Source organism: Molossus molossus, unplaced genomic scaffold (assembly GCF_014108415.1).
Source record: "Molossus molossus isolate mMolMol1 unplaced genomic scaffold, mMolMol1.p scaffold_m16_p_3, whole genome shotgun sequence".
In the NCBI taxonomy this organism is placed as follows: Eukaryota; Metazoa; Chordata; class Mammalia; order Chiroptera; family Molossidae; genus Molossus; species Molossus molossus.
In genome coordinates this window covers 99,210,426-99,354,604 of record NW_023425366.1, presented here as the reverse complement: position 1 = coordinate 99,354,604, position 144,179 = coordinate 99,210,426, and the positions used below count along the sequence as shown (strand labels likewise).

The 144,179-nt window shown below is 42.1% G+C and overlaps 3 protein-coding genes, 1 non-coding gene and 1 pseudogene across 8 annotated transcripts; 2 read left to right on the top strand and 3 right to left on the bottom strand.

Moving 5' to 3' along the window:
- The first annotated feature begins 497 nt into the window (after positions 1 to 497).
- BCL7B (BAF chromatin remodeling complex subunit BCL7B) lies at positions 498 to 19,917 on the top strand. Its single transcript, XM_036280866.1, has 6 exons — positions 498 to 679; positions 4,789 to 4,864; positions 16,258 to 16,354; positions 18,622 to 18,792; positions 19,401 to 19,480; positions 19,745 to 19,917. The coding sequence occupies exons 1-6, from the start codon at positions 588 to 590 to the stop codon at positions 19,835 to 19,837; spliced, it is 609 nt and encodes a 202-aa protein (XP_036136759.1). The 5' UTR covers positions 498 to 587; the 3' UTR covers positions 19,838 to 19,917.
- Positions 19,918 to 24,355: 4,438 nt separating this feature from the next.
- LOC118642960 lies at positions 24,356 to 24,450 on the bottom strand (annotated as a pseudogene).
- An 11,849-nt stretch (positions 24,451 to 36,299) lies between these two features.
- LOC118642936 lies at positions 36,300 to 36,406 on the bottom strand. Its single transcript, XR_004961845.1, has one exon. It is a non-coding gene; the product is annotated as a U6 spliceosomal RNA (small nuclear RNA).
- Positions 36,407 to 38,702: 2,296 nt separating this feature from the next.
- BAZ1B (bromodomain adjacent to zinc finger domain 1B) lies at positions 38,703 to 130,956 on the top strand. 5 transcript variants are annotated; one of them, XM_036279254.1, is made up of 19 exons: positions 38,703 to 38,814; positions 54,438 to 54,554; positions 60,661 to 60,805; positions 67,888 to 68,089; positions 71,136 to 71,257; positions 76,908 to 77,105; positions 87,419 to 89,117; positions 98,521 to 98,659; positions 99,181 to 99,314; positions 102,441 to 102,546; positions 104,169 to 104,267; positions 107,674 to 107,890; positions 110,194 to 110,376; positions 121,807 to 121,954; positions 123,028 to 123,190; positions 124,939 to 125,054; positions 128,871 to 129,019; positions 130,154 to 130,257; positions 130,553 to 130,952. In XM_036279254.1, the coding sequence occupies exons 1-19, from the start codon at positions 38,708 to 38,710 to the stop codon at positions 130,908 to 130,910; spliced, it is 4,506 nt and encodes a 1,501-aa protein (XP_036135147.1). In that variant the 5' UTR covers positions 38,703 to 38,707; the 3' UTR covers positions 130,911 to 130,952. The 5 variants fall into 5 exon arrangements, with proteins under 5 accessions (XP_036135147.1, XP_036135148.1, XP_036135149.1 ...); XM_036279255.1 differs by having other exon boundaries at positions 123,043 to 123,190; positions 130,553 to 130,951; XM_036279256.1 differs by having other exon boundaries at positions 107,713 to 107,890; positions 123,043 to 123,190; positions 130,553 to 130,910.
- Positions 130,957 to 137,004: 6,048 nt separating this feature from the next.
- Positions 137,005 to 139,138, bottom strand: FZD9 (frizzled class receptor 9). The gene has a single exon (XM_036279489.1). It carries the CDS (start codon positions 138,910 to 138,912, stop codon positions 137,137 to 137,139), a length of 1,776 nt encoding a protein of 591 aa, XP_036135382.1. The 5' UTR covers positions 138,913 to 139,138; the 3' UTR covers positions 137,005 to 137,136.
- Between the last annotated feature and the right edge of the window lie 5,041 nt (positions 139,139 to 144,179).

Below are 144,179 nucleotides of genomic sequence, written 5' to 3'. Positions count from 1 at the left end.
AGGCTTCTAAGTTCAACTGAAGTTGGAAAAGTACAGAAGTGGTCAGTTCATCATGTATGGAACACGTGTGTGCAATGTTGGAAGGTGTGAAATTCTATGGCTGGAGTTTATCTGGGGAGCTAGGGTGCCAGACAGGAGGGGCAGCAGGACAGGATTATGCAGAACCGTGGTCCCCTTAAGGTCAAGTCCATAAAACAGAGGTAATGGCAGCAACCCTGGCCAGAGAAGATGCCAACCTCCAAATCCTCTGGGAAACTACCAGAGATTACACTGGCAGCTCCTCGCACCTCGCCGTGCCCATAGCACATGCCGCCTGCTCGCCGCGCACCCCGGCCCCGGCCTGCTTGGGGGCCCAGAGGTCTCCGGAGCACCCAGGGGACCTGGACGCCAGGGGCGGGGCGCGCAGGCGCGCTGAGGCCTCGAGCCCCAAGGGGCGGGCGGGTGCGCGCGCTTCCGCGCGCACGCGCGCACGGAGGGGGCGACGGCCGCGGTGACGCTACTGCGGCGGGCGGGTGGCAGCGCGTGAGGCGCGCGATTCCCCGCGTCTTGGGAGCAGTGCCACGGGTCCCGCCGCTCCCTCCGCCGCCATGTCGGGCAGGTCAGTTCGGGCCGAGACCCGCAGCCGGGCCAAGGACGACATCAAGAAGGTGATGGCTGCCATCGAGAAAGTGCGGAAATGGTGAGGGGCCGGGGCCGAGGGTGCAGGCGGGGGTCGCCGGCCCAGGCTCAGAGGAGCTCCAGACCAGCGGTCGGGATGGGAGCCGATCGGCTGTCGCTTGGGGGGAGGGGGGAAGCTGGAGAAGGCGGGAGGAGAGCGCAGCTCGCGTCGGCGTGAGGTTAGAGGGCGCGCCCGCCATGACCAATAAGATGTTCCATCGGCTCGTGGCCCCGCCCACCGGCCGTGGGCGGTGCGTCGCCGAGTTGTTGCCGGCTTCCGGTCGCGCTGGTCTAGGGTACGTTGCTCCTCGCCTGTGTTCTGGCCGGGTTTCGTCTCCCTATCCGCTAGACTGAGCGCTTTACGTATTAAGTTTGGTGAGAGGTACTCGGTACCTACCTGCCAAGGGAACAAGCTTGGTGTGGGAATCAAAACTCCCTCTGTCCTTGAATGCTAGCCCGCACGCTATGAGCTAGGTAGGCAAAATTTTCTTAGTGCCCTGGGAGCTGTAGGTAGGGGCGTGAGACCCACTTGTTTGGAAACGGCTCATGTAACGTTCGTTGCTGGCGCTGGTTGACTGCCTATTTTGTATCAGGAACTCCAGTGTATTATCGCATTCAAGTTTCACAGCCAACTACATACGCCAACTTCTTGAGTGCTTTTCTTTAGCTGATGACTATTAATAATTTGAAAGCCCGGGTAGGTATTAACTCCTAACAGGAAACCTTCTCAAAGCCCTCCCGTCTTTCATCCTCCACACCACCTTTAGGGGCTTCGTTACCTTGGGCTTAATTTGTGTGTTTGTCCATTTTCCCACAAGATCAAGTTCCTTATTTCTTTGTACCCAAGGGTTTCGTGAATAGTTAGGACCCATTATAAACATTAGTTAAATAATCATTTTTCTTCCTCCTCCAAATGTAATCCTCCTTGGTTATTTGTGAAACTTAAGAATCGACGCAGGTTTCTTTCTCTTCTGGCATTTTCTGCCCCCACCAGCGGCCTAGGCCAGATGATCATCCTCTCTCCCCCCAGAACTCTGTACCATCCTCCCTGTGCTTTCCCTGTTTCAACTCCACTCGTTCCTCTGTCCGTTGCTCACATTGCACTCAGAGCCATAACAATTTTCTCAAGTACAAATTTCATCGTAGTACTTTTCTGCTAAGAAAATAATACTTCAGTGCCCTCTTCCTACTCTTAAGACCAAACCTGGTCCTGCCTGCCTCACCTACCTTGCTCAAAATGCTGTCTTTCCCAGGACACTGGTCATCTTTCAGTTGGAGCGGTGCTACTACTACGCTATCTGGCACCCTTCCTCAACCTCACATCCCCCTTGCCTAGTTAACTCCTAGTTCAGTTCAAAAGTTGGTTCCTCAAGGACACCTTTCAAGATTCTCAGTCTAGATCTGGTACCCTTAATAAAACTTTCCACAATTGTATTAGGTTGAACCATAATAAATTTCCTATATTTGACTTTTTAACCTGCAAAAATGGAAATTTGATATGGTTAAACCTAATGGTTAAGTGACTGATAGTGAAATGAGTTGTTTGATGTCTGTTTTCAACTGGAGTGTGGACTCTGTGAGGGTAGGGACTATGCATCCTGTGTGCCCAGGGTGTAGCAAAAGGTCTTGTATATTAAATATTTGTTAAGTAGCCCTGGCTGATGGTGCTCAGTGGTTAGAGCGTCAGCCCTAGCACCTAAGGGTCTCATGTTTGATTCCCTGTCAAGGGCCTGTACCTGGGTAGCAGGTGGATCTCTGACCCTGGGCCGGCAGGAGTGAGTGTGGGAGGCAACCAATCAATGTGTCTCTCATATCAACGTTTCTCTTTCTCCCCCTCCCTCTCTTTCTCTCCTTCCTTCCTCCCTCCCTTCTACTCTAAAGATAAATGGAAAAAGTATCCCCAGGTGAGGATTAACAAATCATAAATAAGTAAACAAGTAAATAAATAAACATTTGTTAAATAAGTAAGGAACTGACGTGTCTTGTCCAGAAATTCACTTCCAATATTCTGAGTCTTTAGTTCATTCTTATTTTTGTTACATCACAGTCTCTTTTTTACATTCCTGTGATGTCTTCATTTGCTGAATAACTTCCTCAATAGCAATGGTAACAAGTTACTTTTTTTTTACTCCTAGTTTTTTTTTTTTTTTTATCCTCACCCGAGGATATTTTTCCATTTTTTGTACAGATAGAGTGGGAGGGAGAGAGAGTAAGGGAGAGAGAGAGAGAAACATCGACGTGAAGGGACACATCGAGTGGCTGGCACCCGCACGACCAACCAGGGCCGGGGACAAACTGCAACCGAAGTACATGCCCTTAGCGGGAACCGAACCCGGGTCTCTCCGGACCGCAGGCCGACGCTCTAACCACTGAGGCAAACTGGCCAGGGCTACTCCTAGTTTTTTTTAAAAATATGTTTTTATTGATTTTTTAGAGCAAGAGTAAAGGAGAGAGATAGAAATTTCAGTGTGAGAGAGATACATCAATTGGGTGCCTTCTGCATGCCCCCCAACCGGGTATCCAGCCTGCAACACAGGTTTGTGCCCTGACTGGGACCTCTCAGTCCATGGACGACTCTCAGTTTGCTGAGCCACACAGGCCAGGTGACAGTTACTTTTTTTTGCTGTTTTATATTATCAAACGTAGACTTGAAATTTTCAGAAGTTATTTCAGGCTCCCACTTCTGCTTGTCCATAATTTACTGTCCTATTCAAGAATGTCACTTGCCTTTCCCTAGGTATATGCCTGGGGGAAAGATTAAGCTACTCATTTGATTAAGGCTTATCTCAAAAGTTACTTCCTCTGTAAAATGAAACCTTAAAGTAGTCCTTCCATGGCTTGGCCTTCACCTCTTCCAGAGCCAGTGTAAGGCTTGGTTGTGTTAGCTGGGAGCATCCTGGCCTGTGATTATTTCCTGTGAGTATTTTTATTTTATTTAATTTTTTTGTTACTCTTCACCCAAGGATATTTTTCCATTGATTTTTAGATTTGGTGGAAGGGATCGATTGGTTGCCTCCCACATGACCCCAACCAAAGCCGGGGTATCGAACCTGCAAACCAGGCACATGCCTATGACTGGGAGTCAAACCCAAGACCCTTTGTTCTGAGGGCTGATGAGCCAAACTGGCCTGGGCTGTGATTATTTTTAATATTTTTTTTCTTTATTGATTTTAGAGAAAGGAAGGGAGATGGAGAGAGAGAGAGAAACATCGATGAGTCTGGCCGGTGTGGCTCAGTGGTTGAGCGCCAACCCATGCACCAAGAGGTTGCCGGTTTGATTCCCGGTCAGGACACATGCCCAGGTTGTGGGCTGGATCCCCAGTGGGGGGCATGCAGGAGGCGGCCAATTGATGTTCTCTCTCATTGATGTTTCTATTTCTCCTTGTCCCTTCCTCTCTCTAAAATCAATAAAGGGGAAAAAAATTTAAAAAGAAACATCAATTGGCCCCCTCCTGCATGTCCCTCAACTGTGGACCGGGCCCACAACCTGAGCATGTGCCTTGACTGGGAATCCAGCCGGCGACCACTTGATGCATGGGTTGACGCTCAACCACTGAGCCACACCAGCTGGGCAGGGCTGTGATTATTTTTAAATGGAGTTGTGTTTCAACTCAAAGGTCCATAAAAATCATAGGATGTTGCCCATCCATGGGATATCCTAGTCTTACTCTGTCTTTTACCATTCTCGTCCTTGCCACCTTCTTATCTTTTTCATTTCTATGAGCTCCCCAGATAGAGACCATGTCTTACATCCTTTATATCTTGCAAGGCCTTGTATAATAGAGCTTTGTAAGTATCAGTAGAATTGAATAATTTTTGGAAAATAAAGAGATACCTGGGTTTGGAAATGTGCTGGTACTCTATATTAGTGTAGTCTGAGAGGAAAAAGGGCTTTGGTACTCTGTGTGAGGAAAGGTGACAAGTAGAGAGTTCAGAGCCAAAGGAATTTGAGAAGTTTTTTCTGAAAGGAATGATTTTGCACTGAAAGTTAAAGTGTAATTTTGACGGAACGGAGATTTAGAAGGATTTAAGGTAGATGGAATGATCTGCTGAGAAGTAGGAAAATACAAGTTATGAACAAAAAAATCTATTTTATTGTTTTATCAGTCCTAAGAAATGTCTTTCTTTTAGGGAGAAAAAATGGGTGACTGTGGGTGACACATCCCTTAGGATATTTAAGTGGGTTCCTGTGACAGACAGCAAGGAGGTAAGTGTGGAAGAAAAATCCAAACACAGAAAGGTACTGTTTTCTTTCTTTGATTGCCTGTTAATGATAAAGGAGTTTATTTCCTGGAATTGAATTGAAAATATGTAAAGGCACCCTTTGTCATTGGCCCACACAAAGCTTCCCTTTATTTTTCCCCCCTTTATTATCTTTCCTTAACTCATTCCTCTTTTTCATGGCTTAATGAACTATGGCCCAGGCCTATTCCCTATGAGTGTCATTGTAGCTTTATTGGAACTCTTCTGTGCCCATTGGTTTCCTTATTGTGTGGCTGCTTTTGAGTTATAATGGCAGAGTTGAGTAGTTGCCATACGACTTAATGGCCTACATAGTCTAAAATATTTATTATCTGGCCCTTCAAGAAAAAGTTTGTTTCTCCTGCTTTTATCCAGTTAGCTGTTCATTACAGTATATTTTTATGTGTTTTATATGTGTATATGCCTTTCTGATTCCTCTTCCCTGTGTTTTTTTTGGATACCTGTGTATTCTTGAAAAATACATAGCATTGTTTCATTTTGGTATTTTAAATTTTTCACATCTAAATGTAGCATTGTGCTGTAAACCTCTATTCTCTTTTGTTCAACCCTGTTTTTGAGAACTCTCCGTGTTTTTATAATTGTAAATTGAGTAACCAACTTTGATTTTTGCATTGTATTCTCTTATATACAGTGATCACATTTATTTATACGTTTTCTGGGTAATAAAACACCCAAATTGTCTCCAGCTTTTTTCCCAATTGTTTTGGAAAATCTCAAATATAAAACAGACATAAAAGTATGTAAACATAAATGTACAGTATAATGAGTAAATATAAAGCTGATACCCTTGTCAGAACAACCCAGAGGTCGCCGGTTCAATTCTAGGTCAGGATACATTCCCAGGTTGTGGGCTGGATCCCCAGTTGGGGCATGCAGGAAGCAGCCACTTAATGTTCTCTCTCATCGATGTTTCTATCACTCTCTCCCTCTCCCTTCCTCTCTCTCTAAAATCAATAAAGAAAAAAATTATATATTTTTTTAAAAAAAACAACCCAGGTCAGCCCTGGCCAGTTTAGCTCAGTGGTTGGAGCGTGAGACTGCGGACCGGAGAGGCCCGGGTTCGTTTTCCACTAAGGGCACATATCTCGGTTGCAGTTTGTCCTCCGCCCTGGTTGGGGTCGTGTGGGTGGCAACACTCAATGTCTCTCTCACATCGATGTTTCTCTCTCTCTCTCCCTCTCTTCCTCCCCTCTCTCCCTCCCACTCTATCTGAAGATAAATGCAAAAAAATGTCCTCGGTTGAGGATAAAAGAAAAAAACCAACCTAGGTCAGAAAATAGAGCAATGTCAACTCTGCCAGAGACTTCTCTCTGTGTGACTCTTCCCAGCATTCCTTTCCTCCCCTTCAGAGGAAATGTCACTCCTTTTGTTTTTCTTACCACTTCTTTAGTCATTTGCAAAATTTTAAACTTTATATAAACAGTATCATGAAGTGTCTATTTTCGTGTGTCTTGCTTTTTTCTTGCTCAGCATTATGTTTATAAAATTCATCCATGTTGTCTTTAGAGCTATTTGTTTTTTTTTGTTGTTGTTGCTGCATGGAATTTCATTATAGAACTATACATAATTTATCTTCCTGATTCTCTTGTACATAAATGTTTGGGATACTTAGGAATAATGCTTCTAATCTAGTATGTGAGTCAACACGTGCACGAGTTTTCCTAGGAGATACCCTAGGAGTAGAATTGCAGGTCTTGGGGTCTGTGTTTTTTGACATAAACTAGCTGATGCTAAACTATTTTCCAAAGTGAGTGATTGTACCAATTTACAAGGGTGGATAAAGGAGGTTTAGTTTAAGTATTCACTTTCCTTGGTTATTGTTAAGTTACTAGCCATTATCTAAAAGATAAATCAGACAGAGGGGGTATGGGTAGAGGGGTAAGAGGGTATAGGGGGGATAAATGGTGATAGAAAAACAATAAGATAAAGGAAAAGATTAAGTAAGAATACAAAATAATAGTAAGACAAGTAATACAATAATTAATAAGTAAGTAATACAAAAATAAACTGTGTTTTGTATAGTCACAACTGTAAACCTTAACTTTGCCCACCCCTGTATATTCCCACCAGAAATACAAGAGTTCTTATTCCAAATCCTCATCAGCAATTGGTAATTGTTTGATTTATATGTAAAGGTAACCTTGTTTGGGCTCTGGCTGGTTTGGCTCAACTGTTAGGGCATCAGGCTGAAGGGTCTCAGGTTTGATCTCCAGCCCGGGTTGGGGTCAGGGTCGTGCAGGAGGCAGCCAATCCCAATTGATGTGTCTCTCACATCTATGTTTCTCTCTCTCCCTCCCTTCCACTCTGTCTAAATCAATGGAAAAATATCCTTGGGTGAGGATTAACCAAAAAAAATTTTTTTTAAATACTGTTTGTTTTTAATTTGATGACTAGTAATTGTGTAATTACTAATGACCTTTAGCACCTTTTCAATGTTAGCCTTTTGGGTTTCTTCTTTTAGGGAGTACCTGTTTATGTATGTTTGGTTGTGGTTTTTTTCTTAGGACTTCTCTGTTCTGGTTCACAAAGCCTTTTTTTTTTTTTTTTTTTAATTTTTTTATTGATTTTAGGGAGAGAGGAAGGGAGAGGGAGAGAGAGATAGAAACATCAATGAGGGAGAACATTGATTAGCTGCCTCCTGCATGCCCCCCACTGGGGATTTGGCCCACAACCTGGGTATGTGCCCTAACCCAGAGTCCAGCCTGCGACCTCTTGGTGCGTGGGTTGATGCTCAACCACTGAGCCATACCGGCTGGGCAATCCTGGTTTTTCTAGTCTTTCTGTTCCTTTTTTTTTTTTTTACTTTATTGATTTTAGAGAGAGAGGAAGTGAGAGGGAGAGAGAGATAGAAACATTGATGAGAGAGAATATTGGTTGGCCGCCTCCTGCATGCCCTACACTGGGGATCAGGCCCACATCCTGGGCATGTGTCCTGACCGGGAATCGAATTGGCAGCCTCTTGGTGCATGGGTTGATGCTCCACCCTGAGCCACACTAACTGGATCAGTCTTTCTGTTCCTTTAAAGAATTTTATCCCTGCCCTGGCTGGTTTGGCTCAGCGGTTAGAGTTTCGACCTGCGGTCCAGAGAGACCCAGGTTTGGTTCCCGCTAAGGGCATGTACCTCGGTTGCAGTTTGTCCCCGGCCCTGGTTGGGTAGTGCGGGTGGCAGCCACTCGATGTGTACCTTTCACGTTGTTGTTTCTCTCTGTCTCTCTCCTTCTCTCTCCCTCCCGCTCTATCTGAACAAAAAATGAAAAAATGTCCTTGGGTGAGGATAAAAAAAATAAAAAATAAAGAATTTTAGCCCTGGCCCTGGCCAGTTTGATGCAGCGGTTGAAGCTTCGGCCAGCAGACCAATGAGTTGCGGGTTTGATTCTGGTCAAGGGCACATACCTCGTAAATCAGTTGCAGTTGGTCCCCAGCTCTGGTTGGGTTGTGCGGGAGGCAACCAGTCGATGTTTCTCTCTCTCTCTCTCTCTCTCTCTCTCTCTCTCTCTTTCTTTCTCTCTCTTTCTCTCTCCCACTCTATCTGATAATAATGGAAAAATATCCTCGAGTGAGGATTTAAAAAAAAAAAATTTTTTTTTAGCCCTGGCTGGTGTGGCTTAGTAGGTTGGAGCATTGTTCTGTATACCAAAAGGCTGTGGGTTTGATTGCCATTCAGGATATATACCTAGGTTTTAGGTTTGATCCCTGACCGGAGCAGGTACAGAAGGCAATTGATCCATGTTTCTCACATCAGTGTTTCTCTCTCTCTCAAAAAAAAATCAATGGAAACATACCCTTGGGTGAGGATTAAAATAATAATTTTAGAGAGTAATGGCTCTATTTATTTTACTCTTTTTGTTTTGTTAATCCTTACCCGAGGAAGTTTTTTCCATTGATTTTTAGAGAGAGTGGAAGGGAGAGATGGGGAGAGAGAAAAAGAGAGAGAGAAACATTGATGTGACAGACACACATTGATCGGTTGCCTCCTGCATGCACCCCCAACCAGGGACGGAATTGAACCTGCAACGCAGGTATGTGCCTTTGACTAGGAATGGAATCCATGATCTTCTGGTCCTCGGGCCGATGCTCTAACCACTGAACAACACTGGCCAGGGCCATTTTTCTCTTTTTTTTAATTCCTCACCTGAGGATATTTTTCTACTTATTATCAGATAGAGCGGGAGGGGGGAAGAGACAGACAGAGAAACATCAATGTGATAGAGCCACATCAACTGGCTTCCTCCCACATGACTCACCAGGGCCGGGGACAAACTGAGGTACATGCCCTTGACTGGAATCAAACTCAAGACTCATTGGTCCTTGGGCCGATGTGCTAACCTCTGAGCCAAACTGGCCAGGCCATTTTACTCTTTTTAATTAATTGTGGTAGAATACACATACCATAAAATTTACCATCTTACCATTTTTCAATGTATATAGTTCAGTGGTCTTAAATATATTTACCTTGCTGTCCAACCAATCTCCAGAACTCTTTATCTTGCAAAACTAAAACTCCATACTCATTAAACAATTCCCCATTCCTCTGCTCCATTTAAAAAATACATTTTTATTTTATTTATTTATTTTCTTTTAAGGAGAGTGAGAAACATTGAGGTAAGAGACATTGATCAGCTAGCTGTCTCCTGCATGCCTCCTACTGGAGGTAGAGGCCATAATCTGGGCATGTGCTCTGACTGGGAATTGAACTGGCAACCTTTGGTGCACAGGATGACACACAACAGAACACTGGCCAGGGCCTTCTGCTCCATTTTTGACCTTGTATTCTAAGGTCAAGCTTTAGCCATTCGTTCAGCACATTCAGATACTGGGTAGTAGGAGGAGTGGAAAGATGGCAAATGGTATTTTCAGGAATTTAAGGAGTTTCCTAGAAGTTGCCTCAGGATTCTCTCTCTCTCTCTCTCTCTCTCTCTCTCTCTCTCTCTCTCTCTCTTACTGTGTGTGTTCATAATAGCTTGTGGCACATCTAGTGGCCAGGAAAGTTAGGAAAATGTGACCACCTAAAAATTCTATTAATATGGACAAGGGTTTCAGTCATAATATACTTGTTTTTTTTCCCCTCTCTTTACCTCATTATGACTAGATAAGTTTTCTTATGGTCATTTGAAAGTTCTACTTTTTTCTTTCTATTGGCTACCTCTAACTTAAGATATATTATCTTTTCCTATAAAGCTTATCAGAATCTGTGTTTTCCCTGTGATCCTGGTAATACCCATATTTCCCCCACCTCTGGTCTCCACCCCTCTCTCACTTCCATCCCTACCTTGTCCTTAGTTTTGACTGAAATTTTAGATTTTATATTCAGTTTGTATACTTTAGTTTTTGCAGATACTTCTTGTTTTAGTCATTGCTTAATTAGACAAAATAAACATTACTAATTATTCACTAAACTTTTGCCACCCATTTAGTATTGGTTTCTCCTAAGATTAAGTTCTTTTCTTGGTGAAATTCATTCTTCAAGATTTTTTCAGAGGGCTTTTGTAGAATAAACTTTCTGAAAATATATTTTTATTCCTAAAAATATCTTTGTTTTACTTTCATGTTTAATTGATCAGTTTACCTGTGTATGAAATTTTACCTGTGTATGAAATCTAGGTTCAAAATTATTTTCTTTCAGCATTTTAAAATCAAGAAATTATTACTCAATTGTGCTCCTGGTGGTGTTGCTAATAAATCTGATATCAGTCTAGTTCTTGAGTCTTTGTAGGTTATCCTCTTGTATTTCTGGAAACTTTTATATTTCTTCTTTCTCTTTGATCTTTTAGGACTGTAAGAATATCCCGTAATGTTCATATGTAGCTTCTTTATTTCTGAACTTTTCTCTCATTTATATCCTCTCTCTATTCTTTTCTCATTTCCCTATTCTGATTTCTCAACCCAGTTTTTGCTCATTAATCCTTTCTTCAGCTATATCTATTTCTGCTACTAAATTCACTTTTTTTTTAATCCTCACCTGAGGATATTTTTGCATTTATCTTCAGATAGAATGAGAGGGAGAGAGGAGGGAAGAGAGAGAGAAACACCGATGTGAGAGAGACACATAGACTGGTTGCCACCCACATGATCCCAACCAACGCCGGGGACAAACTGCAACCAAGGTACGTGCCCTTAGCAGGAACCGAACCCAGAAGACTCTGGTCCATGGGCCATTGCTCTAACTGCTGAGCCAAATTGACCAGGGCTAAACTCACTTATTATTTTGAACAAATTATACCAATTTTCTCAATTGGTTTTTCCTCAAAACAACTTCCCAGTATCGTGCTTATCTTTGTGAGCAGACTTGCTATGTTTCTTTTTCTTCGGACCGCAGGCCGACGCTCTAACCGCTGAGCCAAACTGGCCAGGGCTGTTTCTTTTTCTTAAAACATGTTTGTTTGCCCTGCTGGTGTGGCTCAGTGGTTGAGCATCAACCCATGCACCAAGAGGTTGCTGATTTGATTCCTGGTCAGGACACATGCCTGGGTTGTGGACTCAGTCCCCAGTGGAGGTGTGGAGGAGGCAGCCAATCTATGTTTCTCTTTAATCGATGTTTCTCTCTCCTTCTCCCTTCCTCTCTCTGAAATAAACAAAAACAAACCTATTTTAGCCCGGCCAATGTGGCTCATGGCTCAGTGGTTGAGTGTTGACCCAAGCCCCAAGAAGTCATCATTGCGATTCCCGGTCAGGGCACATGCCCAGGATGTGGGCTTGATCCCCAGTGTGTGTGTGTGGGGGGGGGGGGGCATGCAGGAGGTGGCAAGTTGATGTTCTTTCTCATCTGTTTCTATCTCTCTTTCCCTTTCCATTCCTTTCTCTCTAAAATTAACAAAGAAAAAAAAATTAAAACAAACAAACATGTTTTAAAAAACAACTTTAAATTCTACTGTCCCATTACCATTCTGGTATAGCTTGTTTTGTTTATTTTCTTTTGTGGTGCTTGTTTTCCTCCCATATCTGGTTAGTTTTTTCTGTCCACTTATCTTTTATTCTCTTGGGACTCTGCTGTCTTGGCTAATAACATGTAACTGAGGGGAGTAGATAAGCCTAAGCTCTGGTTTTTCCTCCTTTAAGCGAATTTAAGGGATGGGGTTAGTAGTCTCAGGGTTCAGTTTTTTTCCCTCTATGTCTTCCCCTGTCTCCCAGGGAACTCCCTAGTACCAGTCTTCCATGTGCTGCCTTTATATAGGAGCAGCCGTCCTTCCTTGTCATTGACAAGCCCAAGCTAGAAGGTGAATGTTAGGAGAAGGCTCTGGAGCCACCCTTTATTCTTCATCCATTCTTGGCTCAGGTGATGCTATCACTACTAGAAATAACCTCCTCACACCCACCCCCACCCCATTTCTCCCTATAAGTCCCTGGCCCTTTCGTATTCAAATTCTCTCTGGGACTCAGCTCCTTACGTCTTTCCTGTGGGCTTCTCTTTCTTGTGGGCTTCTCGGTGTTTGTGTTGCATTCTGAGCTGGGCCCTGAGGTCCATCAGTTTACCCTCCAGTGATCCATGGTAGTATGCCATCTTCTAAGGTACTAGCATAGACCTGTTAGATTAGGAAAAATGGAAAATGATGATCAAATTGGTAAAGAAAAAAGTATGAAGGATACAAGGGAGTGGGACACTCACTGCTGATAGGAGATTAAATTGGCACAAACTTTATATAGGTCAAACTGATTGGTAATGTAAGAAACATTCAAACCCATAGAGAATTTTTGTGAGTTTATTTGAGCCAAACTGTTGACAATTGTCGGGAAGCAAAATCTCAACGGATTGAGATGATGCTCTAGAAAATGGCAGTTTGCACCTTATTTTATATATTATAATCAAAAGAGAGGACGCAGGTGGGTTACATGTAATTCACTGGTGATAGATTAGGGAGATGGGAGAAAGCAAAGTGGGGGAAACCTCTGGGATTGGATGAAAAGTAACATGATAGACTACACACATCTTTTAATAAGTAGGTACAGGATACTTAGCAGTCAACAATTAACATGATACTGATGACAATGAGAGGATTTATGGTGTATTGGTTGTGTGCCCTGGGGAGTCTGGAAAAGGGGGAGTTACCCTGATCCATATGAATGTCATTTTAAGTGCAAAATACAATAGACAGGCTTAGTTAAGGTAAACACACTTGTCAGGGAAGATTCTAGCTTAGGACGTGACTACCTGCCATAAATTGCTTTTAGTTAAAAAAGTTATAATATTGGACCTTCGTCCTTTGTCGTTACTTTGGGTCTTGAAGTTAGTTTGCAAGGTCACCACGTGGGCCTTTCTTGAGCTTGTCAGGTTAACATGTGGCCTTTTTTTGTCCCAATGATCATAAAGCTTTCAGTGATGGATGTGTTAATTAACTGGAGGTAGGAATTCGTTCACAGTATATATGTATATCAGATCACCACGATATACACTTTATATTTTTTAAAAACATTTATTTATTTATTTATTTACGTTGTTGTTGTTGTTAATTCTCAGCTGAGGATATTTTTCCATTAATTTTTAGAGTGGAAGAGAGGGAGGGGGAAGAGGGAGAGAGATACTGATGTGAGAGAGACACATTGATTGGTTGCCTCCCATGTTTCAAACCTGCAACCCAGGCATGTACCCGTGACTGGGAATCAAACCCATGGCGCTTTGGTCTGCAAGCCATCGCTCTAACCACTGAGCAACCGGCCAGGGCCACGATGTACACTTTAAATATCTTACACTTTTATTTGTCATGTATAACTAAGTTAGTAAAACTGAGGGGGTAAAAAGCTTTCAAAATATTATCCCTTAGATCTAGAAGTTTTGTCTCTAGGATTTTATCCTCAGGAGATAACCATGTATTCAGCATTACAGTATTATTTATAGTGTTTAAAATTGTAAGCAAACAAAGATGTTATTGTAGAGAATTTATTAAGTTATTGTACAGTCGTCCCTTGCCACTTCGCGCTTCGACTTTCGCGGCTTCACTCTATCACGGTTTTTAGTCCAGTATTTGAAAAAGCCACAATAGAGTGAAGCCGTGAAAGTCAAAGCGCGAAGTGAGAGGGACAACTGTATATAAATAAAGAATCCTACTTTGTGGAAATTCATTTATTGCGGTAGAGTCTGGAACTGATTAACCTCGATAAATGAGGGCCGATGGTACACCTGTATTTTGTAAAGCTTTGTAATTGTTATAAAAAAAGATGTATGAAATTACTCAGTGGCATAGGAAAATGTTTGTTTGTTTTTTATTCCTCACCCGAGGATATTCCTCCATTTATCATTAAATAGAGTGGGAGGGAGGGAGAGAGAGAAACAGAGAGAAACATCAATATGATAGAGCCACATTGACTGGTTGCCTCCCACACTACTTTACCAGGGCCGGGGATGAACCACAACCGAATTATGTGCCCTTGACCGGAATCGAATCCGCGACCCATTGATCCACAGGCCGATGCTCTTACCATTGAGCCAAACTTGCCAGGGCAAGAAAATGTTTTTAATGCGGTGACTGAGGAAGGGGAAGCAAGTTATATGATCCACTTTCTTCCCTTTTTTTTGTTAATCTTTGGATTTTTTTTATTGATTTTTCTAGATAAAATTAGGCAGGGGAGGGTAGAGAAACATCAGTGTGAGGGAGACAACAGGGGCCCAGGAATCAAAACTGCAAGTTGTGCTCTTTTTTTTTTGGTTTTTGTTTTGTTTTTATCCTCACCCGAGGACATTTTTCCAATTTTTGTACAGAGAGAGTGGGAGGGAGAGAGAGAGAGAGAAACATCGACGTGAAAGGGACACATCGAGTGGCTGCCACCCGCACGACCCACCAGGGCCGGGGACAAACTGCAACCGAAGTACGTGCCCTTAGCGGGAACCGAACCCGGGTCTCTCCGGACCGCAGGCCGACGCTCTAACCGCTGAGCCAAACCAGCCAGGGCGCAAGTTGTGCTCTTTACTTGGACTTGAACCCGAGACCCTTGGGTCTGCAGGCCAATGCCCTAACCACTGAGAAAACCAACTGGGACGTAATTCACTTTCATATAAACGTGTAGATTATCTTTGGTTTTCTTTTTTTTTTTTTCTGTATTTCCAGAATTCCCTATATTGAAATATGTATTTTACGTGAACACAGAGTCATTAAAATAAAGATAAAAGAGAGGTCAGAAGAAAAAATAATGATAAAGCAAATATTGGCATGGGTGCTGTGAAACTAGTACCCCAAATATATTGCCACCATCCTTTTAGAGAGTGGTACAGTATATTTCAAGGAAAATAATGTTTATATTTTCTGATTGAGAAGGAAGGAATATCTTTTTGTGAATTTTATCTGAATAAAATAATCCAGGAAAAATTGAAAGGTGAACATTGTGGCTTTATTCCTAGTAATAATAAATAAACATAGTCCTAAATAAGTTAAAGCTAAAGGTCTAATAGTTGAGAAGTTAAGCGAATTATGGTATATGGGATATTATGCAGCTATTAAAAATCATGTAGCTTATGTGGTAAAATGGTAAAGTGTAATTACATTAAAACTATGCATGGGAAAAATGAAAGGAAGGAAGTGTATAAGTTGTACAGTTCATTTATTGCAGAGATAGGATTGAGAGTTATGAACAAAAACTAAATTGTATCACTACTGTAATACATATACAATAAAGAGACCTATATAACAGTATGAATTACTGACTTTGAAATTACCCAGATTTAAACTTTTGGCTGTTGGGATGCTCTCATTTGCAAATTTCCTTTCCTATGGTTTTGTTTGTTGCAAGCTAGTGCTTACCTTCCTGTTGTGGTTCCCCAGCATGTGTAACCTACATCCTCTGCTTGAAGGAAATTGTTAGAGACAAAGGTTGAAAGTAGGGTGATCATTTTGAATGGATGGCTTTCATTGGTCAGGAATAGAGCTAGCAAGGGCCCTTTTGTCCCATAATTTCTTGCCCAATTACATATAAAGTGACTTTGTTGTTTTTTCCAGTAAGAGGTCCATTCTTCTTTTACTTATTTTTTTCTTGCTGTGCTACTAAAATAGTAATCTTTTTCGAATGAATGTTTTGTGTTTCTCACCTATCCACATGGGGCAGGGTTGGATAGAGCATTCTGATCAAGGCAGAAAGCAGAAGAGTACCACAGGGAGATCTAGTGGAAGTATATGTGTCTGTCTTTCACTTTTGATTCATGATATTAGCACTGGAAGGGTCCATTTTACAGATGGAGACACTGAGGCTTATGGACCCTGGATTCTCAAAACTGCTGTCATTATTTCTGTTCAGTCCTAATCCAGACTTCTGTGGTGTCTCAAAAAGCACCATTCTCATTCTCTCCACCCCCCCCCACCCCCTTTGAGTCTCCTGGTTGGCTCTGTCATATTCATCTTTTTTTCCTTTTCTAGAAAGAAAAGTCAAAATCGAACAGTTCAGCAGCCCGGGAACCTAATGGCTTTCCCTCTGATGCCTCAGCCAATTCTTCTCTCCTTCTTGAATTCCAGGGTGAGTTGCATCCTTATGTCTTCCTTGTAGGAAAATAAAAACTTATATGAACTCATTAATAAGAATAGTTTTATGTATCATTTCAGTGCCTACTGTGTTGTTGGTATCTTGCTAGGCACTATACATAAATCTTTCTGTTTATACTTCATAATAACCCTGCAAGATAATGATAGTATCCTCATTTTCCATTTGAGGAAACAGGCTGAGAGAATTGAAGTTACATATATAAAGTCACATAACTAGTAAGTAACAAACCTCACATTAGTTCCTGGTGTTCTGGATCACAAGGTCTTTTCTTTAGGCTGTACACTTTACGATAGTGCCTGAGAGTAGGCCGCCCAAAGCCAGGGACATCATATCCCCTGATGGCACAAGTTCTGCCTCCTAAATTAATCTTCAGTTAACGTCCTGTCTGTGTTGGCACTGCATTCATAATGTTACCTCTTAGACCTATGTGGCAGTTACTGTTTGTAAAGCACTTTCACTTCAGTTTCTCATTTTTATCCTTGTATCAGCCTGTGGTATAAACCAGGTAGTTATCATCATCCCTAGTTAAGGAAACTGATACTTGGAAAAGAAGTGTTTGCCTAAGTTCAAAAGTGACAAAGCTTTATTTTTTTCCCTGTTACTTTCTTTTTTTTAGAGCTTTTCTTTTTATAATAAAATGCAGTTTCCATTTTAGCATAGAAGATAGTGGTCTTCGTAGAAGTAAATACTAGACAGGACTAATAATTTTCTCTTCAAAACTAGTCTGAGAGCATGCGGGTATTCCCTCTCCACCTTTTCCCCAACCCTCTGCCCCTTCCCCAGTGTTAGTGCAATATAGGAAGGGAGTACAAGGGAAAGGTTCTCTGGCTATGTGTGGGTTGCTCAACAATTATAGAACTCTAAGAGACATATGAGGCTCCACTTTCTCAGTCTGGCCACCATTTCATCCTTTCATTCAGTGAACATTTAATGAACTACTACTACATGCCAAGTACAATGCACAAGAGATTCAAGGACTAGTAAGCCACAGAGCCTATATCTGCACAGAGTATAATGGAAGGAAACTGGTGTGTACAATAGTGCAGGTATGCAAGGGATACAACAGGAGCATAAAAGAGAAGGTGGTCATTTTTACCCAAAGAAACCTGGGATACAAGGATCCTTTAAAGGACGTGATGCTCGAGCTCAATGTTGGCCTGTATAGGACTTTCCAGAAAGACCAGAAATAGCAAGTGGCAACAAATACCTGTGCATGAAGCAGCTCTTTACTTAGGGTCCAACTTGGCTTGACCCAACGGGTGTGTATGGACTAACAAGAGGCAGTGAGCCTAGAGATCAAAAAGGACTTTGTATGTTATGATAGGGCCATCTTGTACCTGTTCAGAGAAGCACTGGGGTTTGAATTTTATCCTTTTGGCAGCAGGGAACCATTGAAGGGTTTAGAAAGATCATGTTGGCAAAGATGTGAAGTACAGTGGGAATACATGGTACTGAAGGAAATGTAGTTAGGTGGCTGTTCTTGGAGGCCAGGCCAGAGATAATTAGGCCTAAACTAAGGCACCAGGAGAGGAAGGAATGAACACAACTGTTAAAGCAGTAAGGTGGATCATAATTGATGACTTGCTGCTGGTGGTGAGGGAGAAGGTGTCATTAACTTCCTATGTTTCTAACTTAGGTGGTGACTAAGCAGTCAGACAGCTTCCCAGGTGTGAGTCCTTGGTCCTTGAGGCATCAGGTGGAGCCTGGGCCACTGAAAGGCCTGGTTTGAACACCTCCAGACACCACTACCCTCCTTCAGATAGCCGAGAGTGCCAGACAGACTTTATTATTTTCTATACATCTTGTGTTGTGAGAAAGGTTGAGAGGCACAGCTATATTCCTCTCTTCTACTGGACAGTAAGAAAATACCAGAACTAAAAAAAAAAGAAAAAAAATATCAGGTCTAAGCTATAAATGGTGGGTAATAATTAGTAATTGTCCTGACCTTCCTGAAATATACATGTTGCATAAGTTTGAAGATTCTAACTGCATCTGGTGCTTAGAATATGTCCTGAAATAGAAAATGCTCAAATTAATCAACTTAGACTGTTGATAATTCACAGTGCATAGAAGCCCCATGAACGTCTGCCTTCAGTTTAGAGTGCATCTGTGCAGTGATCATTGTACCTGGTGTGTCTATGGCTGCCTAAGGAGACACCAGGCCCTTGGTTCTGTACAGAGTTACTCTTGAGGAAGAATTACCACCCTCAGCTGTTAACTTTGTCATGTTTGGTTTTCAGATGAAAACAGCAACCAGAGTTCTGTGTCTGATGTCTATCAACTCAAGGTGGACAGCAGCACCAACTCGAGCCCCAGCCCCCAGCAGAGCGAGTCCCTGAGCCCAGCACACACTTCTGACTTCCGCACAGATGACTCTCAGCCCCCTACTCTGGGCCAGGAGATCCTTGAGGGTGAGTCTTGGTTGACCCAGGATGAGCATCTTGGAGGGGCCTTGCCTCTTGCTTTTGATGTTTCTCTTCTTTAGAGTAAGTGGTTAGAGAAAATGCCACAGAGCTTGGCAGCCTCAAGCTATTTGTTAACAGTTAGAGCTATTTTGGAAAATGGTTGTATTTTACCCTCTCACAGAATGAAGGAAGAAACAAACAACACAGGTGAGTACCAGGCTCTGTGTGAGGCACTTTCAGTATTTATTGCCTTGTCTAATTCTCTCCCAAACCCTAGCAATAGAAGCTGTTATCTCCATTTTAGAGATGAGGAAGTGGAGTCTTAGAAAGTTTTAATTGCTTATCCAAGATCACATAGCTTGTAACTGGAACTGGCTGTCTCCAATTTCATTCCTTCTAACTTCAGAGTTTATGCTCTCTGCATTATCTCTTATAAATTTCTTCTTAGATATTGTTTCTAAAATATATGTGTGTTGATTTTTCAGCCAGTATTGCTTCTTCACCAAGGCGCCTCTACATAGCTATAGGAAAGTTCTCCCGCTTTAAGGCAGATTCTATAGGAGTCTCTTGCCTCGGGAGGCCCTGCAGTTATGCTGACCTTGCTGCTTTTTCAGAGCCCTCCCTGCCTGCTTCAGAAGTAGCTGATGAACCTCCCACCCTCACGAAGGAAGAACCAGTTCCACTGGAGACACAGGTATGGAGGCACTTTGGGTTTCCCAGTTTCTATGAAAAAGGGAAGGACTTCATTGCTGTGAATTGCATTTATTGCGTTGAATGTGCTGTAGTGTAGGGTGGGGAGGCTGTGAGAAAAACTAGTGTTTTCCATTTATAAGGCAGGGGAAAATGTTTGGTTATCTATGAAAAGTTGGCACTGGGCTTCTGGGTTGTAATTAGGGTGAGTGGGGAGGTTCTGGTTCAGAGGGATGGCCCTATAATTCCATACTCTGGCTGCTCCTAGATTGCTGCGGAAGAGGAAGATTCAGGTGCCCCACCCCTGAAACGCTTCTGTGTGGACCAACCTGCAGTGCCGCAGACAGCATCGGAAAGCTAGCATCATCCTGGCGCCCTTCACCTCCTGGCTCCCTGCCTCTATTTATTGCATTCTGGTTCTGGCCGTGCTGTGTTGCTGGGGTAAGGGCAAGCACTGGGGTCCGGAGCCTGCCCATAGGAGCCTTCTAGGCTAGAAGGCTGACATAGGACTTGGGGTTGTAGCATCATCTTCCCATCCCTGGCACCTGTATCTGCTTGCTCCTGAGAAGAGGAGCGCTCATGTCCTTTTTGTACCCCAAGTAGGCTGGAGCATCAGCCATCCCAAGGTTCATCTGTCACCTCCAGTTAGCAGTCTCTGCTCCAGAACCTCTGGACTTAGTTGCTGGCGCTTCTACAAGAGGAAGGAGATGTGGAAGGCACCCTTTAGAGAAGAGAGTGCCAAGAGTTACTTGAATTTGAATGGCGACTGCAGATTCCTGGACTTTTCCCATAGGGCTAGGTGCCCTGTAGGCTGATATTGAAGAGTACCTGGGTAGAGACTTTGGAGGAAAGAGGCTTTTCTCCACATGAGGGCAGAAAAGTCCATATAGATTTCTTGCTGCCCTGGCACTTCTGCCCATTCCTGAGGTTATCCTGCCTCTCATGGGCTCTCTAGCTGCTGACAATTCTTTGTCCTTTATCATAACCATCCCCTTCCCCCTATCATTCACATACGCGCGCGCGCGCGCACACACACACACACACACAACACACACCTTTCTTTTTTCACCCATACATTTCATTCCAGCACTCTCTGCCTCCTGCCAAGGTCCCCAGCACTCATGCCCTCATGCCATAAACTACCCCAGCAAGAATTTGAAGTCTGAGGACGGTACCCATCCCCCACAGTACTCCTTCAGCTCAGACTTTCTAGAAAGATCCCTTTTCTTTGAAATCTGCATGTTTAATTGAACTTTGTGATTTTATTTTTTGTTTCATAAAAGTTTAAGAAATGGAAATGGGCAACAGTGAGTGAAGACATATTTTAGCACTGAATAGAGTATTTTTAAAATTAAACTATTTGAAATATGTATTGTTGATATCTGAGTGTTTCATTCTTAAAGGTTGTGGGGGTGGGGGCTAGGGGTGGGGATGGGGGCTGAGTGCTTGTGCAGTCACTGTGGGCTGGGCTCTGCCCATTGTCCTACTCCCACAGAGTGACTTTCTGATGAAAATGATTTGTAGACTCCCTTTCAAGTTGTCATGTAGTTCAAATTACATGTCTTTTCTGTGTATACTGAATGCAACCAATCGGTGTTTTCTACAGCTCCAGGTCCTTGGAAGGCATTCATGAGTTTGTTCTTTTTTTTGTTGTTTGTTTTTGTTTTTGTACATTTTATTATTTTTAAAAATATTTTTATTGATTGATTTTAGAGAGAGAGGAAGGGAGAGGGAGAGAAGGATAGAACATTGAAGAGAGAGAACATCAATCAGCCACCTCCTGCATGTCCCCTTTATGGGGATCGAGCCTGCAACCTGGGCTTGTGCCATGACCGAGAATTGAACCAGCAACCTCTTGCTGCATAGGTCAATGCTCAGCCAGTCTGGTTTTTTTTAACTTTTCTTTTACTATGACAAAATACACATAACAAAATTGCCCAGCTGGTGTGGCTCAGTGGTTGAGTGTTGACCCATGCACCAAGAGGTCGCCAGTTCGGTTCCCGGTCAGGGTACATGCCCAGGTTGTGGGCCAAATCCCCAGTGGGGGGTGTGCAGGAGGTGGCCAATCAATGTTCACTCTCGTCGATGTTTCTCTCTCTCTCTCCCTCTCTAAAATCAATAAAGAAAAAAAAAATTAAGAGAAAAGAAAATACATATAACATAAAATTTATAATTTTTTAAAATATGTTTTTTATTGATTTTTTTTTTAGAGAGAGAGGAAGGGAGAGAGAGAGAGAGAAACATTAATGTGAGAGACATACATCGATTGGCTGCCTCCTGCACTTCCCCTACTGGGGATCGAGCCTGCAACCTGGGCATGTGCCCTGACCTGGAATTGAACCGAGACCACAGTCCATGGGTCAACAATCCCCTGAGTGATAACAGCTGGGCTAAAATTCATCATTTTAACCATTTTAAAGTATATGGTTCAGCCCTGGACGGTTTGGCTCAGTGGTAGAGCGTTGGCCCGTGGACCAGTGAGTCGCAGGTTCAATTCTGGCCAAGGGCACGTACCTCAGTTGCAGTTTGTCCCAGATCCTGGTCGGGGTCATGTGGGAGGCAGCAGGTCAATGTGTCCTCTCACATTGATGTTTCTCTCTCTCTCCTTTTCTTCCTCCTACTCTATCTGAAAAAAACAAACAAAAAAATGTACAGTTTAGTGATACTAAGTATATACACAATATTGTGCAATCACTGCTCTCTACCTCCAAACTTTTCATTACCTCAAACAGAAACCCCATAGTTATTTAGCAGTTACTTCCTATTTGCCCCTTCCCTGAGGCCCTGACAACTACAAATTCAATCAATATATTAACATTTTGCTGTATTTGCTCTATATCTCAATACATTTTTTTCTGAATTAACTTGAAAAGTGGTTGTCATTCTGACATTTTAGCCCTAAATATTTGCGCTTGTAGCAACTAAGAATAAGGACATTTCCTAACATGACCAGAGTATTGCTATCATACCCAAGAAATGTAAGGATATAATATTATCTAGTCAACACACTCAAATTTCCAAAACTGTCCACATGATGTACTTTACAGTAGTTTCCCACATTTCCCCAAGATCTAGGACCTAATCTGGGGCCACACATAGCATTTAATTCTCATGTCTCTGGTCTTTTAGAACATTTTCTGGGAGGTGAGTGGACAAGTGTCTGTCATGTCAGCCATATTTTTGAAAAGGTCCAGGCAGTTATTTGTAGGGTGCTTCACAACCTGGATTTGTCTGTCTTTTAAGGATTTCAGGTTAAATGATTTTAGTTATGTTTACTTCTCATTGCCTTATGGCAAGAGGTACTTTTGTCAAATTGTCCCATTATTGGTGATGTTGAGTTTGATCAGTTGGCTAAGGTGGTATCTGCAAGGCTTTTCCACCTTTAGGATGCTTTTACATAAGTAACCTGTAGGAGGGGATAATTTTAGATGGTTCCGGAGCAACTTTTCGCCCACTGATTTTAGCATCCATTGATCTGTTTCTGAATCAATTACCTCATTGAAGGCTACAAAAAGGTAATTTTTGTAAATCTATCATTCTTTTCACACTCACTCACTGACAGCTTTCTGAATAATAGATTTACCTTCTCTTTTACTTTTTCTTTTTTCTGAGTATTAGTACAGGCTGTGAATTTCCTTTATAGTCAGTGTGTGTTATATTAAATTCATTACTGTCTTTTTTTTTTTTTAATCCTCACCTGAGGACATTTTTCCATTTTTGTTCAGATAGAGTGGTAGGGAGAGAGAGAAAGAGAGAGAGAAAGAAACATCGACGTGAAAGAGACAAATCGAGTGGTTGCCTCCCGCACGACCCCAACCAGGGCCAGGGATGAACCACAACTGAGGTACATGCTCTTGGTCAGAATCGAACCCGCGATTCATTGGTCCATGGGCCGACACTCTGACCGCTGAGCCAAACAGACCAGGGCTACTGTCATTTTTTTTAATGTTCAAATTATCCCAGATTCAGCCATTTTGTGACTCCTGTGTCCTTTTGACATGTTCTCATCATTATTTGAATAGTTCCGAACTTTCAGTCACAACAAGATATTCTGACTCATGTTGAACTTTGCTATCCCAGTCATTTTTCAAGAAGCCCTGAATCCTTTTAGTGGGAAATGGTATTTAGAAACTCAGGTAAACATGGCTTTGCTGAGTAAAGAGTTTGAGGGATGTAGTAGAAAGACTGAGGACAAATTGTGGAGGGTCTTAAAGGTTAGGCCAGATACATTTTTTTTACTCTGTTGGCTTTAGGGAGTCAACCATTGGAAGCCAAGAACGGGAGAGTGACATAGTGTGCAAGACACCCTGGAGAGGAAAGAGGAAGGAGGAGAGACAAATTGGAAGGACATTGCGCACCTAATATGTATGCACATATTGAAAGGAGAAATAATTTGGGGATACAGCGAGCAGGTATAGGTACACAGAAAACAAAGTAAAAATAGACTGAAGCAAACCAGGGAAAACAAAAGAAGAAAGGAAATGTAATCAGTTCACCATGTGGATCTTCTGCGAATAATACATAATCATAAGATATACACAATTAAAACAATTTTTTAATCCTCACTTGATTTTTTTTCAAAATATGTTTTGATTTTTCAGAGAGAGAGGAAGGGAGATAGAGATAGAAACATTGATGTCAGGGAGAAACATTGATTGGCTGCCTCCTGCATGCCCCCTACTGGGGATCAAACCCAGACCTCAGTCCATGGGACAATGCTCAATCTACTGAGCCACACCTGTTGGGCCTCACTCAATATTTTTTTCTCTCTTGTTTTTTCTTTAATTAATTTATTTTTGTTACAGATGTGTCCCCCCCCCACAGATACCCCCCTCTCCCTCCCTCCATGCCCTGTCCCCAGCTTTGTTGTCCATGTCCAAAAAATATGGAATGCTTCATGAATTTGCGTGTCGTCCTTGTGCAGGGGCCATGCTAATCTTCTCTGTATCGTTCAAGTTTTATCCTCACCCGAGGACATTTTTGCATTTTTTGTTCAGACAGAGCGGGAGGGAGAGAGAGGAAGAGAGAGAGAGAGAAACATCAACGTGAAAGCGACACATCGAGTGGCTGCCACCCGCACGACCCAACCAGGGCCGGGGACAAACTGCAACCGAGATACATGCCCTTAGCGGGAACCGAACCCGGGTCTCTCTGTACCGCAGGCCGACGCTCTAACCGCTGAGCCAAACCGGCCAGGGCAGTTCAAGTTTTAGTATATATGCTGCCGAAGCGAGCACCTCACTCAATATTTTTTTCCCACTGCTTTTATAGAGGAAGGGAGGGAGGGGGACAGAGAAACATTGATGTGAGAGAGACACATCGATTGGTTGCCTCCTGCACGTGCCCCAACCAGGGCCAGGCATCAAACCTGTAACCCAGGTACGTGCCCTTTACCAGGAATTGAACATGAGACACTTGGGTCCTCAGGCTGACGCTTTAACCACTGAATCACACCGGCCAGAGCAGTTATACACAACTTTGATTTAAGCAATTGCAATATTATTTTGGAAATATTCTTGTATATGTATGTAGTGTTTCTGGGGGAAGAAGAGAGCTAAGTCCTCATCTTCCACTGAAGAAAGTAGCTAATATTAAAATTGAAAAATTAAAGAATATGTTATTTAGAAATATGGAGGTAAATACCAGAGGAAACAGCTTCACAAATTGAAAATGGCTGCCCTGGGGGAGCAGAAAGTAGATGGGGATAGTGCTGCCAAATTACTTTTTGTAGAACTATTTGTTTTTTTGTTTTATGTTTTTTTTTTTAATTGATTTTTTTAGAGAGGAAGGGAGAAATAAATAGAAACATTGATGTATGAGAGAAACATCCCTCCACTGCCTTTTGCACACCCCCTACTGGGGATTGAGCCCGCAACCCAGGCATGTGCCCTTGACCAGGAATCGAACCAAGTCCTCTCAGTCCATGGGACGACACTTAATCCACTGAGCCACACCAGCTGGGCTTATTTTGTGTTTTAACTGTTTATATGTTTCCTTTTTGGAACTTGGAACTAAGTACATTTTACCATGAAAAATACATACTTCTAATATAATTTAAAACATTTTAAAAGAAGGAAGTCATAGTAGTAGTTTTGGCCAGAAATAATAAAGGCTGAAGTAGGATGCTGTGGGGAGGGCAGGAAGGGGATAGATAGTTCAAGATCTTAGGCAATTGGAATTGGTTTTTTTTTAATCCTCACACGAGGATATTTTTACTATCTTCAGACAGAGTGGAAGCGGGGTGGAGAGAGAGAGAGAAACATGGATGTGAAAGAGACACATCAATTGGCTCCCACCTGCATGACCCCAACTGGCGCCAGGGACAAACTGCAATCAAGGTACATGCCCTTGGCTGGAATCGAACCCAGGACTCTGGTCCGCGGGCTGATGCTCCAACTGCTGAGCCAAACCAGCCAGGGCAGATGGAATTGTTTTTATTCTGGTTTTGCTTTACTCAGTTACCCAAGGTCAACCATGGCCTGAAAATATGAAATGAAAAATTCCAGAAATAAATTCGTAAGTTTTAAATTGCACGTCTTTCAGAAATTGCTGTCTTGCTCAGGACATGAATTATCCCTTTGTTCAGCACATCCACACTGTACATGCCTGTTAGTCGCTTAGTAGCCTCTCTGTTACTGTCAAACGTGCTTGTGTTCAACTAACACTTATTTTACTTAATAATAGTCCCAAAGCACAAGAGTAGTGATGCAGGCAATTTGGATATGCCAAAGAGAAAGTATATATGTATAGGGGGAAAAAATGTAGGCTGTGTTAAACAAAAACTTTCATGGCTGAAAACCTTTCTAAAAGAAAGGGTTTATATAGCCCGGCCAGTGTAGCTCAGTGGTTGAGCATCAACCCATGCGCCAGTTCAATTCCCGGTCAGGGCACATGCCCAGGTTGTGAGCCCAATCACCAGTTGGGGATATGCAGGAGGCGGCCAATTGATGTTCTCTTTCATGGATGTTTCTATCTCTCCCTCTCCCTTCTTCTCTCTCTCAAAATCAATACAGAAAAAAAAAGGGGGCCCTGGCCAGTTTGGCTCAGCTGTTAACAGTGTCGGCCCGCGGACCAGAGAGACATGGGTTTGGTTCCTGCTAGGGGCACGTACCTTGGTTGCAGTTTGTCCCCGGCCCTGGTTGGGGTAGTGTGGGTGGCAGTCAGTTGATGTGTCTCTCTCACATTGATGTTTCTCTCTCTCTCTTCCTCCTTCTCTCCCTCCTGCTCTATCTGAAGATAAATGCAAAAATGTCCTCGGGTGAGGATAAAAAACAAAAAGTGTCCTTGGGTGAGGATTGAATCAAACGCTAGCCGGAAAAAGAACCAGGTCCTGGAGCATGAATTCTAAACCACTAGCCGCAGGGCTAGATGAAGACAACATATTCACAATCCTGGGGTCTACTGGCTCTTCTACACAGATAGTTTGGAAAAGAAAGATGAAATTCTTTTGAAAGAATTGACATTGACCGTAAGTAAAGGGGGTAGTAGAAAGTGAAGTCCTTAAGTAAGAAATATTTGCTGCTTTGGATTGGTTGTGGGCAACTGTCAGGAAAGTTCAAGTGTAAGCAAGAAGTGGAACTGCCTGGTAGTCACACTCAGCTATTCTCTTTAGATAATCCAGTGGAAATAGCCACTTGGAAATTAATTCAAAGTTTTAACATACATTCAGAAATGCAAGTAGTCTTTTGTTGGTCTTGTCCTTTAGCTGTTAACTGATTAACCTCTCTTGTCTCCTCCTCCTACCCTGTCTGTGGTATAGTTAACCCTCGTTTACGGCGGTTAATCGGTTTCAGACTTTACCACGATTAATGAATTTCTGTGAAGTAGGAGTCTTTACTATACAGTTGTCCCTCGCCACTTTGCATTTCAACTTTCATGGCTTCACTCTATAGCGGTTTTTAGTACAGTATTTGAAAAACCGCGATAGAGTGAACCCACAAGAGTTGAAGTGCGCAGTGGCAAGGGATGACTGTAATTTAATTTAGGATTTCTCAGAATGTTTTCTCTGAAAATATATAGGGATCGGTATTATCTGTGGTTTCAGGCATCCACTGGGGGTCTTGGAACTTTACCCCATGGATAAGGGTTGTGGGGACTATTGTATCTGGTTGACATTATGGCTGTAGAGCTCAAAAGAGGTCAAGACTGAGCCTGCAAAGTTGTGAAGAAGGTGAAGCCATTAATAGAAATAAAAAACACCCAGCCCCGGCTGGTGTGGCTCAGTTGGTTGAGCATCATCCCATGCATTGAAAGATCCCCAGTTCCATTCCCGGTCCGGACACATACCCAGGTTGGTGGTTCGATTCCTGGTCGAGGTGCTTATGGGAAGCAACTGATTGATGTTTCCCTTTCTCTCTCCCTCTCCCTTCTTCTCTCTCTAAAATCAATAAAAGCATATTTAAACAAACAAACAAAACTAAAATAGAAAACATCCAGATAGAGCCAATGATTGAGGAAAGGAAGATAAACTGATTTTGGCCTTAGCTCTGTTGCTTAGAGTGTCATCCCTATATCCCAAGGTTGCAGGTTCCATCCCTGGTCAGGGCATATACAAAGAATCAATTAATGGCCTGGCCAGTGTGGCTCACTGGTTGAGCATCAACCCATGCACCAAGAGGTTGCCAGTTCGATTCCTGGTCAAGGCACATGGCTAGGTTGTGGGCCCAATTCCCAGTGGGGGCCATGCAGGAGGTGGCCAATCGATGTTCTACCTCATCAATGTTTCTCTCTCTTCCTCTCTCTCTAAAATCAATAAAGAAAAAAAAATCAACCAATGAATACATAAGTAAGTGGAACAACAAATAAATATTTCTCTCATATCAATAAATTTAAAAAAAAGGAAACTGTTTTTGGGCCCTGGCCGGTTGTTCACTGGTTAGAGCATCAGCCCACAGACTAATGAGTCGCGAGTTCGATTTTGGCCAAGGGCACATACCTCGGTTGCAGTTCGTCCCTGGCCCTTGTTGGGGTTGTGTGGGAGGCAGCCACTCGATGTGTACCTTTCACATAAATGTTTCTCTCTCTTCCTCTCTCTCCCTCCCACTCTATCTGAACAAAAATGGAAAAATGTCCTCAGGTGAGGATAAAAAAACAAAATAAAAAAACTGTGTTTTGGGGATGTGTTGAGTTTGAGGAACCAATAGGATAGTCAGGAAAAGACCAGCCAGAAGCTGGAACTGTCTAAGCAATGAATGAATCAGTGAATCATGGGTAGATGGCAGGGCACAGCTCCACATGACACAGACCACAAAAACAGACCTGCTCGTTGAGTTCATGTCATAAAACTACCCAGTGGAGCCAGGCCAGTGTGGCTTAGTAGTTGAGTGTCGATACATGAACCAGGAGGTTGCCAGTTCGACTGCCGGTCAGGGCACATGCCCAGGTTGTGGGCCCGATTCCTACAGGGGTGCATGCAGGAGGCAGCCAGTTGATGTTCTCTCTCATCAATGTTTCTTTTTTTTTACTCCTCACCCAAGGACATTTTTTTTTTAGATATTTTGTTCAGATAGAGTGGGAGGGAGGGAGAGAGAAACATCGATGTGAAATGGACACATCGAGTGGTTGCCACCCTCAGGACCCAACCAGGGCTGGGAACAAACTGCAACCAAGGTACGTGCTCTTAGCAGGAACCGAACCTGGACCTCTCTGGACCTCAGGCCGACGCTCTAACTGCTGAGCCAAACAGGCCAGGTCTCATCAATGTTTTTTTCTCTCTCTCCCTCTCTCTCTCTAAAAATCAATAAAGGACCCTGGCCAGTTTGGCTCAGCGGTTAGAGCATCGGCCTGCGGTCCGGAGAGACCCGGGTTCGGTTCCCGCTAAGGGCATGTACTTCGGTTGCAGTTTGTCCCCGGCCCTGGTTGGTCGTGCGGGTGGCAGCCACTCGATGTGTCCTTTCACGTCGATGTTTCTCTCTCTCTCCTTCCTCTCTCTCCCTCCCACTCTATCTGAACAAAAATGGAAAAATGTCCTCAGGTGAGGATAAAAAAACAAAATCAAAAAACTGTGTTTTGGGGATGTGTTGAGTTTGAGGAACCAATAGGATAGTCAGGAAAAGACCAGCCAGAAGCTGGAACTGTCTAAGCAAGGGTTTATGTCTGAATCAGTGAATCATGGGTAGATGGCAGGGCACAGCTCCACATGACACAGACCACAAAAACAGACCTGCTCGTTGAGTTCATGTCATAAAACTACCCAGTGGAGCCAGGCCAGTGTGGCTTAGTAGTTGAGTGTCGATACATGAACCAGGAGGTTGCCAGTTCGACTGCCGGTCAGGGCACATGCCCAGGTTGTGGGCCCGATTCCTAGAGGGGTGCATGCAGGAGGCAGCCAGTTGATGTTCTCTCTCATCAATGTTTCTTTTTTTTTACTCCTCACCCAAGGACATTTTTTTTTTAGATATTTTGTTCAGATAGAGTGGGAGGGAGGGAGAGAGAAACATCGATGTGAAATGGACACATCGAGTGGTTGCCACCCTCAGGACCCAACCAGGGCTGGGAACAAACTGCAACCAAGGTACGTGCTCTTAGCAGGAACCGAACCTGGACCTCTCTGGACCTCAGGCCGAGGCTCTAACTGCTGAGCCAAACAGGCCGGGTCTCATCAATGTTTTTTTCTCTCTCTCCCTCTCTCTCTCTAAAAATCAATAAAGGACCCTGGCCAGTTTGGCTCAGCGGTTAGAGCATCGGCCTGCGGTCCGGAGAGACCCGGGTTCGGTTCCCGCTAAGGGCACGTACTTCGGTTGCAGTTTGTCCCCGGCCCTGGTTGGTCGTGCGGGTGGCAGCCACTCGATGTGTCCTTTCACGTCGATGTTTCTCTCTCTCTCCTTCCTCTCTCTCCCTCCCACTCTATCTGTACAAAAAATGGAAAAATATCCTCTGGTGAGGATAAAAAATAAATAAATAAATAAATAAAAAATCAATAAAGAAAAAAATTTAAAAAACAAAACAAACAAACAAACAGAAAAAATACCCAGTGGAGATCTGCATGGGGAAATGTGCTATACTTCTGTGGACAATGTTATTTCTACATTCCTGTAGCTAAGCAGTCACAGTTAACTTTGAGCAGTAGATGCTCTGGTATAGAATCCTAGAAACTACACATTTTAATCTCCGCCCTTTATTACTGTTTATCTAAATGTTGGGAGAGAAAACACATTGAACAACAAATTTTGCTAAGTTTATGATGAAAAAAATGAGAATTCAGTGAAAGCCTATGTGGGCTGGAACAATCAGGAAAAGGCATTAGGAAGGATGTGGGATTCTGATGCACAGAAGAGAAAAAAATACACTTCTGACAGTGGGGAATTCCGGGAATTGGGAGAAAGTCGGCTACTTGGGGCTTGCTGAGAGTTAGGCACTGGAAGACTGGATAGAGTAAACTCAGAAGGGTTTTGTCAGCAACAAGAGAGGAGGCAAGAGAACACAATGAAGTAAAGACAGTCTCTTCAATAAATGGTGTTGAGAAAACTGGACAGGTACATGCAAAAAAAAAAGAAACTAGACCACCAACTTACACCATATACAAAAATAAACTCAAAATGGATAAAAGACTTAATTCGATTTTTAAAATATTTTTTATTTCATTGATTTTATTTCTTATTATTATTTATTTTATTTTTATTACAGATGTTTTTCCCCATTGACACCCTCCTCCCTACTTTATTGATTTTAGAGAGAGAAGAAGGGAGGAGAGAGAGAGACATCCATTAGAGAGAACACTGATTGGCTACCTCCTGGAGATTGGCTGCCCCCCACTGGAGATTGAACCCACAATTTGGGCATGGTCCCTAACTGGGAATTGAACTGGCGACCTCTTTCTTATGGCTCAACCACTGAGCCACACTGTCTGGCTAAATCACTTTTTAAAAAATGTTTTTATTGCCCTGGCTGGTTTTGCTCAGTGGTAAGAGCGTCAGTCTGCGGTCCAGAGAGACCCAGGTTTGGTTCCTGCTAAGGGCATGTACTGCGGTTGCAGTTTGTCCCCAGCCCTGGTTGTGTCGTGCAGGAGGCAGCCACTCGATGTGTCCCTTTCACATAGATGTTTCTCTCTCTCTCTCTTCCTCCCACTCTATTTGAACAAAAAATGGAAAAATGTCCTCGGGTGAGGATAAAAAAACAAACAAAACCATTCCCTTCCGTGTAATAAAACAGATAAAAACATGTTAAAAAAATAAAAAAATGTTTTTATTGATCAATGTGAGAGAGAAATAATAATTGGCTGCCTCCTGCACACCCCCACACAGGGGATCGAGCCCACAATCTGCAACCTGCAACCTGGGCATGTGCTCTGACCAGGAATCAAATCAGGACCTCTCAGCTCACGGGACAATGCTCAATCCACTGAACCACACTGGGCAGGAAAAATGTATAAAAGACTTAAATGTAAGTTGCGAAACCATAAAAATCCTACAAGGAGCCCTGATTGGTTTGGCTCAGCGGCTGGAGTGTTGGCCTGCAGATCAATGAGTCACGGGTTCGACTCTGGTCAAGGGCACGTACCTCGGTTGTGGTTTATCCCTGGCCCTGGCTGGGGTCCTGTGGGAGGCAACCAGTTGATGTGTCCCACTCACATCGATGTTTCTCTCTTTCTCCCTCTCACTCTATCTGAACAAAGATGGAAAAATATCCTTGGGTGAGGATTTAAAAAAAAAAATCCTACAAGAAAACATAGGCAGTAAAATCTTAGATATCTCACGTAGCAATATTTTCACTGATACATCTCCTAGGGCAAGAGAAACAAAGGAAAAAATAAACAAATGGGACTCCATTAAATTAAAAAACTTCTGCACAGCAAAAGAAACCACCAACAAAATGAAAAAGGAACCCACTGAATGGCAGAACATATTTGCCAATGATACATCTGATAAGGGATTAATTTCCAGTATATACAAAGAACTCATACAACTCAACACCAGGAAGACACATAATCCAATTAAATGGGCAAAGGACCTGAGCAGACACTTTTCCAAAGAGGACATACAGATGGCCAGTAGACATATGAAAAAATGCTCAATGTGCCTGGCCAGTGTAGCTCAATGGTTGAGCATTGACTCATGCACCAAGAGGTTGCCAGTTTGATTCCTGGTCAGGGCACATGCCCAGGTTATGGGCCCAATCCCCACGTGGGGGCATACAAGAGACGGCCATCGATGTTCTCTCTCATCAATGTTCTCTTTCCCTCTCCTTTCCTCTCTTGCTAAAAGTCAATAAAGAAAAAAAAATTAGCTCAGCTGGTGTGGCTCAGTGGTTGAGTGTTGCCCATGCACCAAGAGGTCACCTGTTCGACTTCCGGTCAGGGCACATGCCCAGTTTGTGGGCCAAATCCCCAGTGTGGGGCATGCAGGAGATGGCCAATCGATGTTCTCTCTCATCAATGTTTCTATCTCTTTCCCCCTCTCCCTTTCTCTCTCTCTAAAAATAAAGGAAAAAATTAAAAGAAAAAGATAAAACACTCAATGTCACTAATCATCAGAGAGATATAAATTACTTTTTAACATATTTTTTTTTCTTTATCAATTTCAGAGAGAAAGGAAGGGAGAGGGAGAGATAGAAACATCTATGAGAGAGAACATCAGTTGGCTGTCTCCTGCATGCCCCCCAACTGGGGATTGGGCCTAAAACCTGGGCATGTGGCCTGACCTGGAATTGAACTAGCAACTTCTTGGTGCATGGGTCAATGCTCAACCACTGAGCCACACCAACCAGGCAAGAGATGCAAATTAAAACTACAATGAAGCATCACCTCAAACCTGCCAGAATGGCTACCATAAATAAGTCAACAAGTGTTAACGAGGATGTGGGGAAAAGGAAACCCTAATACACTGCTGGTGGGAATGCAGGCTGGTAGAGCCACTGTGGAACATAGTATGGAGTTTCCTTATAAAATTAAAACTGGAACTGCTGTTTGACTTAGTGATCCCACTTCTTGGAATATATCCTAAGAATCCTGAAACACCATTCAGAAAGAATATATGCACCCTTATGTTCACAGCAGCGTTATTTACAATAGCTAAGTTCTGGAAATAGCCCAAGTGCCCATCAGTAGATGAACAGATAAAAAAGCTGTGGTAGCCCTGGCCAGTTTGGCTCAGCAGTTAGAGCGTTGGCCTGCGGTCCGGAGAGACCCGGGTTCGGTTCCCGCTAAGGGCACGTACTTTGGTTGCAGTTTGTCCCCGGCCCTGGTTGGTTGTTCGGGTGGCAGCCACTCGATGTGTCCCTTCACGTCGATGTTTCTCTCTCTCTCTCCCTTCCTCTCTCTCCCTCCCACTCTATCTGTACAAAAAAATGGAAAGATATCCTCAGGTGAGGATAAAAAAAAAAAAAAAGCTGTGGTATATTTACACAATGGAATACTATGTGGCTATAAAAAAAGGAGCTCTTACCCTTTACGACAGCATGGATGGACCTGGAGATTATTATGCTAAATGAAATAAGGCAGTTAAAGACAAATATCATATGATCTCACTTAATATGGAATTTAATGAACAAAATAAACTGACAAACAAAATAGATCCAGAGACATGAATGCAAGGAACAGAATGACAGATCTCAGAGGGGAGGGGAAAGGAGGGAACAGGAAGAGATTAACCAAAGAACATATATGCATATTGCCTTAGCCCAAGAACACAGACAATAATGTGATGAAGACCTGGAATGGGACAGGGGCTGTGTAAATGGGGGCAGAGGAGGGGAAAATGGGGGACAACTATAATATTGTCAACAATAAATTAAAAAAAGAAGTCAATGAAGTGCCCTGGCCGGTTTGGCTCAGCGGTTAGAGCATTGGCCTGCGGGCCAGAGAGACCCGGGTTCGGTTGCCGCTAAGGGCACGTACCTCAGTTGTAGTTTGTCCCCGACCCTGGTTGGGTTGTGTGGGTGGCAGCCACTTGACGTGTCCCTTTCACGTCGATGTTTCTCTCTCTCTCTCTCTCTCTCTCTCTCTCTCCCTCCCACTCTTTCTGAACAAAAAATGGAAAAAAAAAATGTCCTTGGGTGAGGATAAAAAATAAATAAATAAAATATTAAAAAAACAAAACAGAACAAAAAAAAGTCAGCGAATTTGGTTAGAGCATGGTCTGGATGCCAAGGTTGCAGTTCAGTTCCCCTCAGGGCACATACAAGAATCAACCAAAGCTCTCTCTCCCCCTAACCTCCCCCTTCCTCTCACTCCCTCCCTCCCTCCCTCCCCCTCTCCTTTGTTCCCTCTCTACTCCTTTCTCCATCCCTCTCCCTCCTTCCCTCCCTGAAAAAAAAAAATCAACCAATTAATGCATAAATAAGTAGAACTGATCTCTCTCTCTCCCTTCCTCTCTATAAAATCAATAAATAAAATAATTTTTAAATTAACAAAAAATTTTTTCTTTATTGATTTTAGAGAGAGAGGAAGGGAGAGGGAAAGAGAGACAGACTCATTGATTGGCCGCCTCCTGCATGTCCTCCACAGGGGATTTGGCCTACAACCTGGGAAGGTGCCCTGACCAGGAATCCAACCGACAACCTCTAGGTGCATGGGTTAATGCTCAACCACTAAGCCATACTGGCCAGTCAATAAAAGAATTTTTAAAAAAGAGTCAATGAAAGTATTAGAACAGAAAGGTAACAACTGCATTAACTTAGTCTCTTCCTTTTTTTTTTTTTTTTACATCTTCAGGACAAGATGTTAAAATATTGTGTTGATCAGTTCCATTGTTTGTAAATTTGAGCCATAGAAATAGAGGACATCCACCAAGAAAAAGTCGTATTCAAGTTTAAAAAAAAGTTTTTTGGCCCTGGCCCGTTTGGTTCAGCGGTTAGAACCTCGGCCTGAGGTCCAGAGACCAGGGTTCGGTTCCCGCTAAGGGCATGTACCTCGGCCCTGGTTGGCTCGTGTGGGTAGCAACCACTCGATGTGTCCATTTCACATCGATGTTTCTCTCTCCCTCCCTCCTACTTTATCTGAACAAAACATCGAAAAATGTCCTCGGGTGAGGATTAAAAAAAAAAAAGTTTTTTGTTTGGTACTGCCCCTAGCAGGAACTGAACCCAGGACTCTCTGATCCGAAGGCCAACGCTCCAACCACTGAGCCAATCTGGCCAGGGCAAAAAGTTGTTTTTTTTTTAATATTGTGAAAGTGATATATAATTACTATAGAAAATAATTTTGAAAAATAAAAAAATAAAACTAACCATAATTCCACCTCTCCAAGTTAAACACTATTCTTTATTTGGGGAGGCTCTTATTTATTTATTTTCTTTATTGATTTGAGAGAGAGGAAGGGAGAGAGAGAGACAGAAACATCAATGAAAGAGAACATTGACTGGTCACCTCCTGCATGTCTCCTACTGGGGATTTGGCCCAGAACCTGGGCATGTGCTCTGACTAGGAATCGAACCAGTGACCTCTTGGTGCATGGATTGACACTTAACCACATGGGCCAGGATGGGGAGGCTCTTATTTAATTTTGGGGCTCTAGTTGATAACCCGTCTTCACAAGACTACACCTCTAGCTTCCACTTCCGGCTTCAAATTTTCCAGCTGTGTTCTGGATGGCTCTCCAGTGTGTCTTTCTGTTGGTTTTTTTTTTTTTTTTATCATCCTCACCGAGGACATTTTTCCATTTTTTTGTTCAGGTAGAGTGGGAGGGAGAGAGAGGAACAGAGAGAGAGAGAAACATTGATGTGAAAGGGACACATCGAGTGGTTGCCACCCGCACAACCAACCAGGGCCGGGGACAAACTGCAACCGAGGTACATGCCCTTAGCGGGAACCGAACCCGGGTCTCTCTGGACCGCAGGTCGATGCTCTAACTGCTGAGCCAAACCAGCCAGGGCGGTTTTTTTTTTTTTTAAATATGGAACGCTTCAGGAATTTGCGTGTCATCCTTGTGCAGGGGCCATGCTAATATTCTCTGTATCGTTCCAATTTCAGTATATGTGCTGCCAAAGCGAGCACGCTCTGTTTTGTTTTGTTTTTTATTGATTGTTTTTATTGATTTTTAGAAAGAGAGAGGAAGGGAGAGGGAGAGACAGAAATATGGCTAAAATTGAACTCATTTCTGATTCTCCCATTCAAGATCTCTACCAACACCAGGGCCGGATTCCAGCTTATATCGGGCCCAAGTGTTGAAATGATTATGGTGCCCATTCTTGTGGGCAATTAGATGCTGTTTTTGAAATATCAAATTTTTCCAAGAATTTGTTTTTTAATTTTTGTTTTGTTTTTCTTAATGTTTTTGGTCTTTACTCTATGTGTAGTCTGTTGTTAGGTATCTAGTCCGCCAAATGTCTGTCCCATTAGTCATCTAGTCTGTGCCTCTCAAATCTGTCTGCCTGTCTCCACTGATCCTGTTACATTTGAGGCCCTTGGTATCACTGCCACAAACTACTGCAGTTCTCTTCAAATTGGTCACATGCTATGGCCATGGAGTCACTTCTTTAACCATTCCCATCTCTTGATATTTTCTGCTTCAGAACCCCTATGTTTTAGGAACATGTCCTGAATTTACCAAGTCTGCCCAGCTGCTCCCTCTGTCTACAGGGTTTCTCATTTCTCTGCCTAGTCAAGTGCTACTTACTTTTTCACAATCAACTCAAATGACATATCCCCTGAGAAGGGTTTCTCTTAATCCTCTTAGAAGAAACAGCTATTGAAGGAAGATGACCTCCCTTCTCTGCTAGTTGATCAGATGAGGCTTCATAGAAGTGTTGTCTGGTCTAATGTAGAATTTACCTTTTACTGGGGGTATACTTAATTCAAGTTGAGGAAAAAAGGAGAAAAGGTCTGGTATTGGCATGCTGCATTCATAGATACCCAACAGTCTAGCCCTACTGAACAGGCCAGGAAGGATGTTCTGGGGCCACTGAAGATCTTTGAACCAAGGGAGACAATTTAATAGGGAGAACATTATTATCAGTCTGTTTCTGATTGCATTGATTATCCAAACAGATTTTGAACTATGTGGGTATAGTCTGCATAGAGAAGCAGCTCAAATATCCTCATTTTCCAGGCACTGTTTTCTTACTGTGCACTTTGGTCAGCTCTCATCACACAGAACTATGATTTTTATCTTATTTTTTCAGGGAAGTCTGTCTTGTTTTTTGCCCTTATAGCACCCAACACAGGGCCCTGAACATTGTAGGTGATAGTAAATACGATTTGAAGGAATAGATCTCTTTAATAGGTATGTCTTTTAATGTATTAAAGCTTCCATATTATCTTCCCAGCAAGCTCCTAGAAAGAAGCACCATACTAATATCCAGATCTCAACCACACTCTCATCCAGCAGTAAACTTTGGGGTGAGCAAGGCTGGGGCTCAAGTTGTCCTTCAACAGAACCTTTGCTTGGGCAAGGTCTTGGGGTTACTTCCCGCCAAGCCCTCATCCCATCCGCTCCACACGAGCATCTCCGGGCGTGGCCCAGCGCGGCGCCTTTAAGAAGGGGCGGAGCACAAGTGGAAAGACAAAGCCCCTGGCCGCGCGTTCCCCTTCCCCCCTCCCGGCGCACCACACGGACACTGGTGCCCGGATGTCGGTGTCGCCGTCTGTGACAGATGGCGCAGTGTCTGTATGTGTTAGGAGGCTTCTCTAGTCTGACCTCCTTGAATTCCCGACTTTTCGATTCCCCGCTATCCCCCACTTTCAACTCCACTGCTGGAGGCCCATACGCCTGTCACCGGCACTTACATAACTTGACCTTTCACCTCTTCATACTGCCCTCTAGTGCGCTGCAACCCAACTACGCGGTCGGGGAAGGGGGCGGGACCAAGGCGCAGAGCGGCAGCTCCTCTGAGCCAATAGACTGTGAGCGCTGACCAGCTCTCCGCCTATTGGAGCATTCGCCACCGGCGCCACAGGGGAACAAGTTAGTATGTGCACTGGCCGGGCGCGGGGGGAGGAGGGGAATCTCCCGCCATTTTTCAATAATTTCCTCCCGTGCAGCTGAAGAGTCGTGACTGCCGAACGCGGGGGCCGGTAGTGAAGGTTGGCCGGAGGCTGCCAGGCGGCGCAGCGGTGTGCGTGGGAATTCTGCGTCCTTGCGTCCGTCCCATGGACCTCGCGCGGCCGCGCCACCAGTGAGGGAGCCGAGTTCGCGCCGCCCTCTCACCCCTCCCCTCCCCCACTCTACTCCCGGGAGCCAGGCGCTCGCTCCGGGCCGCGGGGCCTAGTGTTGCGCCGTGGGCTTGCGGAGCAGCCGCCTCTTCCCCCGCTGCCGCCGCCGCCGCCGCCGCCGCCACCACCACCACCGCCACCGCGATGGCGCCGCTCCTGGGCCGCAAGCCGTTCCCGCTGGTGAAGCCGCTTCCCGGCGAGGAACCGCTCTTCACTATCGCGCACACTCAGGAGGCCTTCCGCACCCGGGAGTATCCTTTTCTAGTCGCGCCGGCCTGGCCGCCCGTGGGGTTGGGCGGGGTGGGCCGGGGGCTCGCCGGCTGGGGGCCACGCAGCCCCGCGCCAGTGGCAGCTGTCAGCGTGCTGAGGCCCGCGGGCCTACACCCTGAGCCCGAGCCCGCGGTTCTGGGGGGCGGGCGGCGGGGCTGCCGACCGGCCCGGTTCAGGGCGCTGCGGAGCCCCGCGCCCTCCATCCATTCCCCACCTCCGCACTTTGTCCCCGGGCCTTGCTGTCGAGGAGCGACCCCCACCACCACACCCCCTGCGGTTGGCTTTAGATCCAAGTACCACAGGGAGCCGGGTTTCCTTTGCTGCTTTTTTCTTTTTAAATTAAACCTTCAACTTTTTGAAATTGTACCCGCGTGGCCTCGTGATCCTCCAGCTTGTACAAGTCTCGACTGCGTTTTACCCCGATCTCTGTGGGGGCACTTGTGTTTTTCTCCTTCCGAGTGGACTTTAGGCTGGTGACAGGATCTTGAGGCACAAAACTAAAGTTCCAGACTTAGAGAAAAAGGAAGGAAAAAAGTTACATTGGAGGAGCTGATGCCTTCTTTCCCAAGGTATGAACAGGTTTGGAATTTTGACGATTTGGAAGGAGATCGGTATCAGTTTTTAAGTAAAATGAAAAACAGATACCAATACCTAAAGTTTTTATGTTGCAATTTAGGAGCATGAGGCTGATGTTTTCTATATTAAGTATCCTCTCTAATCATTGTTTCTTGCGCAGGCTTAGTCTTTTGGTTAAAAGTTGCACAACTTTATTTTTTTACGGATGTCATTTGAGTCCTTTTTGATGCTTAAGTGTAAGAAAAGGTTTTTGAATCAAGCTTTCTTTAATGTACAGAAAACTTCAAGAATAAAGGCTAATGTGTTTAGTTTATCAGCCCTTTCCCTTTGGAAGGACCTGATTCCTTGTAGTTTCTGCTTTCTTTTGTATAGAGGAGGAAGTGCCTGTGAGATATAGAATTTGATTTCATTTCTTTTTGATCACCCCTTTAATGTAATACTTTTCTTTTTTTTAATCCTCACCTGAGAATATGTTTTATTGATTTTGGGGAGAGAGAGAAGTGCCTCCTGTATTCACTGGTGTACCGGAGGATGCTCCAACCATCTAAGCAACCCAGCCAGGGCTATTGTAATACTTTTTAGGATAATCTCATTATTGTTTGAGTGCAGTTTGTGACTGTTGCGTGTTTACATATAAAGAGACCTGGAAAGTGAGTCCATGCCGTAGGAAGGCTCTTGAAATATAACTATAGCATCTTGGAGCTCAATGGGTTGTGGAGATGTTCAGGTTCTGTCTGCTCTGTCAAGTGGTCCCAGAGACTTGAGGTTAACACACACTGTAAATGATGAAAGTCAGGAGTAAAATCCAGTGCGTTCCCACCTCATCCCTGTATGTAAATTAAAAACAAACAAACATGGAATGCTACTTCCGTTTAACGATGTTAGTCCACTTTTCTGTCAGTTTGTGGTGTAAGATGAGGTCCATTTAAGGGAGAAGTGGGGATGGTAAGGTGGTTCGTTTTCTTGTTCTGTTTGGACTTTGGGATTGCTTTGGAGAAGTACTTTAGCTCTACGTAATATAGCATTATTCTAAAGGTGCCCTGCTTTTTAAAGAATAACATTCAAACATTGGTAGGATAAAAAATTACTTGTGGGAATCTGCCATATCCTTTTCAAATGTCATTCAGATGTTATCTTTTGAGCAGTTGATGGATACTCACACTAATAGTTCAGATGTTAATTTTTCAGGTCTGATTCTAAAGGAGTATAAGAAACGTGTTAGAGAAAAGTTCTAAGTCTGTAGTAGGTACTGAGCTATGTAAAAGTGGCTGTAGCTAGCTGATTTAGAACGGTCAGCATAGGCTTTTTCATATTATTTACTGAAATCATTGAAATATAATATATATGAAGAGTTCCTCTTAATGGTGACAATTGAAAACTGAAGACTGAAACTTTTAAAGTGGTATGTGTTTAATAAAAATCTTCACTAAAAAAATATTCCCAGTTTGGTGGTATGGCTTAGTGGATTGAGCATCGTCATGGACTGAGAGATCCCAGTTCAATTCCTGGTTAGGGCACATGCCCTGGTTGCGGGTTCGATCCCCAGTGGGGGCTGTGCAAGAGGCAGCCGATCCATGTTTCTCTCTTACATCGATGTTTCTGTCTCTCTAAAATCAACAAAAACATATTAAAAATTTTTAAATCAATTTAAAAAACATATCAGAAAAAAAAAATTTCCATGCCAGTACTTCTAGAACCCTTTTAACAAAGGACTTCTTTTTTTCTTTTTTTTTTTTATCCTCACCCGAGGACATTTTTCGATATTTTGTTCAGATAGAGTGGGAGGGAGGGAGGGAGAGAGAGAGAAACATCGACATGAAAGGGACACATCGAGTGATTGCCACCTGCACGACCCAACCAGGGCCAGGGACAAACTGCAACTGAGGTACTTACTTGCCCTTAGCGGGAACCAAACCCGGGTCTCTCCGGACCGCTGGCTGATGCTCTAACCACTGAGCAAAACCGGCCAGGGCAACAAAGGAATTCTTAAGTTGTGTTACTTATTGGGGGGAAATTGCCCACTTGGGAATGTCTACTAGTAGAAGCACTTTAAGATGGTTTTTAAACAATTGTATTGTGTGGTTAGCAGGTTGACATATTTCTTTATTAGGCTATTAGGAATTTCATAGAGGAGAACAAGTATGTGGTTGAGTAACAGCTGCATTTGAAATACTGTTATTTCCTCCGTGGCCGGTTTGGCTCAGCAGTTAGAGTGTCGGCCCCGGACCAGAGAGTCCCAGGTTCAGTTCCCACTAAGGGCACATACCTCAGTTGCGGGTCATGTGGGCGGCAACCACTCGATGTGTCTCTCGTCCATATTTCTTTCTCTCTCTTTCTCTCTCTCTCTCTCCTGCTCTATCTGCAGATAAATGCAAAAATGTCCTCAGGTGAGGATTAAAAAAAAAAGAAGAAATACTGTTATTTCCAGTTCTTAATTTATATTTATAATTATGTTTTTAATAGGATTTGATACTTTAATTTTCTTCTAAGTACTATCTTTTGATTGCGTGTATATTTTATAACAAATTTATATGATGTTTTATTGACTTAAAGCTGTGAGTATTGGCATGTTCTTAAAGGCGTTATTGTACATCTTTTTTTTAATCCTCCCCTGAGGATGTTTTCCATTGCTTTTTAATAGAGTGGGAGGGGGAGAGAGAGAGAGAGAGAAACCTCAACTGGTTGCCTCCTACACGACCCCACTGGAGCTGTGGATCAAACCTGCAACTCGTATGTGCCCTTGACTGGGAATTGAACACCTGACCCCTTGGTCTGCAGGCCGATGCTCTAATTGCTGAGCCAAACCAGCCAGGGCTGGTTATTTTATGAGAACTTTTAACTGGTGTAATGAGAAAGGGCTATTAGAATATTGCCTAGAAAAAGATGACTAGACTATGTTTTAAGAGTTAGAGTTGTTGTCCTGGCCAGTTTGGCTCAGCAGTTGTCAATCTGTGGACTGAAGAGTCTCAGATTTGATTTCCGATCAAGGGCTGTACCTGGGTTGCAGGTTGGATCCACGGCCCCGTGGGCGTTGTGTGGGAGGCAGTGAATTGATGTGAGAGACACATTGATGTTTCTCTCTCTCTCTCCCTCCCTTCCACTCTATCTAAAAATCAATGGGAAAATATCCTCGAGTCCTGGCTGGTTTGGCTCAGCAGTTAGAGCATCAGCCTGCGGTCCAGAGAGACCCGGGTTGGTTCCCGCTAAGGGCGCGTACCTCGGTTACGGTTTGTCCCCTGCCCTGGTTGGTTGTGTGGGTGGCAGCCACTCGATGTGTCCCTTTCACGTCGATGTTTCTCTCTCTCCCTCCTACTCTACCCGAACAAAAAATGGAAAAATGTCCTTGGGTAAAGATTAAAAAAAGAAAGAAAAATATCCTCGGGTAAAGATAAACAACAACAACAACAAAATTGGAGTTGTAAGACAGGATTTTATTGGACAATGGAATACTGAGCTCTTACATTGATTTATAATTTAATTTTTTAAAATTGATTTTTACAGAGAGAGGGAGAGAGAGGTAGAAACATCGATGAGAGAGAACATTAGTTGGCTGCCTCCTGCATGGCCCCCATTGGGGATTGGGCCCACAACCTGGGCATGTGCCCTGACCGGGAATTGAACCAGCGACCTCCTGGTGCATGGGTCAACACTCAACCACTAAGCCACACTGGCTGGGCATAATTTAATTTATTTTATTTTTTTGTTTTATCCTCACCCGAGGACATTTTTACATTTATCTTCAGATAGAGCAGGAGAGAGGGAGGAAGAGAGAGAGAGAGAAACATCAATGTGAGAGAGACACATTGAGGGGTTGCCACCCACATGACCCCAACTGGGGCCGGGGACAAACTGCAGCCAAGGTACGTGCCCACAGTGGGAACCGAACCCAGACTCTCTGGTCCATAGGCTGACGCTCTAACCACTGAGCGAAACCGGCCAGGGCTAATTTAATTTCTTTAAAGTAACAAGTTATACCACATTAGAGTTATTTATTTATTTTATTGATCTTAGAGTGAGCGAGAAGCAAATGCATATTGGTTGCCTCTCGAACTCTTCCTAACCAGGGATCGAACCCCCAACCGGGTATGTACCCTGACTGGGAATCGAACCTGCCACCTTTTGGTGTATGGAATGATTCTCCACCCAACTGAGCCACACTGGCCAGGGCTAGAATTATTTTTATTCATTTAATTTTTTAAATGACAGGCATTTTTTTTTTTTTAATGTATTTTTGTTGCTTTCAGAGAGAGGAAGGGGAGAGGGAGAAAGAGAGAAGCATCGACGAGAAACATCAATTAGCTGCCTCCTGCATGCCCTCCACTGGGGATTGAGCCTGCAATCTGGGTATGTGCCCTGACTGGGAATCAAACCAGCAACCTCCTAGTGAATGGGATGATGTTCAACCAACTGAGTCACACCAGCTGGGTTAGAGTTATTTTTTATTAATCCTCACCTGAGGATATTTTTTTCCATTGATGTTTATCATTATTATTATTATTATTATTTTTCTTTATCCTCACCCGAGAACATTTTTCCAATTTTTGTTCAGATAGAGTGGGAGGAAGAGAGAGAGAGAGAGAACCATCGATGTGAAAGGGACACATCGAGTGGTTGCCACCCGCACGACCCATCCAGGGCCGGGGACAAACTGCAACCGAGGTACGCGCCCTTAGTGGGAACCGAACCCGGGTCTTTCTGGATTGCAGGCTGTTGCTCTAACCGTTGAGCCAAACCTGCCAGGGCTCCATTGATTTTTAGATGGGGGATGGGGGAAGAGAAACACATCAATTGGTTGCCTCCTGCATGAGCCCCAAACGAAACAGGGATTAAATCTACAACCCAGGTATGTGCCCTTTACTGGGAATTGAACCCTCAACCCTTTGGTGCTCAGCTCAACGGTTAGAGCCACACAGGCCAGGGCAGGGCTAGTGTTATTTTTAACTTAATGAGAAGTTTGTCCAAAGAGAGAAAACAGGATAAAAAGCAAATCTTGACTTGGCATTTTGTCATCTATCTCACTTAGAACTCTTAGGGTTATAGTTGTGTTTATTTAATCTCCATACTTTTCTGGGCCTCTTCCCTTGAGGCTGTCAAGTACTTTATTGAAAGAAACAATCCTTACGAGGCTGCAGAGAACAAAGAAGCAGCATATTGTTGTTGGGAAAGGTAGCCCTTGAACTCATGAAAAAGTAGATGCATAATGAGATAGTCTAGGACTTGAAAATATCTTATCATTTATAGCTTACACAACCTTTGGAGTACTACTTTGACATTTTTTTCTTCAACTATATGTGTAGCAGTAGCTGGAACATAAAAACCTCAATTGCCATTTGCTTTCAGTGGTTATTTGAGAGTGACTTATTTTGGTAACCTAAAATCTGAAATAGGATTTAGAGGCAGTTGACTCAATATTCTAGTTGGCTTTTTCTGCTTTCATTTTCATTTTTTCTCACTTTTTTACATAAGTCAAAATAATAACTAGAACAAAATTCCATAAACTTAAAAATACTCAGTGTTAGGGGTTTTAGGGGTAGTTGTAGGAATTTCAGTTTTAGACATTTAAAAAAAATTGATTTTAGAGAGGACAGGGGGTGGGGGAGAGAGAAACATTGATTTGTTATTCCACTTACAGCATTTACTGGTTGATTCTTGTATGTGCCCTGACCAGGGATTGAACCCGCAGCCTTGGCTTATTGGGATGATACTCTGACCAACTGAGCTGTCTGGCCAGGGCCTTTCAGTTTTAGACTTTTGAAATTAATCTAATTTGGATGACTACTTAATTAAAAATTTTGTGTTACTGTCAAGAGGGCATTCATTCCTAGATATAAACCTCAGGTTTATAGTGTTTTCCAAAAGAAATATAAGGTGAGCCACATGGAATTAAAAATTTTCTTGTGGTCACATTTGAAATAAACGAAAATGGGTGAAAAAAAGGAGAGGCATATTTTTCTTTTTTCAAGACCCAGGCTGAAGGAGTGGTCCCAGTCTGCAACATGCTTTTCTAGTGGCAGAAACAGCTAGAGGAAATCATGTTGGCTTTTTAAGCTTCCTTGAGGTGGCATCTATTACATCTACTCACATCTATTGGTCAAAGCAAGTCCTATGGCCAAGCCCAACATCTGTGTGGAGGGATATTTTTCCTCTTCACCTGAGGCATTGCAAGCCACATAGTAGTGGGTGGAGATACAGAATTCTCTTATGGAGGGGAGGCGAATATTTGGAAAGAATACAATTTGTCATATTGCAGGGTTTCAGGGAATGTTTCCTTGGGAAAGTTACTTTTAAGTTGAGATTAAAGGATGATTAGAATTTAGTTAGATGAACAATAGAGAACTATTGTTCTTTGAAGAGTTTGTGAGTTTCTTTTTTATCCTCACCTGAGGACATTTTTGCGTTTATCTGCAGATAGAGCGGGAGAGGAAGAGAAACATCTATGTGAGAGAGACACTTCAAGTGGTTGCCACCCACAGGACCCCAAATGGGGCCGGGGACGAACTGCAACTGAGGTACGTGCCCTTAGTGGGAACCAAACCCAGGACTCTGGTCCACGGGCCAGTGCTCTAACTGCTGAGCCAAATCGCCCAGGGCTTGTAAGTTTCTTGGTTTAAAAACTTGAGATAAGTTTTTTACGGCTGGCGTGAAGAAGTGGGAATGGAGATGGAGCTGCTTAGTGGTGAGATACGGAAAAGGGATGCACCACACTGGTCCTTGTAAGATAGGTTGAGGAGTTTGTATGTTGCCTTAAATTTAACAGAGGTCATGGAAAAATTTGAACAAGGAAGAAGCAGGCGCTTAGATTAGGAAGATTACTGTTGCTGCAGTGTTGCGAATGGATCTGATACTAAACTAGTGAAGTGGACATTAGATAACCTAGTCAATAGATAATGGTGGTATGAATAAATTGACCAGTCCTTGATGTGGAGAGAAGTACAATAGATGGATCTTGGAAATAAATTAGGTAGATTGGTCAGGATTTGGTAATTGATTGGGGTGGAGTCAATGATAATATTTTGTTTGCCATTTGGTTAATGGTGTCATTCTGTGATACAGAGGTCCCTGGAAGAAGAGCAAGTGTTTACAGTTAAACCTCGAACAATTTGCTTCTCACCTGACATCCCTTTTATGCTGATACCTGTATGATCGGGCACGCATATCTCAAGTGAGAAACAAAGGGGAGAGTGAGTCAGTTTACCGCTGTTAATTCAGGGAATTGTGCTGAGTATTTTTGTTTTTGTTGCTGCTTATTCTTAAATTTTCTTTTTTTAGCCCTGGCCGGTTTGGCTCAGCGGTTAGAGCGCCCACCTGCGGTCCGGAGAGACCCGGGTTCGGTTCCCGCTAAGGGCATGTACCTTGGTTGCAGTTTGTCCCCGGCCCTGGTTGGTCGTGCGGGTGGCAGCCACTCGATGTGTCCCTTTCACATCGATATTTCTCTCTCTCTTCCTCTCCCTCCCACTCTGTCTGTACAAAAAAAAAAAAGGAAAAATGTCCTCGGGTGAGGATTAAAAAAAAAAAAAAAAAATTTAATTTTCTTTTTTTATTGTACATTTCAGTTCCTTTTTGTTAAATTTTTATTTACATTTTGTTTTGTTTTAAAGTATTTATAGATTAAAGAGTACATCAGATATGTACTGTAATCAGAAAGGTTAAAACGGGGAATCATTTGGTGGTCTGGAAGGTATTAATTCAATTTACAATGGGAAACAGTGATTCGGTTTTTGAATAGCCTTCCGGAATGAATTAAGTTCAAGAACTTAATTCCACTGCATTTCTTTTTTTTGGGCAGGGAATGTGAGGGGAGGGGATAGGAAGTGAAATGTTTAGTTGGGACGTTCTTTTTTTTTTTTTAATCCTCACTCAAGGACATTTTTCCATTTTTTGTTCAGATAGAGTGGGGGAGAGAGAGAGAAGCATCGATATGAAGGGGACACATCAAGTGGCTGCCACCCACATGACCAACCATGGCCAGGGACAAACTGCAACCGAGGTACACACCCTTAGCGGGAACCGAACCTGGGTCTCTCTGGACCACAGGCTGATGCTCTAACCGCTGAGCCAAACCGGCCAGGGCTAGTTGGGACGTTCTTATATTAAGTTGCTCGTGGATATGCAAATGGAGATGTCTATCTTACTGGTATGTATATGGGCCTGGATTTCAGAGAGAGGAGATTGAGCTGGTTTTAGACATTAGTGTCTAGATTGTAACTGAGGTAATGGAAATGGATGAGGTTACCCAGACTAAGATTGTTCTACTGATAACAGTGGTTTTCTTTCATTTTAAAAAAAATTTGATTGATTGATTTTTGAAGAGAGAGGAAGAAGGGAGAGAGAGAAACATTGATATGTTCTATTTATTTAGCATTTATTTTAATCTTCACCCAAGGATATTCTTTCAAATATCTTCAGATAGAGGGAGAGTGGGAGAGAGAGAGACAGAGAGAGAGAGAGAGAGAGAGAAAGAGAGACATAGATGTGAGAGAGACACATCAATTGGTTGCCTCCCACATGACCCCGACCAGGGCTAGGGATGAACTGCAGCCGAGGTTCGTGCCCTTGACTGGAATTGAACCCATGACTCATTGTTCTGTGGGCCAGTGCTCTAACCACTGAGCAAACTGGCCAGGGCTATTGATTGCTTCTTGTATGTACCCTCACCAAGATTGAGCCCAAAACCTTGGTATAGCAGGACATACTCTTTTTTTACAAATTTTTTTTTTTATTAATTTGTTTTTGTTACAGATGTTTCTCATTTTTCCCCCATTGACACCCTCTTCCCCTTCCCCCGCCCCATCCCCAGCTTTGTTGTCTTATGTTCATTGGTCATGCATACGTGCATGTAAGTTCTGTGGTTTATCTCTTTCCCCACAACCTCCCCCCTTCTCTGAGGCTTGTCAGCCTGTACCCCACCTCCATGTCTCTGGGTTAATTTTGTTCAGCAGTTTGTTTAGTTCATTATATTCCACAAATAAATGAGATCATGTGATATTTCTCTTTCTCTGCTTGGCTTGTTTCGCTGAGCATAATACTCTCCAGGTCCTTCCATGCCATCTCAAAGGATGAGAGATCTTTCTTTCTTACAGCTGCATAGTATTCCATTGTGTACATGTACCACAGCTTTTTAATCCACTCATCTACTGATGGACACTTGGGTTGTTTCCAGATCTTAGCTATTGTAAATAGTGCTGCTATGAACATAGGGGTACATATATTCCTTCTAATTGGTGTTTCAGGTTTCTTAGGGTATATTCCTAGAAGTGGGATCACTGGGTCAAATGGCAATTCAATTTTTAACTTTTTGAGGTAACACCATAGTGTTTTCCATAGTGGCTGCACCATTCTGCATTCCCACCAGCAGTGTACTAGAGTCCCCTTTTCTCCACACCCTTGCCAACACTTGTTTGATGATTTGTTGATGGTGGCCATTCTGACAGGTGTGAGGTGATACCTCATTGTTGTTTTAATTTGCATCTCTCTGATGATTAGTGATGTTGAGCATTTCTTTCTTTTTTTTTTAATTCTCACCCGAGGACATTCTTCCATTTTTTGTTCAGATAGAGTGGGAGGGAGAGAGAAAGAGAGAGAGAGAAACATTGACGTGAAAGGGACACATTGAGTAAAGGGACACATTGAGTGGCTGCCACCTACACGGCCAACCAGGGTGAGCGACAAACCACAACCAAGTACACGCCCTCAGTGGGAACCGAACCCGGGTCTCTCTGGACTGCGGGCCGACGCTCTAACTGCTGAGCCAAACCAGCCAGGGCAAGAGCATTTCCTCATATGTCTCTTGGCCGTTTGTATGTCCTTTTTGGAGAGGTGTTTATTTAGGTCCTCTGCTCATTTTAATTGGGTTCTTTTTCTTTCTTTTGTTGAGTTGTATGAGTACTCTATATATTTTAGAAATTAACCCCTTATCTGATGTATCATTGGCGACTATGGTATCCCATATAGTGGGATCCATTTCTGTTTTGATGGTTGTTTCTTTTGCTGTGCAGAAGCTTTTTAGTTTGATGTAGTCCTATGTGTTCATTTTTTTCTTTGTTTCTGTTGCCTTAGGTGTTGTATCAGTGAAAATTCTGCTGTGTATGATGTCTGAGATTTTGTTTTCTTCTAGAATTTTTATGGATTTGTGAGTTACATTTAAGTCTTTTATCCATTTTGAGTTTATTCTTGTGTATGGTGTAAGTTGGTGTTCTAGATTAATTTTTTTGCAAGTAGCTGTCCAGTTTTTTTAATACCATTTATTGAAGAGACTTTGTCTCCACTGAATGCTCTTGCCACCTTTGTCAAATATTAATTGAGCATTTTGTCTTGGGTCTATTTCTGGGTTCTCTGTTCTGTTCCACTGGTCTATATGCCTGTTCTTGTGCCAGTACCAGACTGTTTTGATTACAGTGGCTTTGTAGTATAACCTGAAGTCTGGTAATGTGATCCCTTCTACTTTCTTCTTCTTTTTTTCAAGATTGCTGTGGCTATTTGAGGTCTTTTTTGGTTTCATATAAACTTTTGGAGTGTTTGTTCTAGTTCTGTGAAGTATGTCGTTGGTATTTTGATGGGGATTGCATTGAATCTATAGATTGTTTTGGGTAATATGGACATTTTAATGATGTTAATTTTTCCAATCCATGAACAAGGCATATGCTTCCACTTTTTTATGTCTTCCTCTATTTCTTTTTTCAATGACGTAGTTTTCTGTGAAGAGTTCCTTTACTTCTTTGGTTAAATTTATTCCTAGGTATCTTAATTTTTTTTGCTGTGATGTTAAATGGGATTGTCTTTTTAGTGTTTCTTTCTGTGATTTCGTCATTGGTGTACAAGAATGCCGTCGATTTCTTAGCAGGACCATAACTCTTAAGCAACTGAGCTACCTGGCCAGGGCAGTGATTTTCAAAAGAGGGTGGGAAAAGTATTCAGGGTGGAAGGGACTTTTCTTGTTTCAAAAACCATAAATCAATAAATATTTGGTATTTAAATATATTATTTGAAAAACGTTTCCCTTTTTTTTTCTTTCTTAAAAAAATTTATTTTTTTTATCCTCACCTGAGGATATTTTTCTCTTTATCTTCAGGTAGAGAGAGAGGGAGAGAAAGGCAGAGAGAGAGGGAGAAACATTGATGTGAGAGGGATATATTGAATGGTTGCCTCATGACCTGGACCAGGGCCAGGGATGAACTGCAACCCAGGTACGTGCCCTTGACTGTAATCAAACCCGGGACTCCTTGGTTCATGGGCTGACGCTCTACTGCTGAGCCAAACAGGCTAGAGCTTCCCTTTTTTTCTTAAAATAATAAAAACTACTCAATAAACTTCACCAAAATCTTGTTTGACGGAGTGATTTTTCAGTACTATGTGAATCAGAGGATTGCTTCTGAGTATGTGAACATACTTGCCTCTCAGGGGTCCTGAAGGCAAATTAGATTTTTTTTTGATTGGAGAATTTTATTTTCATCTTTATTGTTGAAAGTGTTACAAATGTCCCGTGTTTTTCCCCCCATTGACTCCCTCCTTCTTGCTCCCATCCCTAGTACAAATGAGATTTTTAAAGTAATCACAAGAAATGGGTTTAAAAACAAATAAGATTGAGAAAAATGATGTTAGGGTGAGAAGCACAAAGAACCAGAGACGAAGATTTTCGGTGTGGCCAATTAAAATGTTTTGGCTGGGTGAGAAATGAGGATCAGAGGCTTGATTTAGTTAGTGGCTCTTCTTGTTATTGGAGAGAAAGGACTGACTTGAGAAATATGTAAGTGGTTGCAGTTTGGGACTGAATAAATGATGATTCCCTGATTTCTGATTTGGGCACTAGGCCATTCAGTGAGACTGGAAATATCTTTTTGGTAGCAAGTTTGGGAGGATGAGGTGGGGTAATAAGAATTTAGTTTAGAAAAACTTGGGTTTGCGTCGGCCTGCAGTCCTGAGAGACCCGGGTTCGGTTCCCGCTAAGGGCGCGTACCTCGGTTGCAGTTTGTCCCCAGCTCTGGTCAGTCGTGCGGGTGGCAGCCACTCGATGTGTTCCTTTCATGTTGATGTTTCTCTCTCTCTCTGTTCCTTTCTCTCCCACTCTACCTGAACAAAAAATGGAAAAATGTCCTCGGGTGAGGATAAAAAAAAAAAAAAGAAAAAGAAAAACTTGGGTTTGAGGTATTACTGAGGCATCTAGGTGATACCAGTATGTTGTTGATTATATGGATCTAGATCAAGGAGAATAGACTGTGCACATGATTCCTACTTTTGAAAATAACATAAATAAAAAACTTAATGTCTCTCTCTTTTTCTACAATGAGAAAGCAATTTATTTATTTTTAATCTTCATCTGATAATATTTTTTCATTGATTTTGAGACAGAGTGGAAGGGAGGGAGAGGGGGAGAGAGAGAGAAACATTGATGTGAGGGAGAAACATTGACTGGCTGCTTCCTGCATGGCCCCTGGGTCTGGGGATTGAACCTGCAACCCAGATATGTGCCCCTGACCTGGAATTGAACCCACGACTCCTTGTTCTACAGGCCAGTGCTCTGACTGCTGAGCCAAACCAGCCAGGGCTTGTTTTCTCTTTTTTAAAAAAATTCTCACCCAAGGTCATGCTTACTGATTCTAATATGTTTTTATTGATTTTTTTTTTTTTTTTAAATAGAGAAAGAGTAAGGGAGAGATAGAAACATCATTGTGAGAGAGAGATAATTGATTGGCTTCCTTCTGCACGCCCCCTACTGGGGGTAAAACCTGAAACCCCAGGCATCTGACTGAGAATCGCATTGGGGCCTGTTAGTCTGTGGGATGATGTTCAGTAACTGAGCCACACCAGCTAGGGTGGATTTAGATAACTTTATATAGAAGTCTGACTCCTAGTTTTTATTTTTTTATTTTTATTCATTTTTTGTTAATCTTCACCTGAGGATATTTTTCCATTGATTTTTAGGGAGGGAGGGAGAGAAACATCGATATGTTTCCACACATTTACTGACTGGTTGCCTTCCGTAGGACCTCTACTGGGGCCAGGGTCGAACCTGCAACACAGGTACGTGTGTCCTTGACCAGGAATCAAACTCGAGACCCTTTGATTCAAGGGCTGACACTTTACCTGCTGAGCTAAACTGTCCAAGACTGACTTCCTGTTGTTGTTGTTGTTTTCTTTTTTTATCCTCACCTGAGGACTTTTTTTTTTTTTTTGCATTTATCTTCAGATAGAGCGGGAGGGAAAGAGAGAGAGAGAGAGAGAGACACATCGACTGATTGCCACCCGCACAACCCCAACAAGGGCTGGGGACAAACCACAACCAAGGTACATGCCCTTAGCAGGAACTGAACCCAGGTCTCTTTGGACCATGGGCCGATGCTCTAACCGCTGAACCAAACTGGCAAGGGCTTCTGTTTTTTTTTTTAATATGTTTTTATCGATTTTTTTATAGAGAGAGGAAGGAAGAGAGAGATAGAAACATCACTGTGAAAGAGAAACATCAGCGGACTGCCTCCTGCATGCCCCCCATTGGGGATTGGGCCCACAAACCCTGGGGGGATGTGCCCTGACCTGGAATTGAACTGGGACCTTTCAATCCACTGAACCATACTGGCTGGGCTGACTCCTGGTTTTAATGTTACTGTACTTTGTTTAATCCTTTATATTAGCACCACTGCCAGTGTGGAAAATAGATTTGTTGCTTTGTTTTTGTCAAATCTGGGGAAGGTGCTTTTACTACTAGCTAAAACTACTATTTTGGATTATCTATGTATTTGTCCCTGTTTGTCTTTTAATTGCTGATAACCCTGGATAATCAAGAATCTTCATATATTAAAAAGGAATTGCTTGTTTAGTTGTCAGTTAATATTACAGAGGGTGCTATTTACATACTTTTATTTCAACCACTATAAAATAAAGTCACTTGGAAAGTAGAGATTGGCAGCTTATTCTCTAGTTGTGGTGTTAATTTATTTTTGCATAGCATCTGTTGCTGTGCATAAAAGTAAATTAGCTAATTTTCATTTGAATTTGAATGTGCCTGGCTGATAGTGAATTTCCTTTGGGATGTTGTAGAAAGTTACCATATGTATGGCAATAACTGTGATGTCCTCTTCCTCCATATCGCTCTCATAAAGACTGAACAATGATTGGTAAATGACTTGTGAATGTATTGTTATTATATATAACATAAAGACTGGGTAAATATATCAAAATTGTTTTTAGGATTTATGAAATTCTTAAACCCTGAGAGTCAGCAGGTGTTTCTGAGGTGGACTGAATGGCTTTTAGTAAATGGATCATTAGCAGATGCACAAGGTTATTCTGAACTGCCTGTGAGACTGGTCTCGTCATCTCATCTTACTGTGAAACTGATTTTTAAACTTGATGACTGTCTGAGTTGTGTAATAATTTCACATACCTTAAATTCTTACTCTATGACGTTTTGTCTTATTTTGCCTTATTTTTCTCACGAATTTTCAGTACTGTTTGAGTCTTGTGAAATGAAACTTGGGTGAATTGAAGAAATCACATTTGTACTTAAGTATTAATGTTTTTTATTTGTAAAACATGACAGACCATTCTGATCATACTTTAGTCTTAATCATCTTGTTTGAATTTGCCAATCAAAAACTAACTTTAAATTTTTCTCTCAATATATATCAATATAGTATCAAAGAAAGGATACTATACTTTTTATTTTTTTATTTATTTTATTTTATTTTTTAATCCTCACCTGAGGACATTTTTCCATATTTTGTTCAGATAGAGTGGGAGGGAGGGAGGGAGAGAGAGAGAAAGAGAGAAACATCGACGTGGAAAGGACACATCGAGTGGTTGCCAGCTGCACAACCCAACCAGGGCCGGGGACAAACTGCAACCGAGGTACATGCCCTTAGCGGGAACCGAACCCGGGTCTCCGCACTGCAGACCGACACTCTAACCGCTGAGCCAAACCGGCCAGGGCTAGGGATACTATACTTTTATAAATACATATATAATAAGTATTTTATGGATATGGATTAGTTATTTCTGTTGCTTGAATATTGTTTTCCTGAGCCACTGCTAACAGAGAGTATGAAGCCCGCTTGGAAAGATACAGTGAGCGCATTTGGACATGTAAGAGTACTGGAAGTAGTCAGCTAACACACAAGGAGGCCTGGGAGGAGGAACAGGAAGTTGCTGAACTGTAAGTAATGTAAACATTGGTTTTTTAGCACCATCTTCACATTGTTAGGAAAGGGGAGATAGTGACTGTAAAGCAATATTTGTATTAAAATTTATGGGACACTGTATTGGTGTCTAAGTGCCCTTGCCTAGTGGAATTTTGCTAGTAACAAAATTTGTGGAATATATTATTATTATTTTTAATTTTTAATTTATTAATTTGTTTTTGTTACAGATGTTTCTTATTATTCCCCCATTGACACCCTCCTCCCCTTCTCCCCCACGCCATCACCAGCTTTGTTGTCTATGTTCATTGGTCATGCATATGTGCATGTAAGTTCTGTGGTTTATCTCTTCCCCCACAAACCCCCCCCCCCCCAGGCTTGTCAGCCTGTACCCCACCTCCATGTGTGAGTTAATTTTGTTCAGTAGTTTGTTTATTTCATTATATTCCACAAATAAGTGAGATCATGTGATATTGTCTTTCTCTGCTCGGCTTGTTTCGCTGAGCATAATACTCTCCAGGTCCTTCCATGCCGTCTCAAAGGATAAGAGATCTTTCTTTCTTACAGCTGCATAGTATTCCGTTGTGTACATGTACCACAGCTTTTTAATCCACTCATCTACTGATGGACACTTGGGTTGTTTCCAGATCTTAGCTATTGTAAATAGTGCTGCTATGAACATGGGTACATATATTTCTTCTGATTGGTGTTTCAGGTTTCTTAGGGTATATTCCTAGAAGTGGGATCACTGGGTCAAATGGCAATTCAATTTTTAACTTTTTGAGGTAACACCATAGTGTTTTCCATAGTGGCTTCACCATTCTGCATTCCCACCAGCAGTGTACTAGAGTCCCCTTTTCTCCACATCCTTGCCAACACTTGTTGTTTGATGATTTGTTGATGGCGGCCATGGAATATATTATTATTATTTTTTTTTTATCCTTACCTGAGAACATTTTTCCACTTTTGGTTCAGATAGAGTGGGAGGGAGAGAGAGGAAGAGAGAAACATTGATGTGAAAGGGACACATAGAGTGGCTGCCACCCACACGACCAACCAGGGCCGGGGACAAACTGCAATCGAGGTACATGCCCTTAGCGGGAACCGAACCTGGGTCTCTCTGGACCGCAGGCCAACGCTCTAACCGCTGAGTCAAACCGGCCAGGGCCCATTTTTTGTTCAGATAGGGTGGGAGGGAGAGAGAGAGAGAGAGAGAAACGACATGAAAGGGACACATCGAATGGTTGCCACCTGCATGACCCAACCAGAGCCGGGGACAAACTGCAATCGAGGTACGTGCCCTTAGTGGGAACCGAACCTGGGTTTCTCTAGACCACAGGCCGACGCTCTAACCGCTGAGTCAAACCAGCCAGGGCAGAATATATTATTTATATATACTTATTTAGGTGTTTACCAGGCTTTTGATTGATTTTGCTCTCTATTTTTTTTTTTCTTGTAAATATTTTGAAAATGTAGTTCTGAGCAATGGAAACAAATACGATGTAGAAGTAATATGGAGGCAGCAAATAAGTAGAAAGTTTTAAAATTTTTATGGTCATTTGAAATTTAAGACGGTATTTACAGCAGCTATCAAAAATAAATACACAGTTTGAAGACCATTTATCTAAGTTGAGGTAGTTGAATGAGTCTTTTTATTTTTTTAAATTTATTTTTTATCCTCACTTGAGGACATTTTTCATTTTTTATTCAAACAGAGTGTGAGGGAGAGAGAGGAAGAGAAAGAGAGAAACATCGATGTGAAAGGGACACATCGAGTGGCTGCCACCCACTTGACCCAACCAGGGCTGGGGACAAACTGCAACTGAAGTACATGCCCTTAGCGGGAACCGAACCTGGATCTCTCTGGACCGCAGGCCGACGCTTGAACCGCTGAGCCAAACTGGCCAGGGCATGAGGAGTCTTTTTAAAAAAATAATGTTTTTATTAATTTTAGAGAGAGAGGAAGGGAGCAGGAGAGAAATAGTGATTGGCTGCCTCCTGCATGCCCCCTACTGAGGATGGAACCCCCAAACCTGGGCATGTGCCCTGACCAGGATCAAAATGGCTGGCAATCTTTTGGTATATGAGAACATGCTCAGCCAACTGAACCACACCAGCCAGGGCTGAATGAGGAGTCTTATAAAATCCTGTCTGTATTCAAAAATGCCTACTTGTCTGGGTATTCCTTCAAAGAAAACACTCAGAATTTGTGCAGTAGGATCATGTAAAGCATAAGTAGAAACTAGGTGTGATCAATGACATTTTTGGGAATTTGGAATAGAAGATTTTTCTGTTGACTTCTCATTGACTTCTCCTGATAGATAAGTGGAGATTATTTAATTCTGTTCTTTTGCTGATGTAACAGAACATTGGATTTAGTTGAGATTTGGGTTCTAGGTATGGCTTCTAGCACTGACTAATAATTAGTCAAGTTTGTTAACCTGGTACCTGTTTTTTCTTTGCTTGGGTCACTTACCTCATTCTGTTTTAGATTAGTGTATTTGTGTATATGCCATTTTTAGTATATTAGACCAGGGGTTGGTCACCATTTTTTGTATAGTGCCAGTTAGTACATATTTTAGGGTTTGTGGACCACGTAGTCTTTTTCTCAGCTGTTTAATTCTGAAGTTGTACAGTGGAAACAGCCATAGATAATAATACATAAATGAATGGGAGTGAGTATGTTCCAATAAAATTTTATTCATAAAAACTAGTAGCAGACTGGATTTGACCTATGGGTTATTGCTGCCTCTTACAGTAACCTGTAAACTTCTTGAGGGCAGCTCTCATATTTTATTCTTGAATTGGTTACTGTACTAGGCACAATCCTCTGCACCATATAAGCATGTACTATTTACTCTTTGCAAATAGAGACAATACTACTTCGTCTCTGTATGGTTTTGAGACAAAAAGAGACTAACTTGTAGTTGTTAGGGAAAGCTTAGGAAGCTTTATGAAGACAGTGACATTTGTAGGAATTTGTGTCAATTCATAGAAGACAAGTTGAGACAGTTGTATTTAATTCAGTGAACAGTATGAGGACAACAGTGATTTTGAACAGGAGAGGAACATATAACAGTTTTTTTTTTTCAAGATTTTTTTCCTTTATTGATTTGAGAGAGAGAGGAAGGGAGAGGGAGAGAGAGAGAAAAAACCATCAATGAGAGAGAACATTGATTGGCTGTCTCCTGCATGCCCCACACTGGGGATTGTACCTACAACCTGGGCATGTGCCCTGACTGGGAATTGAACCAGCGACCTCTTGGTGCATGGGTTGCGCTCAACCAGTGAGCCACAGCGGCCGAGCCTGACAGTTTTGATAATTGAAGTTGGACATTGAGAAGAGTAATCCGGAAGAAGTGTGTAGGATGAGTTAGAAAAGGAAGAGGCAGGTGTGAAGTCTGTATGTAGGCTAGCTAGGTTACTGTTCAGGTAGGGAATCATGATATTGTTGGGAAGAGAGAGAACGAGGTAGATTCTCTAATTCTTCCTGAAAAGAGGGGGTTTTTTGGCCATAACTTTGGAAACACTATATACCTGTTCTTGAAAAGTCACAATGCATACTAGTGTGTTAAAGATTTTTCAGAAGACCTGTAGTAAAGAAACTTTAGCTTGGTTTACTCTTACGGGTTTCAAACTTATTTGACCTTGGAACAGATTACATCAGAGGGAAGTTCTTAAGGACACTTTTTGGGGAATGTATTATGTGATTTGATAGCTAACAGTGTAGGGGGCGGTGGAAGAAATGATTGAAAAAGACTGAAGTTTTACAGTTTTTATTTAAAGTAGGAATTTGTTTTTATAAAAGCAATGCATACTGGTTATAAGACTAAATAATACAGAGTTAGTAAAAGAATCTGAACATCATGTCCAACTTTACTTCTCAGAAATAACCGTAGACAATGAAGTGTTAAAATCAAGTGACTGGGAGGCATAATGGAAAGAGTGAATTTTATAGGGTTCAAGAAAGGTCTCGTGAAATTGAGATATCTTGGAAGGATGATTAAGCTGAGAAGGAGGACAGTGAGGAGAGGACAAAGGTAACAGCCTTAACAAAGGCAGGGAGAGTAGAGTCTTACTGATTGTGACTAGGGAATATGAGAAAATACGGTGGGTTATTTAATTGTAAGGGAGTATGATAAAAGATTTTAAGTCTAGCAATCAGTTGATGAAACATTTGTAGTCATGAACAGCACAGAAAATTATTGAGAATATTGTAATATGAAAATAAACCAAATACTTGCATTTGCATGAATGTTCTCATGCCTAATCCTCCCCTTCGCGCACAGCACAAATATTATTAAACTTTGGTCAGAATTGGAATCTAATGACTACCCGTTAAGGTTCTTTTTAATTAAAACAAAAGAAAAAATTTTTCCTTAATTCTCACCTGAGATTTTTCTCTTTATCATCAGATACAGTGGGAGGGAGGGAAGGAGGGAGGAAGGGTGAGAGGAGAGAGAGAGAAACATCAACTGGTTGCCTCCCGCACGACCCCGACCAGGGCCAAACTGCAACTGAGGCATTTGCCCTTGACCAGAATCGAACCCATGACTCATGGGTCCGTGGGCTGACACTCTAACTGCTGAGCCAAACCTGCCAGGGCTAAATATGTTTTTACTGATTTTTTTTAGAGAGAGTAAAGGAGAGAGAGTGAAACATCAATGTGGGAGAGAGATTGATCGGCTGCCCCCTGCACGTCCCCCTCCTGGGGATCGAACCCACAACCCAGGCATGTACCCTGACTGGGAATTGTACTGAGGCATCTCAGTCTGTGGGATGATGCTCATTCCACTAAGCCGTACCAGCCGGGCCTATCTGTTAAGATTGCTTCTTATTTTCTGTGACCAATAAGAATATCTTTGTGTACATATGATGGTTTTGATAATTGGTTTTAGACTGCCTTTTTTTTTTTAATCCTCACCTGAGGACACTTTCTCCATTTTTGTTCAGATAGAGTGAAGGAGAGAGAGGGAGAAAGGGAGAGAGAGAGAAACATTGATGTGAGAGAGACACCTCCACTGGTTGCCTCCCGCATGACCCCAACCATGGCCGGGAATGAACTGCAATCAGGGTATGTGCCCTTGACTGGAATTGAACCCGTGACTCATTGGTCCGTGGGCCAACACACTAACCACTGAGCCAAACCGGCCAGGGCTGAAACTGGTTTTTATGTTTTTTATCTTCACCCAAGGACTTTTTTTTTCTTTCATTTTTGTCCAGATAGAGTGGGAAGGAAAGAGAGGAAGAAAGAGGGGGATGGGGAAACATAGACATGAAAGGGTCACATTGAGTGGCTGCCTCCCACAGGGCCCTAACCAGAGCTGGGGACAAATTGACACTGAGGTATGTACCCTTGACCGGAACCAAACCTGGGACTCCCTGGTCCGTGGGCTTATGCTCTGACTGCTGAGGCAAACCGGCCAGGACATCAGACTGCTTTTTAAAAGAGATGAAACAGGCTATCAGCAATATATGAGTGTTATTTTACACTATTCATTTGCTCATATTGGATATTATAATTAAAGTTCTTTTTTGCTAGTTTAGTAAGTTAAAAGTGATACATCATGGTTTTACTTCAAAGGCTTTGGAGTTCAAGTCATGGTTCTAATATGTTAACTCTTCCTGACTGACTTTTCTTATCCATAAAACGAAAATTCTAGATATCTCATAAGGTGTTATGAGAACTAAATGAATGAATGCTTATGAAAGCATTATTGATTCAGACATAATACACATTATGGTATCCTAACTAAAAGATGGGAAAAGGCTGTGAAGCATTTATGATGCCCTCACTAAAAGATGGGAAAAGGCTATGAATAAATAATTCACACCTAAAAAGGGAAGTCTACTGCAAAAACAAACTAATGGCAAAATGACCAAACTTACTAATGATGTGCCTATTATTTTCACTTTCTAGATGAGAAAATTAATCTGGTCAGTCTGACAAAGATATTTATAAGTTCTTTCTTTTTCTTGTGTGCCAGATGGTTTTTAATTTTTGTATTCTCTAGTGCCTTGCATGTATTTGCTAAAGAAATGTTCAGTTGATCTGAATTAAAGCTCTGGGTAGGGTTTTTTTTTTTTTTTATTTTCTTGGTAATTAATAATATATTTGTTTAGTTTGAAGGAAGAGTTTCCTGCCTGGTACGAGAAACTTGTTCTGGAAATGGTTCACCATAACACAGCCTCCTTAGAGAAGTTAGTAGATACTGCTTGGTTGGAGATCATGACCAAATATGCTGTGGGAGAAGAGTGTGACTTTGAGGTAAGTGCCTATTTTTTAAAAAAAAAAGTGATTTGACTCACTAAGCATATGTCAAGGTTTGAGCATAGAGTACAGAATGTATTTCTGTGTGTATGAAACTGTTTTGTGAAGTCTTCTCTACTTCAAATGTAAGGACCAAATTTTAGAATACTAGGCTAGTCATTTTACAACATGTCTTGTAGAATCTGCACAGAACATTGAGGTAGTAAACAGGCTCAGATATTTATTTATTTATTTATTTTATTTTTAATTTTTTTTTATCCTCACCCCAGGACATTTTCCCATATTTTGTTCAGATAGAGTGGGGGGCGGGGGAGAGAAAGAGAGAAAGAAACATTGACGAGAAAGAGACTCATCAAGTGGTTGCCACCCTCCCGACTTAACCAGGGCGAGGGACAAACTGCAATTGAGGTACGTGCCCTTAGCGAGAACTGAATCCGGGTCTTTCTGGACTGCAGGCTGACGCTCTTAACTGCTGACCCAAACCGGCCAGGACCAGGCTCAGATATTTAAATAGATTGTTTAGATTGTTATATGAATTATGAGTGATTTCAGTTATGTGTAATGAAGTATCTATCAGTGGCCGGTAATTTTCATACTTTAACCTAAATTAAAATTACTTATTCTTGAACTGTTTCTAAAAATTGAAGAGTAAGAAGGCTTTCAAACTCATTTTATGAAACCAGCATTACCTTGATACCAAAACCACATAAAGACATTATAATAAAAGGAAAATTTATAGGCCAATATCTTTGATGAATATACATGCAGAAACTTTCAACAAAATATTAGCAGACTGAATTCAACCATGCATCAAGAGAATTATACACAATGACCAAATAGAATTCATCTCAGGGATACAATGATGGTTCAACATCCATACATCAATCATTGTAATATATTACATTAACAAAATAAAGGTTAGAAACAATATGATCATTTCAATAGATGAAGAGAAAGCATTTGACAGAATTCAACATCCTTTTATGATAAAAACTCTCAACAAAACTGGTACTGAAGGAACATCTCAACATAATAAAGGCCACATGTGGCAAATCCATAGCTACTATCATACTCAGTGGTGAAAAGCTGAAAGCCGTTCCTCAAATAACAGAAGCAAGACAAGGATGCCCACTCTTATCACTCATAGTCAACACAGTAGTGGAAATCCACAGCAGTCAAACAATAAAAGGCATCTAAATTGGGAAGGAAGAAGTAAAACTCTCATTATCTACAAATGACATACTATGTATAGAAAACCCTTAAGATTCCACCAAAAAATTATTAGAATTAATAAACGATTTCAATAAAATTGAATGATGTGTTTCTACACACCAATAATGAATGATTAGAAGAAAACAATCTCATGTACAATTACATCAGAAAGTATAAAGTACCTATGAATAAACTTAACCAAGAAGGTGAAAGACCTGTATTCTGAAAACTAGAAGACATTGAAAAAAGAAATTGAACAAGATACAAATAAATGGAAGGATATACTTTGCTCATGGATTGGAAGGATTAACATGTTAAAATATCCTTACTATCTAAAGTAATATACAGATGCAGTGCAATCCCTATTAAAATGCCAGTGACATTCTTCTCAGAATCAGGACAACTAATCCTGAAATTTATATGGAACCACAAAAGACCCCACATAGACAAAGAAATCTTAAAAGAGAACAAAGTGGGTGGTATCATGCTTCCTGATGTCAAACTATACTACAAATCTACAATAATCAGAATAGTATGGTACTGGCATAAACACAGGTATATAGATCAATGAAATAGAATAGAGCGCCCAGAAATAATTACTTGCTTATGTCAACAACAAGGGAGGCAAGGATATACCATGGGGTAAAGAGAGTTTCTTCAATAAATGGTGTTGGCAAAGCTCGGCAGATACATCTAAAAAATGAAACTGGACCACTTTCTTACACCATATATAAAGATAAACTAAAAATGGATTTAAAAGACTTAAATGTTAGACTTGAACTAATAAAATGCCTAGACAAAAACATAGGCAGTAAACTCTTTGACATCACTCTTCACAATGACTTTTTGGATATTTATTTATTTATTATTTTTTTTAAGATCCTCACCTGAGGATACTTTTCTGTATATTTTCGGATAGAGTGGGAGGGAGGGAGAGAGAACCATCAATGCGAGAGAGACACATCGATCGGTTATTTCCCGCATGACCCCAATCAGGGCTGGAGACCGAACTGCAACTGAGGTATGTGCCCTTACCAGAATTGAACCCACAACTCTGGTCCACGGGCCAACACTGTACCCGCTAAGCCAAACCAGCCAGGGCCAGGGCTATTTTCTTTTATTTAAATTGATTTTAGAGAGAGGAAGGGAGAGTTAAAGAAAGAGGAAAAAAGCATCAGCATTATTTTTCCATTTATTTATGCCTTGACCAGGAATCAGACCCACAATTCTGGAGCATTGAGATGATTCTCCAACCAATTGAACTACCCGACCAGGGCTGGATATATTTTCTCCAGTGAGGGAAACAAATAGAAGAAACACATGGGACTACATCAAAATAAAATGATTTTGCAAAACAAAGGAAACCATTAACAAAATGAAAAGACAGCCTACTAAATGGGATAAGATATTATCAAATGATACATCCATAAGGGGTTAATACTCAAAATATATAAGGAACTCATACAACTTAATACAAAAAAAACAAGCAATTCAATTAAAAAAGGCAGAGTACTTGGACATTGCTCCCAAGAGGATATACAGATGGCCAACAGACATGAAAAGTCTCAACATCACTAATCATCAGGAAAATACAAGTTAAAACAATGAGCCTGTCACACCTGTCACAGTGGCTATCATCAATAAATAACAAGTGCTGGCGAGGATGTGGAGAAAAGGGAGCCTTTGTGCACTGTTGGTGGGATTGTAAATCAATGCAGTTACTATGGAAAATAGTATGGAGATTCCTCAAAAATTAAAAACAGAGCTGCTGCCCAGACCAGTTTGCTCAGCAGTTAGAGTGTTGGCCCACCAACCAGAGTCACAGGTTTGATTCCTGGTCTTGGTTGCAGGTTTGATCCCTAATGCAGGAGGCAACCAATCAACCAATCAATGTATCTCACTCACGTCGATGTTTCTCTTTCTCTCTTTTCCTCCCTCTCTTCCACTCTATCTGAAAAAAAAGTCAGTGGAAAAATATCCTCGGGTGAGGATTAAAAAAATAATAATAATTGCCCAGCTAGTGTGGCTCGTTGCCCCGCTCTGGGGATTGGGCCCACAACCTGGGCATGTGTCTTGATTGGGAATCGAACTGGCGACCTCTTGGTGTATAGGTCGAGGCTCAACCTCTGAGCCACACTGGCCGGACCAAAAAAAAAATTTTTTTTTAAAAGGGCTCTAATCATACTAAGTATATATTCTGACTAAAATGGAATTAAATTAGACATCAATAACAGATATCTGGAAACTGCAAATAATTCAAAACTAAATAACACTCTTTAACTTACTCATAGATTAAAGAAGAAAGCAAAAGGGAAATTAGAAAATATTTGAACAGAATGCGAATGAAAACACTAAAATTTGTGAGATGTTGCTTATTGTAGTGCTTAAGAGAAATGTATAACACGAAACACCTATGTTAAAAAAAGTAAGGTCTCAAATCATTGAACTTAACATGTCTACCTTAAGAAATAAGGAAAATGTTTCCCTGGCCAGTTTGGCTCAGCAGTTGAGCGTTGGCCTGTGGACCAGAGAGTCCCGGGTTCGGTTCCTGCTAGGGGCACGTAAAAAAAAAAGGAAGGAAAATGTGACAATATGAATTAATCTACAGGGTATTATAAATAAAGTCAAGTGGAGAGAGACAAATACTATATAGCTTCACTTATATGTGGAACCCAAAAGCTAAACAAATGAACAAAACAAAAACAGATTCATAGAAATAGAGACCAAAGGGATGGTTGCCAGAGGGGGAGGGAGTGAGGGAAATGGGAGAAGTGGGTAGGGGAAATATAGTTGATAATATTGTGATGGGTTTGCATGGTGACAGATGATTGCTGGAATTGGTGAGGTGATCACATCGTGGAGTGTAAGAATGTTGAATCACTGTGTTGTACATCTGAAACTAATATAACCAATATAGTATTGTAAACCAGCTATACTTAAGTAAAAAAATAAATTTAGAAATTAAAAGAAATAAGAAAAGACAAATCCAAAGGAATTAATAAAAATCAGAGTGGAAATAAAATAGAAAACAGGAAAATCATAGAGAAAAAAATTAATGAAACTAAAAGCTAATTTGAAGAATAATAAAACCAATAAACCTCTAGCCAAACTCAGGGAAAAAAAGAGGAGAAACAAATGAACCAATATGAAGAATTACAGAGGTAATATCACTACATAGTCTTATTGACATTGATAGGATAATAAGGGAATATAGTATGAGCAATAAATTTGACAACTTAAGTGAAATGGACAAATTCCTTGAAAGATACAAACTACCAAAACCCTCTTAAGAAGAAACAGAAACAGAGCCCTGTAACTATTAAAGAAATTGAATTTGTAGTTAAAATCATCCTACAAAATAAACTGCAGGCCCAAATGTCTTCATTGGTGAATTCTACCAAAAATTTAGGGAAGAAATAACACCAATTCTATTCAGGCTCTTCCAGAAAATAGAAGAGAAGGAATTCTTCGTGATTCATTTTATGAGATCAGCATTACACTGATACAAAACCACATAAACACATTACAAGAAAAAATTACAGACTAAGAAAAAAATTTTCTGTTCACACACACACACACACACAAATCCCTTATGAATATAGATGTAAAAATTCTAATAAAAATTTTAGCAGATGAAAGCAACTTTGTATTAAAAGGATAATACATTAGGAACAAATAAAGTTTATCCTGGGAATGAAAACTTATCTTAAACTTGTAATTTTTATTGCTACATGATCATTCTCAATTACATACAAAAGGCATTGGAAAAATCCAGCATTGATTTCTAATAAAAACATTCAGCAAAAACAGAATCTTTTTCAATCCAACAGTTATTTATAGAATTACCCTCAGTTAGCATCATACCTAATGGTAAAATACTGAGTATCTTCTTTCCTAATCTATTTAACATTGTATTGAAGGGTCTGACCAGTGTAGTATGTCAAGAAAAAGAAATAGCCCTAGCCAGTTTGGCTCAGCGATTAGAGCATTGCCTGTGGACTGAAGGATTTCGGGTTTGATCCCTGTCCCTGATTGGGGTTGTGCAACCAATCACTGTGTCTCTCTCACATCCATGTCTCTGTCTGTTTTCTTTCCCCTCCCTTCCTCTGTTCCTCCCTCTCTCCTTCTCTTCCACTCTATCTAAAAAAATCAATGGAAAAATATACTCGGGTGAGGATAAACAAAAACAATGAAAGAGCCCTGGCCGGTTTGGCTCAGCGATTAGAGCGTCGGCCTGCAGTCCTGAGAGACCCGGGTTCGGTTCCCGCTTAGGGCACGTACCTCGGTTGCAGTTTGTCCCCGGCCTTGGTTAGTCGTGTGGGTGGCAACCACTCGATGTGTCCCTTCACATTGATGTTTCTCTCTCTCTGTTCCTCTCTCCCCCTCCCACTCTACCTGAACAAAAAATGGAAAAATGTCCTCTGGTGAGGATAAAAAAAAAAAAAATGAAAGAAAGAAAGAAAAAGAAATAAAAGTCATCCAAATTTCAAAGGAAGAAGTAAAATGATCTTTATTCCAGATATGATTGTCTATGTAACAAGCTAATGGAGTCTACCATAAAAGCTATCAGAATTAATAAATGGCAGGATACAAGATAAAGAAACAAAAACCAATTTGCATTTATTTCTATGTGTTTAGCAACAAACAATTTTAAATTTAACAAAGCAATACTATGTATTTTCTTTATTGATTTTAGAGAGAGAGGGAGAGAGAGATGAAAACATCAATGAGAAAGAACATTGATTGGCCGCCTCCTGCATGCCTCCCCCCCCTTCCCACTGGGTATTTGACCCACAAAGTGGGCTTCTGCTCTGAATGGGAATCGAATTGGTTACCTACAGATGCATGGGTCAGTGCTCAACCACTGAGCCACACCAGCCAGGCCAAAGCAATACTATTTCAATAATCAGAAAATATTAAATGCTTGCCTTGACTGATGTGGCTCTGTGGTTAGAGTGTTGGCCCATGCACTGATGGATCTCGAGTTTGATTCCTGGTGAAGGACATGTTACCTGGGTTGCAGGTTAGAGAACTAATATCGTCTGATTTTGAGCCTTCAAGTTTTAAAGCATTAAGATGGTGTAAAATTGGTATAAAGATAGACAAATAGATGAGGGGAACAGAATAGCATCCAGAAATAGACACAGGCACACATACACACTACTGATGTTTGATACAGGTTGAAAGGCAATTAAGTGAAGAAAAGGTAGTCTTTTCAATAGGTGGTTCTGGAATAGTTGGATATCCATATGTAGAGTTGATTTTTTTATACAATGGAAATTCTTGAACTGTATTTACACATATCTGAGGTCTGTGCAGTGATTGTCCTTTAGTTTTAATGCATTGGTACATGAATTATAAACTAGATTGTGATCATTTTTTAAGATGTCATATTTTACTGGGTGAAAAAGGTGAAGGGCTTAAAAGTAGAAATTGGCAGTTACAGAATAATTACAGGGGTGTAAAGTCAATAGGGAATATAGTCAATAATATTGTAATAACTATGTATGGTGTCAGGTGGGTACTGGACTTATCAGGGGATCACTTTGTAAATTATATAAATATCTAATCTAATCACTGTGCTATACACCTGAAACTAATATAATTTTGAATGTTAACTGTAATTGAAGAATATAAAAAAGAAACATAGCTGTTGTAGAAAAAGAATAAAGTAATTAAATCGGGGAAGAAATGTCATTTTTTAACATAAAAGTCAGAAATAAAATTGGAAAAATCACTCTACTTGGTTGGTATTTAGAGTTTTTTTAAGTGGGGTGGAATGTATATTGGATAATATATTCTAAGCATTATCTTCAGGTTTTCTAGTTCTTATTTATTATCTTTGATTCTCACTCCTGTCTCTCTAGGTTGGGAAGGAAAAAATGCTCAAGGTGAGGATTGTGAAGATTCATCCTTTGGAGAAAGTGGATGAAGAGGCCACTGAGAAGAAATCTGATGGTGCCTGTGATTCTCCCTCAAGTGACAAAGAGAATTCTAGCCAAATTGCTCAGGAGCATCAGAAAAAGGAAGCAATTTTAAAAGAGGATGAAGGGAGAAGAGAGAATATTAGTATGTATGATACTAGCTTTCCTATGTTGCTCTTACTATACACAGACCTTTTTGAGGTCTCCAGCAATTAATTTTGTAATCGAGTTTTGTAGCTACACAGCTATGCCTTTTGTGAAGAAAGCAACTTAAAATATGCACAAAACAAATCAAGACTTAAATCTCCCTACACAGTTAAGAACCGTGGAAAGTCATTTCCTCTTGTTAGAAATCTGTGTGCACATACCTAGCTACTCAAGATGGTAAAGAAAATTTGCTTTCATTTTCTCTTTAAGTTGGAAAATATGTGTGTGTCTTGAGGGAGTCAGAGTAGGAGGGGCAAATTCTAATCTCTACTTCTCTTCACCTTGCAAACCAATTGTGGTGATTTTAAGATACTTCCTTTTATCTATATTCTATAACTCAAGTCCCTCCCACATGGGAGCTGCCAGAATTTTGAAACATGATGTCTGAATATAATTTTTTGGGACTTGGTGGTTCTAAAAATACTGTTTAGAAAATTGAAGAACTGAGACATTGCCCATTGAGAAAATTATTCAGCCTCTGAAGCCTTTGTTAAAAAAAAAATAAAGAATTTGACTGGAATATATTCCTTCTGTCTTAAAATCTGAGCACTTAAAGGATTTGTGTATATTGATCCTCCTTCCTATGACTGTTAGAGGATCAAATCTTATCTCACATTTAAGTGTTACATACACAGATTAAATTAGAATATTACATTAGAGGGCTATGCTCTCTGTGTTTTCATTCTGTTTTTCCAGATGTTTTGTATTAGTGCAGATGTTTTTATTTATTTATTTACTTATTTTGTTAATCCTCACCTGAGGATATTTTTCCATTGATTTTTTTAAGAGAGAATGGAAAGGAAGAAGAGAGAGACATAAATGTGAGAGAGGCACATGAATTGGTTGCCTCACTACTGGGGCTGGGAATCAAAGCTGCGACCCAGGTACATGCCCTTGATTAGAATCAAACCCATAACCCTTTGGTCCACAGGCTGACACTACTGAGCCACATAGGCCAGGGCTGTTCCTTAGATTCTTTTCATAGGGTTTTTGTTCTGCCTTTTTACTTATTTTTAAAATGTTTTTATTGATTTTTTTGGGGGGGGGGGGGAGAGATAGAAACATCAATGTGAGATAGAAACATCGATTGGCTCGCTCCTGCATGACCCCCACTGGGAAGCAAGCCTGAAAGCCAGTCAGGCACCCTGACCAGGAATCGAACCAGTGATCTCTTGGTGCATGGGTCTACAAATGCTCAACCACTGAGCCACACCAGCCAGGCCATGTCGGGATTTTAAACTCAATCTGTGTATAGGATGATGATTCTCAAACCTAGGTCAGTTTAGTTTCTTACTTTGTATGACCCAGGCAATTCAAGTTTAACACATGTAAAGCTAAATTAATCACCTCAGTCTTTGTTGTCTCCCCAAAGTAAGTAAACAAGAACCCTAGTATTAATATTCTCTTACTTAGTTTTTTTTTTTTTTTGGTACATGCCCCTAGCCGCTAGGGCCCAGTGGGAACTGAACCCGGGACTCTCTGGTCCACAGGTCGATGCTCCAACCGTTGAGCCAAACTGGCCAGGGCCCTCTTACTCAGTTTTATCTACTCTGTCCAGAAGACAGAAAACTTAGAAACTATTAACATTCCCACATCTAGTTGATTATCAAGTTTGTCTTCTAATACCTCTTAATTCTTTCCTTTTCCATTCCAGTTACATTAATTCAGATGTTTAGCGTTGTGTCTTCTGATTTCCTTATTTTCAGTGTCATCTTTTCATTTTATTCATTTTCTAACTTAGTTTTTTCACACTAGTGATCTTTCCAAAATATACATCTGGTTAGCTAGACCAAAAACCCTTTGTTTCCCTAGTGCCCAAAAGACATATTTTAATTTCTTTAAACCGTATACAAGACTCTTTATAATTTATCCCCTACTTACCTCTTTAGCCTGATTTTGTTACTATACTTTAGATTATATTCACCCTTACCTCATTATTTTCAGTCTCTGAATAAATCTTATCCTTTTTTTTTAAGGTCTTAGATCTGCTCTTTTTTTTTGTTTTGGTTAGTTCTCATCCAAGGATATTTTTCCATTGATTTTTAGAGAGAGTGGAAGGGAGGGAGTTGGGAGAGAGAGACAGACATCAATGGGAGAGAGACACAGCTATTGTTTGCCTCTTGCACCAGCCAAGGCACAAGTCACATTCTTTCTAGTCCTTTTTTTTTTTATATCCTCATTCGAGGACATTTTTCCATTTTTTGTACAGACAGAGTGGGAGGGAGAGAGAGGAAGAGAGAGAGAGGGAAACATCGATGTGAAAGGGACACATCGAGTGGCTGCCACCCACACGACCAACCAGGGCCGGGGACAAACTGCAACCGAGGTACATGCCCTTAGTGGGAACCGAACCCGGGTTTCTCCGGACCGCAGGCGGACGCTCTAACCGCTGAGCCAAACCGGCTAGGGCTCTAGTCCTTTTTTACCTATCTTCCTAAGTTAGACCTTGCTGCTATCTCCCCTCATATTGTTTTATTTATTTATTTTTTTTAATCCTCACTCGAGCACATTTTTCCATTTTAGTTCAGATACAGTGGGAGGGAGAGAGGAAAAGATAGAGAAACATTGACATGAAAGGGACACATAGAGTGGCTGCCTCCTCTAAGAACCTGACCAGGGCCGAAGATTAACCGCAAATGAGGTATGTGCCCTTGACCGAAATTGAATCTGACTCATTGGTCTGTGGGCTGATGCTCTAACCACTGAGAAAACTGGCCAGGGCCCCTCATATTATTTTTCTGTACCCACTTATATAATAGTAATTTACCACACATTGTATTATAATTATTGTTGGACTCTGCCCATAGACTTTAGCTAGTTGAGGTAAAGATTTCATGATTCATCTTGGTGCCCCATCATCATTCAGTGCCTGGTGCAAAGTAGTGTTCAATAAAACAATGAATGAATGAATGAATGAATGAATGAATGAATGAATTGAATTAAAATAAATAATTTTTTCACAAATTTTCTAATGATTTGACTAGATGACAGAGCACGTAGATCTCCACGAAAACTCCCTACTTCATTAAAAAAAGGAGAAAGGAAATGGGCTCCTCCAAAATTTCTGCCTCACAAATATGATGTGAAACTACAAAATGAAGATAAGGTTAGTAGGCACTTTATATTAATCTTACATGTAGTAGATGTTGTTTAAGAAAATATCATAGGGCTAGTTTTCTCAGAAAATATACTAAAGAAAAATGTAAATGAATGTGTTTCTGCAAGAAATTCTGAGTGGTTTTCTAGTCTTCTAGTCTTCGTAACTATGACTTTAAGTCAAATTGTATTTTTTTTCCTAGGAAATTACATTGTTTTTTCCTTTTAATAGGCATTATTCGGGTTAAGAGTAATTTGTATTTGAACTTCAAACTCAGTTTGAAAAATAAGAATCTGTTTCCAGCAGTTACATACTTCCTGAAGTAGTAGCTCTTCCCAATAAAAGTAGAGCATTTTGTGATGTAATTAAATTCAGAAACTGAGTTAACAGTAATCAGTACTTTTACAAGGACTCTGCAGCTAACAACCTAAAATAGTAAATATCCTTAAAATAACACAGTACTGTGTTTCCTTTATTCTAAAATGTCCATCTTTTGTATTTTTTAATGTGCTTAGAATCAGTATACATGTTAAAGTCAATTGGCATGATGTTTTTTCTTAGTGGTGCATAAAATAATTCATTAATAATAACTTAGAGTCCATGAAATAAGCTGTTACTTTCAGGTACTCATATACCTGTATGTAAAATGTTAGAAAGAAGTGGGGTGGGAGGCTGGGTGTGGAAGGTAGCTACACATTTTTCTTCATGTTTAACTGCTTTATAGAAGAAAAACAGCTGAGGCCTGAGAAATTTAATAATTCTCTCAATGTTCCTAATTTAGTAAAGGAGATTGAGAAGGATTATAACCCAGATCTTTTGCTTCTTTAGAATTGTTTGTTTTCCTCCTTCTCACACTGTTAACAAGTCTTATTCCATTTTGCCTTTTTTTTTTTAAAGTTCTGTTTTTACCCTTTTTTATTATTTATTTATTTATTTTATCCTCACCCAAGGATATTTTTGCATTTATCTTCAGATGGAGCGGGAGGGAGAAAGGGAGGAAGAGAGAGAGTGAAACATCGATGTGAGAGACACATTGAGGGTTGCCACCTACATGATCCCAACTGGGGCCGGGGACAAACTGCAACCAAGGTACAATGCCCTCAGCAGGAACTGAACCTGGGACTCTCCAGTCTGCAGGCTGATGCTCTTAACTGCTGAGCCAAACCCGCCAGGGCTAAAGTTCTGTTTTTTTTTTAAAAAATGTTTTTATTGATTTCTGAAGGGGGGGGGAGAGAAACATCGATGTGAAAAAACATTGATCAGTTGTCTCCTGCATGCCCCGCCCTGGGGATCGAGCCTGCAACCTGGGCGTGTGCCCTGACTGGGAATTGAACCGGGACCTCTCAGTTCACGGGATGACAATCCACTGAGCCATACCAGCTGGGCTTTGACTTTGTTTCATAGTTAGTGTTCTGAAGACATAACCTGGACTGTTAGAATTTCTGTGTCTGTGTGTGTGTATTTTTTTTTTTATTGATTAGAGGGAGAGAGAGAGAGAAACATCCATGAGCGAGAACATTGATTTGCTGGCTTCTGCACACCCCCCACTGGGGATTTGGCCCACAACGTGGGCATATGCCCTGACCAGGAATCTATTGGTGACCTCTTGGTGCATGGGTCAGTGCTCAACCACTGAACCACACCAGCTGGGTCGGACTCTTTATATTTTAAAATTAGATGTTAAATACAATTTTTCACTAAGTTCCTTCCCTCTTATTCAGGAAGGCAGCTAGTTAAAGAATTGCTAGAATTCTCAACAACTTTCCAAATTATCTTTATGTTCTCTCCTTTTTTAAAAAAATGTTTTTATTGATTCTTTAGAGAGAGGAAGGGAGAGAGAGAAACATTGATTGGCTGCCTCGCGCATGTCCCCCACTGGGGACTGAGCCCGCAACCCGGGCATGTGCCCTGAGCAGGAATTGAACTGGGGCCTCTCAGTCCACAGGGTGATGCTCAGTCCACTGAGCTACACTGGCCGGTTTCATTTATATTCTTACTGTTGAATGTAAATTTTTTTGTTCACATTTGGTAAATACTGTTCATAGGAGGATAGGAAATACAAATAAGAAAAAAAGTTATTTCTAATCCCATACTCAGATAATAATTGATAAATATAGTTGTGAGTAATGGTGGTTAGTTTTTAAGTGACTTGTAAAAGTAGGAATATTCTATATATACTATTTTGTAGCTTACTTTTTTTAATTTTCTGTCTCGTAAGTATCTGTAATGTCATAACATTTTTTTCCAAAGCAATATTTTTGGGTTGTAGTGTATATTATAGTTATCTGTGGAGTTTATTAAAAAAGTAGTTGCTATTCCCGAAAGTGGCCAGAGGTGACCTCTGAAAATGGTTTGCTATTCACTTGACCCAGAAATCCCACCAAAATCATGAAAATCAAGAGGTTCAAATTTTTGTGTTCACTGTAAGAAATACCCATGAGCCCGGCCAGTGTGGCTTAGTGAATTGAACATTGTCCCGTGGACTGAGAGGTCCTGATCCGATTCCTAGTCAGGGCACATGCCCGAGTTGCAGGCTCAGTCCCCAGTAGGGGGCATGCAGAAGGCATGTTTTTCTCATTGATGTTTCTATCTCTTTCTCTAAAAAAATTAATAGAAACATTTAAAACAAAAAACATGAAACTACCCAGGTCATCCAAAGATATGCATATCCAAAAAGCCACCAAGTATCTGAAGGATGTCACTTTATAGAAGCAATGTGTGGCCCGGGCCGGTTTGGCTCAGTGGTTAGAGCGTTGGCCTGCGGTCTGGAGAGACCCGGGTTCGGTTCCCGCTAAGGGCACGTACCTCAGTTGCAGTTTGTCCCCGGCCCTGGTTGGGTCGTGTGGGTGGCGACCACTCGATGTGTTCCTTTCACATCGATGTTTCTCTCCCTCCCTCCCACTCTATCTGAACAAAATATTGAAAAATGTCCTCGGGTGAGGATAAAAAAAAGAAGCAATGTGTGCCATTCTGTTATTACAGTGGTGGAATTGGTAGGTGTACCCAGTCCAAATAGTGGGGCTGGACACAGAGCCAGTGGCCCAAAAAGTGCTGAATTTTTGCTGCACATGCTTAAAAATGCAGACCATAATGCTGAACTTAAGGGTTTAGATATAGATTCTCTTGTCATTAAGCACATTCAAGTGAACAAAGCTCCCAAGATCCAGCACAGAATTTACAGAGCTCTTGGGTTAATTAACCCACACACGAGCTCTCCCTGCCACATTGAAATGATCATTACTGAAAAAGAGCAAATTATTCCTAAACCAGAGGAGGGAGGAGGTGGCATAGAAGAAAAAGGCCAGAAGAAATGAAGAAACAAAACTTAATGGCCTGGAAGAAAATTCAGCATAAATAATAAAAGTAAAGCAGAAAAAAATAAAGTGGATTCCCAGGCTCTGCTGCCAGAGATTTTTCTGATTTAGTAAATTTGAGGTGTGGGCCAAGCATATGCATTTTTAAAAAATAATGTTTTTATTGATTTTTAGACAGAAGAGGGAAAGAGAGAGACAAAAAAATCTGTGAGAGAGAAACATTGATTGGTTGCCTCCTGTACACACCCTGCCTGGGGGATCGAACCTTCACCCTGGGCATGTGCCCTGACTGGGAATCAGATAGCAACCTTCTGGTGTGTGGAATGATGCTCAACCAAATCTCACTGGCCAGGGTTAGCATATATATTGTAATAGCTGCCTACATGATTCTGATAAGCTTGTCCTGATTGAGAAAATGTGTTTTCATCCATAGCTGCATGGTGTCTATTATATGGATATATTTTAATTCAAAAAATGAATCTCTTACTGATATATCTTTATGTAGTCTCCTGCCCTCCCCTTTTTCTTTTGCTTTTATGAGCTGGTGATGAATGATCCATTTATTTCATTTTTTTTTTTTATTTTCAAATTTTAATTTTTTTATTTTTTATTCCCTCCCAAGGATATTTTCCCATTGATTTTTAGATAGAGTTGAAGGAAGGGAGGGAGAGAGAGACATCAGTTGGTTGCATCCTGCACAATCCTGACCGGGACTGGGGATCAAACCTACAATCTAGGTATGTACCCTTGACCAGAATTGATCTCGTGACCCCTCAGTCTGAGGGCTGATGCTCTAATTGCCGAGCCAAACTGGCCAGGGCTATGTCCAAATTTTTTTTAAATACTTAAAAAAAAAATCTAGCCCAGCCAGTGTGGCTCAGTGGTTGAGTGTCAACCCGTGCACCAAGAGGTCACCAGTTTGATTCCCAGTCAGGGGACATACCCAGGTTGTGGGCCTGATTCCCAGTTGGGGACATGCAGGAGGTGGCCAATTGATGTTCTCTCTCATTGATGTTTCTATCTCTCTCTCCCTCTACCTTCTTTTCTCTCCCTCTATCTTCCATCTCTCTAAAATCCATAAAGAAAAAAACAAAACAAAAACTTTATTGTTGAAAGTATTACAGATGTTCCCCCCTTTTTCCCCTTTGACCTTCCCCCCCTTTCCACCCCCCTCCCTCTTTCCCCAAACTATTGTCTGTATCCATTGGTTATGCAAATATGCATATAAGTTCTTTGGTTTATCTCTTCCCAACCTCTCTACCAACCTTCCTCCTGAGGTTTGTCAGTCTGTTCTTTACTTCATATCCCTGGATCTATTTTGAAAAAAAAAATTTTTTTTTTCTTCTTGATTTTAGAGAGAGGAAGGGAGAGGAAGAGAGAGATAGAAACATTGATGAGAGAGAACATTGATTGGCAACCATCTGTATGCCCCCACTGGGGATTTGGCCCACAACCTGGGCATGTGCCCTGACCGGGAATTGAACCAGTGACCTCTTGGTGCATGGGTCGATGCTCAACCACTGAGCCACACTGGCAGTGGTTTTGATCGACAGCTTATTTTATTCATGATATTTCATAAATAAGTGAGATCATGTGGTACTTGTCTTTCTCTAACTGGCTTATTTCACTCAGCGTAATGCTCTCCAGATCCCTCCACGTTGCCTCAATATGTTTTTATTGATTTTTTTTGAGAGGAAGGGAGAGAGATGGAAACATTGATCAGCTGCCTCCTGCATGTGCCCTGCTGAGGATTGAGCCTGAAACCTGGGCATGTGCCTGGACAGAGAATTGAACTGGGACCTCTCAGTCCTTGGGACTATGCTCACTCCACCGAGAGACACTGGCTGGACTATCTCCAAATTTTTTTTAATCCTCACTCGAGGTCATTTTTTTTTTTTTTTGCATTTATCTTCAGATAGAGCAGGAGGGAGAGAGAAACATCGATGTGAGAGAGGTACATCAAGTGGTTGCCACCCACACGGCCCCAAGTGTGGCAAGGGACAAACTACAACCGAGGTATGTGCCCTTAGCGGAAACCAAACCTGGAACTCTGGTCCGCAGGCCGATGCTCTAACTGCTGAACCAATCTGGCCAGGGCTTCACATTTTTAATATGAGAAATTGTTGGTTCAGTGGGTATACACATTTGTAGGACTTTGATACATATTGACGAATTGCTTAGGGATTAATTAATTTTCTGTCTCTGAAAATTCTTTTTCTTCCACCTAGTTTATAACTGTTTTATACATGGAATTATGATTTTTCTGGAGAGAACATAAATTTTTGGTTTCCTTGGTTAATTGTTTTTTTACTCCAGTGATGAGTTGTTTATATTTGTTAACTTAGATCATCAGTAATGTACCAGCAGACAGCTTGATTCGGACAGAACGCCCACCAAATAAGGAGATACTTCGATACTTTATACGGCATAATGCCTTACGGGCTGGCACTGGTGAAAATGCACCTTGGGTGGTAGAAGATGAATTGGTGAAGAAGTATTCCCTACCTAGCAAGTTCAGTGACTTTTTACTTGATCCATACAAGGTAAGGTAACTTAATTTTTGAACAGCAGGGTAGAACACTATGAGTTTATTTTCTCAGATGGGATTAGATCTAAAGCAGATTTTGAACTCTTAACATCAGAAAAGGAATTACAAATTTTTCACATTTTTATTTCATATAGGTTGTGATATGCAGGGTTGTTAGGGAAGAGGTCATGTTGAGTATCTCTAGTTCAATTTATTTTTTTACAGAATTAAGAAACAAACTCTATACATGTACTTTTTTGCCTCAGATCCTTCTTGTAATGAGATATGGTATAAATACAAAAATGTATTTTGCAAATTGAACCCTAAAAATGAAAACTGATTTTGTACATCAGAAAAGAGGACCAAATGTATTGGCAGTCTTGAAAAAGGACTTGGAATGAGTATTATTTTGTATGACAGGTTAGTAGAAAATCTAGCATTTCCCTCTTGAGAATATGGTTTTTTCTTTATCTCATTTGATCTTTAGAACATTCTTAGGAAGTTGTATGGTATGTATAAATATATTAAACTTATTTTCCAGATGGGGAAACGGGCTAGTCTAATTACAAGCAGCAGAAAGTGAATGACAAAAACCAAGACATTGACCTTCGATTTCTGATTGTCTTTTCCATTTTAGGGTTTTTCCAAAAAGATTTTAATGTAGTTTGTGAGAGTTTTTAATGTAGCTTGTGAGAGTATTTATGTTTCTTGTGTTTTTATTTATTTATTTATTTTTTATTTATTTTATTTTTTTTTATCATCCTCACCTGAGAACATTTTTCCATTTTTTGTTCAGGTAGAGTGGGAGGGAGAGAGAGGAACAGAGAGAGAGAGAGAAACATCGATGTGAAAGGGACACATCGAGTGGTTGCCACCCGCACTACCAACCAGGGCCGGGGACAAACTGCAACTGAGGTACGCGCCCTTAGCGGGAACCGAACCCGGGTCTCTCAGGACCGCAGGCCGACGCTCTAACCACTGAGCCAAACCGGCCAGGGCTATGTTTCTTGTGTTTTTAAATTTACTTATTTGCATACTCATGTTTTCATTTTGGTCTCTAGGCGAGAAGGGGAATGAGAAAGCCGCTGGTCCATTAAAACTAAGTCTGGCCCTGGCTGGTTTGCCTCAGCAGTTAGAGCGTTGGCCCTCGAACCAAAGAGTTGCGGGTTCGATTCCAGTCAAGGGTACTTACCTTGGTTGTGGTTTGGTTCCCGGACCTGGTTGGGGTCGCATGGGAGGCGACCTGTCAATGTGTCTCTTTCACATTGATGTTTTCCTCTTTCTCTCTTCCTCCCATTCTGTCTGAAAATAAATGGAATTGTGTCCTTGGTGAGGATTTCAAAACAAACAAACAAAAGAACTAAGTCTGAGTTCTAGAATGTCTCCTCCACCCTCCTGCTGTTTTTTTAAAAATACGTTTTTATTGATTTTTTTAGAGAGAGAGGAAGGGAGAGAGAGATAGAAACATGGATGTGAGAAACATCCATCAGCTGTCTCCTGCGTGCCCCCTACTGGGATTCAAGCCCACAACTGGGGCATGTGCCCTGACTGGGAATTGGGACCTCTCAGTCCATGGGACGATGGGCTCAATCCACTGAGCCAAACCAGCTGGGTGTAAAAATTAGTTTTCTTTTTTGTTTTATTTTTCCTTATTGATTTTAGAGAGAGAGGAAGGGAGAGGGAGAGAGAGATAGAAACATTGATGAGAGCCCTGGCCAGTTTGTCTCAGTAGTTAGAGCATCTGCCTGCGGTCCAGAGAGACCCAGGTTTGGTTCCCACTAAGGGCATGTACCTCGGTTGCAGTTTGTCCCCGGCCCTGGTTGGGTTGTGGAGGTGGCAACCACTCGATGTGTCCCTTTCACGTTAATGTTTCTCTCTCTCTCTCTCTCTCTCCCCCTCTCACTCTATCTGAACAAAAACTGGAAAAATATCCTTGGGTGAGGATAAAAAAAAGAAGAGGTGAAACATTGATGAGAGAGAACATCGATTGTCTGCTTCCTGCATGCCCCTCATTGGGGATTGGGCCTACAACCTGGGCATGTGCCCTGATTGGGAATCGAACCAGCGACCTCTTGGTGGGTCTATGCTCAACCACTGAGCCACACTGGCTGGGAAAAATTGGTTTTCTTAAGAGACTTTTTGGAATCTCAGCCAGGACATAGTAAAGACATAGATAAGCAGACCATAAAACAGTACTTTGGATTCTATCCTTATCTTAAGAAAATTTTAAATAATGCATTGAAAATTAGAGTGGTCACACGTGATCTACCTATCCTAAAGGCAATAAGTTAAAAATATTTTCTCTCTTTGTCTTCTCTGGTTTTTTGTGTAATTTAATGTTCTACTAGGTTGCCGAACTACAGCTATTGTTGAAAAATGAGGCCTGGAGAGGAAGCAAGTTCCGAGTAATTTTTAGGAAAGGAGTGATGATGAGAGCTTAGATGGAAGAGGAAAATTATTTAGAGGTATAGAATTTTGGAGTGTTATCTGAGTAGGGTTGAGGGTGATGATGAGGTGTGCTTATCACATTGTAAACTCTAGAATATAAATTATTTATGTTCTGTGATGTCTAAAATAGGTATAATAGGTTCATGGCTAGTGAATTCATTTCTTTACAAAATTCTGCTTGTTAAGGAGAAAACTGCTACTGACAGATGAATTTAGAGATAACAATTTTTTGTAGACTTGGAGGAATGACAAGACAATTTGTTAATAAGATCACAGTCATCTAAGATGAAATTAGTCATCTTAGTTCATTTCCCTCTTGTAATACATGTTGTGCTAGTGTTTTGTTATTCTATCTATAATGTTTGAACTCTTGTTTTGAACTAGTGGGGAAGCTTTTGGATAGAGACATAAGAAAATAACACTTTTTAAGACATTTGAAATCCTGGAATAATTCGGGCTAATTTAATATGGTTCTTAATATATTTTTAAATATTATATTTAGAAGTAATTTCATGTGGAACAGTTGACAAAATAACTGTAAAAAATTTCCCTTCAGCCCGGCTGGTGTGGCTCAGTGGACTGAGCGTCATCCCATCGACTGAGAGGTCCTATATCAGTTCTCAGTCTGGGCACATGCCTGAGTTTCGGGCTTGATCCCCAGTAGGGGACATGCAGGAGGCAGCCAATCAGTGTATCTCTCTCACATCAGTATTTCTATCTCTCTCTCTAAAAAAATCAGTAAAACATATATTTAATTTAAAAAATAAAAGAGCCAAGCTGGTGTGGTTCACTGGTTGAGCATCAACCCACGCACCAAGAAGTTGCCAGTTCGATTCCTGATCAGGGCACATGCCCAGGTTGTGGGCTCCATCCCCAGTGGGGGGGCATGCAGGAGGTGGCCAATTGATGTTCTCTTTCATTGATATTTCTGTCTCTCTCTCCATCTCCCTTCCTCTCACTGAAATCAGTAAAGGAAAAATATTAAAAAAATGTTTTTCCCTTCAATTAGATTGTACTCTTCACATAGATTTCTTAAATGTTTACATTTACATTTGTATTATTATTTTCTCTATATATACACACTCAAAAATTTTTTTCTGAGACATTTGAGAATAGGTTATAAGACAGGATGCCCTTTTACAAAATAATTAAATATGTATTTTCTGAAGACAAGGATATTTTCTAATATAGCTATAGTACGGTTATAAAAATCAGTAAACTGACATAGAAGCAGTACTATTATTTGATCTACAGTTCTCACTCAAATTTTTCCATTTATCTCAGTAACGTCCTTTTAGTAAAAAACAGACTTTTGTTTTGGTTTCAGTAGGATTCATTTACTTGTTATGTCTCTTTAGTTTCCTCTAATCTGGAACAGTCCCTCAGTTTTTCTTTGTCTTTTAAAAACCTTGACATTTTTAGAATACAAACCAATTATTCTTCTAAATCTGGGTTTATTTCCTTATGATTAGACTCAGGCTATGAATTTTTGGTAGGAATACCATAAAAATGTATTCTTCTCAGTGAGTTATATCAGAAGGCATATGATGTAATTTGGTTTCAGTACTAGTGATATTATATATTTTAAAAGATTTTTTAATCTCCTAATAACTGATGTTTCAAGTAAGTGTTCATAGCCCTAAGATTTTTCTTTAAATTTTGGTTCTTGAGATTTGTTTATGAGTTGGAGACGAGAGAAGTATTTAAAAAATAAATTATATTAACTTTAAAAGTACTTAAAATATTTTATGGCAACAAATTTCACAAATTTGCTGATAAAGGCCTCTAGGGATTGAGACAAGCCCATTATGTGAATGTTGCCTTCAAACTCTTAACATGGTTCCTTGGGTAAATGAGAAGAATGAAATAAGAATCAACATGTAGATTGCCAAAAACTTTCTAATTTACAGTTCTTTCTGCTTACTGTTAAATTTAGCATCTGAATGAGTTGCTATAAATAAAGATTTTTTTTTTTTAGAGAGAGAGTAAGGGAGAGATAGAAACATCAATATGAGAAACATCGATTGACTGCCTCCTACTCGCCCCCTACTGGGGATCGAGCCCACAACCTGGGCATGTGCCCTGACCGGGAATTGAACCAGGGACTTCTCAGTCCATGGGAAGATTCTCAATTCAGTGAGCCACACTGACTGGGCGTAAATAATAATGATTCTTTATTTCATCTCTGTTTTTTATTCTCACCCAAGGATATTTTTCCATTTATCTTCGGATAGAGCTGGGTGGGGGTTGGGGGGTGGAGAGAAACATCAATGTGAGAGAGACACATTGACTGGCTGCCTCCCACAGGACCCCAGCCAGGCCAGGGATGAACTGCAGCTGAGGTACATGCCCTTGACTGGAGTCTAACCCGTGACTCATTGGTCCGTGGGCTGACACTCTAACCGCTGAGCCAAACTGTCCAGGGCAAACATTCTTTATTTTTATCTTATTTATTAGATTTCCTTATTTGTGGTAGTGGTTTGTTCCAGGTGGCAGGGAATAAGTATAGATTTATATATACTATTTTTCTTACAGCCTGTCATGTTGCTGAAACACAAGTATTTTTTTCTTGTTTAGCAAACAGGAAGGGCCTTTGCCAAAAACTATAGTACTGCAAATCCAGATGTCCATTTTTTTCTCCTTTCTTATGTACTACTCTAGTAGATTACTTAATGCTGAATGGGGGATAGGGGAGACCCTTAGCACATAAGTGGTTTTATACTTTTTCAGATTCCCCTGAGTCCAGCCATGCCGGCTCCCATTTGGCTGTGACTGCCCAGCATGCCCTATGTTGAGATGATCCAGTTACTGAAGGACTGTTCACTCGGGGAGCTGGCCTGTTGGGAGGGGGTTGGGTGAGTTAATTTCTTTCTTTTTTTTTTAATCCTCATGCAAGGATAAGTTTTCATTGGTTTTAGAGAGAGGAAGGGAAGGGAAAGAAAGAGAAAAACATCAATGCGAGAGAGAAATATTGATTGGTTGCCTCCTGCACACACCCTAACTGGAACCTGAACCTGCAACTTAGGTATGTGTCCTGACCAGGAATTGAACCTGAAACCTTTTGGTATACAGGACAACACTCCAACTGAGCCACCTGGTCAGGGCTTCTTTCATTTTTAAGAGAAAAAAATTATACAATGTGTCTTGGCAAAAAACATACCTTATAAATAAAAAGGGGTAGCCGGATCCGTTCATAGTTAAGCCATCCCAGCTTTTTCTTGCATTGTTTCTGCATAACACAATGCTTCTAAGTAGAAGAAATTTAAAGTAACTTATGCTTAATTTGACTTTCTTTTAAATTTTTAAAAAATTTGACTTTTTAAATATGAAAAAATATAACCAATAAATTAAGAGGTGGTCCAATAATAATTGACCCTATTAAAAGATATCTTTTTTATCCTTGCTGGTGTGGCACAGTGGTTGAGGATTGACTTATGCACCAAGAGGTCAGTGGTTCAATTCCTGATCATTTCACATGCCCGGGTTGCTGGCTCCATCCCCAGTAAGGGTGTGCAGGAGGCAGTGATCGATGTTGATGCTTCTGTTTCTCATTGATGTTTCCATTTCTTTCTCTTCCTTCCTCTCTCTAAAAAATCAATAAAAACATTTTTTAAAAAAGGCCATCTTTGCCCTGGCCGGTTTGGTTCAGCGGTTGGAGCGTCGGCCTGCGGTCCAGAGAGACCTGGGTTCGGTTTCAGCTAGGGGCATGTACTTCGGTTGCAGTTTGTCCCCGGCTCTGGTTGAGTCATGTGGGAGGCAGCCACTTGATGTGTCCCTTTCACGTCGATGTTTCTCTCTCTCTCTCTTCCTCTCTCTCCCTCTCACTCTATCTGAACAAAAAATGGAAAAATGTCCTCAGGTGAGGATAAAAAACAAAACAAAAAAGGGCCATCTTTTAAAAAATAAAAGATATCTTACTTAAAATAGTAAAAATGAAACATAGACTTATATTAGTCTCCTTTTATAGTAATATATTTCATTTTAGAATGACTTTAAACCTATCATTCTGATCATTAGAAAAAGTAGCAATCTATTTTGTCTGTACTCTGAAGATTTTCTAAGGCTAGCTGAAGAGGATGGTTAACTGTTGGGAGGCACATATTTGTTGTTAATTTCTGGCAGGGTAGTGTTTAGTTAGCCTTACTCTGTGACAGCAGTTTTGAATCAGCGTGCCAAGGCACACTGCAAGAGGCACACTGCGCCACAAAGAATTTTAAAACATGTAATACCTTCCCTGGCCAGTTTGGCTCAGTGGTTATAGCATCGGCCTGTGGTCCGGAGAGGCCCGGGTTTGGTTCCCGCTAAGGGCATGTACCTCGGTTGCAGTTTGTCCCCGATCCTGATTGGGTCGTGTGGGTGGCAGTCACTCAATGTGTCCCTTTCACATTGATGTTTCTCTCTCTCTCTCTCCCCCTCCCACTCTATGTGAATGAAAAATGTCCTCTGGTAAGGATAAAAAACAAACAAACATGCACTACCTGAACCTGCAACTTAGGTATGTGTCCTGACCAGGAATTGAACCTGAAACCTTTTCCCTCTTTTCCCTTAGATTGTCAAATTAAAAAAAAAATGACGAGAACCAACACAACATTAGCTATCCTGTGTAAATGAATCAAAATTATACCTATGTTTTTGGTTAAATGGGCAAAAAATATATTTTTTTGGTGTGCTGCAGAATTTTAGTAATTATTTTATGTGTGTCATGAGATTAAAAAAGGTTGAAAATCACTGCTTTATGATTTGTAGAATGGTCTTGAAATATGGTACTCTTTGGGGTATTGGTGTTATCACTGTCCTTGAGGAAAATGGAATCTTATGTTAATTTTCTTTGCTTATTCATAATTTTTAACTTTTTGAAAGTTCTTGCTGGAGAACAAGAACTGGGAAATTCTACTTCTGTGAAAAGTATCCCCTGTAGCACTGATAGTGTTTCTATTTGTGAACTAGAACCACTTTGTCATTTCATACTGGGGCTGATAATTGAGGAAAAATCATTATTTGTCAGGCAACAAAATCAGCCAGCTAGAGGAACAGTACTCTACAATTGCCTGTAATTTTTTTTTTGGTATGTGCCCCTAGCGGGAACCAAACCCGGGGCTCTCTGGTCTGCAGACCGACGCTCCAACCGCTGAGCCAACCCGGCTGGGGTTGCTTGTGATTCTTAAAAGGCAGATTGTCCTTTAAAGTTATGGAACTTGGCCAGAAGAAGGATTTGTTAAGTATAAAGCCACTTATTCATTGCAGAATGAATAAGTACTGTCTTGGTTCTGTGACTTTGTTTCTCTGATTTTATATATATGTATATTACTGTTTTTTATTGATCTTTTAAATTTTTTATTTATTATTTTAGAGAGAGAGGAAGGGAGAGAGAGATAGAAACATTGATGTGAGAAAGAACATTGATCAGCTGCCTCCTGCGCGCCCCTCACTGGGGATTGAGCCCACAACCTGGGAATGTGCCCTGACCAGGAATGGAACCAGGACCTCTCAGTCCATGGGACCATGCTCAGTCCACTAAGCCACATTGGCCAGGCTCTGATTATATTATTAATGTTACATCTTATTGGCATTGAGAGAGAGAAACATTGACGTGAGAGAGAAATACTGATCAGCTGCCTCCTGTACTTCCTCTACTGAGGCATGAGCCCACAACCTGGGCATGTGCCCTGACAGGGAATTGAACCTGGACCTCTCAGTCCATGAGACGATGCTCAATTCACTGAGCCACTATGGCTGGGCCTCTATAATCTTTTTAAAGGGCCTCATAATTTTATATTCAATAGTCTTTAGGTGTTTTCTTGCCTATTGTCTCATTCCACACTAACCTGTTTACCCACTGCCTTCATACTGCTTCTAGGTTGATTCTAGAGGTAGAGAAGGAGAGAAAGAGATATTTGTCAGTCTTTTTTCCCACTCATCTATGTATTCATTGGTTGATTCTTGTATGTGCCCTGAGTGGGGATCAAAGCCGTATCGAGACGATGCTCTAACTAACTGAGCTACCCAGCCAGGGCCATACTGCTACTTTACATGTTGCTCTTAACAAGTTAGTCCCTTCCACTCAAAAACTTGAAGATTTTAGAATTTAAGTTCTAGGTGTTATCTAGTCTTTCTCCTAGTCACTTGAAACAATACTTTTTTGAAATTGACTGTACCTTTTCATTGCTGGTTATTATTTCATTTAATTTGTGTTTTAGCTGCCAGGTTTTGTTCTTTGTAATTATGTAAAGCATATAAATCAAGTGTTTTTTGTTTGTGTTAAGTACACAGAAACACTAGTTCTAACCTATTAACAAATTCTGTAAAGTAGGAATAAAGTAGAGGTTTGAAGAAACAGGAGATGATGTGTGTCTAGGCAATTGAATGGATTAAGGGAATGTACTGTGATTATTGGGTGGCATTCAGAACCCATTTGAAGGTACTTGGTTATGATTTTACTAATATTATACACTGTCATATCTTTTATTCTAGTCATGTTTTTTAAAAAAATTTTTATTAGTTTTAGAGAGAGAAATATCAATTTGTTGTTGCACTTATTCATGTATTAATTGGTTGATTCTTAGATGTGCCCTGACCGGGGATTGAACCCGAAACCTTGGCATATCGGGACGATGCTCTAACCAACTGAGCTACCTGGTTAGGGCTGTTTAGTCATGTTTAAGCTGAACACTTGCAGTCCAGGAGTGACTAGATATAACAGAGCAAGGGAGGTAAGAGAACTGTAGCTTCATGTAAGATTGATTATAATGACTGACTGTGGAATTTAATCTTGGTTAGAAGGACATGGAAGTGTGAGCATGGTGAAAATCAACAGATTTAAGGTCCTGGTGGGAATGAAGGATTATAGAGTTTGGGGTACAAGAGGGAATGAATTAGAAATATGTGATAGGATGGTCAAAGGTAGAATTATGTGAAATTGAGAATTTAGAGGGCACTAATATATTCATGGGAATGAGTTCTTGAGGTATGGAGAGAGGTCAAAGGGGGAGAGTTTGAGGACCTATTTGGCCAGGGTCATGAGGGTTCTTTATTTGTGAACAGTGTCTTTGTTACTATTAGTATACTCACTGGTACTTTTATTTTATTTTTATTATAATTTTTCTTTATTGATTTTAGAGAGAGAGAGAGGAAGGGAGAGGGGGAGATAGATAGAAATATCGATGAGAGAACATTGATTGCCGCCTCCTGCATGCCCTATACTGGGGATTGGGCCCACAACCTGGGCATGTGCCCTGACTGGGAATCAAACCAGTGACCTTTTGGTGCATGGGTTGATGCTCAACCTCTGAGCCACACCAGCTGGGCCTCATTGGTACTTTTAATAAGAAAATATGCTTCTGAATTGAGATAAAAATACTTAAATGGTAAACTTTAAATGTAAACCTTAAGAGCATAGAATATTCCCAGTTGGAACTAAGGCTTATAGGATAAAAACCCAGTCCTGTCTCAAGAGCAATACTTTAAAAATTTCTCACATGTTGCCATTATCTAGATTTAGGTATCCTTAATCTGGGATCTATGGATGGACTCTGAAATTGTTTGCATAATTTTTGTATTTTTTCCTGGGGAAAGGGTTCCCAGTTCATTACAGTATTTAAGAACTGCTAATCTCTATATAAACAGAAAGCTAGTTGCATAGCAGAAATGTTTAATATTAGAGTATACCTTTTTTAGCCTGGGTATCAAGAGAATTTTGTGTTGATAAGGCTAAAACATTAGCTAATTCATTTCTTTGTGTTTTTTTAGGGACATAGTGTTTATGAAAAGAAATGAATTTGTAGTTTTACCTGAATAGTGGAAAAGAAGGCCTTTAGGATGTTTAAATATTGCTTCTTTAAGTTAGTTTTTAAAATTAATTTTGCTCCTATTCTTAAATTCTAGTATATGACTCTCAACCCTTCTACTAAGAGGAAGAATACTGGATCCCCAGATAGGAAGCCCTCAAAGAAATCCAAGACAGATAACTCTTCTCTGAGTTCGCCACTAAATCCTAAGTTATGGTGTCATGTACACTTGAAGAAATCCTTGAATGGCTCACCACTTAAAGTGAAGAACTCAAAGAATTCCAAATCTCCAGAAGAGCATCTGGAAGAAGTGATGAAGATGATGTCAACCAATAAACTACATGCTAACTTTCACATTCCCAAGAAAGGCCCACCTACCAAGAAACCAGGGAAGCACAATGACAAACCTTTGAAAACAAAGGGCAGAAGCAAAGGCATTCTGAATGGACAGAAATCCACAGGTAATTCCAGATCTCCAAAAAAGGGCCTGAAGACTCCTAAAACCAAAATGAAGCAGATGACTTTGTTGGATATGGCCAAAGGCACTCAGAAGATGACACGAACCCCACGGAATTCTGGGGGTACACCCAGGTCCTCTAGTAAACCTCATAAACATCTGCCTCCTGCAGCCCTACACCTTATTGCCTACTACAAAGAAAACAAAGACAGGGAGGACAAGAAGAGTGCCCTGTCCTGTGTTATCTCCAAAACAGCCCGTCTTCTCTCTAGTGAAGATAGAGCTCGTCTCCCAGAAGAATTGCGAAGTATTGTTCAAAAACGCTTTGAGCTTCTAGAGCACAAAAAAAGATGGGCCTCTATGTCTGAAGAGCAACGCAAGGAATATTTGAAAAAGAAACGAGAGGAGTTAAGAGAAAAGTTGAAGGAGAAAGCCAAAGAGCGGAGAGAAAAAGAAATGCTTGAGAAACTAGAAAAACAGAAGCGATATGAGGACCAAGAGTTAACTGGCAAAAACCTTCCAGCATTTAGATTGGTGGATACCCCTGAAGGACTACCCAACACACTCTTTGGGGACGTGGCCATGGTTGTGGAGTTCTTGAGCTGTTATTCTGGACTACTCTTACCAGATGCTCAGTATCCCATTACTGCTGTGTCCCTTATGGAAGCCTTGAGTGCAGAAAAGGGTGGCTTTTTATACCTGAATAGAGTGTTGGTCATCCTGTTACAGACCTTATTACAAGATGAAATAGCAGAAGACTATGGTGAATTGGGAATGAAGCTGTCGGAAATCCCTCTGACTCTACATTCGGTTTCAGAGCTGGTGCGGCTCTGCTTGCGCAAATCTGATGTTCAGGAGGAAAGTGAGGGCTCAGATACAGATGGCAATAAAGATTCAGCACCATTTGAGGACAATGAAGTACAAGATGAGTTCTTAGAGAAGCTGGAAACCTCTGAATTTTTTGAGTTAACATCGGAAGAGAAGCTACAGATTTTGACAGCACTCTGCCACCGGATTCTCATGACATACTCCGTGCAAGACCACATGGAAACCAGACAGCAGATGTCTGCTGAGTTGTGGAAGGAACGGCTTGCTGTATTAAAGGAAGAAAATGATAAGAAGAGAGCAGAGAAACAGAAACGGAAAGAAATGGAAGCCAGAAATAAAGAAAATGGAAAAGAGGAGAATGGGTTAGGCAAAACTGATAGGAAAAAAGTTGTGAAATTTGAGCCCCAGGTAGATATGGAAGCTGAAGACATGATTAGTACTGTGAAGAGCAGACGGCTGCTTGCCATTCAGGCTAAGAAGGAGCGGGAAATCCAGGAGAGAGAAATGAAAGGTAAAATCTTGTGATGAGAGAAAAGGGGAAGTTCTTTAGAAGAAAGTAAAACTAAGGAAATTATTGAGGTAATGGTAGAGACTGTACTTGTCATAACTATTTAGTTATCTCTGTATGTAATAACCCGGACCCTTCTATGTATGTGATATTCTAGCAGAAGTGATCATGGGTTCAAACTCTACCTCTGACTTAGGTATATTCCCTTGGTCAAGTTACATATGCCTCAGTTTCCTCATATGATTGTAAAGATTGTTGTAACAGTTGAATAACAAGGTATTTGAAGCCCTCTTTACAGTTGCCAGATTTGATATTAATCTTTCCCTTAATAAGAAACAAGAACATAAAAACTTTAGGCTTTGATAGCACCATCAAATCTGAACTTTTATTTATTTTTAATTTTGAAAAATGTTTTTTTATTGATTTCAGAGGAGGGAGAGATAGAACATTGATGAGAGAGAGACATTGATCGATTGCCTCCTGCATGTCCCCACTAGGGATCGATCCCACAGCCCAGCATGTGCTCTGACTGAGAATCAAACTGGTTACCTCCCGGTGCATGGGATGATGCTCAACCAGCTGAGCCACACTGGCCAGACAAATCTGAACTTTTTAAAAAAAATATTTTTAAGAAAATTTATTTTTTTTATCCTCACCCGAGTACATTTTTTGTTCAGCTAGAGTGGGAGGGAGAGAGAGAGAGAGAGAGAGAGAGAAACATCGACATGAAAGGGACACATCGAGTGGTTGCCCCCCGCACGACCCAACCAGGGCCAGGGACAAACTGCAACCGAGGTTTGTGCCCTTAACAGGAACCGAACCCAGGTCTCTCTGGACTGCAGGCCGACGCTCTAACCGCTAAGCCAAACCGGCCAGGGCCAAATCTGAACTTTTAAAGAAATAGCTTTATTAAAAAATAATTCATATACTATGCAGTTCTTCCATTGATGGTGTGCATTTCATTGTTTTTAAATATATTCACAGAGAGTGTAACCTTCACCACGATTTTAGAACATTTTCATCACCTCAAAAAGAAACCCCATACCTTTTAGCTATCATCACCCCACCCACCCATCCTTTCTAGACCTAAGCAACTACCAGTCTTCTATCTCTATATTTGCCTGTTTTGACATAACTTATGCATGGAATCATATAATAAATGTGATCTTTTGGAATTGGTTTCTTGCACTTACTATGTATAATATCTTCAAAGTTCACCATTTCAGTAGTACTTCCTTTTTTTTTTTTTTTAACTCATCTTTATTGTTGAATGTATTACAGATACCTCCCCTTTGTTTCCTCATTGACCCTCTCCTCCTCAATCCTGCCCCCCTCCTGCCTTCCCTACACTGGTTGGTGCCCATTGGTTATGCATATATGCATAGAAGTTATTTGGTTTATCTCATCCTGCCCTTCCTCCCCCCTTCCCTTTGAGGTTCATCAGTCTGACAACCAATTTGTACTTCTTAATTCCTTCATCTTTTTCACCCATCCTCCCAGCCCCCTCCCATATGGCAAGCAACAAAATGTTCTCTGTATCTAGCAGTCTGTTTCTGTTCTGCTTGTTCATTTTGTTTATAGATTCAGTTGTTGATAGATATGTATTCATTGCCATTTTATTGTTCATATTTTTGTTCTCCTTCAAGAAGACCCTTCAACATTTCATATAATAACTGGTTTGGTGGTGATGAACTCCTTTAGCTTTTTCTTGTCTGGGAAACTCTTGATGTGTTCATCAATTCTAAATGATAGCTTTGCAGGATAGAATAATCTTGGTTGTAGGTCATTGCTTTTCGTCACCTTGAATATCTCTTGCCACTCCTTTCTGTCCTGCAAAGTTTCTTTTGAGAAATCAGCTGACAGTCTTATGGGAGCTTCTTTGTAGGTTACAGACTGCTTTTCTCTTGGCTGCTTTTAAGATTCTCTCTTTATCTTTAACCTTTGGCATTTTGATGATGATGTGTCTTATTGTGGACCTCTTTGGGTTCACCTTGTTTGGGACTCTCTATGCTTCCTGGACTTGTATATCTGTTTCCTTCACCAAGTTAGGGAAGTTTTCTGTCATTATTGTTTCAAATAGGTTTTCAATTTCTTGTTCGCTCTCTTCTTCTGGCACCCCTATGATGCGAATGTTGGCACACGTGAAGTTGTCCCTGAGGCTTCTTACACTATCCTCTTTTTTTTGGATTCTTTTTGCTGTTCTGATTGGGTGTTTTTTGCTTCCTCATATTCCAAATCAATGGTTTGCTTCTTGGCTTTACCCACTCTATTATTGATTTCCTGTAAATTATTCTTTTAGTTAGGGCATCCTTCATTTCTGACTGCTGCTTTTTTTTTTTAATCCTCACCTGAGGACATTTTTCCATTTTTTGTTCAGATAGAGTGGGAGAGAGAGAGAGGAAGAGAGAGAGAAACACTGACGTGAAAGGGACACATCGAGTGGTTGCCACCTGCATGACCCAACCAGGGCCGGGGTCAAACTGCAACTGAGGTACGTGCCCTTAGCAGGAACCGAACCCTGGTCTCTCTGGACTGCAGGCTGATGCTCTAACCACTGAGCAAACCGGCCATGGCCTGACTGGTCCTTTTTGATGTTGTTGATGTTCTCACTAAGCTCCTTGGAGGTCTCCTTAATTTTCTTGAAGGTCTCACTAAGTTCCTTGAATGTCTCACCAAGTTTCTTGAGCAACCTTATAAACCTGTGTTTTGAACTCTGCATCTGATTGATTGCTTATCTTCATTTTGTTTAATTCTTTTCCTGTAGTTTTGTTCTTTTCTTTTATTTGGGACATGTTTCTTGGTCTCCTCATTTTGGCTGCTTTCCTGTGATTGTTTCTATGTATTAGGTAGAGTTGCTATGTCTCCTAGGTTTCGGAGGGTGGCCTATTATTGTAGGTGTCCTGTAGGATCCAGATGGCACATCCTCCCTGATCACCCCAGCTGGGCCCTCGAGGTGCACCTCTAGTGTGGACTGTCCACCCTTCTGTTGTAATTGAGTCTTGATTGCTGTTGGCATGTCAATGGGAAGTATTTACTCAGGCTGATCAGCTGCAAGGACTTGCTGTACCTACTGTCCACTGGCCTCTGACTACCTTGGAGGATCAGTTGTGTAGGGGCCAACCATACAGAGCAAGACTTACTTCATCAGGGCTCTGGTACCCACCGAGTCCGCTCATTGAGTGTGTCACTTGTGGAAGTGATTGGGTGGTGGTGTTTCGATGTGGTCTGAAGCTGTCCACTGGGTGTGCTGGCTCTGGGGCAAGGTCAGCCACTGCCTGTGTTCTATCTGGGACCACCCAGCATAAGCTACAGAGTGATCTGCAGATAGCTGCTTCTTTTGCTGGGCGTGGAGATTCCCAGGAAAAGCCAAGTTGTGATCCAAGGCTGGCTGCTTCTAGTGCCAGGCCTGGGGCCACTTAGTGAGTTGTATGAGGCTAGCAGAGACCAGTGCTGCTTGTTTGAGAGATTTTAGGAAGCTAAAGCAGGATCCAAGACAGGCCAATTCTATGGTAAAGCCTTTGGAAACAGCTTGGGGAGCCCAAAAATTGGTTGAGGCAGGGAATCACCAGGGCGGGGCTAACAGTGCGAGCCCATTGCTGGAGTCCTAGATATGGCGATGGTCTGCTGCCCCAGGGAAGGGCTCACCAAAGCAACATCAGCCTCCACCAGCACATCTGTCCAGGAGAAAGCAACCTCTCCAGCCGTCATCCCGAGGCCAAACAGCTCAGTTATTCCCTGTTTGTTTCTGGCGCCCCTCAAGCTGCCTCCCCTCCGAGCACAGAGGGAGCAAGTCCAAGTAAGTCCGTGCGTGGTCCCTTTAAGAGGAGCTGCTTTTTTTCCAGCCATAAGTTATGGGGACTTCTCTTCCTGGCACTGGAACCCTGAGGTGGGGGCCCGGTGTGGGACGGGAACCTCTCCTCAGTGAGGACCTTCCCAGTCAAGATGTCCCTCCTGATTTTTATCCACCATATGTGAGTGTGGGACCAGCCAGTCCACGCCTCCACCCCTCCTGCCAGTTTCCGTGTGCCTACTTCTTTAATTTTGTAGTTGTAGGATTTCCATTCAGCTTGATTTCAGGCGGTTCTGAATGCTGGTTGTGTTGTAGTTTAGTTGTAATTTTGGTTTGGTTGTGGGAGGAGGTGAGTGCCGCGTCTACCTACGCTGCCATCTTGGCCAGAAGTGACTTCATGCCTTGTAATAGCAGAATACTATTCCATTGATTAGATACATCACATTTTGTTGATTAGTTGATGGACATTTGGTTTGTTTCTACCTTTTTTTTTTTCTAATCCTCACCTGAGGGTATATTTTCCATTGATTTTAGAGAGATTGGGAGAAAAGGAAGGGGGGAGAGAGAGAAACATTGATTGGTTGTCTCCCACATGGGCCTCTGCTGGTGGCTGGGATCGAACCTGCAACCCAGGCACATGCCCTTGACCAGAATCAACTGACAACCCTTTGGTGCATGGACCAATGCTCTCTCCACTGAGCCATGCTGGCCAGGGCTGTTTCTATATTTTTTGCTATTATGAATAATGCTGCTGTAAACATTGGTGTACAAGTTTTGTATGGATGTATCTTTTTATTTCTCTTGGGTATATACTTAGGAAAATAATTGCTGGGTCTTATGGTAACTGTTTAACCGTTTGAGAAACTACCAGACTATTTTTCAAGGTGGCTGCACAGTTTTACTTTCCTACAAGCAGTGTATGAGGGTTCTCATTTCTTCACTTGTTTGAATCCTCACCAACACTTATATGATTTATAGATTATAACCATGCTAGTAGTTGTGAATTGGTATCTTATTAAGGTTTTGTTATATATTTCCTGATGACTGATGATGTCGAGCATCTTTTCATGTGCCTATTGGTCATTTGCATACCTTCTTGGGAGGAATGCTAATTCAGATCTTTTGCCTATTTTCAAATTAGATTATTGGTCCTTTTTATTATTGAGTTGTAAGAGTCTTTTATATAGTCTAGATAAAAGTATTTTTCCTGTCATATATGATCTGCAAATATTTTTTTAAATATCTTTATTGATTTTTAGAGAAGGGGAAGGGAAAGGGAGAGATAGAAAGGAAGGAAGAAAGATCAATGAAAGAGAAACATTGATCAGCTGTCTCTTGCACACCACCTACTGAGGATGGAGCCTGAAACCCTGGCATGTGCCCTGACCGGTAATTGAACCTAATGTCCTCTCGTTGCATGGGACAGTGCTCAACCAGCTGAGCCACGCTGGCTGGGCTGATCTACAAATATTTTTGCCTAATTCATGTGTTGTCTTTTTACTTTCTTGATAGTGTCCATTGAAGCACAAACTTAAAAAAACATTTTTAAAATATTTTTTCTTTGTTGCTTTTTGGAGAGAGAGGAAGGGAGAGAGCAATAGAAACATTGATGAGAGAGAACATCAATTGGCCACCTCTTGCTTGCCCCCCACTGGGGATTGGGCCCACAACCTGGGCATGTGCCCTGACTGGGAATTAAACCAGTGACCTCTTGGTATATGGGTCGATGCTCAACCACTGAGCCACACTGATCTGGCACAAATTAAAAAATTTTAGATGAAGTCCAGTTTATTTTTTTTCTTTGGTTGCTTGTGGTTTTGGTGTCATATCTAAGAATCCATTGCTAAATCTAGGGTCATGAAGATTTACCCCTATGTTTTCTTCTAAACGTCTTATAGTTTTAACTTTTACATTTAGGTCTTTGGTTCATTTTGAGGTAATTTATGTATATGGTATGAGGTAAGCATCTTAACTTCATTCTTTTGCATGTGGCTATCCAGTGATGTCCTTTTTTTTTTCTTTTTAATCCTCACCTGAGGACATTTTACCATTTTTTGTGGGAGGGAGAGAGAGGAAGAGAGAGAGAAACATCGACGTGAAAGGGACACATCGAGTGTCTGCCACCCGCACTACCCAACCCGGGCCGGGGACAAACTGCAACCGAGGAATGAGCCCTTAGCAGGAACTAAACCCGGGTCTCTCTGGACCGCAGGCCAACGCTCTAACCACTGAGCAAAACTGGCCAGGCCCTGTTGTTTTTTGAAAAGGTTATTCTTTCCCCTATTGAATGATCTTGGCACCTTTGTCAAAAATAATTTGACTATAGATGTATCAATTTATTTCTGGACTCTCAATTCTATTCCATTGATCTACATGTCTATACTTACACCAGTATTATAGTGGCTTGATTACTGTTGCTTTGTAGTAATTGTTCAAGTAGGGAAATGTGAATTCTCTAGCTTGTTCTTTTTAAAGATTATTTTAGCTGTTCTGGATTCCTCGCAATTTCATAGTAATTTCAGAATCAGTTTGTAAATTTCCGCAAAGAAGCCGTCTGGGACTCTGATTAAGATTACTTTGAATCTATACATCAGAATTGGGATTTATAGATTATAACTATAGATCTAATAGATTTATTGCCATCTTAATGATATTTTGTCTTCTCATCCATGAATAGGAGATTTTTTAAAAATTTATTTAGGTCTTTAATTTCTTTCTTGTTTTTCTGTTAATCTTTACCTGAGGATATTTTTCTATTGACTTTTTAGATAGAGTGGAAGGGAGGGGAGAGAGAGAGACAGAGAGACATGGATGTGAGAGAGAGACACATTGATTGATTTCCTCCCTCATGACCCCAACCAGGGCCAGGTTTTGAACCTGCAACCCAGGTATGTGCCTTGACCAGGTATTAAACCCAAGACCTTTTGGTTTGAGGGCTGATGCTCTAACTGCTGACCAAACTGGCCAGGGCTAGAACTTTTTTTTTTTTTTATCCTCACCTGAGGATATTTTTCCATTTTTTGTACAGATAGAGTGGGAGGGAGAGAGAGGAAGGGAGAGAGAGAGAGAAACATCGACGTGAAGGGACACATCGAGTGGCTGCCACCCGCATGACCAACCAGGGCCGGGGACAAACTGCAACCGAAGTACGTGCCCTTAGCAGGAACCGAACCCGGGTCTCTCCGGACCGCAGGCCGACGCTCTAACCGCTGAGCCAAACTGGCCAGGGCTAGAACTTTAATTTCTTTCAATATTTTGTAGTTTTCAGAGTATAAATTTTGTACTTCTTTGGTTAAATATATTCCAAATTAATTTCAACACCCAAGGGTTCTGCTTTGCCATCCTCATTCTGTATTTGTGTCGTCTTTCTTGTATCATGAGACCCCTTGAACCTATTAATATCAATATTTTTTTCTTTTCATTGGATTTTTGAGGTGACACTGGTCAATAAAACTGTACAGCTTTCAGGTACAAAACTTCACAATACACTATCCATATACTACACTGTGTTCACCACCCCAAGCCAAGTCTGTCCTGTCCCCCACTCCACAATCACCACACTATCGTTCATGAATTTTTTTCTTTTTTCATTTTTGCTCTGTCTCCCTACCCCCAACAGTTATCTATATCAATATTAATATTTACTTATTTGATCATGTTACAATGTATGCAATATTTGTTTTAGAATTGTTATCCACAATAAACTTAAGTTTATTAATTTTTGTTTTAAGACCAAACTGTTTTGATCACTTAGTTTTAAACATTGCCAGCTTATGAAGTGAAGATGGTAAAAATCATTTATTTGTCAAAGTTAGATGCTAAGGATTGGGTAGATAGATAACTAGAAATAGTCTTAAGTTATATGTGAAAGATTTTAGGTTAAGTCAGACAACTTTGTTACTTTCTTTCATTAGAATATATGTAATACTCATTTTAAAACAGATTTTAGTTTACACTATGTACGACCATTGAAATGTTTTTATATTTATATGCACACTGTGAGTATGTGTGTATATGTACTTTCCAATTTGAAAGAATATAATTGCATTCCATATAAAATAGCATGCAGATTAACTTTATATCACGTTTTAGTGTGTTTTACATGAAACAGTGGTTTCTTGAGTTTCTAAAGTGTTAACTCTGTGTTGTATTTATCTTAACCAAGGAGAAAGGCTAGGAAGATGATATTCTATTATTGATATAGAGAAACAAGGGACAAAGAATATTAATATCTTGCCATGGCCAATATTTGAATTATAGAGTTCAGGTCTTTCAGTATCTAGTTCAGTGTTGTAACTGCTAAAACTAAATTTGATTGTCTTTTGATGACTTGCCCTAGATGGTTTTTTTGTTTGTAGTTTCAGGGAAAAAAAACTTTTTTTTTTACTGTGATTTGGCCATTTACTCTTTATTATTTACCTTTGTGTACTGAACTCTACCGTAGTCAATTATTGCCAGCATAATTCCATTCAGGCTAAAAAACTTTATTAAAGATAATATGCCATATGGGTTTTAAATAAATGAAATTTGTCTTAACTTTTAAAAAGTAATATCATTTGATTGATGCATTTTCCAGAATCTCACCATATTGTAGATATCACGACTAGTAGAGGATCAGGGTTAAAAATACTGACATTGTGCCCTGGCCAGTTTGGCTCAGTGGTTAGAGCGTCGGCTTGCGGTCCAGAGAAACCCAGGTTCGGTTCCCGCTAAGGGCAAGTACCTCGGTTGCAGTTTGTCCCTGGCCCTGGTTGGGTTGTGCTGGTGGCAGCCACTCGATGTGTCCCTTTCACGTCGATGTTTCTTTCTCTCTTCCTCTCTCTCCCTCCTGCTCTGTCTGAACAAAAAATGGAAAAATGTCCTCGGGTGAGGATTAAAAAAGAAAAAAATTCTGGCATTGTAAATAGCAGTTCTTTGTACTATAGTATCAAATTTGTGATGGTTGTGGACAAACTTAAAAGGCAAGATAACTGGGTTGCTGCTGTTGTTGAGGGAAATTTCTATCTATATAGAATAATCCCATATAATGAATGATCAGAAATAGGTTGATTTTAACGATAGTAACTAAAAAAATAGTATTCACTATTCATTATTATTTTTCACAAGTATTTCTCTGCCCTTGCTTTCACAATTCTTTTTTGTCACTGAGGCTAATGAATTGAATATACTATCAAATTCCTCAAGGCAAAAATTTGTTTTATTTTGAAACAGCGATTCTAGTTTTATTCATCCCAGTCATTTTTAGGATTCTGTGACGGCCCTGTCATAAAATGATTCAATTAATTCTATTTAAGGACTGTTTTAAGATTACATTTAAAGGTATTAATAAAATAAAATCAATTTAATTATTAAAATTAAATTAAATTTTAGAGAGGAAAGATTTTGCGTCCGGTTGGTGGCTGAGACGTCACCAAAATTTAAAGCACATAGGAGGACCAGACAGAAATTGCTGCCTTTACATGTCATTTTTTATAACAGATTAGAATTAGGAGAAGGAAACTGAGGTTTGGTGAAAGTGTACTTTATACCAGGCAATTTTCACTCCATATGTCATTTAATTTGTAAAAGTGGAATTACTAGAAAAAAAATCTAGTTGATTCTTTTTGTTTCGAATAGTGAAACTAGAACGCGAAGCTGAAGAAGAACGAATCCGAAAACACAAAGCAGCTGCTGAGAAGGCATTCCAGGAGGGAATTGCCAAGGCAAAACTAGTCATGCGTAGGACTCCTATTGGTACAGATCGAAACCATAATAGGTAACTTATTAAACTTAATTTTTTGTAATCTTGTAGGGCCTTTATATTTTTCTAGTGATGAAAACTGTCTAAAGTAATAAGAATAGATAAGATTCTGTATTCATGCATTTTGGAAACAGAATTGCTTATCACACATTCATTGAATATTTATTGAATGTGTGCCAAATGCTAAGGTTACAAAGTTAAATAAAGACATGACCCTGTTCTTAAGATATCACAAATATGGAGGTTAAATTTTGGTGATAGGTGAAATGTGAACCAAATAGAAGTCTTTAAAAATGGTATTGTATTTTAAATGCATTACATTGTATGGAACCTAAAGTTGAGAAATATTAGAAGTTATAAAAATTACAGATGTTAGACAAGTCTCATTCTAAACATTTTGTTATTCTTGGTTTTACTGTATAATTTGTATATTTCTGAATGTTTAGTAATAGTTTTTAATCATCTTCCCCAACAATAAAGTCATCTTGTGTTCATGATGTAGCGTAATCTTATTAATATGTGGTTGTGATTTATAGATACTGGCTCTTCTCAGATGAAGTTCCAGGATTATTCATTGAAAAAGGCTGGGTACATGACAGCATTGACTACCGATTCAGCCATCACCGCAAAGACCATACTGAGTCTCCTGATGAGGATTACTGTCCCCGTAGTACGTATATCTTATTAGTCATTTTACCCTGCTCACCTACGGTAAATTTTTAGGATTGTCTGTCCTCTGTCACCTCTTCCATTTGTAAAATTTCTTTATTGCCTTCTTAGGTAGATGTATTTGAGTGGGGTGGGAGAATGTGAAATGCACAGAAAGGGAAGAAACTAACTTGTGATTACCAAGTTTGTTCCAGGGATTGTGTGGAAAGAAAGAATTTGAGAACTACTCATATAAAATTTATATGAGTAGTTTTCAAATTTTGTTCCTTGGAAATCTCTAGGTACCTCAAGGGTTAGAGTTGAGGTAAGGGGCCCAAAAAGGCAGTTAGTTATGTCTTCTTACTCCACTTTTAAAATTCTTTTATTCATTATTTGTGGATCATTTTTTAAATGCTTACCAATTTTTCATGTGCCATGATACAAGTTAGCAAATAAGACAGGTAAGATTCTGAATGTCACTTAACTAAAATTCTAGTGAGGAGAAACAACAAATACCTAATTAAAAATAAGTTACTGAGAAGGGGTCAGGAAGGGGGATTGAGAATGTTCTTTTTCTTCATCTGGGTTGTGGGCTTTTTCTTTGTCTGGGTTGTGGGTTCAGTTGGCAAAATAAATACTGAAGTGTGGCTTTTGTAAATATTTTTTTCTTGAAATTTCTATCTGTCTGTAGAGAGAATATATACAGGTAACCCTTGAACAACACGGGTTTGAACTGCACAGGTCCACTTATACATGTATTTTTTTCAATGAATACCTGTTCTGTATTTTTTTGTTGTTGTTAATCCTCATCTGAGGATATTTCCCATTGATTCCTTTAGATAGAGTGGAAGGGAAGGAGGGAGGGAGACAAAGAAACATCAGTGTGAGAGAGAGACAAATTGATCGGTTGTCTCCCTCACCACCCCCATAGGGGCCGGAGATTGAACCTGCAACCCAGGTACGTGCCCTTAGCCAGGAATCAAACCCCAAACCCTTCTGTCCTCTGGTCGAGGACAGAGCAAACTGTCCAGGGCACCTATACTGTTTTTTTTTTTTGTTTTTTTTTATCCTCACCCGAGGACATTTTTCCATTTTTTGTTCAGGTAGAGTGGGAGGGAGAGAGAGGAACAGAGAGAGAGAGAGAAACATCGATGTGAAAGGGACACATCGAGTGGCTGCCACCCGCACGACCAACCAGGGCCGGGGACAAACTGCAACCGAGGTACGCGCCCTTAGCGGGAACCGAACCCGGGTCTCTCAGGACCGCAGGCTGACGCTCTAACCGCTGAGCCAAACCGGCCAGGGCGCACCTATACTGTTTTTGACCCACTGTTTGGAGTTCATAGATGTGGAGGACCAACTGTATGCATTAATCTATGCTATTTTATACAGGTGACTTCAGCATCTGTGGATTTTGGTATCTGTAGAGGTCCTGGAATCATTCCCTCATGGGCACTGAGGGGAGTTAAGTTTTGGGGAAGTCAAAGTTATACATGGGTTTTTGACTGCCTGGGGATCAGCACCACTACTCTCTGTGTTGTTCAAGTGTCAACTATATAATATTTCAAGGAAGATAAAATAGGCAAATGATTAGGTTAGGTCGGACTTTCTCAACCTCAGCTTTATTGACATTTTAAGCCAGACAATTCTTTGTAGTGGGGGGTTGGTCTATGCATTGTAGCATGTTTAACAATATCCCTGGCTTCTACCTTCTAGATGCCAATAGTAACAACCAAATATGTGTCTGACATTGCCAGATGTCTTCCTGGGAGGCAGCATAACTTCTTATTATTGAACCACTTTGTTAGATGATCCACAAGCTTTCTTCAAGCTTTACTTTCTATAACCTAATAAAATATGCTTCTCAAATATTAGATTATGTTTTTTTGAGAAATCTTTAATTTTTTTAAATCCTTACCCAAGGATATATTTTTATTTATCAGATAGAGTGGGAGGGAGGGAGAGAGAGAGAGAGAGGAAGAGAGAGAAACATCTATGTGAGAGACACATCAGCTGGTTGCCTCTCGCACAACCCTGACCAGGGCTGGGACCAAACCACAACCAAGGTACATGCCTTTGACTGGAATTGAACCCGAGACTCTTTGGTCTGCAGGCCAATGCTCTAACCACTGAGCAAAACTAGCCAGGGTGAGAAATGTTTAATTTTTTTAAAAAGTAGCTTTTCTTTATTTTAATAAAGTTGTAATCTAAACTTTAAACTTAGAAAATTGATAAATAAGGAAATTAATAGATAGCTCCAAACTTGAAATTTAAGGTGTTTTCCTATTAAATTATATTAAGTGTTAGATTGTAACACTTAGTGGAAAAGTTTAGTTCTGGTAGACTGTGAATACGCAGGTGAGGGCAGTTATATTTATGAAGCCAGGATCTTCAGACATAGGAGAGATACTAGTGGGCTGAGAGACTGAATGTGTTTTAAAAGCTTTGTGGCTGTCCTTAGAAGTTGGGCCTATACAGTTAGAGCTCCCTGAGAGAAGGTTGACATCCAGATCCCTTCACTTCTAGAGCCTGGATGTTGTTGCTTCATGAGTTCTAGTTCCAACCTGGCAGGGTCTCTTCAAAATTACCTGACTGAAAAGACAAAAAAAGAGATTGTTAGTATTGTAGGGGAGAGCATGGGAGCAGGCGAACAAACCAGTTTTAGTATGAGGTAAGGTTTCAAATACTGGCTTAAGATCTATCTATATTAATGGCATATATTGATATATAAGAGTTGGTTTACAAAGAAAGTTAATCATATCTGACATTTGAAAGCTTCCAGGGGTATTTAGTAGTTTATATATTTCAGATGACTCTCCTTCACCACAGATGTCTGTGTTAACAATGAAGTAAATTATTTGCTTTGATTAAAGAGTTGTTTAGTTATCCCTCTTCATTCTCAAACTTTGAGCTGTACAGTTATTCAACTGTATAGAGAGTAAATATTCCCAATAATGTGCTATATGTAAGATATTTAAGAGAAGTTAGCATCTATTGTGCATGTTATATATATTATTAAATATAAATATATTTAATAGGCAGCATCTGTGTTTTTAGTTGTTAGATTTGGTGCTGTGATTGCTTAGTTTTGAAACTAGGAAGTGGATATTTAATTACTATAGTCAACCTAATGTATAATTTTTCTTAGGTAAGAAAGCAAACCTAGGCAAAAATATAAGCGTGAACATACAACATGGACCAGCTACAGACATTGCTGTAGAGACCACCATACCCAAACAAGGACAGAATCTATGGTAATGTGAGCATTCATCTGGTTGCTCTTCTTTCAATGTTAAGAAAGTATTTAATATATCGACATCAGTGAGTTAGTGATTATCTATTCAGATCATTTTGTGTGACTTTGATTTCTTGGATATGTAAACTTATTGCTTTAAAAAGCAGACTTGATTTTTTAAATGGGTTTTTATTGATGTTTTAGAGAGAAAGAGAGGAAGGGAGAGAGAGAGAAACATCAATGTGAGAGACAGACATTGATTGACCGCCTCCTGCATGCCCCCTACTGGGGGGTCAAGCCTACATACCATGGGACGACGTTGAATCCATGAACCACGCCAGCCAGGGTGATCTTTTTATTTTTATTTTATAAATCCTTACCCGAGGATATGATATTTTTTTATTTTTTAATCCTCACCCGAGGATATTTTTCTACTGATTTTCAGGCAGAGTGGGAGGGAGGGACTCAGAGAGAGAGAGAGAGAGAGAGAGAGAGGGAAACATTGATGTGAGAGAGACACATTGATTGGTTGCCTCCAGCATGACACCAACCAGGGCCAGGGATTGAATTGCAACTGAGGTACATAGCCTTAACTGGAATCGAACCTGAGACTCTTTGGTCCCTGGGCCGATGCTCTAACCACTGAGCAAAACTGGCCAGGGCGAGGATAGGTTTTTTAATTGGTGTTAGAGAGAAATGAGGGAAGGAGAGAGAGAACAAGAGACATAGATGTGAGAAAGACACATTGATTGGTTGCCTCTCGTATGTGCCCCTACCGTGGAGACCTAGGTATATGCCCTGACCACGAATTGAACCCATAACCTTTTGGTGTATGGGACGATGCTCCAACCAACCAAGCTACTTGGCTGTACAAAGCAGACTTGATTTTTTTTTTTTAATTCTCATCCGATAATATTTTTCTAATTACGTTCAGACAGAATGGGAGGGAGAGAAAGGAAGAGAGAGAGAAACATCAACGTGAGAGATACACATCGACTGGTTGCCTCCCACACAACCTCGACCAGGACCAGGGACGAACCTGGCTGGAATCGAACCCGCGACTCATTGGTCTACGGGCCAACACTGTACTGCTGAGCCAAACTGGCCAGGGCAGACTTGATTTTTTTATAAGAAATATTTGTTTGTTCTAGGTTTAGAATTATATTTTCCCCCTTGTAATGTAACCTTGTACATGATAGATCTTAGCATTGAAAATGCTTTTCAGTCCATTTGCAAATAGAATTATTTAGGACTTTTATCTTCATTAATTACAAAATAAACAATTGTATACACAGCCATTAATTTTCCTTTGTGTTGATTCTGCTTTTAGGCAAAGAGCTAAGGTTTGAAAGGGCTCTTACTTTGTGATTATATTAACTGCTTTAGCTATGATCACCTTTTGAAGGTGTATGGACAAATATGCCTATTAACTTGATAAAATTTGTCTCATTGTATTTTAGTAGTAGGAAGCATTGGCTCCAACAATGTCCATGGATAAAGTTAACATCAGGAATGGAAATAGTAAATTGTTTCTTTGGAATTCTGCTCTCCCACCATCAACCCTAGATCCCCTTCTTAGTATTTGACTTTGACTCCCCTCTCCCCCCCCTCGAATTATTCAGGTCTATTTTGCCCCTACAGGTTTTTATGTGATAGCCAGAGAGAACTGGATGAGTTGCTAAATTGCCTTCACGCTCAGGGAATAAGAGAAAGTCAGCTTAAAGAAAGACTAGAGAAGAGGTAAGAATTTTCATCTTGCTTTCACATCTTATTTCTCTTTAGCATTATATATTGTACACGTCTTAGGGTGTTTTTTTTTTTTTAATTTATCATAAAAACTATTAATTTTTTAGAAACCTCTAGCTTTCATATTCCTTTTGTTTGGTATTTTCTTGTCACATCATACTTACTAGGAAAAATAATGCTTTTAAACCATGTGTATTCAAGATAGCAGGATTAGTCATAGAATAATGCATGCCATGCAGTACCACAACTGAGCCTCTTTGTAGTTAGGCAGCCTTGCACATGAAGTTCCACGTCAGTTAGTGATCAAAAGTATTCTGTCAGTATTCAAATAGCCAAAATGAAAACACCTTAAATGTCCATCAACTGATGGATAGATGTTCATATATCCATAAATTCAGCCATAAAAAGGAATGAAATATTGATGTATGCAACAACTTGGATGAACCTAGAAAACACGCCGAGTCAAAGAAGACATATTAAAGACTGCATAGCCCTGGCCGGTTTGGCGCAGCGGTTGGAGCGTCGGCCTGCGGTACAGAGAGACCCGGGTTTGGTTCCTGCTAAGGGCACGTACGTCTGTTGCAGTTTGTCCCCGGCCCTGGTTGGTCGTGCGGGTGGCAGCCACTCGATGTGTCCCTTCACATCGATGTTTCTCTCTCTCTCTCTTCCTCTCTCTCCCTCCCGCTCTATCTGAACAACAACAACAAAAAAGGAAAAATGTCCTCGGGTGAGGATTAAAAAAAAAGACTGCATATTGTATGATTCCATTTATATGAGACATCTAGAATAGGCAAGTCCGTAGATAGAAAGCAGGTTAGTTGTTGCCAAGGAATGGGAGACAGGGAGAATTGGGATTGATTTCTAACAGGTATGGGATTTCTTTATGGGGTGATGAAAATGTGTTGGAATTAGGTAGTTTTGATGGTTCTATAACATAAAAACCACTAAAAATATATACTTTTAAAATGGCGAGTTTAATGTTACGTGAATTACATCTCAAAAAACCAAGAAAAACAGAAAAAAACCCAAAGCACCCAAAAATCCCAAACAAAAAGTGTGCTTACTGTCTACAAAATTAGCTTCAATTTCATCTAAATTTGTTAGTTTCCTTCCTGTTCTAGCCATCGTTTCTATCAAAGCCAGGACAAGATGTTGGCTATTGAGGCCACTTTAATTTTTGACTGTATGCTTTCATGGCTGAATTTAGGTTTGATTGAAGAGAGAAGGAAAATGCCTTTTAGTACATGCTTTGCAGTTTTGCCAGACTATTGTGAGTGATAATGGGTACATCATATTGGTTTTAGCCCACTGCTTAATTTGAAAAGTTAATTAAAATTATATTCAGAATTATGCTGTATTAATACAGATGTGATTAGGAAAATTAAGAAAGATAAGGGAAAATGTCAGTACACAGAACCACAGTGCAGTTCTGTGATATGCTTTCTGTTTAAAATATTTGTTAGGCACATGGCATAGATTGAAATGACTTGTTCCATTCACTAAATATGAACAGATCAATTCTTCCATATTAAAAGGTTAAGAGATTGTCAGGATTAAAAACAAAACTTATACTTTTTTTGGTTTTGTTGAACATTAGAAAAATATTTATCTTGTTTTATTTTGCTTGGTTTTGAACTTTTTTAAAAGCTGTCAAGCAATATATATAGTCTTTGGGGCTTACTAATCTTTACTTGGCACTGAAGAGCCATCCTTTTTTTTGGTCACTGAACTCTTTGTATTTCTATATATTATTCCATGACTGTAATTTGTGAATTTGCCCCAATTTATTTATTTGTTCTCTTGGTGGTAGTTATTTGAGTTGCTTCCCCTCGGGGTGGCCAAGGGGATGAGGTGATATATTGCAAGCTGTTTGAGGTTTAAAAATATATATACTCTTTATAGGAATATGTAAAATGGTGAAAGATATAAATAAAAGGGTATGCAGTCAATTATAGCTCAGTTAAAAATATTTTTTGTTGTTTTTAATCTTTACCTGAGGATATTTTTTCCATTGATTTCTAGAGAGAGAGTGGAAAGGAGGGAGAGATGGAGAGAGACACATTGATTGGTTGCCTCCTGCACATGCTCTGACCAGGGTCAGGGATTGAATCTGCAACCTAGGTATGTGCCCTTGATTGTGAATCGAACCCGCCACTCCTTGGTGCACAGGCCAACGCTTTAACCACTGAGTCACACTGGCCAGGGCAAAATGATGTGTGTGTGTGTGTGTGTGTAACAAAGGATACTAGGCCATTTGGAAACATAAGTAAATTTTTTCATTATATCCATTGAACATTTATAAAAGTTGATCATATACTTAGCCACAGAAACAACGTCAACAAATTTAAAAAGTAGAAAGCTTCAGGATACATGATCTAGATAACACTTAGATCAAAGAAGAAAATAAAAGGGAAATGGTATTGTATGTAGAAAGCAATGAAAGAATTTTTTTTTTTATCCTTACCCGAGGACCCATTTTTTGTTCAGATAGCGTAGAAGGGAGAGAGAGGAAGAGAGAGAGAGAGAAACATCACTGTGAAAGGGACACATCGGGGGGCTGCCACCCACACAACTCAACCAGGGCCAGGGACAAACCACAACCGAGATACACGCCCTCAGCGGAAACCGAACCCGGGTCTCTCTGGACTGCAGGCTGATACTCTAACTGCTGAGCCAAACTGGCCAGGGCAAGAATTCTCTATAAGAAAACCATTGGGAAACAATGAAGTAGTATTCAGAGGTGTATACTATTAAAAACCCTTATTAAGAAAGAATATGGAATTTAGTACTCAACTTAGATGACCTTGAGCTTTGGTTTTCGTTTTGGTATAGGAAACCAACAGTGAAGCTTATGACTCCATCCAGATATTGAGTCTTATTGGAGTCGTTTTTGCTGGGACCTCAATGGTTAAGCATTAGTGTAAGAGTGAATGTGAAGTTCCTTATATAGGTTTTCACTTGACATCATTTTTCTTCTGTGTTGTGAAGAATTTAAGGCACATGATTTAAAGTTGTCATGGGTTGGTAGCAATTCCTGGCAACTGACATAAGCAAATGCACATTCTCTCTGGAGGAGCACAGCTTCAAACCAGACCTCAAAGAATTCCCACAGATAAAATTCCAAGAAACTCATGTTTAAAAAGTTAAAATATATACAGATTAGGTACCATGAATGAGAGCTAGGAAAAGCAACCCACTTCAGATATTAGAATTTATCAAATACAGAATAAAATAAAGTTTATTTTTGAAATGAATCAAGAATAAGAGAAATTTGAAAATTAGTGCAAGAAATGTGAGACTATTAATAATTACCAAGGAGAGATGAAAAAAATCTAAATATGTCTTATAGAATTAACACATGTTATTCAAGTAATTGAAATTTATGGCTCATCTTCAGAAGTTTCTTTATTTCCCCTCCTGCTTGCCCTTACTTTTCTAGGTACCAGGACATTATTCATTCTATTCATCTGGCCCGGAAGCCAAATTTGGGTCTAAAATCTTGTGATGGCAACCAGGAGCTCTTAAACTTTCTTCGTAGTGATCTCATTGAAGTTGCAACAAGGTTACAAAAGGGGGGTCTTGGTTATGTGGAAGAAACATCGGAATTTGAAGCTCGGGTAAGAACATATAAAAATACCCTTAGAAATCTGTTACTCATGAAAACCCAATTTGGAATTATTCCCTCACGTTGTTCTTGATTTCCCCTGGTGATCCTGGAAATCATATGTTTGGGTTTATCTTGAAAGACGTGTATAACTGAAAATTCTCTCTCTCTATGTGATATTTTTCCTTTGTCACCTTTTGTGGTATTCCAAAAAATCTAGTAGTTGACTCAGAGCCTTTGTTCAAAAAGAGGTTTTCTGTTAAGTTAAATGAAAACTGGTTCTGGAGCCATAGTTCTATAACATTATTTAACATGTTTATTCCCATGTGATACTTGTGCTATAAGGTCTGAAATATATTTGTTGTATTCTGCTTTTATCCATTTTTATACCAAGCTAGCTGAGGAGAGTTATGCTTATATTGGGCAACACTCACGTTGTTAGATTGGAAAATACTACCCAACAATTATTATTGTAAAATGATTTTTACTGTTTTTAAACAATAAAGTCCATATTAACTCCAAACAATATTTGTGGGTCTTTTCAAATTATTTATATGTATTATAGCATGTGTATTGCTGTATCATTTTTAAATTTTATTTTTCAATTACAGTTGACCACAATATTATATTAGTTTCAGGTGTAATTGTGTGATTTTCATGAGCAGTTACATCTTTTCTCTCCTTTTTCCTAATTTATGGACATTTTCTATTTCTTAAAAATTTTTTTCTTTATTGATTTTAGAGAAAGAGGAAGGGAGAGGGAGTGGGATAGAAACATCGATGAGAGAGATCATCAGTTGGCCACCTCCTGCATGCCCCCCACTGGGGATTGGGCCCACAACCCTGGGCATGTGCCCTGACTGCGAATTGAACTGGTGACCTTTTGGTGCATGGGTCAATGCTCAACCACTGAGCCATACCAGGGGCCACTTTCTATTTCTTTTAATTTGTATATCATGTCAAGATACATAATAACCCATGGAGTTGATACTATTTTAAATTTTCTACTGTCAGAATTTGTATTTCATTTTCTTTGCTATTAGAATTAGCAAATTATATATGTATTTTATATATGTTACTTTTTTCTTTTTAATTAGCCTGGTTATGAATTCTTGGTATATTTCCTAGGGAAAAGAATTTAAACATTTTTTAATGTTTTTTTAAACTAATTATTTTTTGGTTAATCTTCACCCAAGGATATTTTTCCATTGACTTTTTCTTTTTTTTTTAGATAGAGTAGTGGGGTGGGGGAGAACCATAGATGTGAGAGAGACACATTGATTGGTTGCCTCTCACATGACCCTGGATCTGGGGATGGAACCTGTAACCCAGCTATATGCCCTTGATCGGAAATCAGACCCAAGACCCCTTAGTCCGAGGGCCATTGCTCTAACTGCTGAGCCAAACCAGCCAGGATTTAATTATATTTTTGAAGAATTATTCAACCCAAAATGATTTTGCCATTTTCAAATATTACATTTACTCTTTTATTGATTTAGCACATATTTGTCAGGTGCCTACTTTGTGCTAATCCATACCTTACTAACATTGGGTTATCATCATTCTTCTTTGTTTCTCTTTGTGGTTATAAAATGGTATCTTAATTGTCATGTCTTGTGTGACTGAGAAAGTAGTGTTTGGTATTTAAGAGCATGATTTGGTGATTTAGCTTATGTTTCCTCATTCACAAAATAAATATGAGGCTTAGATGAGGTCAGGTATGTAAAATATATTACTTCGTTTATAGTTTTTAAGCCAGTCGGTCAGAAAATTTTTATTTTTCTTCTCAGTTTTTCTTTGCCTTGAGACTGTAGTTTGCACGTAATAGGCACTCAGTTTACTGAGCGAAAGAGTGAGTTGCATAACTTCCTTAAGTAGAGTAAGTTTCAGCATTTTGTGGATCCCTTCACTGAGGAAATGGAAGTGGTCAGCTACTTTTTTTTTTTTTCTTTATTGATTTTAGAGAGGAGAGAGGAAGGGAGAGGGAGAAACATCGATGAGAGAGAACATCGATTGGCCACCTCCTGCATGCTCCCCACTGGGGATCGGGCCCAGAACCTGGGCATGTGCCCTGACCAGGAATCAAATTCGCGACCTCTTGGTGCATGGGTTGATGCTCAACCACTAAGCCACACCAGCTGGGCGTCAGCTACTTTTAAATGCTTAATAAGCCATCCATTGAACTGAGAATCCCAGTTAAATTAATGTTATGTGACCCATTGGTGTCTAGATTGATTTGAATTTAGTCAAGGATAGTCTCCTTTCATTTTTCTCTTGGCCTTTCTCTCAATCTGGTTTTTAAATCAATTCCTGTAGGTGATCTCTTTAGAGAAACTTAAGGATTTTGGTGAGTGTGTGATTGCCCTTCAAGCCAGTGTCATAAAGAAGTTTCTCCAAGGCTTCATGGCTCCCAAGCAAAAAAGAAGAAAACTCCAAAGTGAAGATTCAACAAAGACTGAAGAGGTAGATGAAGAGAAAAAAATGGCAGAGGAAGCAAAGGTATCTAGTTAATGAAGATGTAGATTTATGACTGTATAGAAGAGTGTGGTTTGGTTTTAAATAGTCTTACCCTATCTATGCATTTTAGCTGCTGTAAGCACTGTTCCCTGAGCCCATGTTCTATTTTTGTTACTTTCACTGAAGTTTGTGGTTTTCAGACTGTCTGTGGAGCACAGCCCTGGCCTCTAGTGCTGGGTAATGGGTCAAAATGCACCCCCCTCCCCCATCCCTGTCCCCTTTCCCAGAGCTGATTCCTTTTTTTTTCCCCTAAAATCCTCACCTGAGGATACTTTTCCATTTATCTTCAGATAGGAGTGGGAGGGAGGGAGGAAGGGTGGGGGGGAGAGAGAGAGAGAGAGAGAGAGAGAGAGAGAGAGAGAGAGAGAGAGAGAGAAACAGAAACATCGATATGAGATACATATTGATTAGTTGCCTCCCTCACGACCCTGACCAGGGTTGGGACCAAATTGTAACCGAGGTATGTGCCCTTGACCAGAATCGAACTTGCCACTCTTTGGTCCGTGGGCTGACACTCTAAGCATTGTGCCAGACTGGCCAGGATTGATTTCTTTTTTTAAAAAGGTGGTAATGGTTTTTAAATTTTTAAAAATTGTGGTAAAATAGAATTGGAGTGATTAACACACAATACAGTGTACAGATGATGTGGTGTAAAATTGTACACCTGTGTAATTTTAACCAGTGTTGCCCCAATAAATTAAAAAAGTAAAAATGAAAAAAATTGTGGTAAAATATACATAACAAGGTAATTTAACATTTTAACTATTTTTTACATGTACAGTTCTGCCATTAAGTATATTCTCATTGTTCTCCAACTGTTACTATCATCCATCTCCAGGATTTTTCATCTTCTCAAACTGAATCTATGTTTATTACAAACACTAAACTACCCATTTTGCACTCTACCCCCACCCCTGGCAACCATCGTCTTCTTTCTGTCTGTATTTGACTACTGTTGGTACCTCATGTAAGTGGAATCACAGAACATTTGTCCTTTTGCCCTGGCCAGTTTGGCTTAAAGGTTGGAGCGTTGGCTCGTGGACCGAAGAGTCGCAGGTTTGATTTCAGTCAAGGGCATGTACCTCGGTTGTGGTTTGTCCCCGGCCCTGGTCGGGGTCATGTGGGAGGTGACCAGTCGATGTGACCCTCTCACATCAATGTTTCTCTCTCCCTTCCTTCCTCTCATTCTATCTGAAGATAAATAGAAAAATATTCTTGGGTGAGGATTAAAAAAAGAATTATTTGTCCTTTTGTGACTGGCTTATTTAACTTAGCAGAATGTCTTCAAAGTTTATCCATGTTGTAACATGTGCTAGAATTTTCTTCCTTTTTAAGACTGGGTAATTTTCTATTGTACGTACATAATACCACATTTTGTTTATTTATAGGTGGATGAACACTTGGGTCACTTCTAACTTTTTGCTATTGTGAATACTGCTGCTATGAACACGGGTGTACAAATATCTGTTCACATTCTTTTTTTAAAATTTATTTTTTTTAATTCTCACTTGAAGATATTTTTCTATTGATTTTTAGATAGAGTGGGGTTGGGAGAGACAGAGAGAGGCATCAATATGAGAAAGACACTTTGATTGGTTGCCTCCTGAATGACCCCAGCCATAGCTGGGGATCAAACCTGCAACCCAGGCATGTGCCCTTGACCGGGAACTGAACCCAAGACTCTTCGGTTCCCAGGCCAACACCTAACCACTGAGCAAAACCAGCCAAGGTGTACAGTCCCTACTTTCAGTTTTTTTGGGTATAGACCCAGAAGTAGAATTGTTGGATCATATAGGAACTCTTATTTAATTTCTTGAGGAACTGCCATAATGTCTTCTGTCATGGTTGCACCATTTCACACTTCTACCAGTAATGCCATGAGTGTTCCAATTTCCCACATCTTTGCCAACATTTGTTATGTTCTGTTTCTTTGATAGTAGACTAGGGTGTGAAGTGGCATCTTATGGATTTTATTTGTATTTCCCTAACGATTAGTGATGCTGAACATCTTTTCATGTGCTTATTGGCCTTTGTCTTATCTTCTTTGGACAAATGTCTATCTAGTCTTTTGGCTACTTTTTTTTTAATCCTTAGCCAAGGATATTTTTCCGTTGATTTTCAGACAGAGTGGGAGGGAGAGAGAGAGACACACATCAGTTGGGTTGCCTCCTATATGAGCCCCAGTGGGGCTGGGGAATTGAACCTGCAACTCAGGTGCATGCCCTTGACCGGGGAATAGAACCTGTGACCCTTCCATGCATGGGCTCTGTTGCTCTACCCATTGAGCACCACCGGCCAGGGCGAGTTCTTTGGCTTTTTTTTTTTCTTTTTTCTTTATTGATTTGAGAGAGGGAGAGAAATTGATGAGAGAGAACATTGGCCACCTCCTACATGCCCCCTATGGGGATTTGGCCCACAACTGGGCATGTGCCCTGACTGGGAATCGAACTGGTGACCTCCTGGTACAGGGGTCAACACTCAATCACTGAGCCACACCAGCTGGCCCTTTGGCCCTTTTTCAGTTGGGTTGTGTGGGTTTTTGTTGTCCAGTAGTATGAGTTCTTTTTATGTTCTGGATATTCTTTATCAGCTATGTGACTTGCAAATGTATTCTCCCATTCCATGATCTGCCTTTTCTTTCTACTGATAGTATCTTCTGATGTACAAAAGTTTTAAATAAGTTTTATTGATTTTTTTTGTTTTTGTTTTAGAAGGAGAGAGAGAGAGAAACATCGATAGAATCATCAATGGACTGCCTCCTGCATGCTCCCTACTGGGGATCAAGCCTGCAACTCAGGCATGTACGCTGACTGGCAGTCAAACGGGGACCTCTCAGTTCATGACATGTCTCTCAAACACTCAACCCACTGAGCCATATTGGCTGGGCCGTGCACAAAAGTTAAAAAAAAATTAAACAAAAAAATTTTTTTTTTACTTTATTGATTTGAGGGAGAGAGAAGGAGGGAGAGGGAGAGAGAGATAGAAACATTGATGAGAACATCGACCTCATGGTGCGTAGGTTGATCTTTGATCCATTTTGAGTTAATTTTTGTGGACAGTAAAAGGTAAAAAGCCAACTTAATGTTTTTGCTTGTATATATCCAGTTCACGTTTTTTAATTTTAAAAGTAGCATGATCGTTATAAGTAAATCAAAAGTGAGGTAATGCCCTGGCCGGTTTTGCTCAGCAGTTAGAGCGTCGGCCTGCGGTCCAGAGAGACCCAGGTTTGGTTCACGCTAAAGGCATGTACCTCAGGTGCAGTTTGTCCCTGGCCCTGATTGGATCCCTTTCACGTTGATGTTCCCCTCTCTCTCTTCCTCTCTCCCCCTCCCACTCTATCTGAACAAAAAATGGAAAAAGTGTCCTTGGTTGAGGATAAAAAAAAAGTGAGAGGTAGGTAAAATATGAAACAACTCTCATCCTAATTTCACTCTCCAAGAATATTACTCTTTAATAGTTTGATGTGGCCCTGGCCGGTTTGGTTCAGTGGTTAGAGCGTCGGCCTGCGGTCCTGAGAGACCAGGGTTCGGTTCCCGCTAAGGGCGCGTACCTCGGTTGCAGTTTGTCCCCGGCCCTGGTCGGTTGTGCGGGTGGCAGCCACTCGATGTGTTCCTTTCACATCGATGTTTCTCTCTCTCTCTGTGTTCCTCTCTCTCCCTCCCACTCTACCTGAAAAAATGTCCTCGGGTGAGGATTTAAAAAAAAAAAAATAGTTTGATGTGTTTTCTGTATACATACAAAGATGAGTTTGTGGATTTTTACAGAATGGAATCCTCTGCATAATATTCTGCAGTTTTTCACTCATCAGCATATCTGAGCATCTATCCCCTCTCCCCGTGAGTCCATGTAAATGTTTGTTTTTCTAACACCTTAATTTCTTACTGACAAATATTATATTGTCTCTGGTTTTTCTTTTCTTTTCTTTTTTTTTTTTTAAATACATTTTAAATCATTTAATCATTTTTATTTTTTAATTGAATTTATTGGGGTGACATTGGTTAATAAAGTTATATATCATCTCTATATGGTATTATGTGTTCACCACTCCAAGTCGTCTTCCATCACCATTTTATTCCCCCTATATACCTATATTCTCTTCTACCTCCCCCTGCCCCTCTTCTCTTCTGATAATCACAATACTTGTTATCTGTGTCTGAAGTTTTATTTATTTTTCTCTTTTGCTTAATCCTTTCTCAGCTTTTTCACCCAGCCTGGTTATTCTTTTTTTTTTTTAATCCTCACCGGAGGACATTTTTTTCCATTTTTTGTTCAGGTAGAGTGGGAGGAGAGAGAGGAACAGAGAGAGAGAAACATCGATGTGAAAGGAACACATCGAGTGGCTGCCACCCGCACGACCAACCAGGGCCGGGAACAAACTGCAACCGAGGTACGCGCCCTTAGCGGGAACCGAACCCGGGTCTCTCAGGACCGCAGGCCGACGCTCTAACCGCTGAGCCAAACCGGCCAGGGCAGCCTGGTTATTCTTTAGTAGAATAATTAGTAACTCTGTTTTTGTCTGTTTTGTGTATTAGATTTCTGCTTAAGATTATGTAAGAATTTGAAGACAGTATATTAAGGGAGAGGTCCCAGCCATTATCTAGTGGCATACTCCCCCTCCTTTTTTTTTTGATCCTCACCAGAGGATATTTTTTCCTTCATTTTCAGATAGAGTGGGGAAGGGCGGGGCGAGAAAGAGAGAGAGAGACACATTGACTGGCTGCCTCCTGCATGACACCAACCAGGACCGGGGACTGATCAGCAACTGAACTCATGACTCTTTGGTCTAAGGGCTGACTCTAACCACTGAGCAAAACTGGCCAGGGCACTTTCCCGTATTTTTGATTTCTCCTTTTCTCCCTTATTTTTGTTCACAAACAGCTGATAAAAGCTGGCTTGTGCCAGTCACTATGATAAGTATACAGGTTATAATGACATGTGGAAGCCAGAAGTCCATGCTCTCAAGGAACTCATTTTAAGTTTAAGCGCTGATTATAGTAGTGTAACAAATACTGATAATAAAGAGCAGTACTTGGCTCACCAGGGATACCTGGGGGCAAATTAGAGAGAACTTCCCAGAGGAGAGAACATATCAGCTAGGTTTTGAAGAATAAGTTGGAGTTAGTCAGGTCATGGAAGGGTGAACTTGATGATCTTGTCATTTTTGACAGCTGCCCTCTCAGTTTACACAGAATAAGTCTACTCTCTAAAGCTCCTTAGATATTTGAACTCAGTTGTCATGTACCCCCTAAGTTTCTTCCTGAGGCCAAGGGTGATATGTGATACAAGAAAGATCATTTTGGGGAAGAGGTAAGCAGAGCAGAGAACTAAGTCTCAGATAAAGTTTTAACTAATTTGTGGTATGGGCCCAGAGACTTCACACATATTTCATTATTGTACTAGGATTTAGTTCTCACCTCGTGTTCTTTTTAATGATTATATGTCCTCCACATAATCTTATTGATGAAGTCTAAGATGTTAGATAGTTAGTAGCCTCCTTTGCTAAATCATTTCTCTTTAGGCATGATTTCTAGTTTTGCTAAGTACCTACTGGGTTGTGTTTTTAACTCAGTTTTATACGGAAGAGTCTCTTTTTAAAAAATATATTTTTTTACTGATTTTTTTTTTAGAGAGAGAGGGATAGAAACATCGATGTGAGAGAGAAACGATTGGCTGCCTCCTGCATGCCCCTACTTGGGATCAGACCTGCAACCTGGGTACCTGCCCTGACTGGGAATTGAATCTGGACCTCTCAGTCCGTGGGACGATATTCAATCCACTGAGCCACACTGGCCGGGCAGAAGAGTCTCTCATGATGTGATCTTTCTTTGCCATTTCTTTACCTATAATATTTTCTTATTGCAAACTAGTTGTAGATTTCTCATTGAGTTTTTTTGTTTGTTTTTTTTTAATGTTTGTACTCAACTTCATAGTGAAGTAACCTCTTAGCTTGTAATGTGAGGCTTGATTCTTAGCTTGACGGGGGAAGAAAATATGAGCACTTTACAGATTTAACCTTGGGGCCCAGACACATAGTACACAAATGGAAAGCATGGACGAGTTTCATGGAAAATCAATTAGGTTGCCTACTGAGTACTTCAACAATGTTCTCCGTTAAAATGGCATGCCCTTCATTCAGCTCCCCACCAAAGGTCAACTTTGCCACAGCTCTGAAATTTTCCACTGTCCTTTGCTTTGAAGGTTTCCACTTAGCATGGACCAGGGTTTTTTCAATTGGCACTAGGTTGTTGCATGAGCTAATATCAGTCTCTAATCTGGGCTTCAGTTTCCTTATTTATGGAAGTAGCCCTGGCCGCTTTGGCTCAACGGTTGGAGTGTCGGCCTGTGGACCAGAGAGTCCCAGGTTTGGTTCCCGCTAGGGGCATGTACCAAAAAGAAAGGGAGGGAAGGAGGGAGGGAGGGAGGGAGGGAGGGAGGGAGGGAGGGAGGGAGGGAGGGAGGGAGGGAGGGAGGGAGGGAGGGAGGGAAGGAAGGAAGGAAGGAAGGAAGGAAGGAAGGAAGGAAGGAAGGAAGGAAGGAAGGAAGGAAGGAAGGAAATGTATGAAAGTAGATTCTCAAATCTCTTTTTGTAATAGTCATTGATTTTGAATATTTAATGTTTATTTCATTTTCTTGTATTAAATAGGAAAGACGAGGTATTATTTGGCAAAATCCTGAGTTCTATTAGGCTGTCTTTTTACTTTGGATCCATTTGTCCTGGCAACCTGATTATCTGTTTTTTCCATTTTATACATTCTTTGTGGAATCTGAAGCCTCATATTTTTGCCAAGATATATTACTTTCTTAGGCAGAGGGGCTCGCATGTAAGCTGGTTTCCCCTTGGTTCTGTTATACTCACTTCTAAATAAGGACCAACTTTATTTAAATGTGCTAGAGAATCTGAAATTTTCATCAGAGAGTATTTCCTGGGTACCACCAGTGTTGAATGTCAAAACTTTTATTTTGCTACTGTTGATCTGTTTTTAAAAACACTGTTTTGACTATGATAGGGGTTTTTGTTTTTCTTTTATGTGCTGGACTGTTTGGAATTTTGTGCAGTGGGAGAAGACCAGGATGTTCTTTCTTGAGTGCCTAATGTTTTTATTTATTTATTTTCCTCACCCGAGGACATTTTTCCATTTTTTTGTACAGATAGAGTGGGAGGGAGAGAGAGAGAGAGAGAAACATCGACGTGAAAGAGACACATCGAGTGGCCGCCACCCGCACAACCAACCAGGGCCGGGGACAAACTGCAACCGAAGTACGTGCCCTTAGCGGGAACCGAACCTGGGTCTCTCCAGACCGCAGGCCGATGCTCTAACCGCTGAGCCAAACCGGCCAGGGCGAGTGCCTAATGTTTTTGCCCTCAAAATTTGAGGGTGGTTGGAGTCTAGACTGGTCTAAATGGTAATGCAGTGGATATAATAAGACATTGATGGTTAGTATGTATAATGCCAATTATAGCATTGGATTGGGATAAATTGGCTCTAAATTGCTGTGAGACCTTGGGTAAGCTTGCTTTCCATGAAAAATAATAATCAAACATTATCCAGATGTGCACAAACAGTTCAGGGCAACATTATTCAGAATAGCCAAAAAATGGAAACAACCCAAATGTTCATCAACTGATTAGTGGATAAACAAAGTGTGATATATCCATACAGTGGATATATTCAGCAATTAAAATGGAATGAAGTACCAATACATGCTACGATGTGGATGAACCTAGAAAACATGTTCAGTAAAAGAAACCAGCCACAGAAGGCCACATGTTATATAAAAATGTCCAGAATAGACAAATCTATAGACCAAAAGTAGATTAATGGTTGCTGGGTTAATGTAGGGATTGGGGAATGACTCCTAATGGGTACAAGGTTTCTTTTTGGGGTGATGAAAGTATTCTAAAATTAAGATTATGTTGATGGTTGCACAACTCTGTAAATACATTAAAAACTGCTGCCCTGGCCGGTTTGGCTTAGCGATTAGAGCGTCAGCCTGCGGTCCTGAGAGACCCGGGTTCGGTTCCTGCTAAGGGCGCGTACCTCGGTTGCAGTTTGTCCCCAGCCCTGGTCGGTTGTGCGGGTGGCGGCCACTCGATGTGTCCCTTTCACGTCGATGTTTCTCTCTCTCTCTCTGTTCCTCTCTCTCCCCCCCCACTCTACCTCAACAAAAAATGGGAAAATGTCCTCGGGTGAGGATAAAAACAAAAAACAAGAAAACAAAAAACTGTTGATAGTAGTTCACTTTACAAGATGAACTTGTAATGTGCAAATTTTATTTCAGTGTTTTTAAAATGAGGTCAAATAGCCCTGGCTGGTTTGGCTCAGTGGTTGGAGCATCAGCCTGTGATCCAGAGAGACCCAGGTTCGGTTCCTGCTAAGGGCACACAGCCCGGTTGCAGTTTGTCCCCGGCCCTGGTTGGTCATGCGGGTTGCAGCCACTCGATGTGTCCCTTTCACGTCGATGTTTCTCTTTCTCTCTCTCTGTTCCTCTCTCTCCCTCCCACTCTACCTGAATAAAAAGATGGAAAAATGTCCTCGGGTGAGGAAAAATAAAAGAGGAGTCTTGTCCAGCCAGTGTGGCTCAGAGGTTGAGCATCGACCCATGGATAAAGAGGTCGCCGGTTCAATTCCCGGTCAGGACACAAGCCCAGGTTGTGGGTCCGATATCCAGTGTGGGATGTGCATGCGGCAGCCAGTCGATGTTCTCTCTCATCTATGTTTCTGTCTTTCTCTCCCTCTCCCTTCCTCTCTCTCAAATCAATAAAGGAAACAAAAAAATTTTCAAAAAATAAAAAAATAAAATGAGGTTAAATAAGCCTACTTCTAAGATCTTTTCAAGTTTTTTATTATAATGAGGCCACATGAGCTATTAAGTACTCAAATTTACAATTTATAGGCAATAACAAGTAAAAAGCAATACTGTATGCTTTTTCTTGAATACTTGTATGCATCTGACTATCCACTAGGGGACAGCAAAGCCCATTTGAGCCATTTTCTGCCTGTTCTCAATAGCAATCTTTTAAAGAACTGAACCTAAAATTCTTAAATTTATATTCCATTAAAGATATTTGGGTTGTTGCTAGGGGAGAAAACCAGCAGCTGTCATAATGGACCTCATGTTTTATTGAGGAGTTCTGAAGAGGGAAGGAAGGAAATTGTGCTATATTGCAAAGGCAGAAGTTGAAATCCCTGCAGTTGGAGGTTGGAATAAGGAATGAGTCAATTTCCACTAGAACTTTAGCAGCCTCTTAAATAAATTTTTTGTGTGTCTTTAAATGATTCTTGCTATTCATAAATTTATACCTGTGAAGTGCTCTGTGGTTTTCTATTTCTGTGGGAAAGGGAAGGGACAGTATTATGTTCTCCCCATCACACCACAGCTTCAGAAGTGGCTCAACTATCTTTGTCCCTTTGCAGCTCTATTTTAAAGCCTATGGCCTTCCAGGATAACTGACCTTTTCTATAGGAGGAAGAACTATATTCCTTAGAATAGACCTCTTTGCCTAGGACAGGGCTGTGAAATCCAGTCAGTTAGCTAGAGTGAGCCCAAATTGTAAAAGTAGCAGTTATTGCTAACCCACTTTAATTCAGTCATGACTGAGTTAAGCAATGTGACCTCCACAAGGTTGATGATTCTAAGATAATCTACTTGCTCAGCTTCTGGTGAATTGCCTAAGCTTTACTTTGTCCATCTCTGTTGTATTTTCTGACTCTCTGAGAATGCTACCCCCCACATTAGTTTTTTAAAATGTGGATTCTCACCTAATTATTTAGGCAAGAAGTGCTTTAAGACATCAGAGAATATCTTGCCTTTTAATTAATAAAACAATAATACGTACAAGTACATGAATTATCCTAAAATGGCATTTCTGTTCCTCCTTAGAATGTATGGAATGGATAGGAGAGAGAGTTGTGTTTATCATCAAAATTTCTGGTTATGTTTTCACCATTCTATATTTTGCTTGGCTGATTCTCTATTAATTTGCATTTTATGATCATGAGAGGAGGCAATGCAGGTTATGTAGAGATTAACTGCCCAGAATGAAGTCAGGCTAACTTCCAGGACTTTCAAATCTTCACTTAACTTAGAAGTTGGTGATAAAGTCAAAAGGAATATTTTCTGTCAGTATATCATACATTTATTTTATTTTATGTATTTATTTATTTAAGAGAGGATGGGGTGGGGAGAGAGAGAGACATCGATTTGTTGTTCCACTAATTTAAGAATGTTTTATAAATACTATTTAGGATTGTGGCTCATATTAGTGCAGAAACTGATAATCTTGTTAACTAAAGTTTTATTGCCTATGTGACATTATTGCATACTAGCATTTATATAATACAAGTGTTCCTGCTTTTTATTTATTTATTTTTTTTAGAGAGAGTGGAAGGAAGAGGGAGAGAGAGAGAAAGATCGATGAGAGAGAACATCGATTGGCTGCCTCCTGCATGTCCCCCACTGGGGATTTGGCCCACAGCCTGGGCATGTGCACTGACAGAGAATCAAACCAGCGACCTCTTGGTGCATGGGTTGATGCTCAACCGCACTGAGCCACACCAGCCGGGCAAGTGTTCCTACCTTTTTTTTTTTTTTTAATCCTCACCTGAGGATATTTTTCCATTTTTGCTCAGACAGAGTGGGAGGGAAAGAGAGGAAGAGAGACAGAGAAACATTGACGTGAAAGGAACACATTGAGTGGCTGCCTCCTGCACAACCCCAACCGGGGCCGGGGACAAACCGCAACCGAGGTACGTACCCTTAGTGGGAACTGAACCCGGGTCTCTCTGGACTGCAGGCTGACGCTCTAACCGCTGAGCTAAACTGGCCAGGGCAAGTGTTCCTGCTTTTATTTTTTATTTTTATTTTTATTTTTTGGTATTTTGTTCAGATGGAGGGGGAGGGGGAGAGAGAGAGAGAGACATCGACGTGAAAGGGACACATCGAGTGGTTGCCACCCGCACGACCCAACCAGGGCCGGGAACAAACTGCAACCGAGGTGCATGCCCTTAGCAGGAACCGAACCCAGGTCTCTCTAGACCGCAGGCCAACGCTCCAACCGCTGAGCAAAATCGGCCAGGGCACGTGTTCCTGGATTTAACGATTTAAATGACTCTAAATCTTTGAGTAGTTTTCACTAGAAGAGATGTGTCTCTAGTTATTTCCTTCCCTTAATTCTTTGTGTGACCTTTGATGAGGTGTTTTTTTGTTTTTTTTTTACCTCCTTAGAACCTTGATTTCTTCTATAAGATAAATGTGTTAGGAAGAACTCCAGGAGGTAAAATGTACTCAGAATTCTCTGGTATCTTTACCTATTTCTAGTCCTCTTTCAATGTACAGTCTATCGTTATTATGTGAAAAATCCATGTCTTTGAGGTAACGTGGTAATACTGCCCTGATTTGGTCTCTGTTTAGGTTGCATCTGCTCTAGAAAAATGGAAGACAGCAATCCGTGAAGCTCAGACCTTTTCCAGAATGCATGTTCTACTTGGGATGCTTGATGCCTGTATCAAGTGGGATATGTCAGCAGAAAATGCTAGATGCAAAGTTTGTCGAAAGAAAGGTATATTTAGGTCAATGTTGCTTATTTGAGTGTTTTAGGAACTATGATCTTCATTACCCAGATCTTTTCTCCCCTAAAGAGTTGTGTGTATACAGCTTTTAAATGTGGTGGGACAGATTTTACCTCCTGGAATTCTATAAAATATCAGCCCGAAATCACAGTTTAAAAATCTCAAAGCAGGCTTGTTGTTCCTCAATTTTGAGTATAAAATAAGAGCAGTTGATCTTTTCATTCTTTAAATTTTATACAGGGAACAAAATCAGTTAATAATTAGATAATTTTATTATCTCTGAATTTTAGTCATTCGTGAAGTAGGACTGGTGCTACCATCACCATCAGAGGGCAGTACTTGTACATTGTGATGAATACTCAGGTTTGGGTTTTCCAGCACTGAATTTTACAGAGCAAGGCATTTGGGAAAACTGTTTAATGATGAGAGCTTTCAGAGTCCACATGTGTAAAAGGAACTTCATGGCTGAGAGCCTCCCCCAGTGATTTACTTTTCAGTAGCTAAAGTTGTTTCGTGAATTTGACTAGAATTTGATTTACAAGTATGAAAAGACCTGTGTAAAATCATTCAGTTGCTCTGAAAACTGATATAGAATGAAGATTGGGGAGGGGAAATGACCATGTTAAGTTGGTTCAGTGTATTTTCAGATGTAAAGAAACTGAGTGTCTCAAGAGGACCATACCAGATACGAGTTGGGAAGTGTTTAGAAGGGGTCCAGAAGGAGGAAGGGCAGAAAATGTAATACTTCATGGGGATTCATTTCTTAGTGGAAAAGTAACAGCAAAATTTCCTCCTGACACTTGGTTTTTGCTGTCTCTTAGTAAATGTTAACTGTCCTATCCTAGCCCTGTGTAGATTTTGGGATATAAATCAGAAGACCTAAGCCCTAAATTACCTATAGACTAATTTGTGCTACATTTCTTTTCAGAAAGTGACTGCAGTTTGTAAAATATGTGGTAGCACTGTACTAGAATGTTTATTTTTTTATGATGTTAGTTGAGGGTGAGCGGCTCCTTCTTATAACTCCTTGACTGTTGCCATATTCCTGACAATGCTATACAAGTTTATCTCCTTGCAGGTGAGGATGACAAACTGATCTTGTGTGATGAGTGTAATAAAGCCTTCCACCTGTTTTGTCTGAGGCCGGCCCTCTATGAAGTACCAGATGGTGAGTGGCAGTGCCCAGCTTGCCAGCCTGCTACTGCCAGGCGCAACTCCCGTGGCAGGTGAGAATTCTTCTTCTAAAAACAAATGAATAAATAGCTGTTTTAATTAGACTTCAGTTGTTCAAATGGAATGATTTTAAGGAGCTTTAAGTTCATCTATTGGAAATAGAGCCTGATTATTTAAGGTACTATAATAAGAGCTCAAAGGGCTCTGATTTAATTTTAGCTTAATGTTGGTATTTCTAGTTTCAACTATCAGCTATTGTTCTGTCTTCTTTATAGTATATCTCCCTCTGTCCCTTTGCTTCTACTTTGCCCAATTCTTAATTGGTGATTACGCCTGCAGCCACCAAATTCTGAAACTCATTACCTTCCTTACCCAGACTTATTACTTTCCTTCCTTACCATGATTAGAATTTGGGTGTCAACTTGGACATCTTCTCCCTTGTCTTCCTTAGTCATTCATTTGCTAGCTGTCTTGTGAATCAATCTGCTGTCCATTATCCAAAGTCCCTGTTGTCACTGGCCCTCATACATCTCTCACCTGGGCTCCTTCAGTGGCTTCTCAACTCCTTACCTCATATCTTTCACCCTCTTATCCTTCCGTCTTTTGTGATGATATCAGAATGGTACAAAAGGCAAAAATCTGCTTGTGTCACTTTACTATTTAAAAATATCAACCTTTATATTTTCTCTTTAATAAAGTTCAAACTCCCTATCCTAACTTTTGAGACTCTTATTGTACAGTACTGGCATATGTTTTTATGAGCCCTTGTTCCCATATTTGTGTGCTTATTACAGACTGTTCATTGTGTATCCTTGCCTCTTATGCTTTTCCACCAGCTGGGAATATTCTCTCTTCCCAGAATTCCCTCATTTTACTGGGTGTAAACTACCAAAAATTTCATGCTTTTTTGAAATGTCCTTATATTTTTGGAATTAATTGTTCCTCTTTGTGTTTCAACTGAGTGTTCAGTCTCTAAAACATTATTTTGGTGCATTTGACTGTCTTCTCATGAGATTGTTAGAGTAGGGGTGGTACTTTGTTCTTCACCCTAATCCCAATAAGGCCAGACATAGGCTTTGTAAAAAAGAGGCACCTAATATTTGCCAAGTTAATACTGTTGTTTTCCACGTTGAAATTTGAGGTTGTAAAAGGGCAGCTTATAGGCACTCTGGCTTGGTCTCTCTTTGAAAGGGCAGAACTGTTTGATCCTGACCCCACCTAACAGTATTACTCGGTTATTTCTCACTCCATTCCAGCTACACTTAGAGAGATGAGGCATGCTATTCTGAAATGGTGGGGCTTTGGACCAGCTGTTCTGAGCTGGGATTACCATTGCTTTGATGTTATGGTCATCTGCAAGCTGTTTCAGCTCCTGGAAAGGGGCCATCAAGGTGGAGTAACACCTGTCTGGGCTTTTATTCTTTCAGTCCACCCCAGAGTTGGGGACACGTTTTAATACCTTAAATGTTACTTTATCTGACTGTTTTTGTGAGATAAAAGGAATAGAATTTTGTATTGTTTTGGTGGAGAGGGGGTGGGGGTTACATTTTGGTCTTGATTTCTGTTGTCATTGATGTCTTATCCAAAGCATTTGGGGCTTGGTAGAGGAGGCATGCTGTTGAAGCTTAGGTTTTCATTCTGTTTCCTGTGTCCTGGCCTGGATTCAGTTTCCCTCCCCTCATCATCAAATCTGTCTAATGTGTGAAGAGGAAAAAGTTGCTGGGATGCCTATGGGACTTTATCCCCCTAGGAACACTTTGGCCTAGAACCATGTTCCCTACATGTTTTTTTCACCTCACAGGAATTATACTGAAGAGTCTGCCTCTGAGGACAGTGAAGATGATGAGAGCAATGAAGAAGAAGAAGAGGAAGAAGAGGAGGAGGAGGAAGAAGATTATGAGGTGGCTGGTTTGCGATGTGAGTATTCAGTTTGCCTTTGTAGTTAACCTCATCGTCTTTTAAGCTGACTTGGAAAGACTGGGTTGGCTGGCAGTAGAAAATCAGTGCTATCGTGCCATCTTTCTTTTCTCACATGTTGTGGCTGTTGGGGTGACTTTACTGCCATAGGTTTTTGGGTTTTTTTTCCCTCACCCGAGGACATTTTTTCATTTTTTGTTCAGGTAGAGTGGGAGGGAGAGAGAGGAACAGAGAGAGAGAGAGAAACATCGATGTGAAAGGAACACATCGAGTGGCTGCCACCCGCACAACCGACCAGGGCCGGGGACAAACTGCAACCGAGGTACGCGCCCTTAGCGGGAACCGAACCCGGGTCTCTCAGGACCGCAGGCCGACGCTCTAACTGCTGAGCCAAACCGGCCAGGGCGGTTTTTGTTTTGTTTTAATCCTCACCTGAGGATGTTCTTCCATTGATTTTTTTTTTTTCCAGACAGAGTAAGGGGGGGTGGGGGAGAAAGAAACATCAGTGTGAGAGAGACACATCGATTGGTTGCCTCCTGCACAACACTGACCGGAGCTGGGGATCAAACCCACAACTGAGGTACATGCCTTTGACTGGGAATCAAACCTGCAACTCTTTGGTCTACAGGCTGACACTCCCAACTGCTGAGCCAAACTGGCCAGGGCTTCACTGCCATAGTTTTAAATGGGTTTTCAAGTTGCATTTAACTGCCTTTCTATTAGGAGGTTGAATAGCTTGTTCTCAAGAACATCATTTTATGGCAGATGCACTTGATTCAAGATTTATTGGAATTCAGGGCCCCAAATATGTTTATGACAAGTCTTCTGGTTCTGAACCCCTCAGTGTCTGGGGACAGTGGGTAAAGAGGATCTAGTTCCATTGCCATCTCCTAAATAGTTATTTTTCCCTCTGGTATAGTTGGGCTTTCACAGAAGTTATTTTTCCCCTGGTTGCAGTGATTTTCTCTTACCTATAGTGTGCAGGGCTATAGCTTTGCTAGTTTGAAAAAGGAAGATTGATTTTCATGGCTTAGGCGTGAAGTTGTTAGGAAGGTTCAGGTCTGTTTCACATTAGGTGCCAGTAGGGGAAGAAAAAGGCCTCATCATTTATGCTTACCTCAGTGATTCTTATTCTCTCATGCTTATTTTATGTAAGTCTTTGAGTGTCTTGTCATTGTCACAGTTAAACCTGAAGTTCTGCAGTTTATCCCTTAGCCCCTCCCTCTTTCCAAAACATACCCTTCTTTGTAGGTTAGTAGAAAAGAGACCACAGATCAAGATTTTGAATAGTTCTTGAAGAGATGGTTTAGTTCCCAAGATCATAGCACTGTGAATGATTGGACTTAGTATAAAGAGAGAGAGGATGTTTGGCATGACGAGTCTTTTACTGCAGTAGTGCTGCCAAACTTGAGAGCTTTGGACTTGTACTTATCTCCCAATCCTGTAGACTTTTAGTTTGGGACACCACAATTTCACCCATTCCTATTGGGCTCCTTTTGTTCGCTAGGCATGCTTTTCCAGGTATCCAGGGTGAGGGGAAAGCAGTCCGTTAACCTTGCATTACAAAGAGACCAGCATCTACTGGCTGAGAGTTGTGATTCAGGTGCACATTTGTGTGGGAACAGATTCTGAATAAAGCAGTGTATTGATTTTCTTTGTTTTTTTTTTTTTAGTTTATTTTTTTCTTGTTGATTTTAGAGAGAGAGGAAGTGAGGGAGAGAAAGATAGAAACATTGATGAGAGAGGACATCGATTGGCCGTCTCCCGCATGCCCCCCACTGGGGATTAGGCCCACAACCTGGGCATGTGCCCTGACTGGGAATCGAACCAGTGACCTGTTGGTGCATGGGTCAGCGCTCAACCACTGAGTCACACCGACCAGACTGATTTTATTTCAAACTAGTGATTGCTTTTCTTTCCAAGGAATTGTTTCCTTTCCAGGTTTCGAGGGCTTTTTCTACCAAAAAGATTTAGGAAGTATTTGGTACTTCAGAGCTTTTTGTCTGCTCTGCCTTTTAGGACACCAAAGATGTGATTTTCTAGTTTACCTCAAGTCCTTGATTTGGTGTCTGTCCCTAGCATCCCAAATTTTATCCTTGGTATCAGCTTCATACTCTATTCCTAGCTGGGTCTTGAGCTTGAGACCCTGAAATAGCCACCAAAGGATTATCATGGTCCAGAAGTAGAATGTAAAACATTGTTTGTTAATTCATTATATCACTGCCTTTGTATGCCCCTATCTCTGTTCAATTGTCACCTTCCCACTTTCCAGGGAAAATTTGTTTAGTAGAGAAAACTTGAGCTAATCCTTGTGGAGCATTGCTCCCTGAGGAGATATTCTGGAATGTTGGTTTGTATGACATTGAGCACCTGTTGTAAACCCGAGACACAAGTAGTCTTGGATGCCTTTGTTTTCTTTATTCTGTCTTTGAGGATCCTGGGCAGGGATCCTTTTTTTTTTAATCCTCACCCAAGGACTTTTTTTTTTCTATCCTCACCCGAGGACATTTTTCCATTTTTTGTTCAGGTAGAGTGGGAGGGAGAGAGAGGAACAGAGAGAGAGAAACATAGATATGAAGGGACACATCGAGTGGTTGCCACCCGCACAACCGACCAGGGCCGGGGACAAACTGCAACCGAGGTACGTACCCTTAGCGGGAACCGAACCCGTGTCTCTCAGGACCACAGGCCGACGCTCTAACCGCTGAGCCAAACCGGCCAGGGCGACATTTTTTTTTTTTAATCCTCACCCGAGGATATTTTTCCAACCTTTGTTCAGGTAGAGTGGGAGGGAAGGGAGAGAGAGGAACAGAGAGAGAGAGAGAGAAACATCAATGTGAAAGGAACACATCGAGTGGCTGCCACCTGCACAACCGACCAGGGCCGGGGACAAACTGCAACCGAGGTACGTGCCCTTAGCGGGAACCGAACCCGGGTCTCTCAGGACCGCAGGCCGACGCTCTAACCGCTGAGCCAAACTGGCCAGGGCAGACATTTTTGCATTGATCTTCAGATAGAGGGGGAGGAAGAGAGAGAGAAACATCGATGTGAGAGAGACACATCGACTGGTTGCCACCCACCCAACCCCAACCGGGGCCGGGGACAAACTACAACTGGGGTATGTGCCCTTAGTGGGAACCGAACCTGGTCTCTCTTATCTGCGGGCCAACATTCTAACCCCTGAGCCAAACGGGCCAGGGCCTGGGCAGGGTTTTTACGGAAGTGGCCTAGCCAACGGTATAGTTTTCAGAAATGCAAGAAAGCAGGACTGGTGCTAGCCCTGAAATTGTATTCAGTGAGAAAGACTTCACATAACTATCAGCTTTTCTCTAAGAAGATTGTGATGGTAAGTTTAGGATAACTCTGAGAATTATAAAACGGGATCTATTCTACAGTCAAATTTCATCTCACATGTAACATTACACTCTTTCAGGCTGAGTGTGGGCTGTAGGAATTCCAGGCAGACCTGTAGCAAATGGCTTCTCCTTCTGAGTGAGTCAGTTTACAATTGACTCCTTCAAGAGCCTCATTCCCAGGAGTAACTGAACAGGGTGGGGCCAGAGGATAGAAACACTGAAGGAACTGACCTTCTGAGGAGGCTTAAAAGGTCTTTGGCAGTTGATGAAAGAAAGGTATCTATTCTTTATCTACTACTGCTACCTTTAAAATGTCCTGTTAGGTCGGGCAAGAGACATATAGCAAGGAGCACCCTGTAACCTAAGGAAGCCATTGCTTTGCTTATCCAGATTATCTCCCCATTCTGTAACATGCTTCCTTCATCCCAATTATTCTCTCAATCTCTATTTTTTATTTCAGTGAGACCTCGAAAGACTGGCCGGGGCAAGCAGGGTGTCATCCCCCCTGTGGCAAGGCCAGGCCGACGACCGGGTAAGAAGCCACATTCTACCACCAGGAGGTCTCGGCCAAAGGCACCACCTGTGGATGACACTGAGGTTGATGAGCTGGTAAGAATTATTTAACATCTTACCTCTAATGGTTCTGCTTCTTATCCCCCACTCCAGTATTAGGAATTCATCAGGCAACAGGTGGAGCCTCTCTCCTCTCTCCTCCCTCCTCCCTAACTTGGGAGGCTGATGGGTGGGCCTATAGTCAGACAAGGCAGCAGGCCCTCCAGGAACAGCTATGTCTGGCATTCCCCTGCTGTAGCCTGCAAACATTGTCTCCTTTAGTTAACAGACAGCCTGCGACTTGTTAAGGATTTTAAAATAGTATCCATGTGTTTCCAGTGGCTCAGAGGGGCTGGGTCTCCATTGTGGGAATGTCAGCAATGTTGGAGCCTCACTTACTCTCGGATCTTTTGCTGACAGTTGTTATGGGAGGAACATACCCTCCACTGTGCTCCTCCACTGATTTTAGTGGTCTTTAGATTTCACTTGAGCTTTAAAGAGCAAAAAGAGGCCCTTGAAAACTTGCTTGTTTTGACAGATCAAATTGGAGTTGGGGTGGACTAGGGGCATATAGCAACCCATTTAGGGAGCTCAGAGAGCATTGAGAGATCCTTCTACTTGCCCAGCCCTAACCCTTTCAGTTCTGTGGCTCCTTCTGCTTTGAGTCATAGCCTGTTAATGGCTACCCGGAAAGGAGGCCTCAACTCTTTTCTCCTTAGTCACTTAGCTTCCACATGCCTTCAGCAGGAGAGCATAGGAAAGGAATTGTACCTCTTGCTTTTCTTTCCTGAGACTCCCTAACCCCAAAATTGCCTGCCAGTGGTCCCCATAACCTGTCACTTTCTGCAGTTGCTTGCTTATATACACCCACAGTTTTACCATAATCCCAGGTCTATCTTCTTTCATTGAGCTAGTGTCTGTTGACAGTGGCCCTCACTAGCCAACCTCCAGCAGGACTGCTATAATATGGCAACTGCAGCGAGGAGGCAAGTAGGCTGATGGTAAGATGCCTATCCATAGCCTAGCTGAGAGGGCTTTTTGACTTGAATGTCAGATGATTTTAACTGTGTCTCCTCCAAGAAAGTAGTTGAATTCTTTCTTTCTCTCTTTTTAAAACAGATGTACACATTTTCTGTTTTGTCCACTCTTTTCTTGGACCTGTAATAATATGTCTTCTTCCTTGGGCACCAGGTGCTTCAGACCAAGCGGAGCTCCCGGAGGCAAAGCCTGGAATTGCAGAAGTGTGAAGAGATCCTCAACAAGATTGTGAAGTACCGCTCCAGCTGGCCTTTCAGGTGAGCTTTGTATTCTCAAGCACAGAGGAGTAGGATGAACCTAACAGCTGCCTGAGGGAGTGCTCATTTGAACCCCTAGGAACTAACTTGATCCCTTCTTTTCAAGACATGTCTCAGTGGCAGGGATTAGGGTTCCAAACTGGTAGCTCTTAGTACAAGGTGAACACACCTTCTCTGTGCCTGCCAGTTGGCTGATCTCAGCCGGGGTGGGTCTTCTGTGGCTGATTGTTTAACGCAAAATCTGTGAGTTGTATTCAAGGCTGTGCTGGTATCTCCATTTGGTTCTTCTCCACAGGGAGCCTGTGACCAGAGATGAGGCTGAGGACTACTATGATGTGATCAGCCACCCCATGGATTTCCAGACAATGCAGAACAAATGTTCCTGTGGGAGCTACCGCTCTGTGCAAGAGTTTCTTACTGACATGAAGCAAGTGTTTACCAATGCTGAGCTTTACAACTGCCGAGGCAGCCATGTGCTAAACTGCATGGTGAAGACAGAACAGTGTCTAGTGGCTCTGTTGCATAAACACCTTCCTGGCCACCCATATGTTCGTAGGAAACGCAAGAAGTTTCCTGATCAGCTTGCTGAAGATGAAGGGGACAGTGAGCCAGAGACCATTGGACAGTCTAGGGGACGAAGACAGAAGAAATAGAGAGGTGGGGCCCTGGTAAGGGAGAGGGAGCTGAGGTTGGGAAAATCAAGGTGAGAGCAAGGGAAGGGTGGGAGGGAGGCAAGAGAGGGAGATGGAGAAGAACTTGGAAGGGAGGACATCACAGGGAGTCCAGAAATGCCTGTCCCAAGCTTGTGCTGTCTTTCTAAAACTCTTCATAGGGCCTTAATCAAGCAGAGCTCTTTGGAGAGCAAAATACTGGGTTGGTGGTCTCTGCCTAGAAATATTGGTGGTAGATGGTCTTAACCTCCCCTTTCTGAGAGTTCCAGGAAGAGCCCAAGGGTATGAGCCCAATTCCTTTTCCTTTCTTCTTTCCTAAGTTTCCTTCCACTTTGGCCATCACAATAGTGCCAAGCCCTCTGTTCTTCAGGGGTGAGATTACTGTATTACATAGAAGGATCAAGTGTAATCAGGCCAGTTAGGGAGGTGGTATTGATTTTTTAAAATCTATATTTATATACAGCCCTTTTTCTTTAAAACTATACTCTGTCTCTTCCTCCCTCTCCTTCTCAGGTGATGGTATTAGTGAGTGCCATACAGAATTCTGTATTCACCAGCATCATGAAACAGTTGTGCTCTTTTGAGTTGATTTTGGCAGAGTAAAGGGACATGTCCCTGAGCCATTCCTGAATACCCTTCCCCTTCTTTGTGACAGCTCTCTCCCCACTCCCATCTCACCCCCTCAGAAACAAACAAAACAAACTAAGGCACTTCACTTAGAGACTGGAGTCCTGCTTATAATCATGCATATAATCTTTACTTTGATGGATCTGGCCAGAGGGGTGTTGGAGCCCAGCCCACCCACATACCAGACAAGCTCTTAGGGGAGCAGAAGAAAAGCAGGAAGGATTGAAATGTTTAATTTTTTTAATTGACTTTTCTAGTTATTAAAAGTTGCTTGTTTCAGCAGTGATATTGTATAAAGAACATCTTGTAAAATATTTCTGTCATCTTGCTTTGGCACATGTACAGTACAATTTATATGATAATGTGTTTGCTTTCCTTTGCCCCATCTCCTCCCTCAGCCCATCCTCTCTCCTTCAGAGAAGTGGGTTGGAGGTTCATCACAGCAATCAGTGTGACCTGGTAGGGGAGGGGACATCCCCCTGCCTGCCCCTGTGGCTGTTTCCCCCACCTCCATTTCCATTTTCATCCCCCCTCCTCTCATGCCTTTTCTGGCCTCAGACTTACTACCTGAGAACCTGAATCTGTCAGTGGTCAGTGGTCAGTGTCAGTGGGAAGTGGGAGGGGAGGGATGGGAGGAGAAGCTAGACAGCCCCTTCCCACAATGACTCTAGCGCTGGTAGTTATATTTAGGCAAAACTTTGTAGTCTTCTTTTCCCTTTTATGGAAGATTTTGATAAAAATGCAAAACAGGGTTTAATTTTTTTTTTTCTATCAACTTTGAATTTGGAAATTTTGAGCACCTACATTCTTCTGTAACTATTTAAATTAAGGGAAAAGAATTCCACCAAGGGGGTTGCAACTTACAGAACTTGAGAATAAAACCTCTTAGTATTAAACTTCAAGGTGTGGTCCCTGTCTCTCCCCTATCCTCTCTGTTCAAGGACTTTGGGGATTTGCTCCAGCGGCTGGCAGATAGGTCCCCTTTCTCACAGGCGTGGAGTTAGCACTGACATTACAATTTCATAATCCTAGCCTCCAACAAACACCTCCTGCGTCTTACCCTAGAGCCAGTCTGATCTTGTTAACAGTAAGAATCCTGTGTTCCCACTTCAGTGACACCTAAATTGTTTGTTGTTTTTTAATTGTCTTTAAGGAAGAAGGGCCCCATTGAGGGGTAAACTTGTAATAAATTGGAATTTCAAATAAACATTATGTACTTGTGTTTATAAAGAAAAAACAATTCTGGTGAATTTCTTTGTGCTCTTGGTGGGGGTGCTAATGAGTATAGTATCTAGTCCTGAGTGCCGCTTTCCCATTGATTCCTGGACCCAGTTATTCCCCAGCATCCAGAGGACCCCTGACTTAGTCTTTTTAACCACAGTTCTCATTTCCTTGCTTCCAGGAGACATTTCTGTTGCCTCGGGTATCAAAGCTTGACCTTCAAGTTTTTCCTGGCCTTGTCTCTGGTCTGAAACCCCCCAAAATTTCATTTGAAATTTCTAAAAGTTAGAGGAAAGTATTTTTTAAGGCTTCACTATAGAAATTTATGTTGTCTTTTAGTTAATTTGGGCGAAACTTCAGACATTTTAAAAACACTTTCAAGGAAAACTTCACAAAAAGAGTGAAAATGGAATGAATTATGTATTCAGCTTCAACAATTCTACCATATAGCCAATCTTGTTTTCTTTATACCTTCATTTATATTTTATGCTGGGAATTTATTTTATAAAGTCCGAGTGGTTGATTGGAGTATGTCACTGCTGGGTGGCAGCTTACCTATGGAATGAAAAGGTTTTGTAGAGCCACTGCACGATTCCATTTATTGAGAAGGGAAATTGCCAGTTCCTGACCAGCTGAACCAGGGACAGCAAATGGTAAGACGGGAAGAAGTTTGAGGAGGAACCTAAGCCTGGGCTGCAGTTTCTGCCACTGACTCGCTGTATGGCCTTGCTGAATGTGGGCTTTGAGCCAGGCCTGCACTGAGCACTCAGGGATTTTCAGTCCTGTAGGGGAGGAAGCAGTTTGCCTTAAGGTCAGATTGGATTTGATCAGTCTTAAAGCTCTGGAGAAGGGAGCTGTGTTACCTCTGAGCCTTTTCTACGCACTCACCGTTGGACTCCCAGCTCACATGTTTGCAGTTCTGTCTCAGGTAGTTTCCTTAGGCCATACTAGGATAGTGCCTGTGGGGCCATGTGACTTCATCTACAGTCTGTATCCTGGTCCTATCCAACCTTCTTGAGAAGCCCCATTCCTCCCTACTCCTTCCCAGGGGTGTGACCTTGGGGGAGCCACCTAATTTTGGTTGAGTACTATAAGTGGGGACAAGAGGACTTTCATTTTTGAAGATGGGTCTGAATGATTACTTCTGAGAACCAACTAAGGCCTCTCCCTAATCCTGACAATTATTTTCCCTCAAACCCTGATTCTGGAGAGGAGGCATAGTCAAGGGTGGCAGTGAGTTGTGTCTGGATTCTAAAGCCACCACTTGGGCAGTGGTTGTCTCCAACTTGCCAGGGAGCCAGGGTCTCCTCAGTAGGAGTGAGAAAACTCAAGTCAGGTAGAAAAAGGTTGCTCTTCTGTTACTGCTTCCATTACTACCCCAGCCCAGGGCTTTCAGGCCTTTTTACACCCAGCACTGCTCAGGAGCCCGGGAGCTTTCTCAGGGTGGGACTGATTGCAGCTACTGACCCCCTCCTCCCCTAGGGGGTTCAATCTGACATCAGTCAAGATCACCCCTTGCTTACTCCCGTGAACTTTGAATTGTTTCTCTGGAACCAATACTGACTGAGGTCAGGCCCTAAGATGTTCCCTTAACTCAGGTCCTCCCACACACAAGTTCAAGCTGTGGACATGTGCACACTGAAGTGCTGTGCTGCTCTGAGGACCCTCCTGCTGGGCCACACGGCCTCTGAGGGGAGGGGCCAGAGGCACACAATGCACAGGCTAGCAGGTGTTGGTTTCTGTGGCACTTTGGGGGGCTCTGGGATTACTTTTCTTGGGGTGGGGGGAGATCCTGTTCTGGGAGGGGCTTCTCTGGACAAACCCACCTCAGCTTACAACATCTGTGCCCCCTGGGAGGTTGTGGTGATGGTAGTGGTGTGTGGTGAAGTCATAAAAGCTCTGGAGGCTGCAGACCACCTGGCTGTGTGACTGGGCCAGCCAAGTCCTCCACTTTCCCTGTAAAATGGGGAGAGGAGGATCAAATTAAAAACTTCTATAAAAGGTCTTTAATGAATGTTTCCTTCTTCCTTTTCCTCTAGGGTATGGGGTATTTTCATAGTGTCTTCTAGTGCTGAGAAGTCTTGGCTGGCAAGGTCCATCCTCCTTCCCTCCCAAGTCCTGGCCCATGTGAACCATCCCAGTCTCAAAGCTGACAGAGCCCCTTGGGGCGCGTACTGACTGCACCTCCCTCTCAATCCCCACCTGCCTCCCAGTTGTTCTAGAAGCCAGTCTGATTTCTGCTGAGTGAGACATAGCCAAGGATCACCCTTCCCTTATCCAATGACTGGCAAGGAATAGGGTGAACTGGTGCCACCTTAATGCTCAACCTCCCCTCCACTCTGCCCATACACATTTGCATTTCTTTTCCCATCTCTGGAATCCTCTCCTTTTGCTCCAGCTGCCCCTGCCCTGTGCAGGCCCTTTAACAGCTTCAGCTCCTTTCCCTGCAAACCTGGCCTATAAGCCCAGCTTGATGCAGCCACTGTCTCTCCCACTCTGAACTTGAGTCCCTGTCACCTTCAATAAGCTCATCCTGTCTCACTCAAGAACTCTCATAGGGAAAGTTGCAAGGTGTTACGGTCAATTGGTTCACTGGTCAAAGAAGGCACGGGGACCTACTCTTTGCTCTGTGAGAAGGGAAGGATTTAGATGGGGAAGGCATTCCACATGTAAGAAACCCAGAAGCAAAAAGGCACAAGGGTTGCATAATTCCCCCAGAGGTCAGTACTGTGATGAGGGACAGCCCTATATCCTTCTCACCCCCTGATGGAGCTGTCTGTCTGCTGAGAAACTGACACAACCTGTTTGGTTTTTATCTGTTCTTTCTTGTCCTGTGAGATGGGTGGTTGGTGCAGGGCAAGAGCTCTGCAGGGCGAGAGGCCCTGGGTTTGGGGGCTGAGCCCTACCACTGAAATGAAGCAGTTGACTTTGGGCCTCCCCTTGGCTCTAAAGTGAGTCTGGCAGTGGGGCTGGATCCTTGGGGCCTCCTGGCAGTGACAATGAATGCCACTGTGTCATACACCCAAGGACAGTAACTGCCTCACCTCACTGGAGTCACAGTGGCCAAAGCTGAGGCCAAGAAGGGGCCCTGTAGTCTGAACCCAAGCTGATGAGGGTCTCTGGGACCTGGCACACAGATACACATGGAACTTTTCCTAGCCCCTGCCTGGCACAGAAATGTGCAGGATACCCCATGGGATCCATGCCTACTCCCTTGCACCTGTCCCATTTCTTATTGCTGCTCCCAGTACCTCAAATCTTTCCACAGCAGCTTAGGAGTTGGGGCCCCATTCACACTGTACTCAGGGGCTCTCATCTCTATGCCCATGTCCGTTACTAAGATTCCCATATACCAATCCAGCTCCATCTCTACCCAGAGAGATGAGGGGGTGGGGTGGGATGCTCTGACCAGGGCCCCAACAAGTGAAATAGGTGCACTGACAATCTTTGAAGGCAATGAGGATGGTCAGACTCCAGCCTCAGACTCCAGGGAAGAGACAGCAGGCTGAACTACAAGAGGCAGTAGAAATAGGTCCTGAACCTCTGAGAACCTTTGAGATAGGCTGATGCCCTCATTTTCTACACAAATGAGGAAAGCAGAGTCTGAGAAAAGGAAGACTTACACACAGCCCCCAAACAGGCTATACTCTCCAGGGCCAGAGGTGAGGGTGTCATCCCAGGGGATTCCCTGAGTAACACAGCAGGCATCCCAGTCTCACTTTGGGAAGCAGGAACCCAGGCCTCAGAAATAAGCAAGCAGGTTGCCAAAAGGAGTAAAGACAAGCAACAGGGAAACACACACACACACACACGCACACACACACAGAATCTGAGACTCCTGCAAAACACAGCTGTTCCATGGAGGACATTTTCCCAATTGGTGGGGAGCCAGAGAACCAGGGGCAGGGGAATGAGTCCAGCACCCACCCAAGCTCTGCTCACAAGGGAGATTCCTGCAGAGCCACCTCCCTCTTACTTCCCACCTTCCCAGCCCAGAGAGGACTCAGGGGTGCCACACGGGGGTTTATTCCAGTCACAGCTTCCAGAGAAACTCAACAATAAATTACATCATTAAATAAACTCCCTGCTGGACCACACCCCCTTCTACCCTCTCTCCACATGCTCCCCCAGGACATTGTGGGGACTCAGCCAGACCGACCCCCTGTACTGGGCCATAGGGGAGTGGGCCTCACTGGGTCCTCACATGTGAGGGTTGAAGGAGAGTCTCCCCGTCCTGGTCCTTGGCCCCCTTAAACTCACTTGCCTGACCTTGACAGCTGGGCAGCTGCTAGTCAGCTGTCTCCTCCAGAGGGGGGTGGTTTAGGAGGGGGCAATAGCCACCCTGAGTAGGCCTGTGTACCTAGAGGTGTGTGGGGTTCTCCAGAGAGGGGTCCGTCTTAGTCATGTGCAAGACCACGGTGGGGGCCTTATAGTGGCAGTGGGTGCCACGGCCATAGCCCCCTGGGGCCCGGCAGGCCTTTGCCCGGGCCCTGCCAGCTGCCATCTTGCGGTGGCATAGGCTTTGCCAGGTCTGGAAAGTCTTTGAGCTCCATACCCAGACACCGCTGGTTATACCCACCACCAGCGACATGAAGATTTTGAGCATAAAGACAGCCACAGTGGGCACTGAGCCCCCTTGCAGGGAGCAGTCCCTCCGGCCACCTGGAACGCTGGCTGGGGAACACGGCTGCTCCGTAGCCCGAAGGCGCCAGAAGTCCATATTGAGGCGTTCATAGACATAGCACACAATGACGCAGGTGGCAGGCACTGTGTAAAGGATGGAGAAGACTCCGATCTTGACCATGAGCTTCTCTAGCTTCTCTGTGTTGGTGCCGCCTGTTTTCATGATCTTGCGGATGTGGAAGAGGGCCACAAAGCCAGTCAGGAGGAAGCTGGTGCCCAACACCAAGTAGCAGGAGAGGGGCACCAGCACGAAGCCTGTGAGCGCAGCCGCGTCCATGCTGGCCACATAGCAGAGCCCAGTCAGCTCATCCCCGGCCACCTTGCGCAGTGTCAGGATAACGATGGTCTTCAGGGCTGGCAGGCCCCAGGCAGCCATGTGAAAGTAGCTGCCATGGGCCTCAATGGCCTCATGGCCCCATTTCTTGCCAGCTGCCAGGAACCAGGTGAGTGTCAGCACAACCCACCACAGGGAGCTGGCCATGCCGAAGTAGTAGAGCAGCAAGAAGACGAGGGTGCAGCCCGTGTTCTCTAGGCCCTCCTGGATCACATAGAGCGCACCCGCCTCCTGGTCGCAGGCCACGCTCTGGGCCCCGGCCACCGCGCGGATGAGGAAGGCCAGCGAGTAGACGTTGTAGCACATGGAGAGGAAAATGATGGGGCGCTCGGGGTACTGGAAGCGGTGAGGCTCCAGCAGAAAGGTGAGTACAGTGAAGGCCGTGGAGAAGAAGCACAGCGCTGACCACACAGCCATCCAGACGAGCGCGAAGTCCTTGTCGCGCCGCGACCAGAACACCTCAACACCCGGCCCGCAGCGCGGCGCGCAGGAGCGGCTCTTCTCTACATACTGGAACTTTTCGGGGTTCTCGCAGGTGCCGCCACCGCCCAGGCCCGGGGCTGCGTCTCCAGGGGGCCGCGCGGGCCGCGGTGCCACAGGCAGCATGCCCAGGCCCTTGTGGGGTTCGGCGGGACCAGTCGTGGCGTTCTCGGGTGCCTCCATGCAGAGAGCGTGCGGGTCGTTGCGTGTGGGCAGCCTGGCGCAGTCCAGGGAGTCCGGCCAGCCAAAGTTGAACTGCTCCATGATGGGCGCGCAGCGCAGCCGCGCCTGCTCGCACATGGGCCGGCAGGCGGGGATGGGCGTCGAGACCTGGTCCGTGCACATGGGCGCGTACAGCGAGCACAGGAAGAAGCGCAGGTGGCTGTGGCAGCCGTACTGAACAAGTGGCGCAAACTCCGCCAGCTCGGCGGCTGCCTCGCCCTGCGACGTGTGGCCCAGGAGGTTGGGCATACGGGTCAGGTTGTAGCCGATGCCGCGGCACATGGGGATCTCCACCGCCTGGCACGGCGGCGGCCCGCGCCCGCGCTCCGGATCGAAGCGGCCGATCTCCAGCGCCGCGCCCCCCGCCGCCAGCAGCTGCCACAGCAGTAGCGCCCGGCGGAGCGGCGGCACAGCCATCCCGGGTTGCCCCGGCCGAAGGCGGGAGGTCGGCCCCGGCTCACTCGGGCCGCGCCGTCCGGTGTCCCCGCGCCCGCCCGCCTCGTCGCTGAGCGCGGGCCATCGCCGAACCGCCCGCGTGTCTCCGGGCGCGGCTGGCCACTCTGGGCAGCGCGCAGAAAAGCCGCCCGAGGGAGAGGAGGCGCCGAGCCTCCACCGCCGCTGCCACTCCAGCGGCCGCCGAGACACAGCCGGCGCCGCCTCCCGAGGCGGCCGCTACAAGCCTCGGGGTGGGGCGCTGGTTGGACAAGCCCAGAGGCGGGTCCTCCGCGCGCTGGGTACGCCTTCGCCCGGGCTTTAAAGGCGCCGCGACCCGCAGCCTCCCCGGGGCATCCACGGGGGTGTGGTCCTGTGGGGCGGGTTGAAGTACGACATCGTCTGCCCGCTCACATTCGGTTGTTTCCCTTTCCTTGCTGTCCAGTCTTTCCTCGCAACAGGACAGTCAGTCGGAAGATTCCCACTCCTCCATGCTAAATCTTCTTACCCTAGGTGCAGAGACCCTTTCTAAGACTTCCGAGAGAGCGTGAGAAGCCTCAGCCTTGCACTCAGTTGACAGTTCAAGTACTGCCTCTGCCTCTCCATAGTTGTATGTGACTTTGGGTTCTTCTCGCTAAACTTCAGTTTCCTTTTCTGTGAATCAGGCATATAATCCTGTAAAAAATAACAATGTATTTGTTGTGCACATGCTACTCATCTGTTACATTTCACACTTGACCTCATTGTTTCTTCCGGACTCTTCCTTTCCCAGGTGAGGAAACTAAGGCTCAGAGAGGAGTGACATATCCAAGGGCATAGAGCTATTAAGTGTTCTATTTGTGATTGTTTGATTCCGACCTTGGTACATTTCACAATGTCCTGTGCTCCCCTTCCAGAGGTGTTGTTACCCTATTCTCCAGGAGACCCTGCTCCCTATAGGGTAGCCCCTCAACTCCCCTGAGAACCGCTTAGAAACTGCTTTCCTCACAGCTGGAGGACTCGATTTAACACCCTCAGTCTCCATTTCCCTCCTCCCCTCCTGTTCTCTGAGCTCCCTTGGCGCATGGCTTTCCCTATGAGTTCCTCTCTGTCCCGGGAGCCTGCAGTTCTCTGCTGCCTCTGCATCATCAGCCCACAGGCCACCAGAGAGCCCTGTTCTCCTTCCTGCGCCCGCAGAGCTTGAGCAATATATAGTGACATCCCACGGACATACTCTCCTCACTACACTATCAGAATGATACCGGATTATTACTCCCCCTGCTTCCATGGGCCACACCTAAACTGTGGAGATGGGGAGGACTTTCCTTCCCCTGATACAGATGGAACCACCAAGGCAGGACACAGTGCAGTAATTGTGAACCCCTGGGATATGGCACAGTTTGCTGGTGGTAGCTGACAATAAGTGAATGAGGTCTGCGACTGAGACCCCTTACTGCCCATCCCATCCCCCTGTACACCCCCAGGTTGTGAAGGTGTTTTTGAGGGGCTTGGGTTATGGGGGCTCCCTAGGGTCCCAGAGCACCTCAGCCCTCCTGATTCTGCTCAGCCAGGTACCCTCCATGGTTCCTGGGTAGCTCTGTGAGTGAAATGCAAGGGCACCCAGCAGGCCACCCAAGGGACCTTGCCCTGATTTGGGACTCACTTTGAGACTGCTGTCCCCACTCCCTTGTCCACCTCCCATCTGCCATCATCCCCTAGGAGTATCTGGAAGACTCAGACTCAGATTCAACATGTATGCTCAGCACAAGCCCAGTCACCCTAGCTGCTGTTCAGGGATGCTTAGATGATGAATGACTAAGGGAATGACCTGAACTGCAGGGGGCTAGGGAACTGACTGAGGACCTATGGTGAGCCAAGCAGGCCTAGGCCAGGCATTTCACAATGACTTTTTAGACTCTCATATTTCTACAAGGAATTCTGTGCCCATTTTACAGGTGAGAAATTGGAGCTCAGAAAAGATATTTGCCCTAGATTACAGAGCTCACAAGGTCAGGGTTGGCATTCAGGCTCTTCCACTGCATAAGGCTGCCTGTCACCTCCAGAGGAAGGGCCCCTGCCCCGCTGGCCCAGCTAAGCCATCACCACCCTGTTGTAGAACCTGGCATGTGGTGCGGGCTGAAGAAGTCAGGGCAGTGGCTGTAATTAGTGCTCACCTCCTCTTATAATTGTGCTGGAATGAGGAAGGGAGAAGGAAAGAAAGATGCTCTGTTGCAGGCCTGCACCCAGCCTCTTGCTCTCCACGAGTACATGAGAGATTGGGCATCCGTGGACATGCAGCCAGCACCGTGCCCAGAGCATAGTATACGCTCTGCTCATCTGAGCCATGAGAGATACTGCTGCAAGGCACTGAACTTCCCAAGGGGGTAGTGCAAGTGTGAGGTACCTTTGGAAAAAGGATGTTGCTATGATCACCTGGTCAAGAATAACAGGTTCATTCCCAAAATGCCAGTGGCAGCTTCCCATTACACAGGGGGAAGCTCCTGGTCGTGGAGATGACAGCAGAAACCCTTCAAGGCATAACTTCTCCACCTGCTTCTTTTTTTTTTTTTTATTAATTTATTTTTGTTACAGATGTTTCTCCTTTTTTTCCCATTGACACCCTCCTCCCCATCCCTCTCCACCCCATCCCCAGCTTTGTTGTCCATGTCCATTGGTTATGCGTACATGCATATAAGTTCTGTGGTTTATCTCTTCCCTCCCCCCAGCCCCTCTTCTGAGGGTTGTCAGTCTGTACCCTACTTCCACATCTCTGGGTCTATCCTGTTCCTCAGACTGTTATGTCATTATATTCCACTCCACCTGCTTCTTCATTTCCTGCCAAGCCCACCCCTATCCCAACCGCTCTAAGGAAACAACATGCCACCCCCGTCTCACCTCCAATCTCCCTAGCTCAGAGGCCCTTTGCTGCTGCTCTGGCTGGCACTTCAGCATCACCTCCTAGGGTAGCCCCTCTCCTGGATAGAGCTGGAGGCTCTGCTCTGTGGGCCCAGGGTCCTTGTCCACCCACTCTCTACCTACTTGTGCACCCACATACTGTTAGCCCTCTATCCATTCACCCCTCTGTTCCAATACCAGCAGCTGCTCAAGACCAAGGGGACATTTTATTTTTCTCCATATCTTGCCCCAAGGAGGTACAGGTGCATGGATGATAGTGGAGCATAGCCCTGCTTCCTGAGCCCCTACATTATGGTGTTGGTAGGAGGTGGCAGTTCCAGAGCTGTCCCCTTTGCTGGCAGCCAAATTGGGAAGCTCAAACCATTGTTAGGACTGGCCTGGGAGCCAGGATTTTTGTGCCCCTGCCCCCCTTACTGCACTCCCCATCAGGGTGTAGAGGAGTCAGAGGCCCTTCTTCTGGTAGCGGAATGGGGAGGGTGGCCCAGGAGCCACTGGATGCCAGGCCTGTCACCATGGCAACAGCTGCTCTTGGGAAGCCAGAGGTGGGGAGGGGGTGTGGAACAGCCCCTCCCCCATGCAGATGCTGCCTGGGAGAGAAGAGGCCTCTTGGGCCTCCTGCTACCCACTGGGCTTTGTCACTCGATCTCCCTCTTTACAAAGGCAGAACAATACCCGAGGAGCTCACTGAAAGGGAGACTATGAGGAGGACCAGAGGGGACCGTGAGGAGGGAGATTACCATCAATGCCTACCCCCATTCCTGCTCTACTGGCAGAGGGGGACAGAAGTGGGGGTGAGGTGGGAATGGAGCCCCTCTCAACTTATCCTTCTGGGGGAGATGTCTCCCTTCCTGGGGGCCCTTGGCTGTGAGCCAAGTTGCCCTGCATAAGTGGGAAGGGACACCTTCCTGACCTGTGTCCCCCTCCCAGTGCTCCAGTCTCCCTGAATCCCCCACTTCTGAGGCCCTTGCTACCACATCCTCTCTGACTGTAGCCACCACTCACGCCCATGGACATATGCTGTCCCTTCCTTCCCCCTCAGCTCTAATATTGCCATTTATAGGACAACCCCCACCTGATGGCCCTGGTGCCCACCTCTGTGCCTTGCATCCACCACACCTGGGCCTGCCTCCTCACAAGCCTGGGAGCTCCTGGGTGGCTTGTTGCCTGGCCTGGAAGAGGCTCTCATAAATGTCTGTGGTATGAAAGAATGTTGTCATGAGGAGGGGGCCACAAGGTCCTTCTGGAAGAGACTGAAGGCAAGTGGGGCCTGAGGTTAGGAAAGAGATGTTGATTGGACTCTTAGGGACAGGGGTGTTTGTGAATGAACAAGAACTAGGAGGGTTGATCCTGCATCTCTTCCAGGTGCCGGGGACACCCCTCAGGAGGCACTGTCAGTGGTGATGGAAGACCCAGTCGATACACTGACACACCTGCTCCTGGGCAGGGGCAGGGTGTAGTGTCACTGCAGCCTGGGTATTTAGACAGAGGTGGGTGTTGGCACGTGTGTGTGTGTGTGTGTGTGTGTGTGTGTGTGTGTATCAGGGATGAGTTAAGTGTGTGTACACACCCTAGGACATGCAGAGGCCTGATTATTCCTGTGTGTGCCTGCCTGTGCACCGGGCAGGGCTGGGTAAGACCATCTGGTGGGCCTCAGGGAATAGGCCCACCTCCCTGAGCCTGGTTCTGACTCAGATTTCCATTATGGGGATATCAAGGGCTGAACTAGACTGTTTCATTCTTACTAAAGAAGTGCTTTAAAAATTTCTTTTCAGGGCTTTTACAATTTTCACAACTAATTCAACATTAGACAGATGAGCAGAGAAATAAAATAATCATTTTTTTCTCTTCTTACAATCTTGGCACTCAGGCATCTCACCCTGGCAAGGTGGCTCAGTTGGTTGGAACATTGTCCCATACACCAAAAGGTTTCAGGTTCAATTCCTGGTCAGGGCACATACCTAGATTTCGGGTTCCATCCCTGGTCAGGGTGTATGCAGGAGGCAACCAATCAATGTTTCTCTGTCACATGTCTCTCTCTTTCCCTTCCTCTCTCTAAACATATCCTCGGGGAAGGAATTAAAAAAAAAAAGAGGTCAGGCATCTCTTTTGATACTTAAAAAAATGTGTTTTTATTGATTTTTTTTAGAGAGAGAGAGAGAGAAACATCAGTCTGAGAAACATGAATTGGCTGCCTCCTGCACGTCCCTTATGGCATGTGCCCTGACCGGGAATTGAACTGGGACCTCTCAGTCCATAGGATGATGCTCAATCCACTGAGCCACACTGGCTAGGCTCTTTTAATACTTTTTTCTAGACTTTACAAACACTTGTGTAGTATTTTTTCTTTTACTAAAATG

Bases quoted from the DNA above. Each gene is read 5' to 3' on its own strand.
- BAZ1B (XM_036279254.1), top strand. From the start codon at position 38,708: ATGGCGCCGCTCCTGGGCCGCAAGCCGTTCCCGCTGGTGAAGCCGCTT. The intron at 60,806-67,887 runs GTAAGTGCCTAT...CTGTCTCTCTAG, and splicing joins GAGAAGAGTGTGACTTTGAG to GTTGGGAAGGAAAAAATGCT. The intron at 129,020-130,153 runs GTAAGAATTATT...CTTGGGCACCAG, and splicing joins ACACTGAGGTTGATGAGCTG to GTGCTTCAGACCAAGCGGAG.
- FZD9 (XM_036279489.1), bottom strand. From the start codon at position 138,912: ATGGCTGTGCCGCCGCTCCGCCGGGCGCTACTGCTGTGGCAGCTGCTG.
- BCL7B (XM_036280866.1), top strand. From the start codon at position 588: ATGTCGGGCAGGTCAGTTCGGGCCGAGACCCGCAGCCGGGCCAAGGAC. The intron at 4,865-16,257 runs GTAAGTGTGGAA...TTCCTTTTCTAG, and splicing joins CTGTGACAGACAGCAAGGAG to AAAGAAAAGTCAAAATCGAA. The intron at 19,481-19,744 runs GTATGGAGGCAC...GGCTGCTCCTAG, and splicing joins CAGTTCCACTGGAGACACAG to ATTGCTGCGGAAGAGGAAGA.